The 135,485-nt window shown below is 52.8% G+C and overlaps 7 protein-coding genes, 1 long non-coding RNA gene and 1 other non-coding gene across 47 annotated transcripts in view; 5 read left to right on the forward strand and 4 right to left on the reverse strand.

Moving 5' to 3' along the window:
- Positions 1-1,883, forward strand: part of RAB11B (RAB11B, member RAS oncogene family) — a 9,950-nt gene extending 8,067 nt beyond the window's left edge. Inside the window, exons 4-5 of the mRNA XM_047704909.1 lie at positions 144-224; positions 825-1,883. Of these exons, the coding sequence (XP_047560865.1) occupies positions 144-224; positions 825-970 (227 nt within the window). The 3' untranslated portion in view covers positions 971-1,883. The remainder of the gene's footprint in view (positions 1-143; positions 225-824) is intronic.
- A 3,206-nt stretch (positions 1,884-5,089) lies between these two features.
- On the forward strand, positions 5,090-5,197 carry LOC125089644 (U6 spliceosomal RNA). The gene has a single exon (XR_007124006.1). It is a non-coding gene; the product is annotated as a U6 spliceosomal RNA (small nuclear RNA).
- Positions 5,198-11,102: 5,905 nt separating this feature from the next.
- Positions 11,103-22,823, forward strand: MARCHF2 (membrane associated ring-CH-type finger 2). Of its 3 annotated transcripts, XM_047704926.1 has the most exons (6): positions 11,128-11,243; positions 13,689-13,826; positions 14,599-14,826; positions 18,656-18,851; positions 20,217-20,426; positions 22,234-22,823. In XM_047704926.1, exons 3-6 carry the CDS (start codon positions 14,651-14,653, stop codon positions 22,390-22,392), a joined length of 741 nt encoding a protein of 246 aa, XP_047560882.1. In that variant the 5' UTR covers positions 11,128-11,243; positions 13,689-13,826; positions 14,599-14,650; the 3' UTR covers positions 22,393-22,823. The 3 variants fall into 3 exon arrangements, with proteins under 3 accessions (XP_047560876.1, XP_047560882.1, XP_047560887.1); XM_047704920.1 differs by lacking the exon at positions 13,689-13,826 and having other exon boundaries at positions 11,103-11,243; XM_047704931.1 differs by lacking the exons at positions 11,128-11,243; positions 13,689-13,826 and adding an exon at positions 11,318-11,589.
- A 3,807-nt stretch (positions 22,824-26,630) lies between these two features.
- Positions 26,631-67,957, forward strand: HNRNPM (heterogeneous nuclear ribonucleoprotein M). Of its 13 annotated transcripts, XM_047704974.1 has the most exons (18): positions 26,631-26,785; positions 36,327-36,496; positions 43,949-44,001; positions 44,913-44,920; positions 45,006-45,099; positions 46,184-46,222; positions 46,340-46,375; positions 47,851-48,004; positions 48,828-48,877; positions 49,724-49,784; positions 53,127-53,228; positions 54,498-54,542; positions 54,989-55,066; positions 59,099-59,197; positions 62,375-62,428; positions 64,421-65,223; positions 65,851-65,902; positions 67,534-67,957. In XM_047704974.1, the coding sequence occupies exons 1-18, from the start codon at positions 26,673-26,675 to the stop codon at positions 67,695-67,697; spliced, it is 2,175 nt and encodes a 724-aa protein (XP_047560930.1). In that variant the 5' UTR covers positions 26,631-26,672; the 3' UTR covers positions 67,698-67,957. The 13 variants fall into 13 exon arrangements, with proteins under 13 accessions (XP_047560930.1, XP_047560902.1, XP_047560959.1 ...); XM_047704946.1 differs by having other exon boundaries at positions 46,184-46,375; XM_047705003.1 differs by lacking the exon at positions 59,099-59,197.
- A 986-nt stretch (positions 67,958-68,943) lies between these two features.
- On the reverse strand, positions 68,944-77,862 carry PRAM1 (PML-RARA regulated adaptor molecule 1). Of its 8 annotated transcripts, none has more exons than XM_047705060.1 (11): positions 76,594-77,862; positions 72,885-74,730; positions 72,737-72,800; positions 72,584-72,672; positions 70,212-70,283; positions 70,015-70,072; positions 69,802-69,910; positions 69,494-69,656; positions 69,381-69,414; positions 69,254-69,288; positions 68,944-69,116 (listed from the first exon to the last, which is right to left on the reverse strand). In XM_047705060.1, exons 1-11 carry the CDS (start codon positions 76,594-76,596, stop codon positions 69,079-69,081), a joined length of 2,511 nt encoding a protein of 836 aa, XP_047561016.1. In that variant the 5' UTR covers positions 76,597-77,862; the 3' UTR covers positions 68,944-69,078. The 8 variants fall into 8 exon arrangements, with proteins under 8 accessions (XP_047561016.1, XP_047561008.1, XP_047561020.1 ...); XM_047705052.1 differs by having other exon boundaries at positions 68,944-69,119; XM_047705064.1 differs by having other exon boundaries at positions 68,944-69,119; positions 72,584-72,660; positions 76,594-77,861.
- A 3,512-nt stretch (positions 77,863-81,374) lies between these two features.
- Positions 81,375-85,033, reverse strand: ZNF414 (zinc finger protein 414). 5 transcript variants are annotated; one of them, XM_047705260.1, is made up of 9 exons: positions 84,909-85,033; positions 83,894-84,206; positions 83,463-83,570; positions 83,266-83,371; positions 82,417-82,760; positions 82,286-82,336; positions 81,938-81,985; positions 81,659-81,832; positions 81,377-81,565 (listed from the first exon to the last, which is right to left on the reverse strand). In XM_047705260.1, exons 1-9 carry the CDS (start codon positions 84,909-84,911, stop codon positions 81,492-81,494), a joined length of 1,221 nt encoding a protein of 406 aa, XP_047561216.1. In that variant the 5' UTR covers positions 84,912-85,033; the 3' UTR covers positions 81,377-81,491. The 5 variants fall into 5 exon arrangements, with proteins under 5 accessions (XP_047561200.1, XP_047561192.1, XP_047561208.1 ...); XM_047705244.1 differs by having other exon boundaries at positions 81,375-81,832; positions 83,894-84,203; XM_047705236.1 differs by having other exon boundaries at positions 81,376-81,832.
- A 2,105-nt stretch (positions 85,034-87,138) lies between these two features.
- MYO1F (myosin IF) lies at positions 87,139-119,946 on the reverse strand. 2 transcript variants are annotated; one of them, XM_047705212.1, is made up of 28 exons: positions 119,796-119,946; positions 111,957-112,094; positions 111,414-111,503; positions 111,237-111,331; positions 110,742-110,829; positions 110,537-110,626; positions 108,510-108,641; positions 108,223-108,354; positions 107,881-108,013; positions 107,495-107,691; positions 106,933-107,013; positions 106,724-106,810; positions 105,504-105,590; positions 104,869-105,036; positions 103,592-103,677; positions 100,604-100,685; positions 99,180-99,286; positions 98,581-98,679; positions 98,336-98,480; positions 92,630-92,744; positions 92,367-92,536; positions 91,524-91,669; positions 91,039-91,185; positions 90,774-90,922; positions 90,211-90,294; positions 89,483-89,678; positions 89,227-89,396; positions 87,139-88,556 (listed from the first exon to the last, which is right to left on the reverse strand). In XM_047705212.1, exons 1-28 carry the CDS (start codon positions 119,796-119,798, stop codon positions 88,480-88,482), a joined length of 3,294 nt encoding a protein of 1,097 aa, XP_047561168.1. In that variant the 5' UTR covers positions 119,799-119,946; the 3' UTR covers positions 87,139-88,479. The 2 variants fall into 2 exon arrangements, with proteins under 2 accessions (XP_047561168.1, XP_047561177.1); XM_047705221.1 differs by lacking the exon at positions 105,504-105,590.
- On the forward strand, positions 87,169-101,303 carry LOC125086140 (uncharacterized). Its single transcript, XR_007123107.1, has 3 exons — positions 87,169-87,286; positions 99,882-100,036; positions 101,138-101,303. It is a non-coding gene; the product is annotated as an uncharacterized LOC125086140 (long non-coding RNA).
- A 1,376-nt stretch (positions 119,947-121,322) lies between the features above and the next one.
- The window catches only part of ADAMTS10 (ADAM metallopeptidase with thrombospondin type 1 motif 10), a 19,854-nt gene continuing 5,691 nt past the window's right edge, over positions 121,323-135,485 (reverse strand). For 10 of the 13 annotated variants that reach the window (XM_047705184.1, XM_047705129.1, XM_047705193.1 and 7 more), the window contains 21 exons: positions 134,989-135,206; positions 133,184-133,267; positions 132,918-133,063; positions 132,452-132,495; positions 132,212-132,317; positions 131,963-132,109; positions 131,599-131,740; positions 128,838-128,945; positions 128,235-128,380; positions 128,060-128,123; positions 126,981-127,083; positions 126,556-126,689; positions 126,331-126,454; positions 125,351-125,431; positions 125,102-125,265; positions 124,881-125,007; positions 124,658-124,787; positions 124,144-124,348; positions 123,728-123,904; positions 123,495-123,654; positions 121,323-122,116 (listed from right to left, as the gene is read on the reverse strand). In XM_047705184.1, the coding sequence (XP_047561140.1) occupies positions 122,007-122,116; positions 123,495-123,654; positions 123,728-123,904; positions 124,144-124,348; positions 124,658-124,787; positions 124,881-125,007; positions 125,102-125,265; positions 125,351-125,431; positions 126,331-126,454; positions 126,556-126,689; positions 126,981-127,083; positions 128,060-128,123; positions 128,235-128,380; positions 128,838-128,945; positions 131,599-131,740; positions 131,963-132,109; positions 132,212-132,317; positions 132,452-132,495; positions 132,918-133,063; positions 133,184-133,267; positions 134,989-135,206 (2,720 nt within the window). In that variant the 3' untranslated portion in view covers positions 121,323-122,006. Of the gene's footprint in view, positions 122,117-123,494; positions 123,655-123,727; positions 123,905-124,143; positions 124,349-124,657; positions 124,788-124,880; positions 125,008-125,101; positions 125,266-125,350; positions 125,432-126,330; positions 126,455-126,555; positions 126,690-126,980; positions 127,084-128,059; positions 128,124-128,234; positions 128,381-128,837; positions 128,946-131,598; positions 131,741-131,962; positions 132,110-132,211; positions 132,318-132,451; positions 132,496-132,917; positions 133,064-133,183; positions 133,268-134,988; positions 135,207-135,485 lie in introns of those variants that run through there. The other 3 variants (XM_047705144.1, XM_047705137.1, XM_047705203.1) reach the window with 3 other exon arrangements.

The following is a 135,485-nucleotide window of genomic DNA, read 5'->3' on the forward strand; positions in this document are numbered from 1 at the left end:
TGTCCCTGGCCTCAGCCAGTGTCCCCTATCTGAGGGGTGGGCATCTCAATCCTACCTCTTTGGCCCCCACCATTCAGTTCTTGGGCCAGGCAGCGGGCAGGCAAGCCCCACCGCCAACCTGGGCAATATTCTTTTTGTTCCAGAAAAGAACAACTTGTCTTTCATTGAGACCTCAGCATTGGATTCCACCAACGTCGAGGAAGCTTTCAAGAACATCCTCACAGGTGGTCACAGGGTTAGGCTGGGGTCACAGTAACCCCAGCATGCCCCCTGTGTGTGGGCCTGGGGAGGACACCCCCGCCCCATTGCCCGCTCCAGAGCACAGCCCCTGCCTGAAGCTTTAGTCTTGAAAGCCACAAGCCGGTCTGGATAGACCGGACAGACATGGCGCGCTTCATGGGATCAGGGCAGATCCTGAGGACATAGAGACACCCTCCATCTGGCTGCTGTGGGGCCCTCTGCTGTGGCCCCACCGGCGAACAGCCTGCTGGGTCAGCCACGGAGGCACAGGGCCCCTGGGCGTTTATTCTGAGGAGGAGGAGCCTCTGATCTTACGGAGAAGAGGCCAGGCTTGGGGGAGGGGCGGGGCCATAACCAGACACGGGGCCGCCCTTGCTGGGCACCCAGCCAGCATCGGGTGTCCAGGTGGGAGCCTTCAGGGGCCCAGCCCCTGCCACCATTTCCCCCCACCCCGATGTGATGGGGGTGCCCCACAGGGTAAAGGGGGGGGTTCCTTTGAGAGGGGGTCTTGGGCTCCGCCGGGGTTGGTGCTCCCTGGAGGCCATGAGGTCCAGATGGGTCACCCCGCATTCCCCCACCTGCAGAGATCTACCGCATCGTGTCTCAGAAGCAGATCGCGGACCGCGCAGCCCACGACGAGTCCCCCGGCAACAACGTGGTGGACATCAGCGTGCCGCCCACCACTGACGGACAGAAACCCAGCAAGCTGCAGTGTTGCCAGAACCTGTGAGCGCTCTGCGCCCCGCCCGAGCGCGCCTGCGCGTCCTCGTCCTCCGCCCGCCCCGCCCCGCGCTGCGCTCCCCGGCCCCGCCCTCTCCGTCCCTCCGTGACTGTGACCGGCTCCTGCCCTCACATCGAGCTCCGCATGGCTGGCGGGGGCCCAGGAAGAACAGGAGTTGAGTGGCACCTGCCGTCCCGCTCGAGGAAAACCAGACTCCCGGGTCGCCGCGCCTGCTTTTCTGGGGTCCCGGTGTGCATCTCGGCGGGCCAGGGAGGGTGGCAGCCTAGACGGGCCGGTCAGAGGCGAGGAGGAGGGGCGCGCCAAGCGGGCTTCTCCAGTTTTCCACGGCAGACTCCAGGGAGCGATTGCCTCCCTCCCTCTGTGGCCAGTTGGCCCCACCGGTCCCCCGATCCCCACCCAGAACCCCCTTCCGAGCTGATGCTCAAAGAGCAAGGCGCCAGGGGGCCGGGGCAGGCGGACACTCTTGGCTCCCGGTCCCCTTGCTCCCCCACGCACAGCCAGCACCGGCACACGCCTTCGACCTCTCCCGTGCGTGCGCGACTCCAGCTCCTGCCTGTAGATTTATGCCGGGGGAAGACCCCTCTCCCCCCTCACTCTCTGTTTGCACGCAGCGCGCTCTCCAGCCCCTCCCTGTGCCCCTCTCTGTCTTGTCTCCCGTCTGGTCAGGAACCCGTTTGCAAGTGAAGCAATATCTCCGTGTTTTGTATATACAACCGCTCTTGTAGCCTTTGGTTTTTTTGTTATTGTAGAGAAACACAGATTCTTTATACACTTTGTAAGATTGACGCCAAACCCCAGCTCTCGATCTCTTATTCTCCCTGTGGCCCCCCGCACTGTTGCCCCGATGCCTCATTTCTCCCGCCCGTTACTAAAATGTATAATCCGACTTCCTGTACAGAAACCTGCCGCTGCGCCTTTGTCTTCATTCTCTCCGCCAGGCGCCATGCCTGGGCCCCTGGCTCCCCGAGGCACACGTCCTGCTGTGGGCTGCATCCGCCCGGCTCAGCCCCGCAGGGAGCTAGACGACCAGGTCCAAGCACCACCCGGGACAGTGCGGAGGCCCACGAGCTGGGCACAGGGCCCTTGGCCTGCGGGGGAGGGGTGGGTACCCTCTCCTAGCTGACCCTGTGGCTGGGGGATGTATTCAACTTCTTCCTGGAGATGACGGTGCCCCTTGGCAGGGGCTGAGCTGTACCCACTGCTCCCTGTTCTTAGCCCTGGGATTGGACCGTCCCTGCTTCCGTCTGCTGCCCGTGGCCGCTCCCTCCACTGGGGTCCCGCCAAGGACAGGCAAAAGGGGCTCATCCAGGGGATGTTGGTCATGCCATTGCCACCCCAGCTCATCTGATCCCAGGCTGACCTTTAAGGAGGGCCCAAAGGGAGGATGCTGGTGATGGAGGGGAGGCAGGTGGCCTGGAGTTTCTCTGCCTCTGCCCAGGATCCAGCTTCTCCCCTGGTCCATGTGGGCAGAGATGGCCTGAGGGCCATTTGCCACTATGGAGGAAGTGTCGCTATCCCCCCCACACACCCCCATCCCTGCCCTGACCATGTGACCCAATGTGTCCTCTCTCACCAGAGTGCCTGCCCCTGTTCTAGAAGCTCTACCCTCTGGCTGAAGCCACTTATACCCTTGACTCCTAGAAGAGCCGGCAGAGATGGGGGTCTACTCCCTCCCAATGTCAGGCTTTGGCTGCCCTGCCTGGCTAGCTGGGCAAACCCAGGCAGTCTTTCCAGAGGAGGCCTGAGCCACAGGGGGCTGTTCTGTAGGGAAGCTGGAGTGACCCAAGGTGTGTGCTCCAGCCTAGGGGACAGCCCGAGCCAAGGCTAGCAACAGGACAGTGCGGAATCTGGTAGGCCACACGCACTTCAGTGGCCATTCACTCGGACCCTGGGGGTGCTGAATCTGGATTTGGGAAGGGTGGGTGTGGGAGGGCAGAGGGAGGGCAGAGGCTTCAGGGAGTCCCAGTGAAGTAATGAGGCACCCTGGAAAGTTTCAGGCAGTCCAGAGATCAGATCTTTCCTGCACCTCCGCGAACTGGCCAGGCCTGAGGCACATACGAGGGAACAAGACTGACAGCGACACTGTCCCCCTGGGGGTCACAGTCGAGCCATGTCATTTCAGTTACTCTGATTTCCGTGATGTAGGAAGCCCAGCATGTCCCTCAGTGCCAGGCCCTGTTCGTAAGTCTTTCCTTAATGGCAAAATAGACATCAAATTGGCCATCTTGACCGTTTTTCAGCGTACAGCTCAGAGTGCATTAAGTTTTGAGCAACAGCCCCCACTGTCCGTCTCCAGAACTCTTCGTCTTGGAAAACTGAGACTCTGGCCCCGTGAAATACCATCTCCCCACACCACCGCCCCCGCCCCATCCCTGGCACCATCTACTTCCTGTCTGTGAATTTGACTCCTCAAGTGGACCTCCTGTAAGTGGAATCCTACACCGTTGTTCTTTCGTGACTGGCTTATTTCACTTAGTATAATGTCTTCAGGGTTCATTGGTGTTGCAGTGGATGTTACGCTTTCCCTTCTAATCAAAGGCTGAATGATCGTGCCTTGTACGGACGTCCCACTTCTCATTTATCCATTCATCCATCAGCGGATATTTGGGTTGCTTCCACTTGCTGGGGGTCGTGCACCATGCTGTGACGAGCGCGGGTGTACAGATAGGTGCTCAGGTCCCTGGTTTCCGTTCTTTTGGGTAGATAGTCAAAAATGAGATCGCTGGGTCACAGGGTAACTCTGGGTTTATTTTTCCACAAACTGCATTAACCTAAATAAATTATGTCATTTAAAAGTGGAGAGAGGGGCTCCTGGGTGGCTCAGTTGGTTAAGCATCCTTCTTCAGCTCGGGTCATGATCCCAGGATTGTGGGAACTAGTCCCACATCAGGCTCCTCGCTCAGTGAGGAGTCTGCTGCTTCTTCTGCCTGCGGCTCCCCTGGCTTGTGCTCTCTTTCTCTCCCTCTCTCACAAATAAAATCTTTAAAAAAAAAAAAAGTGGTAAGAATGGGGTGCCTGTGTGTCTCAGTCAGTTAAGTGTCTGCCTTCAGCTCAGGTCATGTTCCCAGGGTCCCATGTCGAGCTCCCTGCTCAGTGGGGAGTCTGCTTCTCCCTCTCCCTCTGCCCCTCCCCTCTGCATGATCATTCTCTCTCTCTCTGCTTGCTCAGTCTATCAAATAAATAAAATGTTAAAAAAAAAAAAGGGCAGGATAGTCTTAATGATAAGCCCACTACCCAGCTTCAACCAATCTGGCTTCACCCCATTCTCTTCCTTTGCACAAATCCCAGACATGATCCCCCTCTAAATATTTCTCTCTTTTTTAAAGATTTTATTTATTGGGGTGCCTGGGAGGCTCAGTGGGTTAGGCCTCTGCCTTTGGCTCGGGTCATGCTTTCAGGGTCCTGGGATCGAGTCCTACATCGGGCTCTCTGCTTGGCAGGGAGCCTGCTTCCCCCTCTCTCTCTGCCTGCCGCTCTGCCTACTTGTGACCTCTGTCTGTCAAATAAATAAAATCTTTTTTAAAAAATATTTTATTTATTAATTTGACAGAGAGAGAACACAAGCAGGGGGAGCAGCAGGCAGAGGGAGAGCGAGAAGCAGGCTTCCTGCTGAGCAAGGAGTCTGATGTGGGGCTCGATCCCAGGACCCCTGGATCATGACCCGAGCCACCCAGGCACACCATTCATTTTAAAATGTACATCCAGTGGTTTTTAGTGCTTGCACAAGGTTGTGCAAACACTACACTTTAATTCAGAATTTTTTTTTCACCGCTCCAAAAAGAAACCTCATATCCATTTAGCATTTCCTCCCTATTTCCCCTTCCCTAGTCCCCAGCAACCACCAATCTGCTTTTTGTCTCTATGGACCTATGGTGTTATTTCCCTTGGGCCTTTGTCCCCTGCATTTCCTGTAAATGAACAGCTGGATCTAGAGTTTGATCAGATGTAGGGCTGAGCGCTCCATAGGAGTCATGTGCACACATCAGGAGACGGACGATGCCAGCAGCGTGTCTCTTATCTGTGTTGTTTGTAGCGGCTGCAAAGCATTACCTAGATTCACAATCCGTTAGGGGTTACAAAACGGTTGTATTCAAAATCTAGCCTTATGTGCTCGCTTCGGCAGCACATATACTAAAAATTGGAACGATACAGAGAAGATTAGCATGGCCCCTGCGCAAGGATGACACGCAAAATCTAGCCTTATGCATTTATTTCTGGAATACATCTATAAAGAGAAGTTTCCCTTCATCTGTCTGGTTAACCTGAGGTCCAGATAGATTATAAAGGTCAGCATAAATACTTAGTTCGTCCCTTTCTTGTCAATTTCTGAATTTTATAAGTTTCAAGATTTTGAATTGATTCCCATGAAGGCTTCAAAAGTGACTGTTTTTTTGAGTTAAAATGCATGGATTTACTCCTTCGTTGGGGACAAGCTTTCAAACAGTGCGCTGGATGGGAATGGAATTGGGTAGGAGGTATATGTTTGGGACTGGGTCTTGACTAGTGTGTATCTAGGAGTTAGCTTGCACATGGGGCAAGGGAGTGGAAAATTAGTAAATTCGGGGCGCCTGTGTGGCTCAGTCATGTCTCCCTTCAGGTGGGGTCATGATCCTAGGTCCTGGGTCCAAGCCCCACATTGGGCTCCTAGCTCCTGCTTCTCCCTCTCCCACTCCCCCTGCCTGTGTTCCCTCTCTCGATGTCTCTCTCTGTCAAATAAATAAATAAATAAATAAATAAATAAATAAATAAATAAAATCCTAAAAAAAAAAAAAAGAATTAGGGGTATTGGTGTGCACTCATGGTTTTAAAGATGGGTGGATGGATGGATGGACAGATGGATGATATATAGGTAGATAAATGTCTATATATGGTACATACATACATATGTATTACAATGAGAAAAGTAAGAATTGATAACACAATAGCTGTGAGCACACCAGCACCCAGATCTTGATTTTTAATGGGGAACCAGGGCTTCCTGGAGAAATGGCTGCTTCCAGAGCTGGGACAGGTAAAAATACAAGAAAAAGCCATCTTGGAACATTTTGTTGAGCCAGTATATAAGGAAAAAAGGGGAAAAAATCAATATTTGGCAACCATTATCTGATTAAAAAAAAAAAAAAAAGACAGGCAAGGTAACACCTCCATGCCACTCCCTTCTTCCTGCCTTGATTGAGGATGTGATGCCTGGAACCACAACAGCCCTCTCACTACCATGAGAAAAAGGTCAAGAGCCTCTCAGACCAAAGCATTTGACCAATCATTTGACCAAACCAGTGCCAGCAGCCATTCTCCTCCAAAATTCTTGTAAGTAAAAATAAAACCCTCTTTGTCTGAAGTAACCACCACCACAACAAAATTAAAACATTGATTCATTCAAGTGTCATCAACGGTTAATAAACCTACCAGATGGGGCACCTGGGTGGCCTCTGCTTTTGGCTCAGGTCATGATCTCAGGGTCCTGGGATCCAGCCCCACATCGGGCTCTCTGCTCAGCAGGGAGCCTGCTTCCCCCTCTCTCTCTGCCTGCCTCTCTGCCTACTTGTGATTTCTCTCTCTCTCTCTCTCTGTATCAAATAAATAAAATCCTTTTAAAAAATAAAAAATAAACCTACCAGGAGAAGATTTGTTGAGGAACCAGATATCCGATCAATTTCAAAGTATTTTCCCATAAAGCACTATTGACAAGTGCAACATAGTATCTCAGGCTGGAGACCTGGCAGACACTTTTTAACCAGGCTGGCATACTCAGTAATGGAAGAAATCAACATTCTATGCTTCCTAACATATGCACTGGGAACACTTTATCACTTCTGCTGTTCCTGTTCCAAATGCACAAATCCTAACAAAATATTAGACAAACATAAACTGAGGAACTTTCTACAAAATAACTAGGTCATACTCTTCAAAACTATCAAGGTCATGAAAGACAAAGACGGAAGAACTATTGCAGCATGAACGACATTGGGGGTAGAAAAACACAAAGTGTGATCTGGAATGGATGTCGGAGCTTTAAAGGACTCTGTTGGAAACTTTGAATGGGCTTTGGGAATTACATGGTAATAGAGGATCAATGTTAATTTCCTGGTTTTGAAGGTGCTACTGTGATGATGTGGACGAGTGTGCTTATACTTGAGAAACATACACTGAGAAACAAAGAAAAATAGACACTGAAGGGGTGCCTGGCTGGCTTAGTCGGCAGAGCATGCAACTCTGATCTGGGAGTCATGAGTTCAAGGCCTACATGGGGGGGTAGAGATTACTTAAAGAAATAAAATAAAATAATAAATAAATAAACTTAAGACAATATTAAAAAATATAAAGGGGGACTCTTGGATGGCTCAGTCAGTTAAGTGTCCACCTTCAGCTGAGGTCATGATCCCAGAATCCTGGGATGGAGCCCAGTGTCAGGCTCCCTGCTCAATGGGTAGTGTGCTTCTCCCTCTCCCTCTTCCTGCTGCTCTCCCTGCTTGTGCTCTCTTTCTCTGACAAATAAATAAAATCTTAAAAAAAAAAAATAAATTAAAAAAGTAAAGGATTTGGGACGCCTGGCAGCTCACTCCATAGAGCCTGTGACTCTTAGGGTTGTGAGTTCGAACCCTACATTGGTGTGGAGCCTACTTAAAGATTAAAAAAAAATTTTTTTTAATAAAAATAAAGGATTCAGAAATGCTAACAATTGGGCAATCTGGGCAAAGGGTCTATGAGAGCTCTTTGTATTACTTCTGCAACTTTTATGATGTAAATTTGACATTTTTTATTTTTTTATTTTTATTTTTTTTTAAGATTTTTATTTATTTATTTGACAGAGAGAAATCACAAGTAGGCAGAGAGGCAGGCAGAGAGAGAGGAGGAAGCAGGCTCCCCGCTGAGCAGAAAGCCCGATGTGGGGCTTGAACCCAGGACCTGGGATCATGACCTGAGCCGAAGGCAGCGGCTTAACCCACTGAGCCACCCAGGCGCCCCCCCCCTTTTTTTTTTTTTTTAATTTGACATTTTTTAAAAAAGTAAGCTCTAGGAGCACCTGGGTGGCTCAGTGGGTTGAGCCTCTGCCTTTGGCTCAGGTCATGATCTCAGGGTCTTGGGATCGAGCCTCACATCGGGCTCTCTGCTCAGCAGGGAGCCTGCTTCCCCCTCTCTCTCTGCCTGCCTCTCTGCCTACTTGTGATCTCTCTCTCTGTCAGATAAATAAATAAAATCTTAAAAAAATAAAAAAATAAAAAGTAACCTCTATGCCCAATGTGGGACTTGAACTCACAACCCAAGATCAAGAGTGATATGTTCTACTCACAGAGTAAGCCAGGCGCCCCCATGTTATTTTAAGATTTTTTAAAAGGACTTTATTTATTTGACAGAGAGACAGAGAGAGAGGGAATACAAGCAGGGGGAATGGAGAGGGAGAAGCAGGCTCCCCACTGAGCGGGGGGCCCAACAGGGGGCTCAATCCCAGGACCCTGGGACCATGACCTGAGCCAAAGGCAGACATTTAACGACAGCCACCCAGCTGCCCCTATTTTAAGAATTTTTTAAAACCCCAGTAAATAGGTGCACTTGGGTGGCTCCATCGCTTGGGCGTCTGCCTTCAGCTCAGGTTGTGATCTCAGGGTCCTGGGATCAAGCTCTGCATTGGACTCTCTGCTCAGCAGAGAGTGTGCTTCTCCCTCTCTCTTCTGACCCTCCTCCCCACTTGTTCGTTGTTTTTCCTTCCCTCCTTCCCTTCCTCCCTCCCTCCCTCCCTCCAAAAGTATTAAAAAAGAGAGAGAGAGAGAAGAAAACCCAAAATCCAGGTAAATAGATATTTCTTAAGGTTTGATTTATTTATTTATTTATTTATTTTAAGGAATCTCTCTACCTAATGTGGGTCTCGAACTTAGAACCCTGAGATCAAGATTCATAGTCTCTACTGGCTGAGCCAGCCAGGCTCCCCTCAAGTAAATGGATTTAAACATTTGCTGTCTTTGGAGATTTTTTTTGTATTTATTTAATAGAGACAGTGAGAGAGGGAATATAACCAAGGGGAGTGGGAGAGGGAGAAGCAGGCTTTCAGCTGAGTGGGGACCCCAATGTGGAGCTTGATCCCAGGACCCTGAGACCAGGACCAGAGACAAAGGCAGATGCTTAACGACTGAGCCACCCAGGCACCCCAATGTCTTCGGATCTACTGTAGTCATTACTTACTGAAGGGCCAATTTTCCCACTTGTGGCCACTGAGAGCTTTTTTTAGTTGACTCCCATTACTAGGTAATAATGTCTTGGAGAACACCTGCGCTTTCTGGTGTATCATACTGTGCCAGGTTCATCTTGTACATTTCCTGCCCCAGACCCAGAATCAGATATTTCCCCAAAGTTCCCTGGTTCATTCAACTGGAAGTGATATTTAGAGACTATGATCTGGGCTTAAGGAGTGCTGATGGCAACAAAGTCAGTCTTTGTTTCAGATCTTTTCAGGGGACAGAGCTAGGAAATGTTTGCTCTTTTGAAAGATAAAATATATTGTGACACTCCTGATTCAAGTTCAACGCTACAGGGTTTTTACTAACATAATCAACTGTATATCTGTATCTCCTTCACTCCCTCTTAAAATCCCAGTCTTTGACATCATAAGTACTTCTTTGCTTTTGCTTTATCCCATACTAAATATGCAACAGGCTCAGGATAACAATCGCAACATCACCATTAACAATATAGTAGTGGTATGTAGGGTCAAATTGTTGTGTTTTGAAATCACTAGGCGTTCATCTCTCTGTTGTTTTGTCACCAACTGGATACAGAAGTTCCTTTGTTTTATTTTCATTTTTAGGGCTATCTATACATTTTAAACTTTGTTTTATAATTATATACGATATTTTACGTGGTTGTAAAGCCAAATATATAAAACAAGGTATGTTTTTACAAGTCTAGCTTGTATATCTGTCCCCTTCCTCTACTTCTGCTAACCTTTTAAACAATGTTATGATTTATCTTTTCACTTTTGAAAAATAAAGCTAGTACAACACAACAGTTACAACAGTACAGAATGTAACTGAGGTAACTGAATTGCTCTATATATTCGATAGAGGGAGGGCAGGAGGGGAGAGGAGTACTGAGGCAATTCTCCATCCTACCTTGGACTCTGCATGTATCTGAACTCTCTGCCTAGGATTCTTCTACCCTCTTTTCTCTTAGTTCACCTCTATTCTGTGTCAGTTGTTAGTTCAATTGCTTCATCCTAAAGGAAGTATTTTTGGACTTTCCAAATTATTCCATGATATGTCCTCCCCACACTTAATACAATTTATCATTTTTGTCATTAATAATTAATTACACAATTGGTTAATTCCTTAGATTAAGGCAACAATATTTGTCTTACTCAACCCTGGTCCCCAGAGCCTAGGACAGTGCCTGCCTCATAACAAGTCTCTCTTTTTTTTTTTTTTTTTTAAGATTTTGTTTATTCATTTGACAGAGATCACAAGTAGGCAGAGAGGCAGGCAGAGAGAGAGGAGGAAGCAGGTCCCTGCTGAGCAGAGAGCCCGATGCGGGGCTTGATCCCAGGACCCTGAGATCATGACCTGAGCAGAAGGCAGAGGCTTTAACCCACTGAGCCACCCAGGTGCCCCCCAGAACAAGCCTCTTACTGATGTTTACTACACCTAGTGAATGAACTTACTGCATGAATGAATGAGCAAGTGAATGATGAGTGGCGTTAGCTTCAGGCTTTTCCACGCCCGCTAACCTCTCTTTAACCTACCGTTTTCCCCTCTGTAAAGTGTGATCATACGGTTCCTCTCTCTTCCCCTCTCAGAATTAATGAGAGCATAAGGGAGGTGATGAACACTTACAAATCTCTTAGCTGGGTGTCACGTTCAAGTCTGTAACGGTTAGCTAGCACTGGTCGTCGGCAGGTGGCGCCACCAACCCCGCTCGTGCCCCCTGCCGGGATGGGGCGGGGTCATGGTTGGTGGTGGAGCCGGAGCTGGGGGCGGAGTTAAGACGCGGCGGGGGCGGAGCCAGCAGCTGCGGCGCCGCGGGGCCTGTGCGGCCCAGGGCGTCCCTGTCGCCTCCGGCCCCGCCTTCCAGGGCGGGACGTGCATGGGGATTGGCTAGTGCGGGCGAGGGGCAGTAGGCATTGGTCCGTGGCACCGTCGCCTCGGCGGGCGGTGTCCGGACGCAGGTGCCGGCCGGAGCGGAGCTAGCGGCGCTGACGGGACCGGCCGGGCCGGGACCGGGGCCGGGGCTAGAGGAGGGGCCTGCGCGGCCGCCCGGCCCGGCCGCGGGTCAGGTAGGCACGGCCGGGTCGGGGGGAGCGCGGGTCCGCGGGCCGGCCCCGGGTTCGAGGCCCGAACCTGGCTCTTGAGGGGGACGATCAGGCTCAGACCTCGGCCTCAGCCTTCCCCGGAACGGGGGAATCGCAGCACGGCGGGAGGTCCCCGAGGCCCGGCATACAGTAGGTGCCTCTCTGAGCCTCGGTTTCCCCCTCTGTGAAACCGGGTCATCCCAGCGCCAACCCGATGGGGCTTGTTGGGAGAATTCGAAGGTGGCGGGTGAGGAAAGACCCTCGCACACAGGAGGCTGTCCGTAAGCGCCTTCCCCAACCTCCTTCCCAGCGCGGCTCTGCCGGGAAGATAGTAAATATTATAATGACCCCGGTACGGTCTACAAAGGACTTGCTTAGCGGACTGCCTGGCTGTTAGTGGGTGCTCAGACCAGGGGAGCCAGAATTTATACGATTCGCTTATTTAGTCTTCTAGGTACCATAATAGGTGGAAGTACTAGAAATGTTCCCTGTTATACAAATGGAGAAATCGAGGCACAGAGGTCTTTTCCCTTGGGGCCATACAGCAAAAGAGGGCAGAGCTGGGCTTCAACCTGGCCTCCAGAGCAGGGTCATGTAGGGACTGAAGGACACCCAGGAGCCTCTCTCCGGTGAGCGAAGAGGAATGAATGCATTTCACAGGCTCCACATTTCTTCTAAAAATAATAGCAGCATTTACTGCGCACTTACTGTGTGCCAAGCACTGGCTGTGGCTTGTGTCCTCAAACCCTCTAATAGCTCTGTGAGCTGATGACAATAATCATGAAGAAGAGCTAATATTTACTGACTTCTTAGTAATTAGGGGTGAATGAGCTGGGTATTGTTATGACCTCTATTTTACAGATGAGAAAACTGAGGCCCAGAGAGTGAAGCAGTTGGCAGGACTGGGCACCATTAGGGCCCTCTGACTCCTCTCCCTATAGTTTCTTGCCCCGAGGGAAAGGAGGCCGAGCAGGTTGCATTTCCCCAGCGACCCCCACACCCACCCTCCGTGGGCAAGGACAAGGACAAGCTTTGCTGGAGGAATTGAGCCTCGGGGCTCCTTCTCAAGAAGTCCTTCAGCACAGTCCACCAGCTCTATCTTAACTTACTTGAGGAAAGAGAAGGATGAGCCCAGAGAGGCAAAGTGGCTTGTCCCTGGACACACAGCATCAGTGACAGAGTCAAGACTTGAAAGAATCCAGGTCTTTGGAGTCCCAGAGCCACTCGCTGGACTAAGTTCAGATCTTGCTACGGTCCCTTCTTTGTGGTGTGATCTTGGGCAAGTAGCTGCCCCTCTCTGAGCCCCGGTGTCCTCACCCGTCAAATGGGGGTAATTATTAGACTTATGTCATAGATTAGTTGTGAAGACTCAGTGAAATTTATCCCCCAGGCACTGGGCCAAGTTCACTTGAGGCATGGGCTCACTCGCCCAGCCCAGCAGCCCCAGAGCTGAGTCCAGCCTTGAGTCCGGCTCCCTTCAAGCCCCAGCTTCTGTGGTTTGCGCAAACCTCTGGCCTCCAGACATCCCTGATTCACACCACGGGCCCCGGAAGACCAAGGCGTGGGGGTCAGGAGGATTCTTCTCCCCCGTTTCTCTTACAGAGAGTAGGGGCTGAGAAATGAAATGCAACAACTTTGTGCCAGCGACGGCAGAGGGCACGTCCAACCCGGTCCCCCCTTCCCAGAGCTCACCGAGAGTGAAGAAATAAGAGCGCTCCAGGGAGGGGCACATTCCATGAACACAATAATGTGGTCACCAATGGCACTTTGGCCAGTGTGGTCATGGAAGAGGGCCTCTCCGGGCAGGTGATCTTTGAAAGGGACACTTAGGGCAAGTGTTTAGAGTTTAGCATTCAGCGAGCTTCTCATACCCAGCCTGCGGTAGTCCTTAACGAACTGTGGTTGCTGTCGTAATTCTGGTGATTTTCAGTCCTTGCTTTAGCAGATTTACTGGTGAGTTCCCTCCCCAACTCCCAGGAAGAGAAATGGCAGAACTTAATATATAGGAGCTGTGATGATCCTTGGAGTGCCCAATTCCCTACAGGAAGGTTAAGGCTGATGCTTGGGGGTGGGAAGAATGGAGTCCCCACTTCATGCATTCTCTTGGAGAGCCCAGAGGCTTCCCTGTTGACCTCTGAGCCGGAAGTTCCTCCGGAGGGACGGCCGCGTACACAACACGCCAGGCTCCTGTCACTGCTGCCCCGAGGATGTTATCTGGGCCATGCAGTCTTCCTCCCTGCTTCTCCTGCCTCGGGGCTGATATCTGCTTATCTGGCTGGCAACGACCCAATTGTGGAGGCTCCAAAGGGCACGGTGGGCCAGGAAGGCTTCTGGCTGAACTGTTTAGACGGTACTGATCATTGCCAGATGATGGCCTTGGTGCAAAGAGTTAGTCAATCACTTAGGCTGGTGTTTCCCCTTCTCGCTTAGGTGTCAGATTTGGCCAGCAGGCATTGGTAAAATCTGCCTGGGGGGTCCTCAGTGAGTTTGCTGGCGTCTCTGGACTGAAGCTCTTGGAGACAGAGGCTGGAGGATAAGACAGGCTCAGCCCAGGGACCCTGGCTCCAGGTTTGCTGTTGCCTCTGTTACTTCCAGGAAGTTCAGGGGAAACACACAAAGTCTCACTGGCTCCTTCTGGGTTGGGGGTGAAGGCTGCCAAGGGTTCCTTTTGGTGGAGCAGACCCTAGGTAGGGGGTAGGGGGAAGAATAGTGCTGAGGCCCCCCACCCAGAGCAGTCTTGAGGTCGCTTCCTAAGTCTCTGGTCATCTCCCACTGCTTCTCCTCGAGGATACGGGCACGTCTTGGAGCACCTGCTCCAGCAGGAACAGAGGCTGCTGAGAGCCCCCCAGCCTGCACCATTTTCCTGATGGCCTGACGAGTTAAGGAGGTATCAGACGATGTCCTGTCCTGGTCTGTTCGGCCAGGTTTCTAGCTCAGTTCTGTCCCACTCCAAGGCAGGCTCACATGCTCTGAGCCCAGCCCTGGAAATCCAGTCCATGGAGAACAACTGTCTAGGTGGTTGGCGGGCATGGTTCTAGCCCAGGAAAGCCCCAAGCAGAGGGCCTGGCACACAGCAGGCACTCAGTACCTGTTCGGGGCTCTTACCATGTCTGGAGACGTGATGCTGGGGGTGGCCTCCAAGCCTTGAGGGCTGGACCTGGCTGGCCTTTCTCAGGAGGCCCCTCCTGTGCATCAGGCCTGGGCTGAGTTGCAAGTAGCATCCCATTGAATCCCCCATTTTACAGATTGCGCAACTGAGGCTCCGAGACCTGGATTCGAATGCCAGTTGGTGTTTGGCTTGATAAACTTGCCCTTAACCTCCCTGCCGTCCTCTCCCCAGGCTCCTGGGACCATGGGCCTTGGGCCCTGAGGACACAGGGCTCCTTGTGGCCATGACGACGGGTGACTGCTGCCACCTCCCTGGCTCGCTGTGTGACTGCTCTGGCAGCCCTGCCTTCTCCAAGGTCGTGGAGGCCACTGGCCTCGGGCCACCCCAGTATGTGGCACAGGTGACTTCAAGGGATGGCCGGCTCCTCTCAACTGTCATCCGAGCCTTGGATACATCAAGGTGAGTGGCAACCGAGCAGGGGTCTTTGCTGTCACTTGCTTTACTCTCTGGGCCAAGTGATTTTCTCCCGGTCTGGGGTCAGAAATCCAATTGTCTAGAGGGCCCAGGGGGGCAAACAAGCCAGAGAAAGGGGCCTCAGTCTTAACTGCCGTGCAGACACAGAGGCCCCGGGCTGGCCGGGTCCGGTTCTCCAGGAAAAGCGGAAATCCCAGGTTGCTGGGTGAAATCTGGAGATTAGACCGTGGGGAGCAGCTCCTAGTTTGGAGAAACACGATAAGGGAGTGATTCACGGTGCAGGCTGTGGATTCACAGCACCAGGGCTCAAATCCTGCCCAGCAGCCCCTCTCCTTCTGGGACCCCGGACAAGTTCCTTTACCCTAGTCTCTTGGAGATGGGGACACCTTCCTCATTGCATTGTTCCGAGAGTCCCTTGCTGTGTGGTCCACCTCCGGTGTCTGTCCACGGGTTTGCCACCTCATCTGCCTTTGTTAAAAGTAGTTAAGCCCCAGTGCGGGCCTTCCACACCCCCTGTGAGCTATGCCTGCCTGGTTCGCCAATCTGTCATCGCTTCCAAGGAAAAGAGCTTGAAGTAAACCCTTCAAATCTGAATCTGAATCCATTTTAACTCGTTCGGATTTCAGACACAAATCGGAATCCGTTTTCCCTCATTCGGATTTAAAACAGCCACCAGCTTGGCTAAGGGAACGAGACTCTGGGGGATGTCTTTTTCTTTTTAATTTTTCAAGTGTTCTGGCGTTGCCATTAGGTTTATCTGCTGAGATTTCTTTCCTAAGTTCTTTTCCAAGTTTTTTTTTTTGTGTGTGTGTGTGTGTGTTTTTCATTGTGGTGAAATATAGATAATCGAAGGTGTGCCACTGTAACCTCACACTGTTGGGCAACCACCCCCCACCACCCGTCTCTAGAACTTTCTCGTCTTCCCAAACTGAACCTCTGTCGCCCTGAAGCACGAACTCCCTGCCCCCTCCCCCACCCTGTGCCCACCATCGCCTCTCTGTCTCTGTGAATGGGACTCCTCCAGGGAGCTCCTGGGAGTCCACAGTATTCGTCTTTCTGTGACTGGCTCGTTTCACCGAGCTTTGTGTCATCAGGATTCACCCGTGTTGTGGCTTGTGTCAGAATTAAGTCATAAGCTGTTCATTCCAACATCAAAAGAAGCCCCTGGGAGACCTCAAAGTGCTTTGGAGGGAGCTCACTGCCATTCACCCTCTAAGTCTTTGGCCAGGCGTCACTTCCTCCAGGAAGCCTCGCTCAAGCCCAGATGATATGGCGGGTCTCCTAGGCCTCCTCTGGGGTGTGGGGTTTTATACCCTCCTTCCTGTCAGTGCTCTTGAAGGCAGGACAGAGTCTGTGCTGGGTAACCTAGGCTGGGAGCGAGGGGACATTTGGTGGGGTAGGGGGCCTGGTCTCCCCTGCATGGGGTGTCTGAGGGGCACTAAGTGCCATCCCCACTTCCCCACCCTCCCTCCTGACACCTGGGAAAACCAAGGCCCAGAGGGAGGCAGATACCTGCTTGTGTCCCTGAGCATTGCTGAGGCTTAAACCTAGGGCTCCTGCTGGGGTTGGAAGGGGAGAAGCTCGTTCAGTCCCACCAACTAGTCTTGCAGTCCTCAGAAACAGGACAAGTGGCAGGGAGCAGAGAGTCCCTCTGTGACCCCACGGATGGTCAGGACAGCCATGCCCCCGAGACCACTAGGCCCTCTCGATCCGCTTCTTGGCCTCTTTGCTCATGGCTCCTCCCCTCTGAATTTTTTTTTTCCTTTCTTTTTAAAGTTATCTATCCTCAGCATGGGGCTCAAATTCATGACCCCAAGATAAAGAGTCACAGCCTCTGCAGGCTGAGCCAGCCACGGGCCTCCTCCCCTCTGAGTTTTGATCCCACTCATCCCAAACCTGCCAAGGCTGAGGACCAGGGCAGATCTACCCTCCCAGAGAGAAGGCTGCTGTTTGCCCACAGTGTTCTCATCCTTCAGCCTTTGGCGCTCTGCCCACCATTGCCAGAACGAGCCCAGGCCATCTCGAAGCTTCCCAGAGCATTTCTGCAACCCCGACCCTTCCCCTTCTGCCTCTTCCACGTGGATTCTGCCGGCTTCCTTGCCCACACTCTCCTTTCTCTTGCTCTTGGAGTGTGCCCTGGGCAGCCCCACTGAGGCTCCCCATCTCCACCCCTGGCCCATTTCCTTCTCATCTGTGCCGTTTGCGCTATTAACCTGCCAGAATTTCACGAGTGAAGCCCATTTCTCTCGTCCTGCCTCCTGGAACAGGCAGCATAGTATAGCTGTTAAGGGGGCCCTAGAGCAAGACATCCTGGGTTCACACCCCGGCTTCGCGGGCGACTAGCTGCGTGAGTTCACGCACATGGGGTCGCCCCTTGGTGCCTCAGTTTCCCCATCCGTGAAAGGAGGGCAAAACAGCACCTTCCTCACAGGTTCCCTGGGAGAATAACAGATTCATCCACGTGCTGCACTTGGAACAGGGCCCGGTCCTTAACAAGTGCTCCGCAAGAAGTCAGGTTTCATTTTGTTTTGTTTTCTCTGAAGTGGCTTTTCCAAAAAAAGTAGGGTTCCCTGGGACAAACCCCAAACTGACATGGCTCTTCCTCAAGGTTCTCGTCCCTTCTACTTCCCGGGGTTGGCTTCCGGAGCAGGGATTCCTTTCCTGTGAACTCTGGGCGGGGGCGCAGTGGGATCAGGGTGGAGACCCGTACAGCCTTTGACATGGTGGAGGACGGCAGAAGGTAGCCGTGAGGGGTCCGCTCGTGGTTTTGGCTTTAAAGCAGCCACGCTCTGCCCCACAGCAGGAGACGCTGAGGAGGATAGAAAATCGTTTCTGAGGGGAAACTGCTGTTATCTGGGAAGCAGCCCTCCTGGTCTGCCTCCTTTGAGTGTTCCTGCAGTCCACTCTCCGGGCAGAAATGTCTGGAAAACAATGACTCATGTGCTGGACAGCCTCTGCACCCACCGAGGCCACACCCCCTGCCCTGAGCTGCCCCAGGAAGGACCCGGTATCCCCAGAGACCAGGCTGGGGCTGAGGCTTCCCTGAAGCGGCTTCCTGTGGACGTTTGTTATGTCTTCTGAGCCCTGCTAAAACACAAGAGCAGGGGAACTACTCTCCCTGGGTGCACAGGTTTCTCAGGTAGTGTGGCCTTCAGGTGCGGCTAGATCCAGAGCCTGTGGTGGTGTCCTTGAGAATCTGTCTTTCCCTGTTGCTTGGCTCTACTTTTCTCTGTTTGGCACCATTCACAGACTCCACGTGGGGACCAGACGCTGCCATCAGCTCCTGACTTACATCAGCCTTGCTATCTCTAGTTCTGGAGTTGGAGGGGTGGGGGTGGGAAGAATTTCAGAAATTAATTCACAGTGACTCTGATTGCTTCACACATGCCTTTCCCTGAATCAGTCCCAGTGACCAGGGGTGTGTGGTGTTCTAACTAGTCATGCCTGAGGTCATCAGGGGTGTTGTCAGCTCTGCTCTAGTCCTCAAGGACTGAGAATAGTTGGTTGCCCGGGACAGTTAAGGGAGTATTGCAGGCAAAGGAGGAGCAGACGTCAGATGGGCATGTATAAGAGGTGATTACCCCAGGCCAGAAATGGGCCACAGGAACCCAGGGAGGGAGCACATGGCTACAGTTTTGGGAATTTGGGAGAGCTTTACAAAGGAAAGGAGGTCTGGAGCTGGGTGTTGAAGGATGAACAGGAGTTTGCCAAGTGGCAGCATAGGGGCAATGCTGAGCCTGTGATCCAGTGGGTGGCGGAGCAGGCGTAGGCAGGAGGCTTGCTTATTAGTCATGTGCTCTGTCTCTGTGTCTAGCGATGGTCCCTTCTGCCGGATATGCCACGAGGGAGCAAATGGGGAGAGCCTGCTCTCTCCATGTGGTTGCACTGGCACGCTGGGTGCCGTTCACAAGAGCTGTCTGGAGAGGTGGCTTTCCTCGTCCAACACCAGCTACTGTGAGTTGTGCCACACGGAGTTTGCAGTGGAGAAGCGGCCCCGACCCCTCACAGAGGTATGCTGGGGAGCCCCAGGTTGGAGCGGGCAGAGGGAAGGCAGACGGGCCTAGGGCCGGAGGAGGGGACTGCCCAGGAGTATCCTTCTCTATAGAGTGGACCTCCTTCCCCACCACCTCCCCCTATGGTAGATTCTGCAGATGGGGGTGGGGAACCAGGCCTGAGACCCTGTGCCCTCTCCCTGTTCAGTCACCCCTAAAGTTGAGACCTGAAGAATGAGGAGTCAGTAATGCCAAGGACCCAACCTGGGGAAGGGCTGTCCTGGCAGAGTGCACAAGTGCAAAGGCCCTGAGGCCAGGAAGAGTTTAGCATTCCTGATGAAGCCTGGGTGGCTGGAGTGGAGCGAGTTACCGGAGATGACCGTGGCAGCTACTCCGGGCTTTGTGGGCTCTGCCCAGGAGCTTAGACCTCAGCCTGAGTGGCATGGGTCAGGACTGAGATGAGCATTTTCAGGTGTGGGTGGTGCCTCACTGCTCCCCAGAGCTCTGCTGGCTGCATGGATGCCCTCTGGACTCCTCTGGGCCTGACTTAGAAAGGGCCCCTGGCCTGCCCAGGGAGAAGGTGGGGGGGGCCTGGGGGTGGGATTTAGGAGAACAGTGAGGTGTGGGAGAGGCAGCACCCCTCTCCCTTTGCCCTTGCCCTCCAGCCACACAGACCTCCTCCCTGCTGTACTTTGCCCAGGCCATACACTCCTGAATCAGGGTCCCGTATTTGCTGCTCTGTTGCCTGGGGTGCCGTTCCCCCCCACCCCCTGCCCCGTTCTTCATGTGGCTGCTTTTGCTCATTTGGTTAAACTCATGGTCCCCTCCTCAGCAAGGCCATCCCCTCCCCAACCATGCACCCCATTTCATACCTCTTGCACCAGCACAGGAGCTCCAGAAGGGCAGGGACCCTTCTGTTCTGCTCACCGGAATTACCATAAGTGAAGCCCACTTCTCTCGCCCCTTCCTCTGCGGCGGGCTGTTGAGCACAGCATCCACGGGTGCAGGGGCCCTGCAGCCAGACCCCCCTGCTCCCCAGCTTGCAGTCCTGGCTCTGTGGGTGACTAGTTGTGTGACTAGTTGTGTGAGCTGGCACAAATGTGTCCGTCCCTCTGTGCGCTCTCAGTTTCTCCCATCCGTACAATGGGGCACCTAGCAGGGACCGGGAGCTCATTGTAGGCTCACTAAGTATGCCAAGGAAGGAGAGGACAGAAGGAGACACCCGGGAGGAGTCTGGTCCCGCAGGACCCACCCATACCCCTGCTGGGTCTGCAGGCAGAGACGCAAGGCCTGGAGGTCCCGCGACCCATCCCTAGGCTGGGGGTCTCGTGGGAGAGCCGTATGAAGCCCACTTCAGCAGCTCCTCCCCACACCCCCCTGCAGTGGCTGAAGGACCCAGGTCCTCGGACAGAGAAGCGGACGCTGTGCTGTGACATGGTATGCTTCCTGTTCATCACGCCGCTGGCTGCCATCTCGGGCTGGCTGTGCCTACGCGGCGCCCAGGACCACCTCCGGCTCCACAGCCGGCTTGAGGCCGTGGGGCTCATCGCGCTCACCATTGCCCTGTTTACCATCTATGTTCTCTGGACGCTGGTGAGTGGCTGCCGGCTGGAGGCATCTGCGGGTCTCTGGTTTAGGGCAGGCAGGCCAGGGGTTTGGGCAATGGCTTGGGGGCCTCCCTGCCTGCCTCCGCCTCGTTGTGCCTCTGCCTGGGGGGAAGCAATTCCTGGCATCTCATGGAGCTCCACATTCTGAGCCCAACCAAGGACCAGGGAAGCTATGAGTCAGGTGTGAGCTCGGCTCCTGAAAGATGAGGGCGTCTGACTGGCAGTGTCAAGCGTAGGCCTGGCCTTCTGCAAGCCCAGCAGGACCAGCTGGGGTCAGGGGAGAGGGAGGGCAGGAGGATGAGAGGAAGAGCGAGCCCAGAAGAGTGGGAGGGAAAGAGCAGGAGAAGGAGAAGGACAGACAGACAGGAAGCGAAAGAGGTGAAGAGGGAAGGCCACTGGGTTCGGGAGGGACTGGACTGGCAGCCATGAGGACCCTCATCCAGAGAGGACCCCCCCCAGTCTCACCTCTTAGGGATAACCACTATTGTCTAGCTGTGGGAGCGATCCCTTCTCATAAAGTATTGGGTATCCACTAACAGTTTTTTTGTTTTTTTTTTAAATGCAAACAGCATGAAACCATACCTACGGCTTCGTAGTCTGCTTGCTTTCACTTTGCTAACGTCCTTTAAAAAAAAAAGGCAGCCACCCAACAGCTATTCATGGATGTACAGTATTTATTTAACTAATCCCTTTTGATGGACACCGGGATTCTTTCTCATGTTTTCTTTCCCTTTCTTTCTTTTTTTTTTTTTTTTGCTGTTATGAACAGTGCATTGAGCACCACCTGTGCAAATGCCTTCTTGGAACTTGCTTGATCAAAGACTATGAACCACTGACACTGGTTTAAAAAAAATTTTTTTTTATAGACTATATTGGGTCAGTTTCAGGTTCACAGCGAAACTGAGAAGAGGGATACACAGAGTTCTCGTATATCCCCAACCCCATCCCCATCCCTAGCCTTCCCCACTATCAATGTGCCACCAGAGGGGCCCCTTTGTTACAATAGAGGGACCTACATTGACACATCACTGTCCTCTAGAGCCCGTGGCTTCCATTACGGTTCATACTTGGTGCTGTACCTTCTCTGGGGTTTGGACAGATGGAGGATGAATGTAGCCACCATTATGGTATCCTACATAGTAATTCCACTGCCCTAAAAGTGCTCTGGGCTCCATCTGTTCGTCTCTGCCCCCCATCCTCCAACTCCTGCCACCACTGGTCTTTGTGTCGTCTCCATAGTTTCATCCTTACAGAATGTCACAGAGTTGGAATCAGATAATGTGTAGCCTTCCAGACTGGGTTCTTTCCCTAGTAACCTGCATTTGAGGTTCTTCCATGTCTTTTCATGGCCAGAGAGCTCATTTCTTTTTAGCACTGGCTAATATTCCCTTGTCTGGATGGCCCGCGGTTTATCTGTTCACTCATCTCCTGAAGGACTTCTTGCTGGCTTCCGAGTTCGGGCAGTTCTCTGACCTGGTGACATTTAAACCCTTCCAAGAAGCTGTCCCACTTCAGTCCCACTCTAAGACAAACAGAAAGGGAACTCCTTGCTCTGTGCCGCTGACCCCTGCACTTTGTAGGGTCCCAAATGCTGGTGGGGAGTTTTCCCTGGAGAGTGAACGGGTGTGTGTATGCAGTCCAAATGAGAAATGTATGAATGCAGTCTCTGTTTCTGGAAGCAGGAGCCCGGCCCTGGTTTGGGCCAAAGCAGGTGCCACCTGGGCTCAGCTTCCCTCCCCTGGGGGCGGAGACCAGAGGCTGGCATTCCTCCCCCCCTCCCCGCTGCCCTGCAGGTCTCCTTCCGCTACCACTGCCAGCTGTACTCAGAGTGGAGAAGGACCAACCAGAAAGTTCGCCTGAAGATCCGTGATGCAGAGGGCTCTGAGGGCGCGCAGCACTCCTCACTGGCAGCTGGACTCCTGAAGAAGGTGGCAGACGAGACACCAGTGTGAAGGCTGGGCTGGCAGGGCCAGAGGCAGCTGGTGACGCCCTGGTATTTGGAAGGACGAAACCGCCCGACCCTTCCTGCACGGCCAGAATGCTTCTTAGGCCCAGAGACACCAAGCGGAGCTGATTTCTGTGATCCCACATGAAGATATTCTCCAGTTGTTTTGCACACTGTGGTGCATGAGGACAGATGGACGTGGTCCTGAGCTTCGGGACGGAGCAGGCACCCTGATCTCGTTCTGAGGTCCACCCGGCCCCCTTAGGGGCCAGCAGCCACGGCCATAGGTGACCCTGCGGGTCTGGGAGGTTCCGCCAACTTCTTGCGCTTCTCTGCACCCGGCAGGCTCACTTTCCTGGCACCCCTTGACTTTATAAAGTTGCACTGCGTTTCAAAAACCCACCCTGAATGAATAAAAGGAGCCCTTGCTGGACAAAATGGACTTGTCAGTTACATTTCTGAGCCGAGGCCTCGAAGGGAGGCCCCTGGGACCTACAGGGCATCGGGTTAAAGAAACAAAACGGACCCTCACTCAGCTGGTTTTGAGGGATCTGTTGTGCACGCCCGGAAGACACACAGCCGGAGTTTTTGAGCAAAGAACAGGGGGTGGCAGGGTCATATAATAAATGATTTCAAGTAAATACACATAAGAAGAACAGTTTCCATCTACTTTGCATCTAGAGTGGGCCAGTTATCATGCCGGACCCTTTCACACTCCAAATCACTAACGTCCGTACTTAGCTAGGGTGACCTGTGTCTGAGCCTTCGCAGGTGTCCTCCCTCTGCCCATCCTCAGCGGTAGGAATGGCTCTTACCCCCATTTTACAGAGAAGACCGAGACTCAGAGCAGGGAAGCTTTTGTCTGAGGCCCCAAGGCTCTAGGAAGCAGAGTTAGGGTTGATCCCCGGGGCCACACGGGTCTAGTGCCGAGCGTTCTGCAGAAAAGCAGCAGAATACAGTCATGCTAGCAGTGGCATCCACTTCTTGAGCTCTTTCTGAGCTTTCTACATTTGAGGGTTCGCTCCATGGAGCCACAGTTATTACTCAGAGCAGATCCAAAAGGTGGGTTCCGGGGCTCTCTTGGGAATCCCATCTGCAGATAAGCAAACAGAGGCTCAGAGCAGTGGGGTTACTCACCCAAGGCCACACATCCCTGATGGGCTGTGGTGTTTTCTCTCGTTTGCTGCACGAGTGACTGTCGGGTGTGTGGCTCACCTGGAGAGGGAGGAAAACCCTTTCTGCCGTAGGTAGATAATGGGGAAGCCAGCCTGGTCACTGGGCGGGGGGAACAGCAAAGGGCAAAGGCCTGAAGCCTGGAAACTGTGCGGCCCGGGGGAGGAGCAGCAGAGCTGCTGAGCCATGCTTGGAGCCCTGTAACTGAGGGGCAGAGGGGCAGGAGAGAGGCAGACAGAGGAGTAGGCCTCTGCAGGCTTCTGGGGGCCTGCAAAACAGGTTCATACCCACGTGCCTCAGCTCGGCTGGCAATCAGGGTCCTTCTAACCTTCTGGAGCTTTTTTTTTTTTTTTTTAAAGATTTTATTTATTTGACAGAGAGAAATCACAAGTAGGCAGAGAGGCAGGCAGAGAGAGAGGAGGAAGCAGGCTCCCTGCTGAGCAGAAAGCCCGATGTGGGGCTCGAACCCAGGACCTGGGATCATGACCTGAGCCGAAGGCAGCGGCTTAACCCACTGAGCCACCCAGGCGCCCCCCCTTCTGGAGCTTTTTATGCCACACATTTCTGGCACCCACCTCTCACGGGCTGACTTTGGGACGTGCTGTCCCTGGAGACAGTGCTGAGGCCCCAGGATGTGCCATCATGAATAAAAGATCCCTTGCAAATCTCTTCTAACACTTTTATTTTTGTTAAAGATGTATTTACTTTTGACGCCTGAGTGGCTCAGTCAGTTAAGCAGCTGCAGTGGGCTCGGGTCATGACCCCAGCATCCTGAGATCAAGTCCCACATCTGGCTGCTTCTCCCTCTGCCTCTGCCTGCCACTCTGCCTGCCTGTGCCCCTTCTTTCTCTCTCTGACAAATAAATAAAATCTTAAAAAAAAAAAAAAGATTTGTTTATTTGAGACAGAGAAAGAGAATGCATGTGCACACGTGCTGGGAAGAGGAATGAGGGGGTCTCATGCAGATTCCCTGCTGAGCAGGGAGCTCGATGGGGGGCTGGATCCCAGGACTCGGAGATCATGACCTGAGCCAAAACCAAGAGCCGGACACTTGACCACTTAACCATCCGAGCCACCCAGGTGCCCCTCTTCTGATACTTTTAATTATAGTGAGGAGAAAACTGCAGTTTCGTGCTAGGCAGTCTTTTTTTCCTTTTTTTATTTTATTTTATTTTATTTGACAGAGATCACAAGTAGGCAGAGAGGCAGGCAGAGAGAGAGGAGGAAGCAGGCTCCCCACTGAGCAGAGAATCTGATGTGGGGCTCCATCGCAGGACCTGGAGATCATGACCTGAGCCGAAGGCAGACACTCAACTGAGCTACCCAGGTGCCCCTGAATTTGTACTTTAATGGCATCACCCTCTTATTTTTTACAATAAGCTATTTATAGCAAGTTTCCAGTATGTAGTGTGATGTAAGGCAACATTTAAAAACATATTTGGGGGAAAAAGTGTCAATTAAAGGAAAGTATGAACAAAATCATAGTTCAGGAGATGGCAAGACCCAGGAATGTGGGCAGTATTGGGTTACGTCAACCAGCCCATAGAAACCTAGCTTGGAAGTTTGTCTCCTCAACCAAGGCCTGGCTTATTCCTGATTTCCGATTACACTCACTGCAGGAGAGGGACTGGATAGACAGGTGGCCTCTTGTCCCCGCTGCTTTGCATTTGGACTCTTCTCCCTCATTCTGACAGACTACTGGGGCCTCTTCCATCATCTCTGAGCCTCGCTGAGCGGGCAGATTCAGAGGTTGGTGAGGCTCCATCTGTCCCAAGAGACCCCTTGAGTCTAGGAGAGGTCTAAGGGTGAGGAAGGTAAGCTTAGATACCTGTGCAGCCCCAGGAGAAAACCTGGTGTGCACAGGGGAATTTAGTAGAGCAGGGAATTTAGTAGAGCAGTAGAGCTGAATTTAATTTAGCAGAGGTGGGTGTGGGGGGAGGAGATCCTTGAAGATGGTTGATAGAAGGAAATTCTATGAGACAGAGGAGTTTGGGGAGTACGTGGGAATGGGGCCAACCCTCTGTGTCAGGCTGGGCTGTCGGAGTTCATCTCTGGGCCTGGAATTCTCAGTCTAGGTCAGAATCCCCAGGCCGCATTAAGCAGCTAGGATGGTGTGGCAGATGAGATATTTCCCCAGAGCCTGTTGATATGCAGCCATTCTGTGAGAGAGGGGGTAAAGAAAACTTAACCTTTGTAAACCTAGAGAGAGTTCAGTGGTTGAATGGGAGCTTCTCCAAGATCCAGTGAAGCATTTCAAAGTTCGAGAGACACTGGGGAGCGGGGTGCTGCGGGGAAAGGGAGCTGGAGGCTTCTGAACGTTTTCCCGGGCTCTGGCTTCTTCCCAGGCCCACATGGTTGCCCCAGGACACAACCTTTAGCGCCCTTGAAAACCTGTTTCTGGACAAAGGGATCCAGGGGCAGGCAGAAAGGAACCACCCTCAAGGTTAATGGGCCTCATCTGGCCAGTGACTAATTTCTTTTATCATGTTGGGATTTTTGCCTGTTCATTCACTCAAGAAACATCCATGAGCACACACTAAGTCCTCAGCTACATGTTTCGGTTTTTGGTTAATGCACTCAAGTGAGAGGAACTTAGACCATGAACTCCGCACCCAGGAGCTCCCAACCTGGCGGGGAGACAGGCCGGACAGAGCCCAGGTATTCTTGGTGCAGGATGATACCTGCTTAGGCAGAGAGCATTTTGCACAGCAGTCTTGTCTGGCCAGGCCGGGGTCCTAGGGAACTCCTTTATATTCTAGTAAACAAAACTTTTGCGGCTTCTCTGTGCCAGCTCTGATTAGAGTGGAGGCTGGGAGTGAGTAGGTCCCTGTGGGGAGTTGGGGGGGGTGCCTCTCCTCCCCGACTTCACCGGGGGAAGTATCGTAGGTACCTAACGCAAATTGTTTGCGGTAATGAATGAATAACAGCTGCCGGTCCGCGCTTGCGCGTGGCGGGGGCGTGGCCCCGACCAGGGGCGTGGCCCGTGGCGGGAGGGGACGAGGCGGGAGCGGGCCGCGGCGCGCGCAGGCGTTACTGGTCGCGCCGAGTCACGTGAGCGCGCAGGCGCAGCGGCTCGCATCCAGCTCCCTCACACAAAGCCCAGACGCGGAGAAAATGGCGGCAGGGGTCGAAGCGGCGGCCGAGGTGGCGACGACGGAGACCAAAATGGAGGAGGAGAGCGGCGCGCCCGGCGTGCCAAGCGGCAACGGGGCTCCGGGCCCGAAGGGGTGAGTATTCCACGGCTCCCTGTCCTGGGCCCGGCACCTTCGCGGCGGTCGGCGGCTGGCGGCGGCTCCGTTAGGTCTGTTGGTGGCCTCCCACCGGCGCGGCCGCGGCCCGGGCCTTCCTAGCCCGGCCGGCCTGTGGGGGCGGCCTTGGCCGTGAGGAGTGAAGCCGGGCCGCCCCGTGAGCGCCTCAAGGATCGCCCTCTCCTCCCAGGACGCAGACCTCGACTCCGCCGGCCCGTGTAGGCCGGGCCCGACGCCGAGGCCTGAGGCCGGGCCCCTGCGCACGGGGATGATGGCGCGGGTTCGGGAAGCTGGGAGTCGCGGAGTCCGCCGCCCGCTAGCCTGTCGGGTGACCTTGGGTTGAGTGGTTTCACAACTCCCCTCTCCTACCGCCCGGGGTCTCAGTTTCGCGATCCGTAAAGTGGGGGGAGGGGAGGGCGTGCGCGCGCAGCGGTTCGCGCGCGGTGAGCCCCGGTAAACGGCAGCCGGGGCGAGGCGGTTAGGTTTCGGCAGGGACCTCGAGGCCGGTTCGGGGCGCCACCTCTTCCTTTTCCCCTCCCCCGCCCCGCGGGGAGTTGCCTCGGTCGGAACCGCCGCTAGCCCCATGCTCTGGCCCCGACTCGAGTCCCTCGCGGCGTCCCTCGCGCCTCCCAGGTGCGCAGTAGGTAATTGTAGAGAGTTCGCGTCTGCTGCTCAGTGTTCACCCTTAGAAACAACCAAACAAAGGGTGGGGGGGGCGGGAAGAAAGCTCCTCTTCCGTGTTCCAGGGACAGATTTTCCCCTCATTAGGCGGGCTCGCCGACTTGCGAATTTCGTCACCATTTCTAGTCCAGCATAGGGCTCTGTCTTGGGGTTCCTGGTTTTTCGAGTTTAATTAAAGCTTTAACGCATCATCTTGTGTCCCCGTGAGACCCAGCCATTCCGATAGCAGTCACCTGAAAGACGCGGAGAGACGTGGCTACAACCTACAGCTGGGAGAGGGGACGCCTGGGCGCACAGTTGATTTTCTACAGATTGTTTAAAAATTGTGGTAACATACATAACATACGATTTACAGCTTTAACCGTTTTTGATTGTGCGATTCAGTGACATGAAGCGCATTCACAGTGTTGTGCTACTGTCATCCCCTGTCCCCGTCCAGAACTTTATCATCTTCCCAAACTGGAGCGCTTACACTTGAACTTATTCTCCGTCTTTCCGCAGCTGCTGGTCACTTCTGTTACAGGTCTCTGTCTATGAATTTGCCTTCCCACAAAGTTTTAGTGTGCATAACTAGTCTGTGGAGATTGAAAAGTTATGCGGTTAAATTGGCTTTATGAGAATGAGCATTCAGTAAATACTGGCTTTGTTAAACTTTCTCTCCTTAGGTGGGGAGGAACAAAATACCATGGTTACTGGTCCTGAGAAATGAACAGAAAGGCATCCTGGAAGTATTCCCAACACTTTGCTGTTGAAAACTGGGAAGAGATGTGCTTATGTGGACTTTTTTCATCATCTTTTGGGGAACCTACTGGGATTTCTGAGGGCCATTTTTGGGGGCCTTTAAGATACATTTATTTCCGGTGTTTCTTTTTTCTTTCAAAGCATTTATTACAGGATGAAGTACTGCTAGAACCGGGTTAGGTGGTAAGTTTGGTTATAGATTATAGCGGCTGGGGTGCGTTTTTCAGATTTCCCGTTTTCCACTGTTCATTTTCAGGTAGTCATTTTGTGGCTGATTCACTTAACATGTGCACAGTTAGAAAGAACGGGAAGATTTTAGAGATAAAGAACCTAGAGCCTAGGACTGCCTAATCCTGGATATTTTGGGGAGATAGTAACATTTAGATCTATTTTGTAGGGCTTGTGGATTTTTTTTTTTTTTTGGTATGAGGAAGCTCTTGAAACAGCTCTTTAGAATAAAGCCCTGACCCAGAGGAGGAAGCAATTTACATTTCTGTAGTAGGGTAATTTGGCTGTGATAGAAGTAAAAGGAGTTACCTGGCAGGAAGCCTGGAGGGCCCACGTCCGTCCAGCCTAACCTGCTGTGGGGGCCAGGAGATGTACTTTTGGTTGGAGAGGGATGAAAAACGAGGATTGGGGAGAGGCTGAGAGGAGAGTGCCCAAAGACTAGGGATTTGAGTATATGCATTGCATATTTGTAAGAAACGGAAGCTGCTGTGGCACTTAATGCTAAAACACTGGGAGCCAGCTGGTGGGCAATGAATTCCAGGCTAAAGAATCTAGATTTGTATCTTGAAAGCCTTTGAGGGATGGGAGTGGAGTGAAACTTAGTTCTTCCCACCCGGGTGTCCCAGGAGTGGAGCAATGAGCTAGCAGGCTTGATTGAGGACCCCAGATCGGAAAGCTTATTTTTCAGTTCATTTTTTTCTGGGTGTGGAAGGTGGATTTGTTTTATTTTGATGAGAAATCTTCCATCTAAAAGGCAAATAAGATTCAGAGTTAAGAGTATATTTAGTTAGGGAAGAAGTATTCATTTTAGAGGACTATTCGAGGGTTTAGGTGTGTGTCTGTCTGCCCCCCCAATAAGTGAAGGTTGTACCATATATTTAAAATCAGTGACTTAACCTGTTCCTTTTCTAGATTAAACTTGTGACTGAATCAGAAAATTGAGAGATGGAGGTTATTTAAAAAAAAATTATATTTACTATAGATTGCCAGGGAGGTAACATTGTGATAACTCTGTTTTAGAACTGAGAAAAAAAATTTTTTTTTTTTTAAAGATTTTATTTATTTATTTCACAGAGAGAGATCACAAGTAGGCAGAGAGGCAGGCAGAGAGAGAGAGAGAGAGAGGAGGAAGCAGGCTCTCCGCTGAGCAGAGAGCCCGATGCGGGACTCGATCCCAGGACCCTGAGATCATGACCTGAGCCGAAGGCAGCGGCTTAACCCACTGAGCCACCCAGGCGCCCGAGAAAAAATTTTTTAAGCAATCGAGAAAACTTGGGTTAAGGAAATTGACTCAGAAACTAGGGGTGACCATCTAGACTCTTAAGGCCCTAGTTGCTTCCACAGTGCTATCCTGGTAACCTCTCTAAACACAGTCATTGAAAGTGTTTTATTTAAACCACATTCTCCACTTTGCAATGATTTGAGTGTCTGCTGTAGTTTAAAAAGCGACTGTATACTTGATAAAGGATTTTTGAAGCACAGTAGATTGTGAACTGAACTTCAGAGAGGGTTCTGTATTATTTGAATGAATGCTGCCAGCTCTTGACTTTGACTCTTTGGTTTTATTTATGGCTAGGCGAAGAGATACAAGTCTGCGAAGATTAGGTTGTTTCATGGACTCTCCCGTGATCATGTTTACAGTCACAGAGTTGAAAGCTTTGAATTGCTCCTTTGGGCAGAGTCTGTAATGAGTGCAGTGCCTAAGTGTCCTCAGCCACCACCCTGGTGGGCTTGTTTTAATCACTATGTCAAGGTAGAAGACTAGGAATGGATCAGTTCCCCTCAAGAAAATTATTGGTACAGAAATATATCCGTGCCCCAGTTACTGGGTGCCAAGTTGTCTTTAAACCTGTAGGTGTGGATGGTCATCTCCGTTTACAGAGGAAGGAGCTGAGGCCTAGCAAAGACCGTGGTGTTGCTGTATAGACCTAGATGTGTGGTGCTTAGTCAGTCACCTGTAGTGCTTCCCCTTTGGATATTGTGCTGGACATTGACCAAACTGCTTTATGTTAGGTTGTTTGTTGATTCCCATAGCATCCCTGGGGGCTACCCTGGATACAGGTTATGCTGGTTTTGCTGGTAAAGAAACAGGTACGGAGTTTGAGTTGCAAGTGTGGTTGAGTGGTGGATCTGGAGCTAGAAGAGTGCCAGGACTAGTGCTCTGTGCGCTAAGTGCATTAGAGAGCTCGGGCCCTGACATAAGGGATGATTTTCAGGGGGCTTGTGGGGGGAGAAGGAGTCTTTGCTCTCGGGACAGGTGATCAGGCTTTCAGGGTGTTGGGAGTTGCCATTTCAGACTATACTCTTCATTGAAAAAGTGAAAGTGGTGAGAGTATTGAGCTCTCTGAAGCGTAAGAGGGGTTAGGGACTCAGCAAATGGAGCAGTTTTTGTGGAGCAGGAATTGTCCTTATAGTTGCGGTGTTTAGGTACAGTATAATTCTTGTTCGGTGGAGCAGTGACGTGAAAAAATGGATTTTCAAAGAATGCAGTCAGTGAGTGAAATAGTTCCCAAGCCGTATTAGACATACTTCATTTTCATGACTCGGAGGTATTTATAGATATTTTAGGCTTGTGTTTTGTTGTTGGTTTTTTTTTTTTTTTTTTAAGGATTTTATTTATTTATTTGACAGAGATGACAAGTAGACAGAGAGGCAGGCAGAGAAAGAGGGGGAAGCAGGTTCCCTGCTGAGCAGAGAGCCGGATGCGGGCTCCATCCCAGGACCCTGGGATCCTGACCTGAGCCGAAGGCAGAGGCTTTAACCCACTGAGCCACCCAGGCGCCCCAAGGCTTGTGTTTTGATGTATCGTGAAATAGGTTGATAGACTGTTAGAAAAAATTTTTATTTCTGTTTGGTCTACTTAGACCTTAAGGTGGGTGATTGGGTGCCAGAATAGACCGTGTTCATTGGCAGTTGGGAATTGAGAGCCAGTTAACAAGGAGAGCATCAGTAAGAGATATAGTAGGTCTCTTATTGTAGTTTCCGTTGTTGTGAAAGATTCCATATTTGATACTTTATGTTGGAGTTACAAGTAAGTTATTGGATCAGGTTTGAAATTTAATGAACATAAGTAGAAACTTAAAAAATTGTATTCTTCGCACAATAAGCTGTACATAATGGAAATGTGCAGCATAAGTGTCAATATTAGGAATCCCTCACTGAGTCAAGGGAATAAATGTGTCCATGATCCTAGCATTTTTTCCTCATTCTGTAATCTTCTCAGTCCTCTGTTTCTCCATCCCCAGGCAGCATTTCTGTCCAGTGGACATTTGGAAGTGTCTTGGAGATATTTTTGATTTTTACCTTCAGGACTGAAGGATTGATTGGGTTGCTACTAAGATCTCTGGGGTAGAAGTTGGGGATGCACGTGGCAGACCCACAGAACAGAGCTGTTGTCCCAGAATGTCCGTAGTGCTGAGGTTGAGAAACTCTGCTGTGGATTAATTTGCTAGATTAGATTTTCTCAAATATAAAATTTTATATGATGGTATCATACTGTATTGTAACCCTTTTGTTTGGTTTCTTCGAGTGTTTCTTGTTGCGTGTAGTTGTTACTTTTTGTTGCTGAGAAGTATTTCAATTTACGGATCTACTACAACTTGGTTTTTCATTTACTTGTTTAGTACATAGATAGCTGAGTTTGGGACATTACAAATAGTGTTGCTGTGAACACTTAAGGTTCAAGTTTTTGTATGGATATACACTTTCTCTTGGAAAAGTATCTAGCTGAAGATGATTGGGTCATATGGTAGGTGTGTGTTTAACCTTTTTAATGTCTATAATTAAATTTGGGGTGTTTGGGATTGAGCAGTTTTGTCAGTGTTGTCAAAATATAATCTTAAAAAAATGTACTTCTTGGGGGCACCTGGGTGGCTCAGTGGGTTAAGCCTCTGTCTTTGGCTCAGGTCATGATCTCAGGGTCCTGGGATGGAGTCCCATGATGGGCTCTCAGCAGGGAGCCTGCCCCCCCCCCCCCCCCCGCCTACTTGTGATCTCTGTCAAATAAATGAATAAAATCTTCAAACCACATGGAAACAAACCAAAGAAAGCCACGTACTTTTAAAAAGTTTTTGGAGTTAAGTGTTATAAATATCTTGGGGCTAGAGAAGACTATTCCCCAAATTTTATCCTGAAGATAAATGAGAAAATGGGATTGGATATTTCATTTTATTTTACTTTTTTCAGATTTTTATTTGGCAGAGAGAGAGCAGGAGAGGGAATATAAGCAGGGGAGTAGGAGAGGGAGAAGCAGGCTTCCCGTTGAGCAGGGAGCCAGGGGAGCCTAGTGCAGGGCTCAATCCCAGAACCCTGAGATCATGGCCTGAGCTGAAGGCAGACGCATGATGACATTTTTATTTTACTTTAAAAAACAATTTTTTTTTTTTTTTTAAGATTTTGTTTATTTGACAGGGATCACAAGTAAGCAGAGAGGCAGGTGGGGGTCGGGGGGGAGCAGGACCCTGGGATCATGACCTGAGCTGAAGGCAGAGGCTTAACCCACTGAGCCACCCAGGCGCCCCTGGACATTTTTAAAAACGAACTTTTCAGGATACCACTCTTAGAACTCTATTAGCTGTATTTGAATATGTACATTGAGTGAGATATCTTTGAGGGTGGTTTACAATTCTGTGTTAAGAAGGATTAGTGGTATAGAGATTATTTAAGAAAAAATAAAATTTTAGAAAGGAGCACTTGGCTGGCCCAGTTGGTAGAGCATGTGATTCTTTTTTTTTTTTTTTTTTTTTAAGATTTTATTTATTTATTTGACAGACAGAGATCACAAGTAGGCAGAGAGGCAGGCAGAGAGAGAGGAGGAAGCAGGCTCCCTGCTGAGCAGAGATCCCGACGAGGGGCTCGATCCCAGGACTCCCGAGATCATGACCTGAGCCGAAGGCAGAGGCTTTAACCCACTGAGCCACCCAGGCGCCCTGAGCATGTGATTCTTGATCTCAGAGTTGTGAGTTCAAGCCCCACATTGGGCATAGAGATTACTTTAAAAAAAAAAAAAAGAAAAAGGTTGCTGGTGATCGCTGAGTTTATGAAAATGTAAATTTTTTAAGAAGCTGGAAGTGACGAGATCGTTCTCACTCCATTTACTTGGGATGAAACTTCTCAGACAGTGGAAATGATTAGCCAGAGGAAGATTTGGGTAGAGTGCTGTGCTCACATCTTGGACATAATCCATCTGAGCTGCTTTCTTGATGGTCAGCCATGTGATGGGGATTAACCCTGAACCAGATACCAGCGTCTGTGGTCAGACTGGGTAGCTAGCCTGTTCTTAGCCGTAATTATCTGCAGAATATGGGCTGGACACTTTGTTAGCTGCTTTGACTGTAATTAGTTATTTATATATTTTGTAACTGATAGATGAGGTAAGCAGGTGTGTGAAAACACAGATGGGGACTATTACTGTGTCATGGACCTTGTGTCAGAATAATGGTTTTTAATGTAATTATAGAGCGTGTGGGTTTCAAAAGACCAGTTATATTAAAATACGTTTTTGTCCACAGACCCTCTCTGGAGGTCCATGGTTGGTGCTCTGCATTTTATGAATTTTTACTAACACTTGCCTTCTTATCTGCCAGGAGCAAGAGACGCGTTGGCAAATATGCTCTGTCGGGCAGACTTCGTTCGGTGTGGAGCTTTCATACGGAGTAGGCAGGTGGCCTCTGTGATGGTTGAGGGTTTCCTTTGAGATCTGCTTGTGCTGTGCAGCCAGACTGAGGAGGATCTGTTATTAACTTGGGGTAGACAGAGTAGAATTCTAGGAATTTGCGGATTGCAGTAGCTGTGTCCCTCCATATCTGCTAGCCTCTGTGAAGGAAGTCTGTTTATTGCATGTTGATATGTGTGAAATCATGAGGAAACTGCCTTCCTTACTTTTGCCTAGGCGAGGATACCTTCACTGGGTTACCACTTGGAACCCTTGTGTTTGGATAGGAGGGACCCAGAGGGGAAAAAAAAACACCCAAAACCTTGGGGCTACAAAAAGTTGCTAACTTTAAAAATTTTCCAAGTGGAGTGGCTGGCTGACTTAGTTGGTAGAGCATGTGACTTTTTGATTTCAGGGTCCTGAGGTTAAGCCCCACATAGCTTACTTAAAAAAAAAAAAATTATTTTTTAGATCCGAGTAAATATGTTACAAGAACAAAGTCCTCTAGCTGTCATCTTGTATTTGAACATTACCTCTCCCACACAAGGAAGACATATCCTAGAATAAATATCAGCCCTTTAATTAAATAAAGGTAGGCTTATAAATCATTAATACCATAATCTTGGCTTTTTGTTTTCCCATTTTTGTCATGGATCACAAAGTCTCTGCTAGGCTCTGTGGTTTGGGAGTTGCTGGATTTTCACCGGTGGAAAGCATAGGGGTTGGTAAGCAGAAAGTGCAGGACGCAGTGCAGGAAGTGGAGGAACTTCCTATGTCTGCCAGATCCCAGTTGTTCCTGGTCACCTCTCACTGGTGTCTGCCTGTGGTCGCTGCACCTGAGTGGGCAGCTCGTGGAGTAGCTTCACTTGGCCCGCCCATGCGTGGTCCCCGGGCTGCACGCAGCGATCTGTTTCTCTGTGCTGTGGCCTAAGCTTCCAGCCTGACGTCTGGTTCTGTGTTTTTGGAAGTTTGCTTTTCTTCTGAAACTTAACGTCATGTCCTAACCTAAACCGAATTTGTATCTGTGGAGCTTAGAAATGAAGTGTTAGTGTGGAGATGCCGGACACACAAAGGTAAAGAATATTACAGGTAAAGCCGTGCCGAAAAAGCAGGCCGCCTTAGCTGAAGTTGGGATCTTTTCCTGTGTATTGTCTTACCCATTTGGGTCGGTTAGACTTCAGTTTTCCTAGGGTTGTATAGAAAATGGCTTTTTTCTGGTAAAAACAAAACAAAAACTTTCTTATTGTGGTAAAAATATATATATATAAAATTTGTCATTTTAACCATTTTAAGTGTATAGTGGCAGTAAGTGCTGTGTTGTGCACTGTACCACTGTCCATTTTCAGAACTTTATCATCCCAAACAGAAACTCATCTGTGAAACAGTAACTCCCCATTCCCACCTCCCCCAAGCTTCTGGTAACCTCTCTTCTGTCTCTATCCCTGGCTTATTTTGCTTAGTATAGTGTTTTCAGACTTCATCTGTGTTGCAGCAGCTATCAGCAAGCATTTCATGCCTTTTGTGGCTGGATAATATTCCATTGTATGGCTATACCACATTTTCTTTATTCTCTTCATCTGTTGGTGGGCACTTGGGTTGTTTCCACCTCTTGGCTATTAAGAAGAATGCTGCTGTTTGGCATACAAGTATCTGCTCCTTCACTTCTTTTGGATCTGTACCCCCGGAGTGGAATTGTTGGGTCATATGGTAATTATGTGTTCTCACTTTTTGAGTGACTGCCCAAACTTTCTGTAGTGGCTGCACCATTTTATATTCCTATTTAAAAAAAAATTTTCCCCCAGAACAAAATGATAGTTTTTCTTTGTGAGGTTAAAATTGGTTGGGCCTACAGGCACCAGCTCATTTCTGTTCCATATAGTCTTGCAAATCTTCCCTTCTCTTTTCCTGTTTCTGGCATGAAGTTAAAGCACTTTGGGCCAGGAGTTGGCCTCTTTTTCCCATCTCTGTTAAAGCCCCTAGGAGTGTATGAAGGCGTAGGAGAGCAGTTTCTTGGGAATGGCTTCTTGATAAGTGGGTTTTAAGGAGTGCACTACTGTACCTTTCTGTTCTATGAGCACTTGAGTTTGAATGTGTCAGATCAAAGTCAATATTAGTCTTGTGTTGGATGTAACTGTGTGGAATTGTAAACCTGGCAAATCAAATACTGTCTTTCATATTGTGCTAACATATGGACCCTTTTTTTCCCTTCGAATTCAGTGAAGGAGAGCGACCTACTCAGAATGAGAAGAGGAAGGAGAAAAACATAAAAAGAGGAGGCAATCGCTTTGAGCCATATGCCAATCCAACTAAAAGATACAGAGCCTTCATTACAAACATACCTTTTGATGTGAAATGGCAGTCACTTAAAGACCTGGTTAAAGAAAAAGGTAATGGTACTGGTGGTCGAGTAGGGTAAGAAGGTTGATGTGTCATCTTTTGTGGCTAATTCCTTGGTTATTTTTTTGTCAGTGGAAGTTGATCTGGGTAGAGCATGTGTTCTGTCCACGCTTGAGAGTTAAGCCGCTTTACCCACCCTACTTTTTTGTGTGGTCATGCACCTGTGTGTCAAACAGGGTGGTTTGTATGGTCCTTTGGCCTACAAATGATTTTACTGGCTTAATATGGTTAATAGGGCTTTGATTAAGCTTGAGGGGAACCTCTTTGTGTTGAGGAAATTTTTTGATTTCTTCATATTAGGTGGGAGAGGTTTTTCCTTTAAAATTTTTTTTAAAGCTTTTTAATTCTGGAGGGAAGGTAGTTTGTTTAAATTTTGTGGATGTCTTCCTGGGATCAAAATTTGGTAGTTGGAACTTGTGCTGCTCAGATTCTAAATTCTAAACCATTAGCTTGTATTTAAACTGTTAGGCTTTTTCCCTGGGCAGAAACCTGGGTTAGATTGGCAATCGGAGAGCTCCAGATAAGGCATCTGCTACATGATGCTTTGCTTTCAGGCGCACTTCGGTAGCGGCCCAGTGTCCAGATTCTGGCCTCGGGCAGGGGAAGCAACTGAAGCTCTGCTGCCACCAGGAGGTCCTAGGAGGCTGGTTGTCCCCGTGGTCCTCTGCCTCACCCCCTGTGCACACCATGTGTATCCTCTTTCTTTCCACATTCTTGTTCTGTGCTTTTGTCTTCCTTTCTTTCCTGATTCTTGGCCCTGCTGGTGGCACTCAGGGCTAAAGAGATTGCTCAGCCCTGGTTTAGACAAAACTACTGATAGAGAAACAATGTGTCTGATGCCTTGAGGTCTCCAAGGGAAACCTAGAATCAAATTACCCTTAAATGGAGTCTTTTTGAAGGACTGAAAGGTATTGGTTTTCTGGAGCATTCATAATGAAAAGAGATTCAAGCTTGAATTGTCAAATGATTAACATTCAGTGGCAGAGATGCCACTTGGATAGGCCATTTTGGTATGTGTACTGGTGCTCCCAGCATTGGGTTTTGAAATTATGACTGGCCCACTGCCATCATTGTCCCATCACTTAATTTGACCATGACATGCCAGAAGCACTAGGCACCGTGAACTTCTCTGTACATTCATGTAGGCTGCTCCCATGTAGTAGTTCTCCAGATAACATGGATGGAAAAACGTTTGGTGTGAGATTTGTTTTCCTGCCTTGATCAGCCAAATCATTCCTGCCAATGCTCCTAGGGCAAGAGTGAAGTTTCTTCTTTTTGTCTGAAGGGCGTGTCATGTGGCATCCCAGATGCAGTGTTCTTGGTTTTTGGGACTGCTGCTTCAATACAAGCTTAGAATTTCTGTACAGTACAGTTGGGTCTCATTCGAATTAGTTTTTGGAATAACCCCCAAATTTGTGTTCTCGTGATTTGGTTGAACCGCTGAATTGATACTTCCATTGATAATAAGGTATAGTAGTTCCAAGAACCAGGAATGTGGCTTTGAAAACGCAATTGTTAGAATTTTGTATGAGATTGCAGGCCAAATTATTTTTTTATTTTTAGGAGTGTGTGAACCAGTTTTGGGACATGATGGATAAAGTAGGTGACATTTTTACTGCTTTACCATTCAGTAATTCAGTTTTGGAAGCCTTAAAGCTGGTAGCAGCAGCAGCCATGACGTTTCTGGATGTAGAAGCAGTTCACCTCAATTTCCTATTAAGTGTGGGGCCAGCCTGGTGGTTTATTTGGATACTTCCAAACTGGTTCTCATATTCCCCTGGCATACTGCTACGAATGCCCTGGCTCAGCCCTTTCAGTGTACTTTTTTGGTGGTGTAATTTAGAATTACAGGTGTGCAGTAAATAAGTTATTTTAAACAAATCTTAAAATGTTCTTGTTTAGAGCTCCCCTGTATAGGTTAAATTAATTATTTTTCTGTTTAAATTACTTGTCTTGTGGGTGAAAGAGTTTCATAAGAGAATTTTTTTACGGTAATGCTTCTGTTCAGCACGTGAGGTCTGAAGAAATTTACTGTTCACCTACACAGGTCTCTTCAAAAATGTCCTCCTTTTTGTTAGGTTTAAAATTGCATTCATTCATGTCTTGGCATACAGATAATATGCTTAGGTGGTTATCGGAGATCTGAAGTATTTACTTGAAGCCTCTTGTAAGTTTTCGTCTTTTGAAGACTTGTCACTGCAGCTGGCGGCACTTACCACCCTGAAAGTCGCAAGGTCGTCTCCGGAGTGGGCCGGCTGTGGGTACCTGACTCACTACAGCTCTGCCACTTTATTGGCCTGCATCTTAAGAGTTCTGTTATTTCAGGAAACCAGCGGAATAAGCTAGAATTAGTTGTCTTCAGCTTAAAGGTCTAGAAAGTGTCCTGTTACTGCCACACTGTCTAACTGCTGCCTCTCAGAAGTGGACTAGTAGCTTCCAGGTGGCAAGACAGGAGCTTTTCTAAGGCTAACCATGCCTGAGATGCCTCATGGACCCCTTCCTAATTCCTGATCTTTCCCCCCTTCTTGGCCACCAAGTGTATATACTCTGTCTTAAATTTGAACATTTAGCAACATTCTAGGAGATCCTATTAATGATACAGTGATTGTGTGACTTGGTCACTTTATTTTTTCTCCTGGATGGGATCACAGAGCTTGTCTGGGGCCCAGCTATTTGGTGGCAGTATCATGAAATCAGCACTGACGAATTTAAAGAGAAAAATAAATAAGTATTGAGAACTTTGTTTTGTTCTGAGCCAGGCTACCCCCCCCCCCTTTTTTTTTTTTGGCTCCTGCACCCCCCCCCCCCCCCCGGCAAGTTTCGGATGTGGATTAAACAGCTTTCATAGTTTGTAGAATCAATGGGAGCTTTGCCCTTCCTGCCCTAAGTGTCCTCATGGAACAGAGGAAGGGTTTCTGTTGTCCTTCCTTTTGATCATGCTGATTTTTTAACGGAGATAGTACATGGGACAAATGGCTGCTGTGAACACCACAGAGTTGCTAAATTGAAAAAAAAAAAATTGAGAGTGTAATTGGAGATCAGGATTGGAGATTGTCACGTCAAGTTTGCAGATGCTTTCACAGTCTCAAAGCCTACCTGATTTTCATCACTGGAGACAGATTGGGATCACATGAAACGTGTTTGACCTTAAGGACTAGGTGAAAAAGGTGACCTTGGGAATTTTAAACTTAAATCACATTGTGCTGCATTACTGCGAAGTCCTCTGTGGGTGAAGAAAGCTCATTACTGGGCTGCTTATTCTCCTGACCTAACCAGGGAGTTGGCACCATCGAGGTGGGGCATTTGTAAAGAGACAGGCCTGAGCTGGACCTGCAGTGAGTAAACATGGGAGCACCATGTGAGGAATAAAGGAACATCAGTGATGGAGTTTGCTCTCAATCCCAAGTTTACCAGCAGTCAGTTTAACTTGTGTAAGCAAAGATTTCTTTAAGCACTTAATCCTCTGTCTTCATTTAATGGATGGCCTTTTTTTTTTTTTTTTTTTTAAGATATATTTATTTTGAGAGAGTGCGTGTGAGAGAGTGCGTGTGCTGGGGCAGAGGCAGTGGGAGAGAGTGTTTTGGGCAGACTCCACATGCGGAGTGTGGAATACTAATGTGGGGCCTGGTCCCATGACCCTGCGATCATGACCTGAGCCAAGACCAAGTTGGACACTTAACCCACTGAGCCGCCCCGGAGCCCCTGATGGGATTGTTTTAAGTAAATTTCAAATTCCAGCTGATTAGGAAACTGAGGCTCAGAGAGCAAGTGTAGTCCAAAAGAAAGTGTTTGTTGGCTCTTGAAGACAGCCTACATTGTGGGGTTGTGGAGCTAAAGTTTCTTTTCTTTCTGTCTTTTTTTTTTTTTGAAAGATTTTATTTATTTATTTGAGTGAGAGAGAGAGCACGCATGAGCAGGGAGAGGGTCAGAGGGAGAAGCAGACTCCCCGCAGAGCTGGGAGCCCGACGCAGGACTCCATCCTGGGACTCCCGGACCATGACCTGAGCCAAAGGCAGAGGCTCAACCAACTGAGCCACCCAGGCGCCCTAAACTTTATTTTAAATATAAGTAAAAATCCATATCCAGTCTCTTTGTTCCTTCGTATTTTCCTTTTTTTGAAAATTCAGCCTGCATTTTGTGAAGACCTGTAACGCTAACACATTTGTGTCTGTGGGACACTTGGGTTGTCCCTGCCCCACCAACCTGGTAGTGGGTAGTCTTCTTTCACCGTGGAAGTCGGAGCAAGAAGGGGCTCACGGATTTTCTAACTCGTCCATAAATGAAGTAGTCCTTCTGTAGAGTAATGATTTTGCCAGGTTTCAGGTTGTCTGTATATTAAAGACACAAGCTTTCCAAATTAAAATGAGCATCTGTTCTGTGCACCCCTCTAAGCGTGGCCACCTGAGGGGTGTGTTTGATAACGTGCCCTGCTCTGTGGAGCCTTCTGCCTCCACCCTCGCCTTTAAATTATAGGCCTTTTCACATATGAATTCTCTTTAGTGAAGCTTTGGCCTCTGTCCTCCCTCTCTTTTTTGGTCCATTTCGAAGGAAATGAGAATACAGACACAAGTAGTGTTTGTTACAAAAATATGTGCAGTTGTTAAATCACAGTAGCTCCTGACTCTTTTTGGGTTACTTGTTCATTCTGCTTATCCTCTTGATGTGTTTTATGCTTGAGGCGGTGTTTTTAATCATGTAAATGTTGGTTCAAGGTGATTTGTTGAAGCATTTTTAAAATCAAGGTAGGTGAAAACATTGGGCATTAGATTTTACAGTTTTAGTTCTTTCATTTAGATGTTTTGATATTCAGAGCTGCAGTAGAATTTCCTAGAACCTTCTTTTGGGATTCCCTAGATCCCATCCATATCTAGGAAGGGAGAGGAGCAACAGTAGTTTTCCATCAATAACCTGAGAATTCCATTTGGGCGAGATTGTTGCTGCTACCAGTTTATTAACTCTGCCTCTCAGTCCTAGCTCGTGTGCTCTGGTTGATTTGGTCTTTTAAACTTCCTTTCTTTGGATGTGACCAGACTAGGTGGCAAATTTCACCTTCAGTGTTTTGTTGCTAGTTGTACTGACTACACTAAACAGGTCTTTTGTTGTAATACTGTAGAACTAACAACAGAGAGGCGGTCTGCTAGTATCTTCCTGCAGGTCCTGTCACCCTGATTTGCTTACATCTCTGAATTGATGTGCACTCTCAGGGTAGAGGTTGGGAATGTATGAGGGACCTGGTTATTATTGATGCTCCCTTGGGAACACTACTACTCGTGCTAGAGCCACAGCAGCTGCCTAACCTGTGGCTAACCTGATAGGATGGAGGGTTTTTTAAATGTAAATTTTTTGTTTTTACCAAACAACGATGCCATTTGGGGAAACACAAAAAGGGATATTTTAAGCAAAGTTTTGGTGCAGAGGATTGAAGTTGGATGTGTGCCATCACTAGAATGTTAGGTGGAAAAAGTCCCAATTTCTAAACCTAGCTTTTTGGAAAAAAAAGTTTGGTTTGGACTTGCTTGGTGTCTAGGTTGCAGTCAGTGACAGCTTTATGGACACAGACTAGAAACTTAAAAATGCAACAGTATTTGAATTCTGACAACATAGTTACAGTTGTCTTGAGTTAGATATTGTGATGATTCATTTTTAAGGTTACTAGATGGTATTTAACAGCTTGTAGAAAATAAATTTGAGGTCTCTTCACTGTATTGACACTATTTGGCATTTTATCAAAGTGGAGATAAGGCTGTTGGTCCTCAAATGGCTGCTGCTGTTGAAATGAATGGCTTTTTAAAAACATGGCCTCAGGAATGGCTGCACCTTTTTTGGAATCGCTTTACTTTTGTAAGATTAAAATAAAGCCAATTTGTATGTCTGTCCCTTGGCTGTGATCATTTTCTTTTTGCCCAACTGGAGTGCATCCTCCAAAAGTTAAATTATACCAGTCCCTATTTCTTTTTTTCATTTCTTTGCACTGATTCTCCTTCCTGTTTTGTGCAAAGTGCTGGTTTGGTTCTGTAACATTCCAAGAAAGGACAAGGGGAGGGGACTTTGAACACTTGTCCTTCATGTTGTCAACTGCAGTGCAGATAATATTAGTAATAAATATGCCCTTAAAATTATTTTATTTTAAAAGTAATTTTATCTTACATTTAAATCTTCCCCTGCTATTATTTTAAAATCCTCATAATCCGAATTCCTTTGAGCAAAGGAATTAGAATAGGCGCGACTTGAGGCCATTAAGAAGTTTACTTTGACCCTTGTACTGTTGAACCAAACTTGAATACAGAATTGGAGAAGGCTTTACCATCATAAATCATCCTTTAAAAAACAAAAAAGGATATTCCTGAGGACAGAAGCACTTTCTTGACTCTGGAGAGCCTGCTTCAGGGATTGTTTTCTCCAAGTTAACACTAAATTTCTGTTCTTTTTGTGCCATCTTCAAGTTCAGCAGCCATTTTGGTGGTTGTCTTCTTGATGGGTTCTAACCTCTGGTCATGGTGGTCATGAATTGGCAATCCAAACCTTGAGGAAAATCTGCGAAATCTTTTGAAATGCTTTATTTTCTGCCCCCCCCCCCCTTATGTAGTTCAGAATTATCTGAATCTTAACTTGTCTAGCTGCAAACTGAGCTCTACATTTGCATTTATCTGTGTCTTTCACTGGGGGGGTTGAGAAAGCAGGAAGAAAAAAGCCTGGCTTATTAATCCACCGAAGAGAATCCAGATGCTGCTCTGGTTTATGATCAGATACCGGAACATCTTACTTCTGGCAGTTCTGGAGCTTGATGCCGTGTGCAGGACCAGCTACAGATTTTATGGGGCCCCATGCAAAATGAAAACGGGAGGCCTCTTGTTAAAATATTAAGGATTTCAAGATTAACATCAGAGGATTAAACTAAGTGCGTGGCCCTCCTAAGTGCAGGGCCATGTGCAGTCGCACGGGTTGTACCCGTGTGGCCGGCCACACCACGTGGCGCCTTTGAGCATATACACACTTGAACGGCCTTGTAGTTAGTATTTGAGCTCAGTTCAGTGGCTTTGCAGCTTGTGCGCTGCTTACCTGCTTTCACTGTGAAAGTATATTGTGTAAAACGTTTGCCTCCCTTCCTCAAAAAAAGGGAAGCACGCAGACTTCTTTCCTGTAGATTTGGATTGCCTCTAGTCATGAGTGAGTATTTCAGACAGGGAAGGTGATATGGAAATCTGTGGCAATAGCTTGTTTGTGGTGGGAGGAAAATCAAGGACATAATTGTTAATGAGTCTCACCTACTTTTACTGCACACCTGTAATGCCTAGTTTGGTGGTTTAGAGAATATGGAGTGTTTCTGGGCTTTCTTATAAGGCAGAGGCTCCATACAAGGTTGCTGACGATTGTTCTAAATTCCCATTGTTTTCTTGGCTTTTCTCCCTTGGTTTATGTGTCGTCTGGAAACTGATTTGTAGTTGGTGAGGTAACATACGTGGAGCTCTTAATGGACGCTGAAGGAAAGTCAAGGGTAAGTGTCTGAGAGAATTTCTTCTGTGGATTTACTACTTGAAAAATGTAACTGTATGGTGGCGTGGAATCGAATGAAATCAGGAAGGCAGTGAGTGCTCACGTTACAGTAGCTATGTTTGATTTTGCCAAACATTTGAGTGGGGTGGGAGGGGATTTGCAAACGGGAGTCCCGCTTTTCCAAATGGCTGGCCAAAGAGCTTTTTGGTATTCTGTTTGGATGCCCAATTTGGATAACTGGGGACCAATAGCAGCATTGTCTCTTTGTTAACAGAGGAATTGGCTGTGTGTGAATTATGCATGGAATTTTAGCGGTGGTATATTAATGTAAAACGTGTGTTTTTGTCTAGAAAATGTTACTCTTGGTCGTTTGCTGAATTTGAAAGTTGTGTGAACCAAAGATTCCGAAAAGTCGCCTTTGTGCCAGTAAATTGTAAAACAAATATTAAAACCTGAACGTTTAAAATTGGCCTAGTTTAAAGAGAAAATAAATTACTTTGTTGTGCAACAGAATGGCTTAGAATAATCAAAGGATGAGCTTTAATTTATGGAAGGGATGGATTTAGGAGGAGTATGATAAGGAATTGATTTGAGTACAGAGAAGCAGATCTAAAGTTTGTGTGATTTCTTGGAGAACCTGAATTTAGGTCTGCTTATTACAACTTCAGTAACTACAGTGCAATGCTGGTAATGTGCAGGCAGAGGAGATAATGAGGAGTCCAGCTTGTAATGAGGAAGGCGAGGCAAGACATTCCTGTGAGCTTCCCCTTAGAAGGGTTAATTTAAAAACTAACTTTGTTACATAAATCATATTTGTAATTTATGTAACTGCCATTGATATTTACTATGTTTTTCTTTTCTTTTTTTCCCCCTTTCCTTGCTCTTCTGACTGGTCTGTGGCTTCTTCCAAAGGGATGTGCGTAAGTATTGTCTAGTTACTTACTGGCAATTGAGCCTCCTAAATTGTAGGACTGGTTTCACTCATCTCCTTTTGACTCTTCATAGCGTTGTTGAATTCAAGATGGAAGAAAGCATGAAAAAAGCTGCCGAAGTTCTAAACAAGCATAGTCTGAGTGGAAGACCACTGAAAGTCAAAGAAGTAAGCTCTTGAAACAATGTGGATACCATTTATAATTGTCGAGTTGTCCCCGTTTGGAATTAGGAAAAGACAGAACTATTCCTTGACTACATTTTATGGAGCAGACCAGCTTGTTATTTTTAATGAAGAGGGTCAGTCAGGCTGCGGTAGTCACTCCTGTAAGAACTTTGGAATAGTGGCCCAGCACATCCTCAGCAACCGCTTACTGCCTTCCTAACGTCTCATTTGTCTTAGAGCAGCCTGCCTTGTTTTTTCTTCAGGGGTGCTCAGACCGAGCCCATGGGGTGTACGTATGCGTGTTAAGGGATTCTGTGCCTCCAGTTTTACCCATCCTGAACCCTGCTCTTACCTAGCCAATCTTTTTTCTTCTCTAAAGTGAATTTATCATTAATCTACTTTGATATCTAATCCAAACCAGATTATCTTTTCTCCCTTGAGGAGATTAGTTAGAGTGCTCCCTGACTTATGTTGACATCTTAAAGGAAGATGAGTATATTCAGAACTCAGGAGAGCGTGTTAGGGTTTAAGGTTTCTGTGTGTTGAAGAGACACATGAAAGGGCAAAAAGTTGAAGACTAGTGCCAATGCCAGAGTCTCATAAACCTGTTCAGACCTTAACACGAGTCAAACGCCTGAAAAAACGTGAAGGACTGGAGTACCTCGGTGATGTAGAACTGCGTTTTCAAACTTTGGAAAAAAAAAATCACTGATGGGGTTATCAAAAATTATAAAATCCCGTTGAAAATTAGTGAGATTCAACTATACCAAGCCTGTGAAGATCTTATTTCCATCTGGAAGTGTTCTATGTTCTACCAACTAATTCTGTCATCAAACTGCTCCCCCCCCCCCCTTTTTTTTAGTTACGTTGGGAGCTAAATTTTACACATTTCTTTCTTCCTATTCCTTTGGCTGGAACTCTTCCTAGCCTGCTGGTTGAGTTCATTTGGATTTCTTGTTATAGATTTCAAGACATGCTTTCCAGCGACTTCTCAATCTCTGGAGTTTTGGGAATATCACTTTTTGTGAGATCATGGTCTTAGTTGTCACTGGATCAGTTAAATCTAACACTTCTGTGCTTGTTTTAGGATCCTGATGGTGAACATGCCAGGAGAGCAATGCAAAAGGTGATGGCTACGACCGGTGGGATGGGTATGGGACCAGGTGGCCCAGGAATGATTAATATCCCACCCAGTATCCTAAATAATCCTAACATCCCAAATGAGATTATCCATGCATTGCAGGCTGGAAGACTTGGAAGCACAGTATTTGTAGCAAATGTAAGTAAATGGAAATATTGTCTAAAGTAGAAAATCAGAACTCTATGAAATCATCTTGTCAATATGTCGTGAAAGTCGTTCTTCTGTTTGAGAGGAAAAAATTTTAAAAAGAGGGTTATGCAAAAAAAAAAAAAAAAGGGTTATGCTTGGGGTGCCTAGGTGGCTTGGTTAGGCATCTGACTTTGGACTGCCGCTCAGGTCGTGATCTCTCAGGGCCTTGGGATCGAACTCTGCGTTGGGCTCCTTTCTTAGCGGGGAGCCTGCTTCTCTCTTTCTCTCTCTCTCTCTCGCTCACTGTGCTCTCCCTCCCCCAACTCTCCTAAGTAAATAAATAAAATCTTAAGGAAAAAGGGTTATGTTCTCTTCTTGATCTGTTAAAAAAATTAGCTTTGAGGTTGGACTTTGTCACATAGTGACCACTGCAGTGATAAGTCACAGGCCTGACCATGGTCCTTTTGGGGCCGTGTTTACTGAATTTGCTGTTTACAGAAGTGGCAGCTGAGTCTGCATTCCCTGTGGGTTTATTTAGGTGCCAGTCAAAAGAGTATATGAGCAAGGCTGACATTTCCCTCCCTCTTGTGTCTGGGGTGAAAGGTAATATCCTTTCCATTTGCAAGGGGAACTAAAGGAAAGTGAGTTGGGGAGGATGATGGTAAACCAAAAAAAGAAAAAAAATTTTTTTTGGGGTGCCTGGGTGGCTCAGTAGTTAAGCCTCTGCCTTTTGCTCAGGTCATGATCCTAGGGTCCTGGGATCGAGTCCCACTTTGGGCTCTCTGCTCAGCAGGAATCCTGCTTCTCCCTCTGTCACTCCCCCTGCTTATATTCCCTTCTCGCTCGCTCGCTCTGTCAAATAAGGTCTTAAAAAAAATTAAAAAAAATTTTTTTTAATGTTTGACAAAGTAAGCATTAATTTGAAAGGTATGAGGTGAGTTGACCTGTTCTTTTAGAGAAAAGAGACAGTGAATAGCAGTTAAGACCAGGCTTCATAATCCTGTCTAAAAAATTGTACTGTAGGTGATAAGTTTTTGTGACATTTTATTTATTTATTTAGATATTATTTGTTCGGGAGAGGGTGATTTCTGGGTGGGAGGGCAGAAGGACAGGGAGAAGCAGGTTCCCTGCTGCGCGGAGAGCCTGCTGTGAGGCTCCATCCCAGGATCCTGAGATACCACCTGGGCGGAAGGCAGTTGCTTAACCGACTTGAGGCACTGAGGCGCCCCTATTTATTTATTTTTATTTATTATATATTATTACTTTTATTAAGTACACTCTCCACCCAGCGTGAGGCTTGCACTCATGCCTCCCAAGATGAAGAGCTGCGTGCTCTGTTGGCTGAGCCTTTGCCCAGTGTAATAAAAAATAACGTGTTATTTTTAGATGTTTGTTTCCAACCAAAGCATATTGTGCTTATACAGTGAAAATGTTTTTTCTAAAGATGTCTGCATTGAGGATTTTCTCTCCTTTCTCTTGATCAGCTGGATTATAAAGTTGGCTGGAAGAAACTGAAGGAAGTATTTAGTATGGCTGGTGTGGTGGTCCGAGCAGACATTCTTGAGGATAAAGATGGAAAGAGTCGTGGAATAGGCACTGTTACTTTTGAACAGTCCATTGAAGCTGTGCAGGCTATATGTATCCTTTTATCAGAATTCAACTCTTGGGTGAACAATTTGGCCTAAATGTTGTATTAACAATATAGGTTTTTTTGGGGAAGGTGGTAACTTTATGTATTAATATTTCCTAAGTGGCTGGAGGGAATGGCATTACTGTGGAGTTTAAAAGTTCTTGTGATGGAATTGATTCAGTCAGTACCGCATAGAGAGAAAAGAGGCACATGTCCACAAGTGATCTTTTCCAGTGTTCTCTTTTTAGAGAAGTTTGGTTTGAAGGGAGATGTCTATAAAGAATGTGCCTCTGGAGAGAAATTCCATTGTTATTTCATGTATAAGTCCTAGGCCCTGTTTCTCCAGTGAGTTGACCTCATTCTAGAAGCAGCATTTCTCTCTGACCCTAGAGTTATACCTTTGTAGTTATAGCGGAAAATGTCACACATGAACACAGTCACTAAACTCAGATAAGGCTGTTACTGTGTATCTTACCCAGAAAACATGGTAGTTCAAGAAAGGGTGGGGTACCTGGCCCAGTGGACTCCTCCAGAAAACTCATGCTGGTACCGAAGAAGATGGCCCGGTGAGAAGTTCAGGTTATGCGAACAAAGCTCTGCACCTGAGGCATAAGCCGACATTTACTCCCCTGCCCAGCCCTGAGTTCTGTTTATTGTTGCATTTATGCTTATTATAGAAACAGATATTTTGTAAGTATAATGAGAAACCAAAACTCCTAAGTTCACTGTTTAGAGGGGCTGTTAGCAGTTGGAGTATTTTTTCCTTCTGTATTTCTCTCTTGCTGCGCATGTTTTTAGAATTGCAAGAAATAACCTTAATTGTAATATCAGCTATGTTTAATGGTCAACTGCTATTTGATAGACCAATGCACGTGAAAATGGTAAGTTAATAGGGTCTCCTCCTGCACAACATATTAAGACATGTCTAGCAAAAATACGAGATGACTTAGAGCGGACACAGGCCTTCTGCAGTAGTTGTGGATCAGTCTGCTCTAAATAGGGTGTACAGTATGATGAGCAAATTCCTGAGCACTTTTTGCTCGCTTGTGCAGCTCTTGGGATGCTTATCCTTTGTGTGCTTGCCTCTTTTTGGCATGGGCAGGTGGTCAGTTGAGTGTCCTGCTTTAAGCAAGTGATCGGTTTTGTAGGTTGACTTCTACTTTTCCTAGTATTGCATTAGGACGTTGAGGCAGTGTCGTGTATGTTGTGACCATACTCAGTCTAATTCAGACAGCCTTTGAGCTGCTTTTGAAGCAGTTCAGTGATCACCTTTAGCCCTGCCGTGGCTGTGCCGTGGGGCATAATGAATTCATACAAGCATGACTGGAACATGCTGAGGACTGTCTAGGTAGGGCTCAAATTCACAAAAAAGGAACTGTAAAGAGGTATTGTAGTTACCTTAAACATCAGTTTGGTTTTTTGAGTAGATAATTGCTTTATATGACCCAAAAGTCAAAAAAAGCATGAAAGGGATACAGTGAGAGAGTCTTGTCCTTACTTTGTACCCCGTTCCCATTCATTCCCCATAGAAACATGGATGTATATTTTTATCCTTCCCTCCTTTACACAAAAGGTATTTCTCTATAATTTATACTCACATGTTATTCCATGGCATAGGTGGACCGTAATTTTCTAGCTGTTTCTCTGTTGTTGGGAGTTGTTTCCATCTTTTGCTCTTGCAAAGCTGTGCTTCAAGGAATACTAACATTTATTACCTTTCTTTTCAGGATGAGAGGGCCTTACCAAAGGGAGATTTTTTCCCTCCTGAGCGTCCACAGCAACTTCCCCGTAAGTAGTCTGAGTGTGGCTTAGGTTTTGAATTTGATTAGTATCAGCCAGAAAGGGACACCCGAGTGGCTCAGTAGGTTAAGCATCTGCTTTCAGCTCAGGTCCAGGAGGAATCTGCACCAGGCTCCCTGCTCAGAGGGGGAGCCTGCTTCTTCTCCCTACTTGTGCTATCTTTTGCTATCTCAGATAAATAAAATTTTAAAAAAAGCAAAAAACAAAAAAACCAAACCCAGAAAATTACATTTACCCTCGAGCTTGTGCGGTGTTATTCTGTAATTCTCTTCATGATTCTTGAGGGAAAGCTTCAAAAGGATTTGGTTTTTGTTTTTCTATAGATTTCTCAGGGTACAAAATGAACAGAGTCACAGCTTAGGAAAGGTTGTTAGGATTACTTTGTGATAAGGCAGATGACATCCTAGAGGGTGTAGTAGGGCATTTTTAAAGTGTTCTGTGAAAGGAAGAACTGGGAACTGCAAAGGAAATTAAAACCAAATTGCACTTGGGGTTCAGAAGAGATTGGTTATACTTTACGGCCCAACAGTGCCATTCTTAGGTGTACGCCAGAGACCTGAAAACTGCAGCCTCAGAGAGCCTGACATACAGGCGTCCCCAGCAGCGTAATTGTAGGTGGTCAGTGAGTAAGTGGTAAATTTATAGAACGGAGTGTTAGTCCTACAGAGGAATGAAGTACTAGAGACCGCCACAGCGTGGCTGGACCTGGACTCCATCTGCAGGAAGTCCTCAGAATGGGTGAATCTGTGGACAGAAAGTAGGTTAGTGGTGCCTGGGGAGAAGGGTAACTGGAGACTTGTTTTCGAGGCGATGACAGTGTGTCATCGCCAGAACGAGGTGGTGGCGATAGTTGTATGCAACTCCAACTAAACTAGACCCTGTCAGCTACACGCTTCGGATGCATCTTACGGTATGGGAAGTACAACAGTCTAGGTTTTTATACAGGGTCACTCGAAACATGCAGGTGACAATATCCAACAGGGAAGACTAGGTGACTGGTCACCTCACAGATGGAGATGGTGCATGTTAGTGAAGCCCTAGGCACGTTTTCTGGCAAGCCCACAGGGCTGAGTGAAACCCGAGCATAGGCAAGCGGCGAGAGTGAGTGCTTCTAGCAGCAGGAGTGCGGGGACTCCAGACGAAGCCGGTGGTCAAGTGGCAGGAGAGGAGGGCTTGCTTATGCTGTATTGGGAGAACTTCTTCCAGGTGGGGCAGTTGGGGTGGATCTGTTTGGGGGCCAGGGACTGTTTCTGGTCTGGAGAGGGACTCACGCCCAAGGCCCAGATCAGATAGAATTGAATGGGAGCCTAGACTAGAACACTGATAAGAATCCCTTTGTTGGGGGCGGGGGGCGCCTGCGTGGCTCAGTGGGTTGAGCCTCTGCCTTCGGGTCAGGCTCGGGGTCCTGGGGTCGAGCCCCGCATCGGGTTCTCTGCTCGGCGGGGAGCCTGCTTCCCCCTCTCTCTGCCTGCCTGTCTGCCTGCTTGTGATCTCTCTCTGTCAAATAACATCTTAAAAAAATAAAAACCGAGTGCCTTTGTGGTTTAACATTATGGAAGCATAATGGAGGTGGGTTTTGAGGGGATGTCAGTGGCTTCAAGAGTAGAAGGTGGCTTCTCTGTTGAAAATTAACATTTTTTTAGAGAAGGACCACCTTTCTTTGTCCTAGTCAGTGTGGCCAGTTGGCAGTGATCACCCAAGGATCAGAGCGATGGTTCTTGTTGACTTTTATGCCTAGAGGAGGTGGGATGAGGGCTCTTTGGGAGCCCGGGCTGGCACACCCTGGGCCCCAGGGAGCCTATTATCCATGACTTTTGGTCTCCTAGCACATTTCAGAGACTGCTTTGGGGAGTAAGTAACCTTTGTGATCTCTGTGATCCCTTGCTGCTGTTTTTATGCATTTGAAAAACAGAACTGTTCAGTAGATTTTCTGGGAACTGGTATCAGGTTTTTTTGTGTTTTTTTTTTTTTAATGAACTTGGTTTCCATTTAAAAATATCTCACCCTGTAGTGTTTTAAGCCTTTGACCAAGGTCACTCAGAGTGGCGCAGGTGTCTCAACACTATCAGGTTTTGTTGGCTGTTTAGAGACTGGTCTGTATTCTTGCTTGCTGGCTTGTTTGTGGAGCGTGGAGTTGAGGGTGGGCTGGGTATTGAGCCACAGGTTAGGAAACTTTCTGGGCAGAAGAGAACACTAGCTTCACTCTTAAGAAAAAGGCCCATGGCCCACAGGGCGCCTGGGTGGCTCAGTGGGTTTAGCCTCTGCCTGGGATGATCTTGGGATCAAGCCCCACATCCAGCTCTCTGCTCAGCAGGGAACCTGCTTCCCCCTCTCTCTGCCTGCCTCTCTGCCTACTTGCGGTCTCTCTCTCTCTGTGTCAAATAAATAAATGAAATTAAAAAAAAAGAGAGAGAAAGAAAGAAAATGGCCCACAGTGGAGTCAGAGTATGGTATATAACCAGTATGTTAATTGGCTGGCTTACAGCATTGTTTTTTCTTGGGAAAGTCCTTCAGGCTCCAGGTTGGGAGGTGGAGATTGGGCACATTTGTGCTGCTGGCCACCGGATGTCCTTAATTGCCTTTTAAATTTTATTTTATTTATTTATTTTTTTAATTTTTTTTTTTTAAAGATTTTATTTATTTATTTGACAGAGATCACAAGTAGGCAGAGAGTCAGGCAGAGAGGGAGAGGGGAAAGCAGACTCCTCGCCTAGCGGAGAGCCCAGTGCGGGGCTTGTTGATCTCAGGACTCTGGGATCATGACCCGAGCCGAAGGCAGAGTCTTAACCCACTGAGCCACCCAGGTGCCCCTTAATTTTATTTTTAAAAAGATTTTATTTATTTGTTTGCCAGAGTGAGAGAGCATGAGCACAAGCAGGGGGAGAAGCAGGCTCCTTGCTTGGCAAGGAGCCTGGTATAGGACTTGATCTACCTGGAGCCGGAGGCAGATGCTTAACCGACTGAGCTGTCTACCTATGCAGCGCTTTAATAGCCTTTTTAAATCAGGCGTTTCTCATTTCGAGATTTAGGGAAACAAATAAGTATACGTGATTCTTACATTTGGGTTGTTCATTATTCTCTGTAATTTTCAAGTAACTGATTTTCACTTGTCCTTGTTTTATACATACCACAAACTCCAGTCTGCATTATAAGTTCTGTCTTGGAAGGGGCAGCCTCCAAATATGAATTAGGTCCTGGGTTTGCTTGTGGAGGTGGGAGTATGGCAGTGGAGTGTGACATTGACAACACAGTAGAAAAAGACCTTTTCCCTTGGAAGGTTACGGTTTTCTAAGCGGACTCTACACTTAGAACTTTCTCTTTTCTTTTCAGATGGACTTGGTGGTATTGGCATGGGGCTAGGCCCAGGAGGACAGCCGATTGATGCCAATCACCTGAACAAAGGCCTTGGCATGGGAAACCTAGGACCCGCAGGTGAGAACGACAGCGTGCTGTGGAGGTGTCTGGGCAAGTTAGTTAGCTCAAGTGAACTATCGGGATAATTGGACATTGAGTACTTCAAATGGAATAAAGATTTCATTGGGGCAGAATTCCCTCCTTATTTATCTGATTCATTTTGATAAAAGTGGTATTTTGTATTTTTACTGAATTGAATCCTTTTTTCTAAAGTTATTTATAGGTTGCAATTTAGCCTTTCATGACCTTCCAAGCCGAGATAGTTAAGCTGTTTGATAAGAGGAGACAAGCCAGAGAGTTGGTCTTGCTCAAGGTCACACCATCAGTTAGTGACAGAGACTATAGGTCTCTGACCATGGGACCACAGCACTGCCAGTCTGTTACGTTACGCAGACACCCCTTGGGCTCTTGCCTGGTGTGGATACGGCTTCTAGACTATGGTAGGGGCATTGATGGATATAAAAAGGCGTGGAGGGCCTCATTACAGGACAGCATAGCTGCCATAGGCCTCAGAGGCATGGTGTTCAGTGTGTGTCTTTGCTCAAGAAGGTGAGCAATAATTGGTGAATGAAAGCTCTGTGAGAATAGGCTTTAAATTCTGTGCAATGAGGCATTTATATACTATTAAGAATTACTTCATTTTTATGACCACAGACTTAGGTCTCTCTTGAAATCCTTTGAGTTGCAGGATGGATGTCCCTTCACCCTGCTACTTGTTAGTTCTGCATATCCCTTGTCTCCCTCCCAGATTAAACTCTGGGCTTACCTCAGCACCCTGGACCATCATCTCGCTTGGCCCTATGAGTGTCCCGCCCCCGAGCCCTGACTAATGCCTAAGAAGAAAGGGATGGTGGGGAGGGAAGCCTCAGTGTCTTTAGGAACTGCTTTTTATTTAGGGAATTTTATCTTTAAAAAGAGATTTTTAAACTTACGTTCCCTAAAATAAGCTTCTCAAAAAGTGAGTGTTCAGTTTGTGATTATATATCATGTTTAAAGTGGTCTGACTTGGTTATTTATTAAAACTGTATGTGGGCCCTAAAGAATTTTGAGTCATGTGGTGATTATTTTGTTAAAGTCTTTTGTTAAAGACATAGTTTCTTGGAACGTGATAGTTTGACCGGTGAGATGGTAGACCCCCTTCCGTCCCCCCTTTCCTTGACAATTAAAATATATACATAACCAGGGTATTTTTTGTTCATTTGCTGATGTGGAATTTCTTGTGCTTTTTAAGTTCAAACGTTACTGCTTTGACATAATTTTAGTTTGCATTGACTTTTTCTTTTTAAGGAATGGGAATGGAAGGCATAGGATTTGGAATAAATAAAATGGGAGGTAAGAGATTTAAAATGAAGTACAAATGTAATCACTTTTAGGTATGGTTTTCTCTCATCTTTCTCTTTTCCCTTAGCCTTGCATGAATTCTCTCTTTGTTTTCCAAAAAGTCTGAGCCTAGAAATACCCATCAGTCTTTCCAGCACCCGTATCTTGGCTTTTGGTTCTGGCTTTCTCACTAACTAGCTCTGTGACCTTGGGCAAATCACTCCATCTCTCTGGGCCTCTCTTTGCTTGTCTGTTAAAGGGGTTGGATCAGATTAGCTTCTTGATGATGGCGATTTTTAGGCAGGGGACTAGCATTTTTTCCCCAAAAGCCCTTACACTACGTAAGGAAATTCCTGGCAGGAAATGCACAGGGTGAAACTTGTGAAAACATCTTTCTTCTCCTGATGAGTGTAAGCGGTGTCATTGGAATGGTACTTAAATGGGAATGTCTCTTGCAGGCATGGAGGGACCTTTTGGTGGCGGTATGGAAAACATGGGTCGATTTGGATCAGGGATGAACATGGGCAGAATAAATGGTAAGTGTCATGCTTCCTTCCTGCTTCCACCTGCCCCTGCTCGCTATTGTCTCTTGGGTGTCCTTGAGGCAGCACACCCATTTTTAATGAATAATTGCCCCTTCCACTTTTCTATTGAATTAGATGTCTCTGAATTGCTTTAAGTGTTATTAAAATCACAAGTTTGTATTTCAGAAGTCAGACTTCCTAGTAGGTAAGTGTTAATCCCGTTAGTCACTAAACTGTGTGTCCTGTTTTCCGAACCTCCCCGATAATTACCCAGTAAAATAGTAAAGCTTTTTTCTTGTCTCCAGCACTAGCAAGCATCCTGTAGATACCTGTGGTTATGTTTTGCTCACTTTAAAATTGTCTTCAGGTGTCAGGGATTAGTTTTAGTTTCTTTGGGGTTTTTGAGCAAATTCCTATCTTTCCCAGAGTGCTGGATGGCATCAGCTCTTGATTATCTGCTCTGATAACTCTGAGTTGTGAGCAGAGACATTGATTTAATTTAGCAGTTACATAGTGCACATTTTGGTGTACTGTCCTTCACATCTAACAGAGCTTTCGACTTAGAAATATATTATCATAGTAACTGGTTTTTCATTTAGTCCTTGCAAGAACCACATGATTTGTAGGTACTTGTATCACCATTTCATCAGAACCTGAGGCCCAGAGAGTGCCTTGCCTAAGGTCACATGGCTAGTAATGATGGGATTTATGTGGATCCCAGCTCTCTGGCTGCAGAGCCTGGCTCTTAGTCACACTGTGATCCTGCCGTTTCAGGACTGCCTCCAGCATGGGCATCAGCCCCTTCTCAGCGGGGCTGTAGAGTGTTCCTTGAGAAACCCTGCAGACTGTGTTTCTGAAATCCGTTGGGGTTTGGCTGACTCTTTGACCACCCCCTCCCCAACCTGTGGGGATGTTGCTTCCCTTAAACTTCCCTGGGATGGAAAGTCCTTAATGTTTTGCATTTAAATGTTTCTTTGCTGACCTGCGTTATCCTTTAATGTGAAGACAGAGAGCAAGAGAGCATCTATCTGCCTAGGATAGACTGTAACTGTCAGACTGGAAAGAAAGAAAATTCTGATGATTAAACCGCCCTTCATGGGTTTGCCTGGTTCTAGATGATGATAAAAAGAAGTAGGGAAGTCCTCACCATTAGGAATGGAGGACAAAGGTCTGCATTTCCAGTGTACTTTCAGGCTAGCCTGTAGCTCATAATGTGTATAGGAATTCTAATAAAAAGTGAGAGTTGGAGGAGTCTGGCTTGGTAAAGTGTTTACTCAAAACAGATGAGTCATTAGGAGGTGGGGTTATTGCTCTGAGGAGTGGAGTGATGTGGCTTAGATGTGGATGGGGGTGGGGTGGGGCTGTGCTGAGCCATGTGGGCAAAGTCCCCCGTAACCTGGCAGGTGGAATGCCACAGTCACAGTTCTCGGCTTGGTGATCAAAGGTTCAAAGAACTGATTCCCTTGGAGAGCCACCCTGAGAGGATGTGTTTTGATGCCTTGTTCTTAGATGTTCTCAGATGCAGGTACTCTGAGTCCTTCCTCATTACCCGCTGCAGCAGACAGCAGGGACTTCTTCTGCTTGAGCTGCGTTCTGAGCTTTGAGTGCAATCAGCTTTATCAGAGGAAAAGTTGATAAAGATGTTTTGGATTTAATTTAATGTTTAGTTGGTGACCAAAAGGTATCTACCAGGGTGGTAGGTGTTGACATCAGACTAATTAGAAATGATTCTCAGGGCCAATCAGCAGTACAGGTCAAGTCCTGATAGCGTGGATGTTAAAAATTACAAATTAAAAAGTCATTGAGCGCCAGACAGTGATAATGACACAATATTTGACTTGGAGAACTCTCTTTCTGGGTAGTTCGTTGGACTTCACAGAGGGTTCCCTGAACTGTAGAGCCTGTTAACAGTTGGGAAGACGAGTTCTGTTTAGTTTTCTTTTTGTTTGGGAAGATGAGTTCTGAGGCCTTTGCTGACAAATTGATACCTGCATGTGACTACCTTATCTCAAGGGGGCAGAGTGCTGCTTTCTTTTTTTTTTTTTTTTTTTTTTTTTAAGATTTTATTTATTTATTTGACAGAGAGAGATCACAAGTAGGCAGAGAGGCAGGCAGAGAGAGGAGGAAGCAGGCTCACCGTTGAGCAGAGAGCCCGATGCGGGGCTCGATCCCAGGACCTTGATATCATGACCTGAGCCGAAGGCAGAGGCGTAACCCACTGAGCCACCCAGGCGCCCCAGAGTGCTGCTTTCTTTATGATAAGGAATTAAAGGAGTACCGCATAGCCTTGTCCGTTAAGAGTGCCACTCTGGGATTTCGCTTCTGTGGACTGACCACACGCAGGCTTGTGCAAGGCGGTTACGTTTTCGGCAGATGGCATGGCACCAACCTACGAGGTTCAGTTGGGTTGATTCAGACTATGATAGCAAGTTCATCATGACAAGTGCACCATTGGTGTTTGTTGTTTTAAGATTTTTACTTCTATTATTAGGGTGAGCATGAATGGTGGAGTGCAGAGGCAGACAGGGAGAAACAGACTCCCTGATGAGCAGGGAGCCTGATGTAGGGCTTGATTCCAGGACCCCAAGATCATGATCTGAGCCGAAGGCAGACGCTTAAGAGACTGCCATCCAGGCGCCTCTCTGCTGCGTAATTCATGATGGCTAGCCTGCTTCCACCCCATTGGTAGACGTGTTCACTTTGAAAGCGTAGGGACTTGAGCTTCATGTAACCATTTTTGGTAGTTGTGCAATAAAAGGTGGTCATTATATAGCACTTGTTTACCTGATTTCTAAGGAGCAACGTAATTAACTAGATTTTTCAAGGACCTCTCAGTGTGGGAGGGAGACACAGTAAGATACACATCTTGTCTTGATTTAGAGGAAAGAAGTAGCCAATGATGGGATCATCAAAGGCTTTCTCCAGCAGGTGACAGCTGTGGTAAGGCTTTTCCCACAGAAGCTAAAAGACCTTTGTTTTTATTTATTTACTTACTTATTTTAAAGATTTTATTTTTTTGACAGAGAGAGAGAGCACATGCAGGGAGAGCAGCAGGTGGAGGGAGAGGGAGAGGCAGAAGCAGGCTCCCTGCTTGGTGGGGAGCCCAGGACCCTGGGATCATGACCTGAGTGGAAGGCAGACGCTTAACCCACTGAGCCACCCAGGCGCCCCAAGAACTTTTTTTTTTTTAAAGATTTTATTTATTTATTTGACAGAGATCACAGGTAGGCAGAGAAGCAGGCAGAGAGTGAGAGAGGAGGGAGCAGGCTCCCTATCAAGCAGAGAGCCCGATGAGGGACTTGATCCCAGGACCCTGAGATCATGACCTGAGCCGGAGGCAGAGGCTTAACCCACTGAGCCACCCAGGCGCCCAAGACCTTTGTTTTTAAGAGACTTTTGCAAAACATAAGTCTTGATTTCAGTGTAGAAAAAAGTAATGAGGTTACTACCAACACCGGTGAGTAGATGAAACCACCTCTGTTAGAGAAGGCCCAGTACACGCAGGCGTGTTTCTGTGTTCTGTGTGGATGTGCCTGTGTCAGTAGAGCATGGATTTTTGCCTTGGGCTTAGGTTCCAGCCTTTGCCTCACCCCTTCACGAGGCATGTGGCCTTAGACAAGTTACTAAGGCATTTGAGCTTCTTTCTTTGTGAAACGGCGTGACGTTGCGGGCTGGTGTGAAGATTCCGTGCAGAGCCCTGGGTGGGGCGGGGCCGGGGGAGGTACCTGCAAGTGTGGGCTTCCACAGCCTGCCTTTGACGCACGTGCGCCCGTGCCTCGTGGTGTGGGAGCAGGTGCTTGGTGTGCCTTCCGCGCTGGGGGGCTCTAGTGGAAGTTGTTAGTTAGTCCTTAATGGATTAGAGGTAGGTAGTTTTCAGGGATTCAGTTCAGGTGACTTTTAAGGAAAAGAGGGCAGATGATGGTTTCTCTTTAGGAAGAGCGAACATCCTGACTTGGTGGTGGCCGTTGTGTACCTGTAGTGCATTTGTTATGTCGAACACGGTGGTATTCCTGGAAAGGCCTAGGGTACTGTTTTTCTCCACAGAGATGGAGCGTGTCATGGGTGGAGGATTTGAGAGAGACTTTGCCAGAAACAAGATGGGAATGTCTCGAAGCTTTGGCGAGCCCCTTGGCAGAGGAATGGGTAAGAAGGCCTTACGTGGGCGGGGTCATCCCCTGGGGTGCAGGCTCACGCTCAGGTCAGAGGTTCTTTTTAGGCAAAGTCAGCTGTTTTTCCATAGTCTTAAAAAATCGAACGTTTTCTAGACCTAGGTAAAAAATTTTGGTCTTTGAGTTTTTTTTACTGGTATCCATAGCACCATTTTTCTTTAGTCCTTCCAAGGGGTTTCTGTTGCATTGGTGTAAGGTGTAAGGTGTTTGCTTGCTGTGGGAGTTAATTAAACTGCTGCATTTACATGGCACTGGCTCTCTGGAGTGGTAGAGGTTTCTGAGACCCTGCTGAGTGGGGTGTGAATTCCCTTGTCCAGGGCACTGTGGTCTAGTTAACAGACGGCATGGTGTGCTTGCCGGTGCCTTTAAAAGAGGCTTCAGGGAACTGGGGGAGTTTTCTGATGCTGGCAGGCCTCAGTGTAGCACTGGGCCGTAGTGAAGCTTCTAGGGCCCCACCTCAGAGTGCTCAGCCTCTGTTTTTGGGGGACCCATTGAGTTAGGTGTGCGGATTTTAAGCCCTTTTGTGTAAATTTGTATTAGATATATTCTTAGAATTTATGAAGGTCCTAGAAAGATTCGTCATCCAGCTCATCAGTGAGACCAGATTCTTCTGCAGATTATTTCTAGGACTCCCATCTTCCTTGTGTTGTGTTCTCCAAGAAAATCAGGAACTATTGAAGACTGTTTTCCTCAGATTAGAGTTGTTTGGTGGAGACTTGTTTCTCTTTTTCCCTGCTGGCAGTTAGGTAGCTGGAAGGATTTTCTAGTGTCTTACTAGGCTGGTAAGGAAGATTACCCTTATTTTCCTCCTTGTACTTGTCTCATATGACTGACTGGTTCTGCTTTAGATTATTCCAAAGCTTTAGAATTTTGGGGATGAGTTATGTGACTAGGTCAGCCAAAAGTTTCTAATTGTCTATGATTGATTTTGTTTTTGTGTCCTGCAACAGCAGGATGTTTAAAAAAAATTTAAAAACTTGTCATTTGGCTGCAGGTAGCAAATTGTGGATAACGAGGGTGAGATGAACAAGATGGCACATGACTTTGCTTTCAAAGGCACTTCTTCCTGCTTTAGGCCTTTAATCGTTTACCACTCTGGTGCCTCTCAGCCTCTGTGAGGAGGCTGGTGGCCTTGTCCTGGTTCGTGGAAAAGGGGTAGATCTGGTGAGGTTATATCTCATGGCAACAGGAAACTCCCAGTCCCGACCTGTATAGAAATGTCATCTGTGGGCCTTGCTATCTCTTCCTACTTTGCCACCTTCTCTCTGATTGAGACTGTCTTGTTTTTTTGTCCTGAGACCTCCCAAAGTGCAGGAGCAAAGGGCTTTGTTCTGGAAGTCCCTGCTGCTCCTTGTGATCACGCCCAATTTAGTAAAAGGTGTCTGAGTTTAAGTTGGGGTTTCGGACCAGTTGGCCTGGATGGGTGTTTTGTTTTGTTTGTTCATTGATTTCTCTCCCTCTCAGTTTTTTCACTTGAAAGTTGAATCGTTTTGGTGCTACCTTCTGTAGTGTCTCCCCATTCAGTGTCCCTGCTCTACCATCGGGGCAGTAGATCTTTGCGTGTTTCTGTAAACCGCTGTTCTTGGCGGTGCAGGGATGTAGGTATGGGATCCTTCATCTTGAAGGAGGTGGTACAGTTGAGGAGACGGTGCTTAGTGACTCAGGGCAGCACCCTAAGTCCATACATAGAAGTGGCTTAGTGAGGGTGCCAATGAAGGTGTTGGTTTCCAGGCCCTTGGCCGCCAGGGTGAGGAACACACAGAGGTGATCATTTTCTATGGGGTTGATAGAAGAAGTGTTCTGCTGAGAGCAGTCCGAGCAGGAGTGCAGGACTGGGTGGGAGATGGAGTTTAAGCTAGAGGAGGCTGGGTGTGAGAAGGCTCAGTGTAACTAGAGGGTGTACTGGCAGATGGAGAGGACTTCTGACAGCATCAGGTGCAGAGGCTTGGAGGTGAGGGTCTACCTGGGGTAGGAAGAACAGTTTCAAGTTCAGAGTCAGAGCAGGGAGGTCTGTGAATGGCCATGAAAAGAATTTTTTCTTTCTCTTCAAATCAGTGGCGTGCCAGTTGTGGAGCTTTTGCAAGGAATCTTTTGATCTCATTGCCAATTTAGGAATGTGAAGCTGGGCCTGGGTATGCTGAGCAAGATTGCAGGTGTCACCGAGTCAGTAAGCTCTGCTTGCTCGCAGGCCAGAGGTCTGTTTTTCTTGGTCTGCTTTCCCACGTCCTTCCTGTCACAGGTAGTTGTAGCACCAGAAACATCTGTGGGATTAGGGTTAATCTCTGTGGTCTCGGTCATAACATGAGATGTGCTTTGTGGCTCTCTGTCCACATTGCTGAGCACACTTTGGGATCAGAGAAGGGGGGTGGGTACACGTTTCCTGACACAGGGAAAGGCCAAGAGGAATCTTTTTAAAGCTAGTATACTAACCATATAGCGTTAGACTTTAAAGAGGTTTGGATGAAATGTTGGCGAACAAGCAACAGTGTTTTCTGCTTTGGACAAGGTGTTGAACGTGTTTTGGATGAGTTTGGGTTTTTATTTTCCTGAAGCTTTGTCTGTCACTTAGTCATCATCACACCCAGCACCTTCTAGGTGGGGCCGGTGGGCTCAGCTTACTGGAGTCTTTCCAGGCACGACTTGGTAATGAGGTCATACTTAAGCATTGCGCACAGTTGCTGGTTTCCAGGGTTTTGGCAGTAAGTATAGCCACAGCTTTAGCTCGCTGGAGGGTAACTGAGGTGTTGCTTAGATCTGGTGGGGGAGTGCAGGCTTCAGCCTGAGTCGTACTGAGGGTCTGGACCAGCTTTAGAAAACTGTGCTGCTGGCTCCATTCTTGCTCTGATTTTCTAAGTTCACTTCATTGTTGCACACTGGCTCTTACTTAACTCTGCTGGGCACATTCCCAGGTGGTCTTGCCAACTGGGCCTCAGACTCTGGAGCTACATGGGATCCTGGTACCATGACCCGTCATCAAGGACTCTTACTCTAGTAAAATGATCTGTCTGTGTATGTGTATTTCTTAACCCCTTCCCCCTTTCCTTGTTTTATTTTTAAATTAGTAATATTCTTACTCTGGAATCTGTAATAAACAAGTTTCTGTTACCATAGAGAAATTTGGCTAATTTTTTTTTCTTCCTGATTTCCTTAGAAATCCTAAGTAATGCACTGAAGAGAGGAGAGATCATTGCAAAGCAGGGAGGAGGTAGGAAACGCTTAGTTTTGATGTTTTGATTTTTAGAATAGGCTGTTATTACCGGGGATAGTAGAGTGTAGTGGTGGAAAGCGTGGGCTCTAAAATAGACTGCCTGGGTGGGAACCAGCCCTGTCTCTTCCTAGCTGTGTGACATTTGGCAAGTTACTGTACCTCTCTGTTTTCCATACTGTCAATGGGGATATAATGATACCTACCTCATAGGGTTGTTGTGCAGAGTAAATGAGTTAATGCATAGAAAAGGGTACCCACATAAGTGCTGTGTAAGTGCTAGCCATTGTCATAATAATATCCATGCAATTTGGGGGGTTTGTTGTTTTTAAATACCATAAAATTGCAAATTCCTAAAAGTAAATACCAGATTATGAAAGTATACTAGTTCCATCCCTAACGAATGCTTACCAAAGTGTACATGTGTACTGATAAATATTCAGAAAATCATGCAGAAAGTAGATATCTGCAGTCACACTGCCCAGTGATGAGCGCTGTAAACATTTTGGAATGTACCCTTCCCTTAATACACGTTTTTTTAATGGGTACTTAAAACTAAATGCACTTTTCTCAGTTTGACCTCCCCCCCACCCCCCAGTGGCTCTGAGTGTCTTGGCATTTCCTTGGTAACTCCGCTGGCTGGTTATTTCTGTGGTGCTCTCCATCTAAAACTCCACGTGGGCACCGTTTCCCCTTGTTCTCTGCTGCTTTTGGGATCCAGGGGGTCAGCCCGATCTCTGATGTTCTTGAGCATGCTACCTGCCCCTACTAGTTATCTTGCCTTTTTAAAAAATAGTTTCTGAGAAATTTTGCTCTGAAAGTCTTAATACTCTTAAAATTGTGTTTCTATTTTGCCACTTGGTGTGCTGTTCTTTAGCATGACTAAGGAGATAGTCATGGAGAAGTGGAGGGGTATGTGAGGTTAGTCAGAGACTCAGAAACTTCTGAGTTTCCTTTTCTTGAATTTACCTCTTGGACGGGCTGCTTGGGTCAGTAGTGGGCTGTGGGCTTCAGGTGACCTTTTTCAGAGGCAGGTGGCAGTGGCGGTAGTGGCCGTGGTGAAGCTCGAGTGAGAAGGACCCCATGCTCGGCATATGGAGAGGTGGCGGGTGGTGGCCTTGGGGGTGGAGCCAGACCCTCCTCCAGAGTTAGCAGGATCACAGGGTCATTGCATTGCTGGCATGCCAGCATGCGTCTGGCTCAGCCATGGCATTGAGAACTGATTTTAGGCCTCTTCTAGGATCTGCTCTGAAGTGCATCGATTTCTTTTCCTCCAGAGCCCACAGAGTTATACACAAGTCATTTGGGGGTTTTCCTCACAGAGTAAGGCTCCCTGGGAGCGGCTCTCCATCCCTCTACACATAGAGGGTCTGTGTTGGTGTTTGTTTTCTTTATCTCCTCTTAATTACGTGGCTGTATACTAGCTTCTTTAAGCCTGGAGGTGCTAAGGAAATGCAGCCAGACTGGCCATCAGCAGGGACAAGCTGGGAGAGGTAGAGGTTGTGAGTGACTTGAATTGTCACACATAATTCATGTAATCTGTCATGCAGGCTGACCAGCTCAGGGTGGGGTTTCCAAGCCTCCTTCATGGAGAGCGTTTCTCAGTTAGATTTGGTGGGGAGACCTCAGAATTTTTGGGAATTGACAACCATAGCTCACAAAGCTAGTTACAAGTACTAGGTGCTTCCAGAGTAACTCGGGATACATGTGGACACAAGTCCTCCAGAGTGGGTTTTCTTTTTTCTAAATTTTACTATGGAAATTTCAGCTGTGTCACAGAGACAGGAAGAATGATGTCCTCACTGTCCTGCCTTAACAGTTGTTGACATTTGAGGGATGTCTGATGGTAACTTGTTGGGGGAGTTAATTCCTGAACTGTGGTTGAGCTTGTGAAGTGCCTAAGCCTCTGCACCCAGGTCATCCTCCTGGCATGGTGTGCGCACAAGTGTGCAAGTCCCTGATACCTGCCTGTGTTTTGTGTCCCTCTTACAGGTGGAGGTGGAGGCAGTGTCCCTGGGATCGAGAGGATGGGCCCTGGCATTGACCGCATTGGGGGTGCCGGCATGGAGCGCATGGGCGCAGGCCTGGGCCATGGCATGGATCGTGTGGGCTCTGAGATCGAGCGCATGGGCCTGGTCATGGACCGCATGGGCTCAGTTGAGCGCATGGGCTCCGGCATCGAGCGCATGGGTCCACTGGGCCTCGACCACATGGCCTCCAGCATCGAGCGCATGGGCCAGACCATGGAGCGCATCGGGTCTGGCGTGGAGCGCATGGGTGCCGGCATGGGCTTCGGCCTTGAGCGCATGGCCGCGCCCATCGACCGTGTAGGCCAGACCATTGAGCGCATGGGCTCTGGTGTGGAGCGTATGGGCCCTGCCATCGAGCGAATGGGCCTGAGCATGGAGCGCATGGTGCCCGCAGGCATGGGGGCTGGCCTGGAGCGCATGGGCCCCGTGATGGATCGCATGGCCACCGGCCTGGAGCGCATGGGCGCCAACAACCTGGAGCGCATGGGCCTAGAGCGAATGGGCGCCAACAGCCTGGAGCGCATGGGCCTGGAGCGAATGGGCGCCAACAGCCTGGAGCGCATGGGTCCTGCCATGGGTCCAGCCCTAGGTGCCGGCATTGAGCGCATGGGCCTGGCCATGGGTGGCGGTGGCGGTGCCAGCTTTGACCGCGCCATCGAGATGGAGCGTGGCAACTTCGGAGGAAGCTTCGCAGGTTCCTTTGGCGGAGCTGGAGGCCATGCTCCTGGGGTGGCCAGGAAGGCCTGCCAGATATTTGTGAGAAATGTAAGTGGCTCTTCAGCACCTTGGTGGTGCTGGTGGTAGGCACAGCGGGAGGAGGGGGGCAGGTTGGAGTCAGAGTTGGTGCCCCTGGTAGGGAAGCAGAGTAGCAGCACATAAGGCCACTTTGCTGCTGTCTCCAGAGTCTGGTGCTGGTAGGATAAGGAGGGAATGGGAGAGCATAAGGAACTCTGTGCGGCAGGAGCCCTGGGTTCTCGGACTGCTAGGTGGAAATGAGCAGTGAGCTCAGAAACCCTAGCTTGTTGATTCCCTTGGCTTGAAGAGCCGCTGCACCTGGGCGGGACAGAGGGACAGAGGGCTGTATCTGCAGTATCTTTATACTGGCATGACCACCTTCGGTTACTACTGAATGGTCTGGAGGCCGCTTACCATAGGAGACTATCCTCTGCATGATTCTCCCTTAGACAGTTAATGCCACAAGGGAGTACGCTTCGTTTTGAATCTCATTCCAGACAGCTGTGTTTTGTTCTCTGCTGATCATCTCTGTTTGAAGGGCACCTTGTTTCTTGGTGTAACAAGTCCTGAAAGTTCCCTCAGAGAGACCCTGGTGTTTATGCATTAGGACATTAGGGTTTGGTTGTATCACTCATCAGTTTCTTCTTTTCCCTTTAGCTCCCATTTGATTTTACATGGAAGATGCTAAAAGACAAATTCAACGAATGTGGTAAGTGTTTGAGAAAGGCTTTCTAGGTGCTTCCATGTGTTGTGGCTTCAGGAACCTTAGCTTGTTAGTGATGCGTTTGAGGGGTGCAGTGAATCTCCCATCCTGGTCTTCATAGCCACTTGCCATGACTCGAGGACCAGTGGGACTTGCCATTTTTCTGCCTGTGCAAATACTCAAGCAGGTTGTTGAGTCTCCTCTTATGTGTCAGACACTTCTCACCCGTGTTCTCAACTTCAACCCCATCCTTCTCCTTTCATGGGTTTTGAAAGGCAGCGATGTCCCCATTTTGCAGATGAGACAGGCAAAGTCACTTTCTCAAGGTCACATGGCTTCTGCGTGACAAAGCTGAGTAAAAACATCTGAGATGAGGTTGCTTTCCGCCACCACACTGTTGGCTCATGCCTTGAAGAGCACTTGCCCAGAAGTTCCCAGGGGCGAGCTTATGTGTGAATGAGGTTGAGGGGCTCTGGTTGTGGTTTCCGGGCACCTGGGCCACCATTCTGAAAGTCTCCTCGTGTGGCTGAAAGGAAGTGAAGTTGTCCCAGGGTGAATCCCTGCCCCTCACTCCCACCACCTCTGTTCTTTTACCTGTGTCAGGTGGGAGCCTGGACCCTAAGCCAGAAGTCCGGGTGGCTTGCTGGTCGAGGCCGCCTCAGTGTTTCTCATTTCCTGTTTGACTGGGAGCTCCGGTTGCACCACTTTGCGGCTTCTCCTGGTTTTCTTGGGGCAGCTTTTGAGCCGTAGTGAGCCTTCTCGCCCTCTCCCCGCTCCTCCGTCTCCGCGGCAGTAGGGATTCTGAAAAGTCGGGTTGCATCAGGCTACTACTCCCCTGTCTCAGACGCCTGGAGGTACCTGTCTGCCAGGGAGAGAAATTCACTCGTCTCTCTGTACCTTCGCCCCTCCTCTTCCATCTCCCTCCTGTCCCTGAACCCTGAGCTGCAAGTGCCATTCTCCAGAATGGAGCTGTTACAGCAAGAGTCTCCTTCCGGTGAACTTAAGTATTTCAGAAGTGTCCCGTGAGGAGCCCTCTAGATGTTCACCTTCCCTTGGGCTGAGTTAATGGCTTTAGAAACAAGGGCCCCCTAGCATAGGCTACTCACGGTCACCTTCTTAGCTCTTCTCCTATAGACTTGTTTCGTGGTGGTGCTTGACACATACCTGGATGCTTACTCAGTGCTTGAATGAATATGTGAAGCCCACTGGGGAGACAGGACGCAGCCTGTGTCCCAGTGCACAGTGCGGAAGCGTCCGTCCTATCATGACGGCCTCGTAACTGCTGTGGTGTCGGGTCTGGAAGGTGAAGCCTCTGTAAAACCCGCCTATAAGGTTGGCTTCAATCAGCCCCCGTTACAACTTTCTTGAGTGAACGGGTACGCATTTGAAGCTGCCAGGGAGGCTTATCATGGGTCAGATTGTTGTCCTGTTGGCAGAAGAGTGCCAACATGGCTGAGGGCCATAGTCGCCGGATTCCGGCTATTGTGTTCTGAGCATTTGTGTGCCAGGGCCGCTCTCCCTTTTGACTCTGTCCACCGAAATCCAACAGGTGATCGGGACTGAGTGGAGCCTAGACTGAGGCTGAGCTCTGGGTTTGCCTGATGAGTTGTGGTCTCTTCTTCCCTCCCTGTGCCCAGGCCACGTGCTGTATGCCGACATCAAGATGGAGAACGGGAAGTCCAAGGGGTGCGGTGTGGTTAAGTTTGAGTCGCCAGAGGTGGCTGAGAGAGCCTGCCGGATGATGAATGGGATGAAGCTGAGTGGCCGAGAGATTGATGTTCGAATCGATAGAAATGCTTAAGCAGTTGCCTTTTTTAAACATCGATACCAGACCTCTGAATTTGTATTTTTTCTTGTTAACCATTTTAATTTGTTGGCTGGATGTATAAAGATGTTTAAAAAATTCAGTTGCTTTTTGGGGTAATTTGAATTACTTTTTTAATGACTGGGGTTCCATTTGACTGTTTGCATTGAGATTGCAATGTGCGCAATTTTTTTTGTAGTTGTGGCATCTTGTTGACATCGAATATGACTTTGATAATAAATACCAGTTCCTGAAAAGATGCTTGCCTTTTGTGTGTGTGTTGCGGGGCACCCGCCTGTGGTTTGGGGAGCTAGAGCCAGTCGTCTTCTTACCCTTGGAGCTGTGACCACTGGGGGGGGGGTTCACCCCTACTCTTGCTGAGTCTGTGGACCCTTGGGGGTGGAGGACACGGACCCTGACCACTTGAGAGCTCTTACTGGAAACTGAGTCCCGAGTGACGTGCATTCTCCAGCGCCGGCATCACAGCACTCGGGGGTTAGTGGTCCCGAGAGCCGCTCTCGCTCCCTCCTGTACGCGGGCTCTCTGGGGCACACTGTGTTAGGCTCATTTCCAGTTTGGCTTCTGTCATAGTCTTCTTTGGCTGCTATAACAAAAATACCATAAATTGGGCACCTTATAAGCAACAAACATGAATTTCTCACAGTTCTGGAGGCTGGGATGTCCAAGATTCCGTGTCTGGTGAGGGAACCTGATCTTGGTTCGTAGATTGTACTTTCTGCAATTGCACATGGTGGAAGTGGCAGGGGAACTTTCTCGGGCCTCTTTTACGGAGACACAGTCACCCCCAGATAGCATCACACTGGGCGGTAGGCTTTCGGCAGAGGAATTGTGTGTGCTTGGGGGGCGGTGCGGGGGTGTGGTCTGTTCCTTGCGGCAGTAGCAGACGAGTGGAGTGCGGGTTACTGAGTGCATTTAGTCCTGTAGCCGTTTAGGCTGAGCGTGATACCTGAGCTCGGTCAGAACTGGGTCATCCCTCCCCGAAGATGTGATCTCATACCTAGGTCCCTGTGGGCTGGATGGCTGTTTGCAGCCTGTGTGGAGCTGCAGCCACTGCTTGTCACGTTTGGTCATGGTGCCCTACCCTTGCTACCTTCTCCCTGCCACACTTTCCCTCCTGCTATTTATTCCTGAAGGGTAAGACCCCCAGCTCTTTGATCGGGACTCTACTGTGTGTTAGTCAGGATGGAGAGAAAAGACAAGAAGCAGGAATTGCTTTAAATAGGAGCTTTATGTGGTTCGTGTATGTAGGCAGGCAGGAGCCTGGGTGGTTCTGTGACTGCCAATCTGGGATCCAAGACTCCTGTGTTAGTGGGTGGCTGGGCTGGCCGGTGGTCCTGGGTGTCCACACCGGTGGGCTTTACCGTTCCTGGGGCGATGGTTGGCTCTCCAGAGGGTCTGCTGAGGAAGGGTGATTTGCAGTGACTCCTCTCCCCATAAACGGATGATGAGCCGCCCCCGGGGAAATGGGGTGGGGGTTTTACCTCCTTCCAGGCACTGTAGTCCCTTCTAGCCTACCCAGAGCATCTACATACCCCAGAAGCCAACATCGTCATACACCTCCGTTTCCCTAGCAGAGAGCACAGTTTGGTCAGTAAGAGTCACCTTGGCCCACTCACCAACCCACCCTCCCCGTCACCCCCAGTCAGGGCCAGCACTCACAGGGGTAGTAGAGCTGTTCTGGGCACGTAGCCGTCTGCAAAGAGAGTGGGATAGCTAAGCTCCCAGCCCTGGTGGTGGCCTATTTCTGGGACTTTCTGGCCTGGCTGACTTACATTTGCCCTTGGCGTCCCGGCACAGCATCTCATCCTTGTTGGTGAACTCGATCACCTCCAGGATCTCCCCACGCCGGATCCCCAGGTACTTGCCACCCCCACGACGCGTCTTGGCGTTGGGATCGATCATCATCCTTGTGTGAATCACTATCTCCCCCTCAAACTGGGAAGGGGTATGTTAGAGCTTTTGTTTTATGTGGCACCCCAGGAACCCCATCTTCTAAGGATGGAATTTCTGGGGCCTTGGTCAACTGGGGCTGTGCCTAGAATCCCCAGGGCTCCTGTTTGGAGGATTCTGGTGTTCACACCTTGAACTTTTTCCGGAACTCCCTCTCGGCTTTCTCTGCCTTCCGGATCTTCTTCAGGGTCTTCGGGTCTGCGGGCGACAAGTGCTGTGGCTGGGGGGCCTTCTCTCTCCTGAGGAATTGGATGCTGCTGAGGAAGATGTGCTCCTCGGGGCCCCCTTCTGGTCCTCCTGGAGCTCAGCCCCTCCGAGTTCCATGCCCTTTGCCCTGTGGTACCTGAGTTCCGGGTCCTGTGGTGGCCTGGGGGGTTGCTGGGAAGATGGCACTTCATCTGGGAGCAGTCACAGCAGTGAGTTAGGGTCAGGACTGTTGGCTCAGCCTCCCTCTCGACACTGCTGGCTTGATCTTGAATAAGCCTTCCCTCTCAGTTCTCGGGACATCCATCCCCTCCCAACCCCCACCCAACTCACAGGTCCGTCTTCTCCCCAGGCCTGCCTCCTGGGTTGTGAATTCTAATGGATTGCCTCTTGTTTTCCGGACTCCTACTGCATGGAGGAACGGCAGAAACTGTTTACTGTAGTAACTCATCTCAGCCGTCACAGCAACCTTACTACCAGAGGCAGTGCTGTCATTCCCAGCTTGCTGATGAGGGAAATAAAGGCTCTGAGGGGTAAAGCAATCCTGCTTCAAGGTCATTTGGCTGGAAATGATAAAGGCAGGATTTATTTGCAGGCTTTTGAGGCCATTTCATGTCTGTCTGCTAAAACTAGGTTGGCTTCTGGGAATGTCATGGGATCTGGGTCAAAAATAAGGCAAAAGCATTTCCTAGAGCAAATGAAGTGGGCTTCTGAGAAGGGGGTGATGAAGGGCGTGTTCCCGGACTGGCCTGGCCGCTGCTGAGACCACACTGGGAGGGTCCCCCTGCTGCCCCCCCCCCACACCCCGGGGAGGGCTGACTTCTGGCAAACTGCCAGCCTTCCAGGGAGGAACCTGCTGGCCAGGGCTTTGGCTTATGGCAAGATCCTCATGAATACCAGTGGAGTGAAGAAGGATCCAGAATCTGAAGCCCCCAGCTTTTGCTCCAGACTCCAGCCTTGGCCTCGTGCTCGGATGATGAAGCCATCTACAGTCTTACCCAGGACACTACCTCCCGCTGCTCCCCCTTCGCCCAGAGGCATCCCAGGGCCCCTGCAAAATCAGCACAGTGCAGAGCACGGCCGCGGGTGCCGCGGTGCAGCGCAGACTTGGCACACCTGCAGCCCAGACTTCTGGCAGTGTGACTGATCACGTCACGCCGGTAAGGCGGGCTCTGAGGGGGACCTGTTGAGATCCTGGGAAAGAGCTAGGTCTGCGGGCCCCAGGGCCTCCAGGGCAGCCCCCAGCGGTGTGAGGAACCTCTGCAGCGGGCCTGCTACCACTCCAGAGTGGGGCCGAATGAGTGGCTAGACTTGAAAAGGGCAAAGTAGCCTTTGGACAATCTATACTACCAGCGAGGGCCCACACGTAGTGTTTCAAGAAGGGAGAGATTTGAGAGGTGTATTTGATTGGAGGCTTGCAGAATGACCGGCGTGGAATGGGGAGACGATTGTCCACAGGCAGGGACAGTGAGCAGAGGTGGGTTCCTGGTCTGTTTGGGATTGGGGAAGGGGTGGGCCATGCCTGCAAGGCTGCTGGAAGAAGAATGGCCAGTCACTCCCTTTCCCCATGTCTGTGACCCCAAGAGCGGCCCCCAGATCCCAGCCACAAGAGCCTCACCAGAGCGGAAGCAGAAGGAGCCCTGTCAGGAAGCTCTGCTAACGGAGGGTGTTGCAAGTAGCCCCTGAAGAATGCCCCGGAGAAGCAGAAGGGGCTCAGGGAAGAGTAGTAGAGGCAGCACACCTGGTGCAGGAGGGGAGGGGGGAAGGGGGAGCATCCTAAAGCACCCTTGATAATTAAGGTTCTCCTGTAGGAAGAACTCTCCTTCCAGAGAGCGCAGGAAACAGTCTGGGAGCACAGGGCCTGGGCTCCCTTGTGCTGGCGGTATGGACTGGGGCAGGTTGCTTCTCGGGTCCTCAGGCTTTCACTTTGTCTGTAGGGCATGCTGTCGCCGTGGGGGCGGGCGGTTGTGCGTGTTCAGTGACCGTCACCTACAGGGCTTGCATGCAAGTCCCTTTTTTCCCCCCATTCAAAATTGGTGAAGGCGTTAACCCTGCAGCTGGGCTGGAGACATGCCTGCTTTGCCATTACCCCGCTCTCCAGGAGCAGGCGCTGGAAAGAGGGGACAAGGCTCCTTAAGAACCCCAGAGCACAGACTGTCTAGGCCTGCAGGCTCAGGGGTCTCTGGCTCCAGCCTACGCCCGAGTTCAGGCCCAAGTCTGCGCTGGACGTCCAGCCAGCACCTCCAGCTCTACAGGTCTGTGGAATCTGACCCTTTGTCCCCCGCCAACGGATACCTCCACTCTGCGCCCAGGCATTGGGGTGAAACTTGGGCCTCATCCATGTCATGAGCTGGCTTGCTCCCACTCACCCCTGCATCACATGGCCACCAAGTCCTCTGATTCTTCTCTTCCACTGCTCTTTCACGACTTCTCTCCCACCACCCTGGGCCAACCCCCTGCCCTGGCCACACTATGCTTCCTGGCTCTTGGCCTCTGGGCTGCCCTACCTCCCTGTTCTGTTCATCAGGAGCTGGTCTGACTTTCTGAAAGGTCCTTCCTGCCCTCTACTTTGTCCCCTGGCACTGCCAGGGAGATGGGTTGTCCCTTGGCGTCACACTCGCTGCATGGCAGAATATGCCCTTGCAATGAATGGTGCCCAGATGCCTGGGCAGGATGGTCTGGCTGAGGGCTCAGCCCCACCAACAAACCTCTGCCCTTGTGGCTGGGGCTGGAGTTGTCCGTGGGCTCCACGTCGTCATACAGCTCATAGGCCTCTTCCTGGTCCCTGGAGGAATACCTGAGATAAGGGCCTCTTTCAAGCCTTCCATCTGCGCCAGGGCCCGTGGACTCCCCACACTCACTGCCAGATGTCTTCAGTCTGTTGGGCCTGGACGTGGATCCCAGGAGAACCGGTCCTCCTCAGAGCTGTGGAGGGATGAGAGCGGGAGGGAGGCAGGCCCTGCCAGGGAGCCTCTTCCCCAGCTCTCTGCCTGGTTTGCCGTGACCCACCTGTGGCTGTGGCTGTGGCTTTCCAGAAGCTCTGGACATCCCTGAGGCCAGGGGGCAGCGGGGGCTTGGCTGGAGGGGGTCCCAGGCTGCTGACCGAGGGCAGAGGCCTCCGCCGGGGTGGGTAGCCGTATTTGAGGCCCAGCCTCGACCCTCCACTATGAGAGCGAGGTCCTGATCTCTGCTCCCTGGCTCCAAAGCCAGGGCTGAGTGGGAGCCTGGGGCGGGAGCCTGTGACCGCACTGGGGAGTGAGCTCTCTGAAACAGAGCTGGGGATGGGGGGCTTTTTAGGGAGACCACCAAAGAACTCAGTGTGCAGGTACTTCTTGGGCAAAGCGCTGGACTCAGGCTGCGAGAACTTTCGGGGGGGGCCCTGGCACTCAGGCTGCAGAAACTTGCTGGGGAGCAGGCCAAACTCGGGCTCTGAGGACACCCTGGGGAGGATCCCCAGCTCTGGCTTCTTGGAGGGCACTTTGCATTCAGGCTGCCGTGGCCGCTTGGGAAACACACTGACTTCAGGCTCTGAGGACCTCCTGGTGAGGTCACCAAAATCAGGATGCAGGAGTTTCTTGGGGAAGTCATTCAGCTGAGGGGCTGGGATCTTTTGGGGAAATGTACTGAAATCGGGCTTCGAGGGGTGGGGGTGGGGTTCACTGGACTCGGGCTTCCAGGGGGGCGTCTGAGGGACCTCACTGGTCTCTGGCTGTGGCAGGGATTTCCTAGGAAGGCCACCGACCTGAGGCTGCGGGGGCTTTCTGGGGTGCACACTGAACTCGGGCGGCGGGGGCTTCTTGGGAAGGGTACTGAGGTCTGGCTGTGAGGAGTAGGGGTGGAGCTCTTTAGGCTCAGGCTTCCAGGGGGGCGTCTGAGGGACCTCACTGGGCTCTGGCTGTGGCAGGGGTTTCTTAGGGAGGCCACCGACCTGAGGCTGCGGGGGCTTTCTGGGGTGCACACTGAACTCGGGCGGCGGGGGCTTCTTGGGAAAGGTACTGAGGTCTGGCTGTGAGGAGTAGGGGTGGAGCTCTTTGGGCTCAGGCTTCCAGGGGGGCGTCTGAGGGACCTCACTGGTCTCGGGCTGTGGCAGGGGTTTCTTAGGGAGGCCACCGACCTGAGGCTGCGGGGGCTTTCTGGGGTGCACACTGAACTCGGGCGGCGGGGGCTTCTTGGGAAAGGTACTGAGGTCTGGCTGTGAGGAGTAGGGGTGGAGCTCTTTGGGCTCAGGCTTCCAGGGGGGCGTCTGAGGGACCTCACTGGTCTCGGGCTGTGGCAGGGGTTTCTTAGGGAGGCCACCGACCTGAGGCTGCGGGGGCTTTCTGGGGTGCACACTGAACTCGGGCGGCGGGGGCTTCTTGGGAAAGGTACTGAGGTCTGGCTGTGAGTAGGGGTGGAGCTCTTTGGGCTCAGGCTTCCAGGGGGGCGTCTGAGGGACCTCACTGGTCTCGGGCTGTGGCAGGGGTTTCTTAGGGAGGCCACCGACCTGAGGCTGCGGGGGCTTTCTGGGGTGCACACTGAACTCGGGCGGTGGGGGCTTCTTGGGAAAGGTACCGAAGTCAGGCTGTGAGGGGTCTGGGGTGGCCTCATTGGGCTCAGGCTGCAAAGCTTTCTGAGGGGCGTTGAGCTGTGGGAGCTTCTTGGAGGGCTCCTTCGGCTCGGGTCCGGCGGGCTTCATAGGCAGATCGTTACAGCTGGGCTGCGGGGGCTTCTTGGGATGCTCGCTTGGCTCAGGTGGTGGAAACTTCTTTAGAAGTTTGTTGAACTCAGGCTTTGGGGGTTTTTTGGGGTATTCACTGGTCTCGAGCTGAGAGGCCTGGAACTTGGCTTGAAGGCTCCGGAAGTCCTGATGGCTCCCCTAAGGGACATGGAGCCAGTCAGGCGGGGCTTCACACAGGGTCTCTCCTAGGCCCTCTTGGCCATCCTTTGTCCTTGGCTTGCTCTCCTGTTGGCCAGGGCCTCCCACATTTGTTTCCAGGCTCCCCGGAGTCTCGATATCTCCTCTGAGGCACTGCATATGCCCTCAACCTCGCCCCCATCAGAACTCAGCCTCCTGATGCTCCGCCATAGCCTGCTGCTCCCATAGCCCTCCCCTTCGGTTGGTGATGTCTTCTAAGTGTCCTTGAGATGTCCTGTGCTTCCGCGCTCCACGTCCCTAGTGCCTTCTCGTCTAATTTCAAAACTATCCAGAATCCAGCCATTTCTCACTGCCTGTGCCACTGTTGTGCTGGCTGGAGGAACGCAGGCTCCTCCCTGGTCTCCTGCCTCCACTCTGCCCCCCGCACCCCCATCTCTGGCCAGGACCCTCTCCCACAGCAGCCGGAGGAACAGCCTCTGCTCCGAATCCCCACGGTAAAAGCTAAAGATCTCCTGAAGGCCCGAAACTGCCGATCCGTCTCCCTTACCGGGTTACCTCGGCCTGCCCTCCGCCTCACCCCTGCTCCCTTTGCCCCCAGCCCTGACCCCTCTTCTGGGGCCTTCGTCCTGCCCCTTGCCTGGGACACTTCTCCCCCTAGTCTGCTTCTTGCCTCTTCCACCTGCAGGTCTCTGCGGATATTTTCTTACTGGAGGCGCCTTCCTCACAGACCACCCTCATTTAAAAAAATCGATTTCCCCTTCGGAGAACTCTCCATTCTCCCCGACCTACATGTTTCTCTCCGTGCCTGCCACTGTGTATCATACGGTTTTATTTTACGTTGTTTCACTGGTGTGCCTTGGCTTTTTTGTTTTTGTTCTCTCTGCCCCTCGGCCCCCGTGGAAGGCCAGCAACTGGGCTCCCTTGTTGCTGTCCTCGCAGAGCACGGCGCCCTGCTGGTGCTCACTAGGCACTGAAATACACAGGGTGCACAGGCGCACACTCAGCCACGCGGAGTCTGATCGTCACAGACTCGTGCAGAGAGAGAGATGTGGAGAGACAAGAGACCTGGAAGCACGTGGGGTCAGACTCTCACAGCCCCAGATGCCCTCTGTTGGTGGTCGGGGCACTCCCAGTGGATGGCACCCAGGAGAAGCAGCAGGCCGGCCCAAGCAGCCGCCTGCTTGGGCCCGTGCCCCATTGGTGGCACACCTCATGTCCCAGACACCGTCTACACCAGCCCCATGCTCTCCGTCCCAGACACAGGTGGGGTACACCCGTAGGCCAGGCCTGCTCTGACCAGAGGGGGCCCCGCTGCAGGCCTCCAGGCCTGGCTTCACCTGGACCCCTAGGAGACTGGGGTGTGGGTGGTTACGGCAGAACCACGGGGACTGTGCTCCTGGCCGTGCCTCACTTTCCCCATCCAGAGAACAAGGAAAGGTAGCGATTCCCACCTGGGGCCTGAAATGCGTCTACTAAAGCCCCCCTCCAGGTGGGTTGGGGGAAGGATTCCCAGGTCAGGCACAGGACTAGAGAAATCAGGGTCAGCAGCTTATGTCTCGGGTGATTGCTGGAGTAGCGGGTGGGTGGCAGGTACATGACCCAGTTTGTCACCTGTGGGAAGCCCCTCTGTTCACCCTGGCCCGTCCCCAGGTAGCTGTTCATGCTGACCTGGGAGAAGAGTAGTACGGGCTGTCTGCCTGTTCCCCCTATTAAAGTCCCAGCCCCAGCCTGGGCCACAGGCCCCTTGGGGCCCCAGCTGTCTCAGTGGTACATCCTGGCGGCTTCCCACCTCTGGGTCTTTGTGATGGTCTCTGCCATTTCCCCGGGTGGGGTGGGGTCGCCTAGGGTTGGGGGTTCACTCACCATGGCTGCAGGCGGGTGATGGGCCACAGGGCAAGTGGGACCTGAGCTGGGCTGCTGCCTTCAGGAAGTGACTGTGGCTTCTGCTCCATGGGCCCCACAGGGGTGGGGGATGCTGGCTGGGTTGGGAGGGCAGAGGAGGAAGGAAAGGAGGCGGAGACAGCCTCTGCCTGTCCCAAGATCCTGCCTGGCGCTTGAGTTCCTGTCCTGCCTGCTGCTGTCTCCGTGGTCTCCGTGCTGCTTGTATTGGCTGTCAGCACATGCCCAACACGGTCACCAGTTGCTTGACTCTGTGGTTCTGGGGGCTGGCCGACTTGTGGTCTCCAGGGAGGACCCTGTGCGTGACCGTGAGGGCCTCCTTGGGAGGGGAGCTCTGGGCCCGGAGACTCTGGAGTTGAGAGCGCGATGGGTGGCCCTTCTGCCTGCTCTTGTTGCCTCATCCACCTGCCTCGTTTCCACACTTCCCCACTGCTGGGTTCTCAGCTCCGAGCAGGACTTCCCTATTAGAGGTGCACATGTCACATGGGTCGTGGACGGTTGTGGGGGGCTGGGGGCCCAGCTGGGGTGGCAGATTTGGGGGGTGGGTGGCTTGCGTGGGTTTTAGCTAAGGCCTTGTCCCCTTGGGGAGTGGGGGAGACTGAGGGCAGGGAGAAGAACAGAGGCAGCAGGGAGAGCAGTGAAGGGGGGCCGAGGGAGTGGGCAAAACTAGTTCTGTGGGGGTGTGCAGCCCAGCCAGCCAGAGGCGAGCCCTCTCCACAGGGTTGGTCTGCTGGAGGTCAGGGACTTTGGACACACAGACAAAGGGAGAGTGCAGAGCCCTGATTCTCAAGTTTAGCTCTACATGGACATAGCTTTAGGAGTTTACAAAGAGACAGAAGGAAGCTCCTGGAGATTCTGACTTAATTGGCCTAAGCCTGGGGATTTCTTTCTTTAAAAGCTTATTTAAGTGACCCTCTAGACCCAACTTGGGCCTTGAACTCACAACCTCGAGGTCAAGACTCACATTCCTCTGACTGAGCCAGCCAGGAGCCCTGAGCCTGGGGATTTCTTAAACACTGAGGGCTGATTCTCATGTGTCCACAAGTCACCCTAAGACCCCATTGAAGTGCAGGTTTTGCCTCAGGCCCATGGTGGAGCCTCAGATTTCTAGACATCCCAGGTGATGCCCTGGAGTAGTGAGGGTGTAGAATGATCCAGTCTGTCTTGAGGACAGTGCATTCCCAGCCGGACCCGTCCATTACCTCCATGCCGAGGAAGCCACAGGCCGTGCCATCGGAAAGGGCTCTGCCTGTGTCCTCTTTTAAGATGCACGGCTTGGGGGTTCTGGAGCCTCAGTGCCTGCCCATCCCCATCCCCGTACTGGTAGGCATGCACCCTGGGTCACATTCCCAGAGGTGGGTCCTCCTTGGAACAGGAGTCCCGGGAGACCCTGGATGATGAGAGTGGGTCCTGGGGTCTCCGGGACCAGCCAGCACAGGCTGCGTGACCCTCCCAGTGTTCACTGAGTGAGGGAAATGCATGAAACAGGCAGTTACTGGCCAGGAGCACACAATAGGTGCCCAATCAAGATAAGCTGAAGGACTGAACGCTGGTGACAAGCTGGTGACTTCCCAGGCTCCAAAGCCAGGCCCCCACCATGTGCATACCCACGGCCTGGAACTCGCAGTTTGGAGGGTCCCGCCCTGGCAAACCCCATTCCCCCATGGCCCCCAGGAGGTGTTTTCCCCTCTCCCCGCTTTGTGTTTGGAGCTTTCCAGGTGGTCTGGCCTGGTCTACAAAGCACTGCCATGAACTTGGACAGGAGGCTCCACAGATGGAGTTGAGGAAGCTGAAGCCTGAAGTGACCGCAGCACAGGATCTGCTCCCGGGTTTCAGTGGTGGGGCGGGGGGCGGTTGGGCATGGGAAGGTGTTGGCTCAGTAAGCCTGTGGAACTCTGGGCTAAGGTGGGGTCCCTGGGTTCGGAAACGGGGTGGGGGTGGGGAGCCAGAGCAGGCATGTCTGATCCTTGCTCAAGAGCAGGGTCATGCACCTGGCTGCCCTGGTTGTGGTCCTGGGACAGACAGGATGGTGGTCTCCACGTTCAGCCACATGTGGTCCAAGTGCACGCAGTCAAGGAGGACTGAGCACGTGGGCAGCCAATCCTGGGGGTTGAGGGGCACAGGGAGGAGCTGGGGGCCTGGGATGGGGGTACTCGAATCCAGATCCAAGGCAGGGCTCTAGGACACACACCCATGAACCTTACTCCCCTCCCTGAGTCTGGTGGTAATGGGGCTGGTGCTGGACGCCTGCCAGCCGGTGCACAGGCACCTGGCCAGACCCAGCTGACGTAAGCTGCCTGGAGAGGCTCGCTCTTCAGTGTGAACCCGCAGTCTCTTATCAACCTACCCCCGCCCCTTCCCCGGGCCAGCCTGGCAAAGTGGGTGACTGCCCTCTCCTTCCATCTCCCTTCAAGACCGACACTCCAGGGCGCCCTCTGCTGGGCAGAGCTGGGGCCGTAAGAAGACAACTCTGGTGGGTGGGGAGGGCCCTCCCACGATCAGTTGGCCAGAGGGAGGGCAGGGGCTCTGGAAGCCTATGAGAGACACTGGGAGATGTCCCAGTTGAGCTGAAAAAGTTGGATAGGAGTTGGGAGGAGGCAAGGGTAGGAAGTTGCTTTTGAAGTGAGCAGGGTGCACAGGCCACATCATGATCCAGCTCCCTAGGCCTCTGGGCACTCAGAGTAGGGTGCTGTGGGGTCGGGGAACACTGTCCCCAGGAGGGGCTGTTGCCTTTACATGGGTGACGGCGGCGGGGTGGGGAGTACCTGGACCAAGATATTGGCCTTGGGACCGTCTGGAAATGTCCTGAGAGACTGAGAAGTAGCACTGCCTGGATTTGGGGATGGCTGAATGGCAGGGCCTGATGGGGAAAGGACGCTGATATCTTGAGACAGATTGGGGTCCTGGGGGAGAGGGAACCCTGAACCCTGTCCCTGGAGATGTGGGAAAAGGGGAAGGTGCCCTTTGGACCTCACTCCCTGGGTTTTCTTATAGACCCCACCTTATGGGAACCGTCCTCAACTTCTAGGGTGGTACGGAATCAGTAAGGGAACTGAACTGGGCCTGGCTCAGTCATCTAACCCTCCAAGCCTCACCTTCTCTAGCTGTAAAATGGGCCCCTTGACCCCACCTCCCTCCCTTCCGGGGTTCTCCGTTGGGGGTGTCCTAGGCAGCCATGGGTTTGGTAGCCATAGGGATGTGAATCACAAACATTTCCCAAGCCCCCTCCTCCCTCCCCAGTCCCTGTTCGAATCTTCACAAGGACTCCAGAGGGTAAGAAGCATCCTGACACCCATCTTAAGGACTAGCAAAGTGAGATGCAGGGAGGTTGTGTCTTCTCCAGGGTCACAAAGTCCTGGTTCCAGAGCTTCCAACTGGAAGAGGAGAGCTCACGGGGCTGGAGCCCCAAGGTCCCCTGATGGCCCAGCTGGTCCCACAGCAGGTGCCGAGTGATACTTGCCTCAGCGTGGGCCCGAAGTACTGGCAGAACAGACACCTGGCCTGAGCCAGCTGAGTCTCCGCTACAACCCCATCAATGACACCGCAGCCCTGAAGCCCAAACACAGGCCGGTGGGCAGGCAGGCCCCTGAGTGTAGGTGGGCTGATCCTAAGGGCACTCAGATCAGCGCCCCCCTTCAGGAGAAGCAGAAGGGCCTCTAGAGCTTGGAGCTGTTAAACTGCAAGGTTAGTGAGTTCTTGCTCATAGAAGGTCTATGTTCCCCAGGAAGAGGATGATGAGGAAGAGGAGAGGGATGAGGGAGTAGGTGGGGAGATTCAGGATGGAACCTTGTGGGTTATTAGAACAAGGCCTTCATCCAGAGAGCCACGGGGAGCCACTGAAGGCGACCAGGCAGGCACGAGAAGAAACCCGTTTTCAGTGGTGTTCAGACTTGGGGGGGAAGGACAGGAGAGGTTGCTTCAGGTACCGGGGTTGGGAGCGGGGGAAGAGGGTCAGGGGCCTAAGCTAAAGGACCCCGGGCTGGACGGGAGCAAGATGCAGGAAGTAAAAGTAGCTTCTGAGGGGCAGCCGCCAACAACATGCGTAAGACTTCCACATCCCGGAGGCTTGGCTCACTGCGTTTTGGTGACAACAGGGCTGGGACAGCAGTGTGGCCCCAGATTTTGAAGCTTGACCCGGGACTGATTTCCCATGAAGGGAAGAGGAGATCCTAGTGGCTGGAAGGCAGAGAGGGGAGGGGTGAGGAGGGAGGAAGTCCAGGATCCCCAGGGTTGGCTTTGACCCGCCCTCTTCCTCAGAGCTGACACAGGGGCAGAAGTGAAAGCAGGCAGCCAAGAGGAGAGTTTGGAGGGCAGGGACGAAGACCAAACCAGAGCCCCCAGGCTGACAGTGCCCATGCCTGGGGACCCTGGCACCATCACCTCAACCTTGTCACCTGTGTGTCACCTGTGAGTCTGAACTGGCTTCAGGAATGTGGGTGGGGGGTGGCTCCAGCAGGGCCAGCCCCAGTACTTTCTCAGAACCAACCTCCCAGCCTGTCCTGGGACTTACTAAAAGCGAGGTTTCCATCCCATCTGGTTTCCGGAAATGGTGGGACAAGACAAGGGGCACCGGCAGTCTCAGCTACAGCTGAAGAGGGTGGCACTGAACTGGAGACCTGGGTCCCAGTGTCAAGGTGAGGGGTAATAGTGAGGTTGAGGGGAGGCTTGTCGCCTCTCAGGGTGTGCGCACCCCATGACTGCTAGACTGGCCGGCTATGCATCGGAGGGGCAAGGGACCCAGACACAGCACAGGCTGGCTCATCGCGCGTCCTTTATTGTTCCCCCTCCCCTGCCCCATTAATTACAAAACTACCCCCATCCTACAGTCCAACTCCCCCCCCCGCTCCCCACCGCGGCGGGATTCAGAACGGCGAGAAAACCGGACACTCCCCCTCTGACAGCAGCGGAGACACCTTGGGTGCAAGCGGGACCGGGTCTGGGTGGGGCAGAGGAGGGGTCGCCTGAGCCTCGGCCCCGCCCCTCGCCTCGGGGGCCCCGCCCTCCCCACTCGAGCGCTCCTCCGCCTTACCCGCCCGCGCGTCGGGGCGCGGCTGCCCGGGCCCCGGAGCCGCGGGGGCGATGGGGCGGTGGTCCTCCAGATGCAGTGTCATGGCGGGCCGCGAGGCCGTGGAGAAGGCGCACTGCATGCACGAGTAGCGGCCGCGTGTGTGCTCCCACACGATGCGGCTCGGGGCCGCGTGCCCTGCGGGCAGGCGGGACCCCGTCAGTCCCGGCCACCCCCAAGGATGGTAGACGTGGACGAGTGCGGGTCAGACCTTCCCCCGCCTCCCCATCAGCTCCCGGGCACCAGGCTGGTCTGGCCTGGCTGATCCATTGCTCCCGAGCGTGTTCCCTCCTGTAATTGGGTGGGGGGGGGCGCACTAAACTTGACTTATCCGAATCCCCCACTCCCGTCCCTGGAACCACCGCAGGGCAAAGGACTTGTGAAGCGGGCGCGGGTTTTACACGGAAACGCCGGCGCAGATGAAGGCTCAGGGGCTAATAATTTTTAAGGCAAAATTTTTGTATTTCGGGGGTGGCAGCTCTGGCCACCTGGGAAGGGGCGGGCAACGCTGCTTCCCAGCATCCCCTGGGCCCGCAGGGCGCAGAACAGAAAAATCCCCTCCACCCCTCCCTGGTGGTCACCTGCACGCACCTGAGGGCGCGTCGGAGCCGCCCTGGGGTCTTCGCGGGCTGCCGCCGGCACCTGAGATAAACGGGCGGATCAAGGTCAGAAGTCTGGGTGAGCCCGGCTCACCCTTCAGGCGGCGCTGTTCCCACACTCACCTTGGCTCTTTTTCCAGACTGCGGCGCTGGAGGCGGGCGGCCCGGGCGCCGCGGCCAGGAAAGGGCGCAGGCGTGGGGGACTTAGGCCAAAGGGCGCGGGGTTCAAGTAGGGCAGGAAGGGCCCGGTGGGGGCAGGGGCGGGGGTCGTGAAGGGCTCGAGCAGCGGGAACGGCAGGCCGGGCGCCGAAGCAGTGTCGGACTCCGGGGGACGCTCAGGCGTCGGTGGCTCCTTGTCCAGGGCGGGGGGTGGCGGCGGGGCTGGGCTCTGCGCATGCTCGGCGCAAACATGCAGGTGCTTGAAGAGCGAGCGGTGCGTGCGGAAGCGCAGGAGGCAGTTCTCACACCTGGGGGCAGGCATAGGACTGGGCTGGGTCTCCTGGGGGGCGAGGGTAGGGCCTATCCGATGCTACCTGGGGAGCCGCCGCACGAGGGTGGTAAGGGAGCCTAAGGCCCAAATCACAGAACCCCCACTTGCGTGGGGGAGAAGCTTGCTCTAAGCGCCCCCCAATGTGGCCGCGACCCTTCCGGACCCCTCCGGGTCCTTGCCCTGGGAAAACGAGGAAGGAAGTCTGAATTTTGACTTAGGTGGCCAGTTTTCTTCTAAGAAGGTCAGGAGGGACGGGATGGAGACACACACGACATGCCTCGCCCTTTCCGAGCTCCGCCCTTCGAGTGTCTGGGACTCGCTCCAGTAACCAGTCTCTCTTTGGAGGCAGGTAAGGGCCCGAGGCCACACCCACTGCCAGACTCACCCCCCCACCCCCACACCCTCGACTAGGAAGGGAGAAAGGCCTGGACCCCAGGTAGTGGCAATCAAATCAGGGGTAGTCGGGATAGTCAGTGTCTCACTTGAAGTAGCGGTTGGGTTTGTAGTGCAGTTTGCCATGTGCCACCAGTTCCTGCATGCTGGGGAAGGTCTCGGTGCAGCTCAGGGCGGAACAGCGGAAGAGCTTGCCTGGCAGGGATGAAGGACAGAGGAGTGGAGAGGGATGGCCAAGGCCGGCCTGAAGGCTCTCCCTGCCTCCCACCCCCTACTCTGGCCCTACCTTCCAGGGACTGTGTGGGTGGGCAGTGGGTACGCAGATGCTGTGCCAGGTCTCGAACACTGGGGAAACTGAGACAGCAGCCAGGGCTGGAGCAGGGTATCTGCTTCCCTGCAGGATGCACGGAAAGGGGGGTGTCACCCACTCTTCCCCTGGCCACATGTCGAGTTCTGTCCCAGAGAGGCATATATGAAGCTGGAATTACCCTACTGGTTTCTTACCAGGGCCTTTACCATCTGTTTCCCCCACCAGGCGGAGCTGCCAGAGAGCAGGGGCTGGGTTGGCTGGCTCATCATTGTAGCCACAGCCTGGCTTACGCTTGGTGCTCAGTAAATGTGACTCCCTCTAGATGGGGCCCAAGTCTGGAGATAATCTGTATTCATCTTAATTGTTCCAAGGCCTGTGAGCCCCCAGAAGGCTCCATCACAGATCACCTGGTTGTTGGCGTCGTCTGGGAGGCCTCAGGTCCTCGCTGGTCCCAGGGACGGTGCTGGTCAGGCCAAGGCTGGATCCAGGACCGGGCTGAACACTGTCTGGGGCTGAGGGGGCACCCTGCTGGGTCCCCCCAGGCCCTCCTCGGTCCCACGCTGGGGGTGTGGATGCCCTTTCAGGGCCTGGCTCCTCCCCCATGGAAGAGGAAGTGGCTGCTGCTGCCGCAACTGGGGACAACACCTCCTTGTCAGTCTCACTGAAGCTGGGCTCTGCAGGGGCCGGCATGTCCGGGTTGGGCCCCGAGGGTTCCTCCTCCTAGTGGAAGGAAAAGGCAGGGAGAACCCCTCTGGGCCCAGGTCGGCCTGGGCCAGCCATGGGAACCCCTCCCACCCCGCCAAGACCTGTGGACATTCCTGAAGCAGCAAACGCCCTTGAGAAATCACCCCGTCAGCCCCAATCCTAAGGAGTCACCATCAGGGGCGGGTAGGGGATAAGGGTGGACTGAACCTCCTGTGTTCCATCCTCTGGGAGGGAGCTGGGAGGTGTCCCAGCTGCAGAAGGGCGCATCTGTCAAGAATTACTCCTGTGAAGGCAGCAGTCCCTCGTCCCTAACTTGGGGGCAGGGCCGTGGCCTACGGGGTGCGGGCGGGGCGCAGGTTACAAAGACCAGGCTCCGAACAGGGCGCCGCTAGGAACACCGTGGAGAGGCCAGAAGGGATCAAGCGGACTGTCTCCGAACGGAAACACACCCACCCGGGCTGCAGCTGGGCAGCCAAACCCGGAGATGCTAGGGGCCCGGATGCATAAGGAACAGGGGCGGAGCCTGAATCCTGTAGGCGTGGCCCAGTCGAAGCGGGGCCAGGAAGCCGGGGGTGGGGTGTTCCCCAAGTGACAGCCAGCGACGGGCGAAGGCCCGGATGTGGGGGCGGGGTCGGCCGGGCGGTGCGCGTGCGACACGGCCGCGCCCCGCCAGCACCCGCTGGTTCGCCGCGCCCGCACCCGCGACGCCGCGCTCACCATCCTCGACCCGGCTCAGCCTCTTGTTCCTGCGGCTCCTGTGGCTCCGGCTGAGGCTGCGGCGACTCCCTGGGCGGCCGCGGGCTCGTGCTCACGTCGACGCCATTTTCCGCCTCCCAGCTCTCGCGAGACCGAGGGCGGGGCCTGCGCACAGCGCCCCTAGTGGGGCGGGGCCTTCGGGCTGGGTCCTCCTGGAGGAGGCGGTGCTGCGGGTTTGCAAGCACAGCCTTTAAAGACCCTGTGCTCAGAGATCTTGAGGAAAAATCCTTCCGGGCCCTTGTTGTCATCTGCAAAATGGGTACCTTTATCCCGTCCCGTCACCAGCTCTTAGCTGCTCTCCTTTTTGAAGAGGGAGTGTTGATTGGGCCACCTCGAGAGAAAGTGGCAGTGATCGTGAAAATTTGCAGTGCACTGAGTTCTGAAGTTGGAATGGGCTCCCTGTGATAGCCAGGGGTCGGAAGCAAACTGCTTGTCTCCGGACAGGTGTAGCCTAAGGAGGGAGACCCCTGGGTGGACAGGCCTGGAATAACTCACCTATCCATCCTACATTCCTTGAGCGCCTACTGTGTGCTAGGCGTTGGGGACTCAGAGGACAGGACAAACATCCTTGCTCTCAGGGGCTTGCTCACATTTTAAAATGGGGAAACAGACGATGAGTCAACAAATCCAGAAAACCACCTTAGTGTTTTAACTGCTACAAAGGAAAACACACACACACACACACACACACACACACACACACACAGAGGCACACACAGGAAGGAGGGAAGTCTCTCTGTGAGTTGACTTTTGAGCTGGTCAGGAAGATGTGAGCAAATGGAAGGTCAGGCGACTCTGGGAAGTGGATAGCTGTACAAATGTGCGAGGTGGGGAGGGACAAGCTTGTCTTTCTCAAGGACCAGTAAGGAGATCAGCTCACTGCTGGAACAGAGTGGAGGCAGAGTGTGGAGGTCAGAAAGTGAACTTGGTGCAGGGAGGGTCACACAGGACCTCATGAACCATAGAGAGGAGTGTGGTTTCTATTCTTACCATTGATGTATTTTTAGCAGGGGGAGGTCCACCATCTGATTCCTGGTTGTTGTTGGGAGGATGGGCAGTTGAGGGGGATGGGAAAGTGAATCTTTGATCTCAGGTCTCTATAAGACATTAACGTTCAAGAGGTATCTTGCGTTCTGGCAAGTGTAGACTTTATGTACAGTGTATTTCCATCTGTGTACAGAAGAGGTACCCATGTGCCTTTATATGTGGAGAATACCATTAGAAGGAGACATTAAAAAAGTGGGGAGGGGAACAGATTTTTTAAGTGAGGGAGAGACAGTCTTTTCATACTTTGTGCTGTTTGAATTTTTTAAAAAAAATGTGGTTTTGGGGGCACCTGGGTGGCTCAGTGGGTTAAGCCTCTGCCTTTGGCTCAGGTCATGATCTCAGGGTTCCAGGATCGAGCCCCGCATCGGGCTCTCTGCTCGGCAGGGAGCCTGCTTCCTCCTCTCTCTCTGCCTACCTCTCTGCCTACTTGTGATCTCTATCTGTCAAATAAATAAATAAAATCTTTAAAAAAAAAAGAAAGACTTAATTTAAAAAAATGTGGTTTTGATGATAATGAATACAGTGAAAAGCTCAGTAATCTAAAAAAAAAATAATAACAGATCATTTGACACAGGGTGGAGGTGTGTTTGTGTGTGGAGAGGAGGCTGGTGCAACCTGGGGAAGGGTGGGGTGAGGCCTCAGAAGGACACGGACCCAAGGAAGGGAGAGGAGAGGCCAGGCTTAAGAAATTCTCTAAGTCAACAGGATGTGGGGCTGTGGAGTGGGCAGGGCCAAGGTGATTGAGGTTTGCAGTCTGAAGATGCTGTAACCTAGATGTGACACCCAGAAGGCCCTACTTCCTGTAAATGGGGTGACCACCATGGCGGTGGGGCCCGAGGGCTGTACCCCAAAATGTCAGGGCAGGCAGACTGCATGGTGAGTGCAAGGAGAGAGTAGGGAGGTGGAAGAGGATGCCCCAGTTCCTCTTTAGCCCCAGAGAATGTCCAGTTGATGAGGTTGGTGGCTCCTGCCCTTTCTCCCCAGCCTGTTCTAACATCTAAGTGTTGCAGAGAGAGGCATACACGGGGGTGGCTGGGCAGTGGAGGGACGGAAATCAGAGATGGAGGAAACCAGGGACATTCAGGGGAATGGGTAAGTGCTTCTGTATAATGATTGGTGAATAAAAGAGCTGTTGAGACCCAGTGGCAACCTTGGGATTTTTTTTTTTTTTCTTTTTTTCAGCCACACTCAGCTTCCCAAGGTAGGGACAGAAGAGAGAGGGTTCAGATCCTGCAGAAGGGGCTACTGGCCAGTCTTTCTCTGAGAGCCCGTCTCCCATCCTCCCCGGCTGGGTAGGTGTCCCCTGCCTGAGTTCTCCTGTCACAGCCTGGATCGTTGTATGTGGCGTTTGCCATCAAGATCTGCTGACCCCAAACCCTTTTCTTCCTTCTTGCCTCCTCCAGCAATGCCCACTCTCTCTCTGCGTCCCCTTCCCCTGCCCCAGCCCCTGTCCCTTCTCTGACCCAGTCCTGACCCCACCGGCTTGGCTCCGTCTCTCCCAGACTGACTGCTCCTTGAGGGTCTGAGCCCAGAGTGGGTGTCTGTTTGGAAAGTTGGGATACTTAAGCCCATGGCAGGATCCCCAAAGGCTCAGACTCCATCACTGGCTTGGAAGCATCTGGGGAGACCAGTAGTGAGGCTGACCCCCTAAATCCATGGCAATAGATGCGGAAAGCCAGGGCCCTTGCATATCAGAACCGGTCCTGACCCCAGGTGAGGGAGGGCTAAGAAGGCACAGACACGGGGCGGGAGGAGGGGCAGGTGCAGGGGCCAAGGTTGGCCCAGACTGGATGGTGATGGGCCATGTGGGACCTGCCTCCTTCCTCAGGGTCCAATCAGGTCACGGATGGCTTTGGGGCCCGCAGATTCAAAGCTGACAAGACCCCCCAGGCTATTTTCTACAGGAAGGCTGGGATGCAAAAGGCCAAGAGCAGGCAGGTGGGACAAACTCCATCTTTGGGAGAGATGGGGTGGGGGTATATACGAGTTCAAGCCTTGGCTCTGAGGGATCTCGGGCAAGTGACAAAACTTCTCCCGGCTCCCAGTTTTGGAGTATTTGCAGCTTCTCCCTCAGCCTTGTGAGAAGGCAAATTAATTCACACTTTCACCTGGCAAATGTTTATTGCCTTAGTGATGACAGAAGAAGGGGAGTCTTGCTTGTCAAGGTGTCCCCAACTGTGCTTGGCACTTTGCCGACAGGACATTACTCATTTATACTCACAAGGCAGCTGGGAGGTAGATTCATGCTGTTAGCCCTGTTTGACACAGGAGGCAACGTGTGTGACATGGGGGAGGCCAGGGCCCTGTGGGGGCTGCGGTGGTGACCCCCAGACCCAGGGCCTGAGTTAGGCTGGGCTGGGCTGGAGGCCACTGGGCTGGACCTTCGGGCTAATGCAGCCAAGGAAAATGAGGCCCTCGCCAGCGGGGCCTGGTTCCCTGGTTCCCCCTCCTGCGAGCAGGCAGGAGGCAGAATCTGGGCCCCTTCTCAGATCTTCTCCACGTAGTTTCCTGGGAAGAGGCCCTCCTGGCCATGCAGCCGGCCTTTCCACCAGCCTGAGGCATCTGTGGGTGAGAAGGGAGCGTGAGGCAGTGTCCAGCCCACCTAGGAGAAAGCCTTCATGCTGGCTCCCTGCCTGTTTTAGTCATTGCCACTGGTGTGGCAGAAGGCAGACGTTGAAAAGAGAACTGTCAACAGATGGAAAGGAGGGAGGGATGGACGGACAAGTGGTTTTTCTTGCTACTACCTCACACTCTGTCATGTTCTATTCCATTCTCTTGTGCTCGTCCCTCATCACTTTCTATAGGTGCCTCCCCTCATTCCCCATGATGGACCAGTGAGTGACCCCTTTGGGGCTCCCCATTTACCCACAGAGGATGCTGCTGAGTCCCAAGCCCCTCTGGGTGGGGGGCAGCCCAGTGGAGTAAGGTAGGAAGGTGGCCTGGCCCATCCAGACAAGGGGTGAGGTAGGTTCTGCTATTAGCACTGTGCTCGACAGGAGAGAAAAATGAGGCCCCAGGGATTGGTCATGCTGCTGGGAGGCCAGGCCCCCAGTGTCCTAGGAGGGAAACTTCAGACCCAGACTTCTAGCCTATGCAGTCACCGGCTCGGAAGAGCATATCTTTAGTGGGCGCTGGTTGTTTCTGTTCTCCTTGGGAAGGGTGTGCAGGAATGGGGTGTTGCCTAGCTGTTTCAGGGTTCTGACTCCTCCCCTCTATGGCCTGGGACACACACCTTCCATGAGGATCTCGATAACCTCGTTCACATTGAAGCTCAGCTCGTCCACATCTTGGCCCACATACTGGTACAGTGCCCGGCACCGCGGGCCATGCATCCGAGGTTGGGGCTTGGGTCGGCCAACACCCGGCTCAGGTCGCTGCCCCACACTGCGCTTTCTCTGCATGCTGTGGGCACAGGGAGGCGTCATCACAGCCCAGACACTCCCCTGCCCCCTGTCCACCTCCTGGGGCTCTCACTGTAACTCACTTACCCTGCCACACCCTGGTCAGGCACGTTAAGGAATTCTGTGTTGTGTTCCGAGGGGGGCCTTGCCCGGGGGCGTCTACTGGCCCTCAGGGCTGAAGATGGAGGGCCCCGGAAAGGCTGCTGGGAGCCCCTTCCAGATGTGATCTCCAGGGGCAGGGGCCCACTTCTGGCAGAAGGAGGCACCCCATTGTGGCCCAGGCCTGTTGCAGGAGGAAGAGTGGGAGCATTTATCAGGGTGAAGGTAGCATTTGGGGAGGACTTAGCTCCCAAGATCCCAGGCTGAGGGAGGAGGCAACCAGTCACATGCTCAACACAGCATGGTAAGGACTGGTCCAGAGGGAGGCTCTGCAGGGGTAAGATTTCCCCCATCCTCTTCTGTAGGTGGGTCTTGGAGGATGAGTAGGAGCTCAAGCTAAGTGAAAATGTGCGACACAAGAGGAGTAAACAGCCCAAGCAAAGGCTTGGAGATAAGAACAAATTTGTTAAACCGACAGAGTAAGATGTAGCTCCAGTGACAGAAATATACGATGGGAGGAGAGAAAGGTTGGTGGTTAGCTGGGTTTGGCTTCTGAAGGACTCTAGATCCGACTAAGCTTAGTCTGTAATCTGTGGAAGAGGGGGAGCTGTGGAGAGTTCTAGGCAGAGAACAGAGTGGTCTGCTCTATCTGTTGACAGCTGGCGTGGCTTGGGTCTTGGAGCACACAAGAGGCAAGGGAAGACACGTCGCCTCACCTCTGGGAGGCCCCGGGGCTGCCCGGGTAGGGGCCTGGGCTGACCTTCGAGGTCTTCCTTGGGCCATTCCCTTCCGTGTAGGCTCTGAAAGGGGAAAGGATTTGGGAATTTGAGTGAGGACCACACCGCATCAGGCTCTTGGCCCCGCCCACAAGTCCAGTCCACTCTGTGGCTCCGCCCCAGACTCCCCCCGCTGGTTCCCTGGCTGTCCCATCGACCCCGCCCCGCAGTTACTGAGAAGACTCTGCCCAACAAGTGGCTCAGCCCCCCAAGACCCACCTCTCTTTGGCCCGGGTCTTCTAGGTCCGCCCACTGTTGGGAGGGGCTATTGGCATGGCCACGCCCCCTCAACGTTTCTCTCCCAATCATTGCTTACCTCGCTGACCCTGCCCTCTCTGTAGCTGCGTCCTTCCCCTTACGTCTTTCTCTACCACCCCTCCGTGGCCCTCACCCGCTCCGGGCCGACCTCAGTGGCTCCGCCCCCACAGCCTTAGCCCCCTCGCTGGCCCCGCCTCCTCAGGCCCCGCCTCTTTGGCTCCGCCCCCAGCTCTGCGCAGACTCACTGGAGCTTTTGGGCAACCCGTCGCCCACGCTGACTGTGAGGGACCGGCCGCTAGCCTTGAGCATCGCCACGTCGCCGGAGCCACGGGAGAAAGTGACACTGCGGGTGCCACCTCCCCCCCAGCCCTCCTTCTTCACTCGGAACTGTAGTCTGTGGGGGAGAGGAGGAAGCTGCGGGGACGCCCACTCCCCAAGCTGGCCGGGGCCGCGGGGCGGGAGAGGGGGCGCTGTGCCCAGCCCAGCCCGGGGACGGGGGCGGGGGCGTACGTGTCGCTGAAGGTGAGGGGCAGCGCCCTCCGCGCCGCCTCCTCGAAGCGCTTGCTCAGGAGGCTGACGAATTCGGTCTTGAAGACGGTCTCCAGGAAGCTGTCGGCGGCGTCTTCTTGGAGGATGAAGAAGTCGTCCTGCCTCGTGCTGGGGGAGGGGTGGGAGGGAAGGCAGGTGAGGGGGGCAGGACTGACATGTGAGGTGCGACGGGGACGGTCGGGTGAAGGGAGGTGAGGGCTGATGCAGGCGGGGGAAAGGCCAGAGGTGGCGGCGAGGAGCTGGGGAAGGTGGTCCCAGAGAAGCGTCAGGTGAGGGGACAGGTGCTCTTGGCACATGAGGATGAGTGTGGGGGCAGGGGAAGGTGGCAGGTAGGGCCAAGAGAGGGTTACGGGTATAGCGGTACGTTAGATGGTCTGGGTGACAGATGGGGTGAGAAGTGTGAGGGCAGATGAGGGCGACTGGGGCCGGGGAGGACCTGGCCTCACCTGAGGGAAACTCCCCGGAGGGCCTGGATCTCCAGCTTCTTTTTCAGGACCTCACGCACCTGGCCCTTCTCTGGTCCCTTCTTCACCTTCTCCCGTCCGATTATATACACACACTTGGGCGTCAGGATCAAGTCCCTTTTGATGGGCTGTGAGGATGCAGGAGCAGAGCTGGTGGCCAGAGCTCCGGGCACGGGCCACCTGGCTCCAGGGGATCAACCTCAGGCAGGGGAAGGGCAGGTCAGCTGAGTGTTTCCCTCCACGTGAAGGTATATGAGGAATTGCATTATGTAAGAGATAGGAGGTTAAGTATGGGTATATTGGCTAGGGAGGGATTCCCGGGCCAGGGAATAAGTACAGGAGAGGTGGATGCATAGCTGCTGGATGCCCAGGCCAGATGAGAGTGTACCTGGGCACAGGTGTATCTGGGCCAGATGAAGATACATCTAATTGACATAACTATCTAGACTGGCTGAGGGTATACCTAATGGAGAGGTGTGTCCAGGGCGAATGGGGGTGGCCCTATGGTCAGGGCTTCCGGGCGAAGGAAGTGTATAATTGCAGACAGCTGTGTCTGGCCAGGTGACGGTATATGCGAAGGACAGGTGTGTTTGGGCTCCATGAGGGCCTGCTTAATAGCAGACGTATCTAAGCTAGTTGCGTGTGTACCTGTGCACAGGTGTGTCTGGCCCAGTTGAGGGTGTATCTGTGATCAGGCAGGTGTATCTAGGCTAGGTGAATATATACCAGTGGACAGGTGTGTCTGGGCCAGCTGAGGGGGCGCCTCTGGTGGGGTTGCCAGGCTGGGGCCAGGGTCCCAGACGCGCCCACCTGTTAGAGCCTCACCTTGAAGCGGCGGTCATACTTGGTGACTGAGTCAGCGAAGTCCACGCGTTCCCTCTTGCCTAGGAACTGACGCAGCTCCGGCCGCTCCTCAAGCCCTAGGTAGTCCCCGACAAAGTTCCGATTAATGCTGTTCCGTCTCCGCTCCTTCTTGTTCAGCAGGATGTTGGAAGCTGTGGGGACACCGGGTCGGGGGCAGAGGTTGTGGCCTGGCTCCTCCAAGTCCACCTGTCTCCACCCTGAGCCTCCCACCTGTGGCCTCTCACCTTCCTCCCGCATCTCCTCGTACTTCCGGACTGCCACATGGCGCCTCCAGGCCTTCTGGATGGTGCGGGCAAAGCCATCGAACTTGCGCTCTCGCATCTCCTCCAGAAGGAAGAGCTGGGTGAGAGGGAGGGGCGGTGGGTCTTTCTCCAACCCCACCTTGCCCACTTGCTTTTGCTTACCAGCACCTGCACACATGCTTACACACTATGGCAAATATTTTTTTTCTTCCCAATGACTCGACCCAGGGTTCCCTCCAAATATGGAGCACAAGCCCCCACATTGTGGGCCGGTCTTGCAGGGTTCAAATCCCAGCTCTGCCTCTTCCTAGCTGTGTCTTGCCTGAAGTGGTGTAACATCACTGTTTCTCACACTGCTAATCAAGTTATGGCATGTCACCCATGTGAGGTGCACCCTGATTTCAGAGACGTTAGAAACGTGAACCAATGTGCATCTTAGAAACCAACAAAATACTGTAAATATGAAAATCTGGCACACAGGACTGTGATGTACCTGGAGACCAGGTAGTTGTATAGTGCACAACCTGCACAGCCGTACCTGGCAGCCCTGGAATAGAAGCTTTTGCAGAGAGCAGACTTTTGAGTCCAGAGGGATCTTAGGGTATAAACTCTATTAGAGCAAGTCAGAGTTGAAATGCCATGAAGGATGTCCCTTCACTTAAAATAAACCGTGAACATATCAAGGAAAGGAGCCTACTGGATATGAAAACTTATAAGTCTATAGTAATAAGAACAATGGGGTGCTGACTGCAGAATAGAACAACCTAGTGGAGGGGCGCTTTGGTGGCTCAGTGTGTTAAAGCCTTTGCCTTTGGCTCAGGTCATGATCTCAGGGGCCTGGGATCGAGCCCCGCATCAGGCTCTCTGCTAAGCAGGGGGCCTGCTTCCTCCTCTGTCTGTCTCTGCCTGCCTCTCTGCCTACTTGTGATCTCAGTCTGTCAAATAAATAAATAAACTCTTTAGAAAAAAAAAAAAAGAACAACCTAGTGGAATAGGACAGATGACTGGGGAATGTTGTAATTCAAACCAATTTAGTGATAAAAGGGACAGCACTGTCAATCAGGGATATATCGGAATGGGAAATACTGTAAATAAAATGAGTCTTTCTTTAGGAAAATAATTAGCACTTCACCCAGAGGGATTTGTTAAATACACAAATATCACATCACTGCTAAAAGCCTGGCTGTCTGCTTCGCTGACACCAAGATGGTTGATGTTTCCCAGAAACCCCAGGGTTCCTTGGGAGGACTAAAGTAATTCTGTAGATACTTGGCTCAAATGCACTTTAAAAAGTACGTTTGGAGGGGCATCTGGGTGGCTTGGTTGAGCATCCAACTTTTGATTTTGGGCTCGGGTCATGATCTCAGAGTCGTGAGACTGAGCCCCCATGGGGGAGGGGGGTCTGTCTTCAGCAGGGAGTCGCTTCTCTTTTTCTCTCCCTCTCTCCCTCTCCTTCTGTCCCTCCCCCCACTCATGCTCGCTCTCTCTTCCTCTTAGTTTCCTTCTGCCCCTTCCCCTGCCCATTCTCTCTCTAAAATAATCTTTATTCATCTTTGAGAACTTTTTTTTTAAAAGATTTTATTTATTTATTTGACAGATCACAAGTGGTCAGAGAGGCAGGCAGAGAGAGAGAGGAGGAAGCAGGCTCCCCGCTGAGCAGAGAGCCAAAGGCAGAGGCCTTAACCCACTGAGCCACCCAGGCACCCCCATCTTTGAGAACTTTTAAAGCTGTGGGTGTTTATAAGTGTTCACGAAAGGTGGGGATCTTTTCACCAAGAAGAAATCCTAACCCCACCAAGATTAAAGCTTCACGGCCTGCAGGGAATCTAGTGGAGTTTCCATATCCCCTTTGTTTCTCAGACAGATATTCTCTGGGTCAGTGTGTCTGTGTGCAAATTATGCCTAAGTAATGCCTCATATAGGGTGTCTGGAGGACACATAAGTACATTCTGTACTTTGCCGAGAGGACGTCAAGTATGAATAAAGAACTTGCAGAAGTGGGGGTCAACCAGGAGTCCTCTCTGCCTTAGCTGTTTAGGGCAGATGGGATGAGTGTCCTGCAACCTTGTTATTTCTGCTCAGGAAGGGTATTCATTTTCAATTTGGGAAAGGAATCTTCCTGTCTACAGAGTTTAAAATTCATCTCCTTCTGGGGTGTCTGGGTGGCTCAGTCGATTAAATGACTGACTTTGGCTCAGGTCATGAACCTGGGGTCCTGGTATCAAGCCCCACATTGGGCTCCCTGATCAGTGGGGAGTCTGCTTGTCCCTCTCCCTCTGCCCTTCCCCTGCTTTGGCACTCTCTCTCAAATATATAAACAAAATCTTAAAAAAAAATAAAATTCATCTCCTTCAGGGCACCTGGGTGGCTCAGTCAGTTAAGCGTCTGCCTTTGGCTCAGGTCATGATCCCAGGGTCCGGGGATTGAGCCCTGAGTCAGGGTCCTAGCTCAGCAGGGAGTCTGCTTCTCTCTGCCTCTCTCCCTGCTCGTGCTCTCTTTCTCTCTCTCTCAAATAAATAAAATCTTTTTAAAAATAAAATTCATCTCCTTCATGTGCTGAGGGCAGAGTTGCGTGTGGTTAAGGTGTGTGAGATGGGCCCCAGATCTGAGGTTAACTTAGTGTACTGGCTTGAATAGTGTTTCTCCCCACCCCCAAATTCATGTCCACTGAGAAGCTGTGAATGTGACCTTGACTGGAAAGAGGGTCTTTGCAGATGTAATAAAGTTAAAATGAGGTCATACTGGAATAGGGTGGGCCCTCAGTCCAGTATGACTGGTGTCCTTCCAAGAGGAACATTTGGACCCTGACACAGAGGAGGAGGCCATGGGATGACAGGCAGAGACCAGGGTGATCAGGAATGGCAAGGACAGCGGGCGACCACCAGATGTTAGGGAGAGTAAAAGATTTTCCCTGGAGACTTTAGTGGGAGCATGGCCCTGTTGACACCTTGATTTTGGATTTCTAGCCTTCAGAAACACGAGGAAATTAATTTCTGTTGACTTCAGCTATCTAGTTGGTGGCACTTGTTACAGTAGCCACCGGAAATGAACACGCCCGGCATGATGGGCAGTGAAGGCCAGCACGTGCGTAAAACATCAAGGATATTTTGAGTCCATGTTTATAAGACACAGATTCCAAGTCAGAATCATCCTGGGTAAGTGCATTTGTGGTTGAGAAAGTCCCCAACTCCATTAGGGTAAGTTAATTTGATCAATTTTGATACAGCCCAGTTATAAACAGTCATAAAACTGTTCCCATGTTTGTTTCTTCTGTTTTCATTTTACTAAAATGATTCTCATTGGGATCAGTTTTGTCCCGGGCAAATTTTCAGCCTTTCTTTTTTCCTTACAAAATGTTTCCACCAAGTTTTTCCCTTTGCGAACGTCATTATTTCCAGCCAGTTCATCTTCCTCACCTCAAAGTGTGCAGACTGCATTTTTGGGTCAGAATTTGATTTTACCTGATATAGTCTTAGCCAGTGCTAGCTTTGTCTATTTGCTTTTTTCAGGGTCAATTTTTAAAAAATTAAAAAAGGTTTATTTGAGAGAGAATGAGAGAGATGGGGGGAGGGGCTGAGGGGAGAGGAAGAGAGAGTCTTCCGTGGACACCGGGCTGAGCTCAGAGCCCAAAACCGGGCTCCATCTCACGACCCTGAGATCATGACCTGAGCCAAAACCAAGATTTGGGTGCTGAACTGACTGCGCCACCCAGGGCCCCAAAGACTGTTCTTATTTCTTGGAGCAAATGCATCTATAGGGAGAAGGTCTAGAGGTAGGTACAGACAAGTTTGGGGGACCAAGAAGAACCTGAGCACCCAAGACAATTTTCTTCTTTCTCTTCCTTCCTTCCTTCCTTCCTTCCTTCCTTCCTCCCTCCCTCCCTCCCTCCCTTCCTCCCTTCCCTTCCCTTCCCTTCCTTTTTCCTCTTCTTCCCTTCTCTTCCCTTCCCTTTTCCTTCCCTTTCCTTCCCCTTCCTTTCCTTTTCCTTTTCCTTTCCTTTCCTTCCCTTCCTTTCCTTTCCCTCTCTCTCTCCTTTCTTTCTTCCCCTCCCTCCCTCCTTCTCTCCCTCCCTCCACTTTCTTTCTCTTTCTCCTTCTCTCCTCTGAGTCTCTTTCTTTTCTTTCTTTCCTCTTTGCCCAACGTGGGATTTGAACACATGACCCTGAGACCAAGAGTCACACGCTCTACTAACTGAACCAACCAGTAGCCCCAGCAATTTTTGTAGCAGTGAAATCTCCAGAGTCTCCTCTCCACTGTGTTATGTGTCTGGTTTGATGAGGGAACAGTCACTTGTAAGTTACAGTAACGTCAAGGGAATCATCTAGACAATCCAGTTGCTTTCAAGTCCCTGAGGGGCTGGTAGGGCAGGTGCTCTGACCATGCAGGCGATGAGGCACCTAGCCAGCCCTGGGCAGGTGGCCGCCCTTTCCCCAGGGCTCCAGCTTGGCCCAGGCTGGGGGACATAAGATTTGCATGGGAGTGTGTGAGCTGGCACATCTCATCCAGACGGCCAGCTCCCGGTTTTCTCTCCAGTGCTCTTATAGAAGCTGGTGGCCAGGCAGGCCACCCAAGGGGATTCCTTGCCCTGCCTTTTTATTTATTTATTTTTAAAGATTTTATTTTTAAGTAATCTCTACACCTAACGTGGGGGCTTAAACTTCCAACCCTGAGACCAAGAGTGGCGTGCTCCACGGACAGCCAGCCGGGCGCCCCACCTCCGCTTTGGCCCTGATTTTTGTTCTCCTTGTCATTGTTGCTGTTTAAAAGACTCCCCCCGCCCCAGGTTTATTGCGATGTAACTGACATATAACATTGTGTAAATTTAAGGTGCGCAGGCCTTGATTTGATACAAGTATACATACATATACACATGCATTTGATACATGTACATTGCAGAATGATGGCCTCCTGGGCTAGCTAGCTCGGATGGCTGCCATTTCTTTTTTTGTGGTGTGAGAACAGGGGAGATCTGCTCGGAGCAAGTTCCCAGTCTGTAGCACAGCACTGTCAACGACAGTCACCATGCTTACAGTAGGTCCCCAGAACAGATCTGTCATTGTGACTTCGTTTTCTCCCTGCAAGCAGACGCAGCTTCACGTTGGTGGCCTTCCCAGACTTTTGCTAAAAGGCTTAGAGCTGGTGCGGTGCAGGAGGGATGGTTTGTGCATGGAGAATGCGGAGTCAGGTTTGTCTGCGGTAGCTCAGGGCCTGGGGCAGGTCTTGGGATCAGCCAACCACGGCTTTGACGAGAGTCTCAGACTCAGGGACTCAGTGTGCTCACGAAGGAAGGAAGGAGGGAAGAGGTAAGAAAACATAGGAGAGGAGAAAGCACAGGGCGACGTTAGGGGAAAAAAGGAAGAAAGTCGAAAGACGGACAAGTGACGTTCTGGAGAAGCTGTGAGGTCTTGCCCCTTGTGGGTTACGTGTTTCCGCATCTGCCTCCTGGGCCCTGTGCCTGTCCGGCTAATTCGGGTTTTCCTGAGCACTTGCTACCTGCCACACCCTACCTAGCGGACTTGCTGTTTTGTCTGAGCCTCACCCCCATCCTGCAGGGGGCTACCACTCTCCCCACTTTCCAGATGGAGGAACAGAGGCTCTAAGGGGGTAAGGCAACAGGCCCGAGGCGTGAAGGGGCCTGAAGAGCCGGACCCGCGCCCATGCGGGGATGCAGGTGTCTCTCACACTCACCGACTCGGGGTTCTTGACAAAGACCTTGGTGCTCCCCATCTGGTACTGGTCTGGCTCCATGTTGACTGCCCGGAGCAGGTGCTGGACCCCCTGACGTTCATCCCCACGCCACTGGGGCCACGTCTCAGGGGTCAGGATGGCGTACCTGGAGGCAGAGGGTGTGGGAGGGTTTGGGGTGCATGTCTGTGCTGGCGGTTCCTCTGCGGACTGGCGGTGGGGGCCGGGGGCAGGCGGGGGAGCCTCACCTCTGCAGGAACTTGGAGAACTGGCGGCGGTAGGCGAAGCCAGCCCGGCGCACCCTGATGTTCTCCTTTAGGCCTAGGTACTCCACCTGGTGCTTGACCCTGAGGGGGAGGCAGTGTGAGTCTCCTGTACTCCCTGGTCTGGAGTGGGGGTGGGGGGAGGGGGCTGCTGCTGAGCTGGGCTGGGAAAGACAGTTGTGAGACCTGGGGGTCTGGATTCGTGCTGGGGACAGTTTGGGTGGGGGAGGGTGTGACTTCAGTGTCCAGGAGTCAGTTCAGTGGGGTGGGGGCCTTCCTTCTAGGGGGAGGGGTCTGTGTGAGTTCCAGTTCCAGGGTTAATTCTAGGGGTGTGTCCTAGGGTTTGGGGACAGAGGGGACTGTGCTAATCCCTGGGTCACTCTACACTCGGTTCTGCTCATCCCTGGAGTCCAGGGATCTTGGTCAGTGCCAGGTAGAACCCTGGGACCCCTGAAGAGTTTTGCGTTGGTCCTAGGGGTCAGCCTCGCTCAGTCTTGGAATGGGTCCCATGACTCTGGGCGGGCTCTGGGAGGAGGGTCGGTCTGGGGGGACAGTGTGGGTGGATTGGTGCCCCTGGTGTTCACCTGCTCTCCTCCCAGTCACGGGGCTTCTTGGTCTCGTTGGGCTTGATGCAGCGGATGTAGTGGGGGGTACATCTCTTCAGCGTGCCCACCAGGTCATTGGCTTGTTTCTGAGGTGGAGGAGAAGGAGGGGATGGGTGCACAGATGGGACCCTTGGACCCTCTCTCCTCCCACCCTGAATACAGGCCCAGGAGACAGAGACACATTGGGCTGGCTCCCAGGGAGCCACGGGGCCCAGCGTCCCTGGTCTGGGCATTCTTCCATTAGTGCACACCATGGGGACTTGATATTGTGGGTCTGCCTGATCCTTGGGCCTCAGACCAGGAGCTCTCCTGTCTGCAGCACCCACCACTTAATCTGGCGCCTAGCAAGTGCTCAGCAAACGTTTTTTGATAGAGTAACAGAGCTCTCAAGAGAGCATGTTGCATTGACCATTCCTGCCTGTCCTTTGAGGGGAGTACTTCTTTGGAAGTAGACTGGAGAGGGTGGCCTGAGAGACCTTGATGTGGACTGTGGCTCTGCTGTGTGATCCAGGCCAGTGACTGCTGCTCTGAGCTTTGGTCTCCCCAAGCCCCAGGTGCAGCTAGTCCCTTATCTGTAAAGTGTCCCACGTTGGCTGCCTGCACTGGCGAGTGCCCAGTGTGGGGTTATGAAGAGATTTTTAGAATGGGACACCCAGTTGACAGCAACATTATTCACCATAGGGAAAAGGTGAAAACAACCCGAGTGTCCACCCGTGGAGGAATGGATGGGACAAATGAGGTCCATTTATAGCTGCAAGACTTCAGCCTTCAAGAGGAAGGACGTCCTGACACCTGCTTCAACATGGATGAACTTTGAGGACATTTTGCTGAGTGGGGTAAGCCAGCCACAGAAAGACACATCCCACAGGACCCCACTCCCAGGAGGTCCCCAGAGGAGTTCCTGTCCACAGAGACAGAGGGGAGATGGTGGGAGCCAGGGCTGGGGCAGGGGGTGGGGAGTCCGTTCTTCATGGGGACAGAGTCTCAGTGTGGAAAGATGGAAAGTTCTGGAGAAAGTTCTGGAGACAGTTTGGGGAGCTGGAAAGTTCTGGAGATGGAGGGTGGGGGTGGTGTGCTTTATGCCGCCGAGCTGTGCACTTAACGATGGTTGAGATGGTACATTTTATGTAACTTTGACCACAATTCAAATTAAAGTGGCAAAGAACCAAAAGACCAAAACATTATTAAGATGATGGTTCACTTTTGGATTTGAGAGTCGGGGGGACTCCAAGGAAACCAGTCCAGCCCCTACTAACCCCAGAGCTGGAAGAAAACTCTGCTGCACAGAGGGTGCCAGGGGTGGGGGGCAGAGGCCCCGGAGGCATGAGAGACAGACGGCAGAACGAGTAGAGAATAGTCCCCAGCCCTCCCCAGGCCCAGCTCCTCTCCTGCCCCAGGCCCACCTTGATCTTGGAGCCAGCCGTGCTGGGGCGACCCTTCTTGTCCACATCCAGCTTCTCAGGAAAGAGCATCCGGAGGAAGGCCCTGGGCAGGGGGCGGGGGGGGACAGGAGGAGTCAGAGGTGCAGCTGAACCTTGGGTGCCCTCTCCCAGGGGAGCACGGTTCTCCCTGAATGTGGGGGTATGACGGTGAGAACCGGAGAGACGCTTTTGTCCTTCTGGTTCCTGGATCTATTTGCATCGTTCCTCCTGCCTCTCCGGCCCGGCACGACTTGGGGAGCACGTGAAATAGAACACAGTTCAGCTCAGTAGGAACATATCTCGTGTGCTGCAGCGTCTCAGCATCTCGGGCTACAGGAGCAGGTCCCCGTGTAGGAACGATCCCACACGCACAGGCTCGCACGTGTGAGCAGAGATACAGACGAGGGTGCTCGCTGCCCGCAGTAGTCCTAGATGGGCTCAGTCTAACTGTCCATCACCAGGGGATTGCTTCCACACGCTTTCTCTATTCACTATTCCCTCCCTCATCGCCTTCAGGGTCTTCCCTGACCGCCGCAACACAGAGTGAGCACACTGCGCATCCAGACATACTCGGGAGGGAGAAGACGCTCTGGAAGGAGAGAATGGGGATGGCTGCACGGCATTGGAACGTGCTTCATGCCATTGAACTCTACAACCCAAAATGGCAATAAGGGGGCGCCTGGGTGGCTCAGTGGGTTAAAGCCTCTGCCTTCGGCTCAGGTCATGATCTCAGGGTCCTGGGATCGAGCCCTGCATCGGGCTCTCTGCTCAGCAGGGAGCCTGCTTCCCCCTCTCTCTCTGCCTGCCTCTCTGCCTGCTTGTGATCTCTGTCTGTTAAATAAATAAATAAAATCTTTAAAAAAATGGCAATAAGGGAACTTTATACTGTGTGTATTTTATCATAATTAAAAGAAAGTAAAAAAAAAAAAAGAGTGAATGATGCTCACGGCACACTCTAGCCTTTTATCAACTCAATTTTTCTATCTAGTGGTCTCCCCAGTGGACACCAGAATCACCAGGAGAGCTTGCGAGAACATGGATGGCTAGGCCCCTACCCAGTTCCTCTTGAGTTTCTCATTCACACGTCTGGGCTGGGGCTCAGTCATCTCTAACAGGTTCCCAGGTAATAACTGCCGCCGATGGTCCAGGAACCCTACTTTGAGAACCATGGCTCTGTGCTTTCCAATATGGCGGCTCCTGGTCATACTGGGTGAGGCCCTTGAGACTTGGCCTGTCCAAATCATGGTGCGCTGGGAGTGTTAAAATGCATACCAGGTTTCAAAGACTACCACAGCATGGGGCAAGAGAATATGGTTCATTCCTCCATAATTCATTCATTCATTTGTAATTTTTATATGATGTAATTTTTATATGATACCCGAAATGATATTTTGGGTATATTGGGTATAAGAAAACATTTTTTTTAAAGAATTTATTTATTCATTTGACAGAGAGAGATCACAAGTAGGCAGAGAGGCAGGCAGAGAGAGAGAGAGAGGAGGAAGCAGGCTCCCTGCCTAGCAGAGAGCCCGATGCGGGACTCGATCCCAGGACCCTGAGATCATGACTTGAGCCGAAGGCAGAGGCTTAACCCACTGAGCCACCCAGGCCCCCAAGAAAACATTTCTTAATGTCACCTATTCACCTTTTTACTTTTTTAAAAAATTTATTTAAGTTATCTCTACCCGCCCCCACAAGGTGGGGCTCAAACTCACGACCCCAAGATGAAGAATTACCTGCTTTTTATGTTTTTAACTGTGCTTATTAGAAAATTTAAAATTACATGCTGGGACACCTGGGTGGCTCAGTTGGTTGAGTGTCTGCCTTTGGCTCAGGTCATGATTCCCAGGTGCTGGGATCAAGTCCCACATCGGGCTCCCTGCTCAGCGGGGAGTCTGCTTTTCCCCTGCCTGCTGCTCCCCCTGCTTGTGCTCTCTCTCTCTTTCTGATAAATAAATAAAATCTTCAAAAAAGAAAATATAAAATTACACATGTAATGGGAATAGGGATCGACTGCAACTTGGTACGAGGGCTCTTTTGGGTGTGATGCAAATGGTCCCAGTTGGGTAGTGGTCATGGTTGCACAGCTCTATACATTTCAAAAAAAAAAAAAATGGCTTCTGAAGTTGGATGTGTTTTATGGCACGCAAGTTGTACCCGAAGAAGGTGGTTTTCAAGTCGTGATGTGCATAGCTTGGATTCTACGTGGATGTGAAATGCAGCAGACCGCGTGCTCTAGACCGCAGAATCTCAAACTCAGATGTGCCCATGGGTCTGGAGGAGGCGCCGGGGACGCTCGTTACAGGGCAGACCCTGATGTCCCAGGTCTGGGGCCAAGTGCATTTGTACCCAGCTAAGAGGATGCTCCTGTTCTTGGCCCAGGAGTCAGATTTCAGCCTTTTACTGGCCGCGGTCTTATGCCTTTCATGCGATGCCATATTACTATCTGCCCTTTTTCCTGGTTCCATGCCTGCTCCCCACTTGGCTCTCCACTCAATGAGGGCCCCTGTGTTCTCTGACCTGTTCAGTCTCCATCCCCACCAGTCCCAGGAAATGGTGCCCAGCACACGGCAGAGCTTGAATTACATTTGGAGGTTAAAAAGGCAAAAAATGGAACCCAGTGTGCAGCTGTGGTCAGGGAGATGGTCCATATGTGTCAATACAGGAAGAAGGCTGGGTGCGGTGTGTTCTCATGGTGCACCAGGGGACACTGTCTACACCCCGCATCAGCTGGGCTTGCACAGGGGAGGCCTGGACGGGCCATAAGGAACTGCCCCTAAGGTTCTCCTTACTTCTTCCTGTGGACCTCGGGCTGCTGTTGAATCAGAACCAGTCACTAGAAACAGGCTGTCCCTGCAGACAGCCACCCACACAAAGCACGATGGTAGCTCCTGGGAAGATGGAGAGGGTCCTGGCCTCCCCATCCCGCTCTGCCCCGCTGCCCCAGCTTTGTGCCCAGAGGCCACTCACTGCTCACTGGTCTGCATCAGCTCTATGAGGTCAGAGAAGAGAACGTCCCGGTTCCGCTCACAGAAACCGTTAACATCATAGGAGACCTGGAGGGAAACAGTGTTGGGGGGAATGAGGGGCTGAAGCCTGGGGTGCTGCTTACATCCCAGGTGGCCGGGGGTCCCGTGAGGGCTTGCCCTGAGCTGACCGAATGGGGGTGGTACCTATGGTTCCTAATAAGGGGCAGGGGGCTTAGGGGCGCCTGGGTGGCTCAGTGGGTTAAGCCTCTGCCTTTGGCTCAGGTCATGATCTCAGGATCCTGGGATGGAGCCTCACATCCGGCTCTCTGCTCAGCAGGGACCCTGCTTCCCCACCCCCATGCCTGCCTCTCTGCCTACTTGTGATCTGTCAAAAAAATAAAATCTTTAAAAAAAGGGGGGTCAGGGAGCTACTGCATTGGCTTGGGGTCCATGGAGGTCTGATGTTCAAGTGCAGGTTGGAGGTCTGGGGCTGCAGCCTAGACACGGGGTCCTTGCGGGGTCTGCTGTTTAATCTGAGCTCAGAAGGTCAGATTGAGTATGTTGTGGTCAGTCGAGGGGGTGGGGTTGGTGTCAGGAGGGTTCCAGCACTGGCTGGGTGGGATCCACGGGGGTCTTCCATCAGGCTTGTGGGCTGGGTCTGCATCGAAGGTGGGGGCTCTCCGTAGTCCTGGGAGCTGCTATTCCTTGGCTGAAGGAACACAGGAGCTCTAGCCCAGTTTGGGGGCTGGGAGATCCCTGGGGACGTCTGCTGCCACTTGAGGTCAGTGGGAGAGTCTACAGTCCTGTCAGTGGGGGAGGAGGACGGTGGCCCAGGGTCAGAGGCCAGCGGATTTCTACAGTCTTTGGTGGGAGTCTGCAGGGGGCTCGGGCCCATTTTGGAGGGCGGTGGCTCACAGCTTGGGCCTGGGGTCTTTGAGTTTGGGTTAGAAGGCTGTGTCCTGAGTCAGGGGGTGTGGGGTTTGCAGCTCATATCGGGATGTGGGGGTCTGTTGCCCTATGTGGGGTCAATGGGAGGGAGTTTCTGTCCTATTAGGCGGAGCTGTCCTGTTATTAGGGAGAGCTGTGACCTCGGTGGGGGTGGCAATGGGGGTTTCCGCAGCCCCAGCTGAAGGACCATGGTGTGTGGGGGGGCAGGCCAGTTCCTGGGGGTCGGTGGGAGGGCTGGGGAAAGGGGTCGTGGAGTCCTGCGGCTCTGGATGCAGGAAGTTGGGAGGCCGAGCCCAGGTGGGACGCGCTGGGGGCGGGGCACGGGCGCACCTTGCCGGCGTAGTGGTGGATGACGAAGCCCGAGCTCCAGCTGTTGAAGTGCTCGTGGGTGCCCACAGCCGCCTGCAGCTTCTGCAGCAGGGTCTGGTCGGCGCCGCCGCCGGTGGCATGCATGGTGGCGCACACGTCGTCCAGGACGCTCATGATGCCCGGGGGGCTCTGCGGGCGGGGGAGAGGGGCCGCGGCTCAGCCTTGCCGGCCCCTCCCCTATCCCCGAACTGGGAGGGTGTGGAGGCTGCGGGGCAAGCGAGGGGCGAGATCCAAATACAAGAGCAAAAGTGGGGGTGCTGACGGTATGGGGGGCTGTGGTGGAAGCCTGCTGAGGGGCGGAGCGGGGTGAGGAGCCCTGGAGGACCCATGCTCCTTTCGGTTCCCCAGACGGGGACGACCTGGTGGGGGACCTCCCAGGACTGACACCTCTGTCCTTGAGCAGGCCGAGCTGGGGAAGGTTCGCTGAGCGGACAACACAAGCGGTGGGCCGAGAGGGTGGAGGAGGTGGCCGACCGGGTGTTTCTGTGTGCTCCCGGCGCGGAGCGGGATGGGGTAGGGGCGCTAACCCACCCCCTCCTCTCCCAGGCCCAGCTCCAGACCCAGCAGAACGCGCGCGGAGCCGGGCAGGTCCTCACCAGCTTGTTTTCAATGAGGTCGCAGACCACTTTGTTGTTGAAGTACTGGATGGGGGTCCAGCGGATGCCCTCTTGGACATACTCCTCCTGGGGGCGGCAAAGCGGCCGGGGTGGGGGTGGGGGTCTGGGCAAGGACGCAAGGGTTTCTAGAATGCATGCTTCACAAGGGTGGGTGAGGGAGGTGTGATGGGTGTCTCCCTATATCTCCCCATCTCATCGCCCTCATCATCAGTGGGGCAGACTGGAACAGCCGCCCGTCCTGCCCTTGACCACAGACAGGAAGGAGCCAGTGCATAAATATCCTGGCTCCGTTGCTTCTGGGGTGGCCTAACCCTGAGTTCCCTGCTAGAGTGTCCCCCGGGGCTCAGCGGAAATTGGCCCCAATTGCCTGCAGCATAGCCTGCTCATCAATACACCCTATTCTGGCCGTAAAAAAAAAAAAAAAAAAAAAAAAAAATATATATATATATATATATATATATATATTTTTTTTTTTTTTTTTTTTTTTTTTTACTTTTAAAGATTCATTTATTGGGATGCCTGGATAGCTCAGTTGGTTAAGCATCTGCCTTTGGCTCAGGTCATGGTCCCAGGGTTCTGGATGAGTCCTGGCATTGGGCTCCTTGCTCAGTGGGGAGCCTGCTTCCCCCTCTGCCTACTGCAGAGGGAAAGGCGGAGGGAGAGACAGAGAGAATCCCAAGCAAATGCCCGATGTGGAGCTCGATCCTAGGATGCTGAGATCCTGACCCGAGCTGAGATCAGGAGTTGGATGCTTAACCGTCTGAGCCACCCAGGCGCTCACCTCCCTATTTTTTTTTTTTTTTTAATGTGTCTCCCACTTCCTCACTCTTCTCCTGATATTTGTACTGAATCCTTGCCTCAGGCTCTGTTTTTGCGGAATGGGTTGGATGAAAACAGCAGGAATTTTCATTCCTCTCTTGCATGGCAGTCTCCCCAGCACTGTGAACAGTGCCTGGCAAACAGCAGGTGCTCAATAAAAAATCATTGGTGGAATGACCAAGGAGGCTGTGCCCCAGCCCTTGTCAAAGCTTTAGCAGCAGGGAACTGCTTCCATAGGAAATTTCCTGATGGGGCCTGGACAGGTCAGCAGAGAGAGGTGAGGATGGGAGCCTGGGTGGGGGTTTCCCTGGGGACTCAGCAGACTTCCTGGTCCTGCCCCCACCTCCAGTGTCCCTGGGCTCCTGGCTCCCCCTGCCCACCTGCTCAGCTTTCAGGGTGAGTTCGATAAAGATTTGCTGCAGCTTCTCGTTGACAAAGTTGATGCAGAACTGCTCAAAGCCGTTTTTCTGTCAAGGGAGGCCAAGGGTGCCGCCATCAGTGGGCTGATGTTGGAGGCTCCTGGGGTCACGGGGCCACCCCAGGAGGCTCAGGGAGGCACCTGTTGCAGGGTGGGGAGCAGAGGCCGTACCTGGAAGATCTCAAAGCCATAGATGTCGAGCACACCGATACTGTACTCCTCCTGGGGCTTCTGCATAGCACGGTTGATAGCCTGCAGTGTGGACAGGGACGGTGGGTGAGCGCCAGCTTGTCCCACTCTGTGTGTGCTCTTAACCATATTCCCAGGCTGTGTCCTCTGATGCCAGCTTCTTCCTGCTTTCTCCAGCTCTCTGCCCCCCTGCCCCCAGTCACCCGTATGAGAATCCCAGGTGTTAGAACATCTGGGTTCCTACCTCAGGAGCTCGCTTGGCCTCTTAACCATTCTGCACCTCTATATTCCCATCTTTAAATGGGGGTAATGATGGCGACTACTCTGTAGGGCTTTATAAAGCTTTAAACTGACGCATGTAGAAACATTTAGAACAGTAGTTGGTGAAGGCCAAGTGTTCTGTAATGTTGGCTTCTACAATATTGCCATCATGCTTGACCTTGACATGTCCCATGCCTGCCTTCCCCACCTGGCTGGTCCAAGCCCAGGGCACTCTGGGGCAGGGCCTCTCCCACTCTCTGGCCCTGGCCCCGGCCCCTCTCACCTCCACAAGAAAGTCAAAGAGACGGGCATAGAGCCCCTTGGCCAGGGCGTCGCGGGTGTAGGCTGCCTGCTCCACATTGAGGGTCACGTCAATGGACTCGCTGCGTCCACCCCAGCGGCTGTCCATCTTACGGCTGGTGAGCTTCTCCTGCAGCCGCCTGCTGTCGATGCCCAGCAGGTAGGCGGGAAAGGCCAGCACTGCCAGGGTTGGGGAGAAAGAGGGCGGCCGGTTAGGCTCTGGGGCCCCCTGTGGTGCTTCCATCCCTCCCCTTTGTGCCCAGTGACGGAGATACTGTCCTCATGGGTGCTTACCCTCCTGGGGCCCCACTAGGAGGAAGCAGTTTGGACACACCCGTCCACCCCGCCGTCCCCAGCACCCACACTCACGGTCCACACTCTCTACCCGGGCGTAATTCCCATCTTCACAGAAGCTGATGTTTCCCAAGTGCAAGATTCCCGCCACCAGCTGCAGGACCAGCTGCTGGACGTTGGGCGGGATCCCGATGACCTGCATGGCATTCTGCAGGCACAACAGGGGCAGAACCTGTACCACGGATCGCCACCTCCATCCTGCCCTCCTGAGTTAGGTTCTGGGACTGCAGCACGGACGCAGGGAGTCAGGACACCTGGAGCCCTGTCTTGCCTATTTCATCCACTTGCTGTGTGACCCGAGGCAAGTTCCCGCCCCTCTCTGGGCCTTGGCTTTCTAGAGTAGGGATCACGGCTCACCAAAGTCTCATTGAAGTCGCTCCGGTCATCGGTGCCATCCACCTTGTAGGTGTCCGATTGGAGGTAGTAATAGTAGTCGGGGGTCATGAGCCCCAGGTTTTGTCGCTGCTCCTGGGAGGCTCCTTCCAGCAGCTGCAGGCCGAGCAATGCTCATGCATCTGGCGTTGGACTGGGGTCGCCCTTGTGATCCCCCAGTCCTCACTGTCTTAGCCTCCTGGACCCTGACCCTCCCACCGTCTCCCCTTGGCTCTCCCTCAGCCCCAGCCTCACGGCCCCTTTCCTTGCACCTGATAGTAGATATGGAAGTTCCTCTCGTTTTCGTTCTGCATGACCACACGGGATTTCTCCAGCAGGAAGTTGGAGATCTTGCCCCCGTCCGGCTCCCCGCCACGACTGAACTGGATCTCAAAGTACTTGCCCTGAAGCCGAGAGAGCCGGGTGAGGCGCCCAGGGTCCCCGGGGGTGCAGTGGTGGGGGGATTGAGGATGGGTCTTAGGAGCCGGGCCTCTTTCCCTGTCTTGCCCACATGACCCCAACTCTTCTTTATTGACCACTTTCCTGGTCCTTTGACCACAACACAGAGACCTCCGTGTCTCTGCAGGCTGCTGCTGGTTTTAGTGATCCTGGATGTCTCTCACAGGTTGTTCCTAAGCCCAGAGCGAGAGCCCCACAAGTCCCTTCTTTGGTCTCTGACAATATCTGGGTTCTACTCTGGCTAGAGGTGGGAGGGCAGAGAAGCCCCCTTACTTGTTCCTTTTTGCCACTGTAATGCAATGACAATACACATTACATCATCCCACTACACAGACACCTGTAATACAAGACCTACACTCAGTCTCTGGTATAATAAAATAGTATGAAACATTATGTTTTGGAGGTTCATCCACGTTTTTGTGTGTATATCAGTAGTTTGAAAACTACTGTGTGAATCCATTTATATAAAGTTCTAGAACAGCTGAAACTAATCGATGGTGGAAAAAAAAAAGAAAAGATCCAGAGGAGTGCTTGCTTCTGGGGTGAGGTGGGATTAGAGATTGACTTAAAAGGGAGGGAACTTTCTGGAGAGAGGGTGATGTTCTGTGTATTGATAGGGCTTTGGTAGCACAGATGCATTTTCCCAAACTCAGTGAATTGTTCACTTGAGATTTACGTGTTTTGCTATATGCAAATTTTACTTTAAAAGAAATGAAAGAGCAATGAAAATTTATATTGGATTTTAATTAAGGATCCACATGCCAAGGTGATGGTGAGGTGGAAAGTAAGGTGTCTGCAATTTACTCTCTAGTGCATCAGAAAAAAGATGGGTAGGGGTGCCTGCTGGCTCAGTTGGTGGAACATGTGACTCTTAAATCTCAGGGTTGTGAGTTCAAGCCCCACAGTGGGTGTGGAGCTTACTAAAAAAAAAAAATGAACAGATGGAGATATGATAAAGCAAGTAGGGCAAAATTTTAATGATAGACTCTCAGAGATGGGCAGCAGGTGTTCACTATGCCATTCTCCCAATTTTTTTGTGTTTTAATTATTTTTTTTAAAGTAGGCTCCACATCCAGTATGGAGCCCAAGAAAGGGCCCAGACTCATGAATCTGAAATCAAGAGTCGGTTGCCCAACTGACTGAGCCTTCCAGGTGCCCCATTACATTTTTAAGAATAACATTTTGAGGAAAATACTTAAAATATAATTACATGATCAATATGTTAGAAATAAAAATATAATTAATAATATTTAGGGGAATAAAACATCTTATTGGTGTATGGAATTTATTAAATCATTTCATATGTAGGTACCATACTGGAATTACTGAGGTCTGCGAGATGGGTATTAACATCATCCCTATTTTATGGATAAGAAAACAGGAGCCTCAGGAGGTTCAAGCTGCTGAAACTTTTTTTTTTGGTCCAAGCTACAAATCTAAATAGTGACAGAATCAGACTGTAAATCCAGATCTGGTGACCTATTCTGTCTTCCATTAGGCTCAGCACTAACACCTGACACAAAGAAGGAGCCCAAGAACAATTTGTTGAAGAAAATGAATGAGAGAATAAATTGGGTACTGAACTGTGAACAGGAACGGATGTAGCATGGTTCCAGCCAGGAAAATATTTAAGAATGTTACACAGATAAGTCAAGGCTTCTACAGATCAACTGATGGGGGAATCTTTTTCAGAAGGACCATAAGCAGGAAGTGAGTCTCCCATGAGCAGGAAGTGAGTCTCCCACGAAGGAGCAGGGAGTTCCTATGCTATTGGGAACACAGGTGTTTGTGTGTTTGTGTGTTTGTGTGTTTGTGTGTGTGTGGGGGGCTGCAGACTCACAAAGCGGCTGGAATTGTTGTTGCGCACAGTCTTGGCATTGCCGAAGGCCTCCAGCAGTGGGTTTGATTGCAGGATGATATCCTTCACATGCTGGGGGGGCAGAGGCAGGTGGAGGTGGGAAGAGGTCAGGGCGAGGTAGGTGGTTGTGGGGGTTAATTACTATGCTGCTGGGGGGACCCACCCCATCCTTCTGTTCTCCCCTCACCTGGACCTTCTCGCCCCCGCCAGACACCTTGGAGATGTAGCCCATGATGTATTTGGCTGCCACGGTCTTCCCAGCTCCACTCTCTCCACTGGGGGTGAATGAAGGAAAGAATGATCAGCAGCCAGCAGGGAGGGAGGGTTGGGGGGAGGGTCAGCACCCTTTCTAGTGCCTGATCATTCATTCATTCATTCATTCATCCTTCCTTCCTTCTTTTCTTCATTCACTACCATACCAGGTTCTAGGGAAACAATAGTGAGCAAGACAGACAAAGATCCCTGCCATCTCCGACTGGACATTTGGAATGGACAGATGGACGATAATAGAATGGATGAATAAATATATCATGGGTCAGGGGTTAACAAGGAAAGTAAAGCAGGGCCAGGGGCAGAGAGGGACAGTAAGGCACTGTTTGGGTCAGAAACTCTGAGCAAAGCTCCCTAGGCTGGTGAGGCTGTTGCGGGGCCTGGGCAGGGGGGTGTGGGGCCCTCTCCATACCTGATGATAACACACTGGTTCTCACAGTCAATGAGCATGTTGCGATACATGTTGTCCGTGAGGGCGTAGATGTGTGGAGGATTCTCGTACTGAGCCTGGTGGGGAAGGTCAGCTCTTAGCACAGGGCTGGAGGCTGGGGGTCCTGGGGCCATGCCTCCCACCTGGCCCCGGTCTTACTGCGCCTTGGTAGAGGTCGATCTCGCGGTCAGTGAAGTAAGGCATCTGCTTGAAGGGGTTTACGGAGATGAGCACGGAGCCAATGTAGGTCTGGGGTGCCGTTAAGGGCTGTGCGGTGTTCTGGCTGGCTTTGTTCCTCATGGGCCCCTGTCTCCTAAATCCTAATCCCCCGGGACCTCCAGGGCCCCATTGCTCAGAGCAAGAGATGGAGATGCTCAGATGTGCTGGGGAAAACACAGGGCTGGGTCCAGAAAGGAGAGATGGTATGTACTGTGGCTGAGCTACCCAGGACAGAGGGAGCAGGGAGGACCCCAGCCACCCCAGAGCAGAGCCCTGCTGTCCCTCCATCTATCCCCTCCTCCCAGCTGGTGTTCTCACTGCCCATCCCTCCCTCTGCTCATTTGTTCAGTCCTCTGTCTCTCCCTTCCGCGCTGCAGTCCCTCCCCCGCCCTTCCCTGCGTTCATCCACGTGCTGTCCCTCCCTCTACTGGTCGGTCATACTCCCGTCCCTGTCTCCATCACTCTGCCCACGGCCCGGGGTACAAAGATGTAGTCGTCCATGAAGCGTTTGCGCAGGTTGCCCACGATGGCATCCTCAGTGATCTGGGGCAGCAACACCATGTCATCCACGCCACTCTGCTTCACGTTGTGGCTCTGCCAGTGGAAGCGCTCCTTGCTGCCCTGGGGTGGGGGTGGCCAGGTGGGAGTAAGCCACTTTGGGGGGGTGGGGCTGGGCTGATGCCTCAGCACCCCCAGCCTGGCTCACCTCCCTGCCTTCTGATTCTGCCTCCCCTCAGCCACCTGCCAGCCTCCTTCTCTGATATGGGGGCACCAGGAGAGGTAGGCGCGCTGGAGTCTGGGCTCCCTGCCCCAGAGGAGGGGGCTCTGTCCTCCCAACCCTCCACCTAGTGTCCCACTGTCATGCAGGAGACCGTGATGCTAGGCCCAGGGGGACAGAGTGTGCCTGGGGCTCTGGTGGCTGTGGGAGGGGAGAAGGGGGTCAGGGGGAGGCTAGTTTGGGGGTGGACTCACCCTTCTTCTCACTTCTCCTTTGGGCTCTGTGCCCCCCACTTCTCCAGCCCCCTCTCCCTGCCCAGGCTCTTGCTGCGTCCCTGATTTCTCTATGGCATTTGACCTGCCACCCACCTTTCCACCTCTTGGTGGCCTCCTTCCTCCTCCTCTCTTCCTCCCTCATGGTCATGCATCCTAGCCTGTCCTGGCTGTGACCTCTGTCCTCTGTGCTGTTACTCCGCTCCTCTGCCCCCGCCACTTTCCCTTCTCATTTCTCCCTCGGTTTTTTTTTTTTTTTTTTTTTTTTTCTTTTAAATTGGGTTAGACTTTCCTTAGGCCCCTGGGAGAAGACTCAGACACAGGCTCCTCCCCCAAAAGACTCCTCCTCCAGGAAGCCTGCCTGGAATGTTTTCTCTTTTCAGCCTTACTTTTCAGCTCATCCAGTGCCTCGGACACTTAAACAGACTGGCTGCCTCAAGTGCTCTCAGTTCAGTGTACTCCTGCCATGGAGGAATCTGAGGCCCCGAGTCTGCCTGGCAGGCATGCTCGTGCCTACATACAATGTGCCTCCTCCGGGAAGCCCGTCATTCTCAGACCTGGAGCTCTTGGAGGGCAGGGACTGGGACTGAGTCCTTTCTCAGCTCTAGAAGGGATGACCTGATGGATGGATGAGGAACAGGGGCAAAGAAAGAAACCCAGCTTCGGGGGACACACCCAGAGCAAAGGATGCTGGGAATCAGAGGCAAGTCCTGAGAGCTGACCAGCGTCTGCCACGCAGATTCCAGGGATGGTGAACTGGGCAGAGAGGACGCAGGCAGGCATGGGGCAGGAGGGGCAGCGTGGGACAGAGGCAGGAGGCGAGGCCAGTCTTTCCTGGGGTCCCTGGGCAATTCCAGAGCGGGGTTCATTGAGGAATGCCTGCAGACATTAAATGAGGCCAGTTTTTGGTGGGGCATAGCTCTGGCTTCCAATCTAGGTGGCGTGATCCAACACAGCTCTGAGCCTCAGTGGTCTCATCTGTACAATGGGAGAAGCAGCCTCCCTTTCCGGGGTTAATGGGAAGGAGTAAACTGCTCTGGGGCGCAAACTTCAAAATGGAGTGAGGGTCCTGCGCCCCTCTCCAGCCCAGGGAGTTGTGAGGATGGGCCCCGGGTGGAGCGGCCCTGGATAGAATTAGCATTCACTGAGTGCCTACAACATGCTCAGAGCCGGGGGACCAGGGGTGAAGGTCGTATCACCAGCAGTCCTTACAGCAGCTCAGAGACATCTAGGGACAGAAGCGGAGGCCCCAGAAGGGCTTGACACTTGACTACGGACCCAGCTCGGTTGTCTCTGAGGGTGTGGGATTTGTGTCTGACAGCCAAGGCCAGGCTCTTCCGTCCACACCCGCAAGTGGCTGGGACCCACGGGGTGTTTGGGCTGGGACTTGAAAGCCAAGAAGGGCTTCGGTCGAGAGCTGGGAGAAGAGGCGCGCCAGGCAGTATGGAGGTACAGAAGCAGGAGCCGAGAGCAGACGAGGAGGAGGAGCGTGTGGTGGGGGGTAGGGCTCAGCCCCCCTCAAAGTGCTTCCAGCCTGAGCTGTCACAGGCAGTTTTTTCATGTGGCAAATCTGGTCTCGTCGCTCTGGGGATGAGAAGCTGTCTGTGGCTTCCTGTCACGTTTCCACCCATCCATTCCACCAAAGATTTTTCCCGTGTGCTGCTAACTTCGGCCCCCAGGGAGACACTCTCTCAGTCCCTGCCCCAGGCACCCCCGTGCTTTGCCGGTGCTCAGGTCTCAGCTCGGAACACCCTGCCTGCCTGGTCCCTGCCAGTCCAGCCTTCGCAGTTGGCTCAGGTGACACTTCCTGTAGGAAGTCCTCCCCTCCCCGGGCCAGATGGAGGTTTCCTCTGGACCCCTGCAGCCCCCGGGGCCCTGCACCGCAGCCCTGTCCATGTGCTGGGCACCCTGTTCGTTCGCTGCGTCTTTGGTGTGCGAGGTCCCGAGAGCAGGGGGTCAGGCAGGGCCCAGCTGCACATTTGAATGACCAAGTGGGAAAGTGGGATGGCCCGTGAATGAATGGAGGGGAGGTCAACCTGGGCCAGGTCCCTAAGGACCTTGAATGTTGAGCAAAGGAACTCAGGCTTGACTGTCAGCAGCTTGGGAAATTCTCAGCGGGGCTCCTGGGGACACTCTAAGAATTGTGGCAGCGTTTTCGGTTGTCTGGGGATGGGGACTGGCTGGCATTTCAAGCGGGCTTCAGGTGCCAGATTGGTCCATAAATTATCACCCTGACTGCAACCCCCACTCCACCCCACCAGCTGCTTATGTAAGTGACAAAACTGTTTATAATCGCTGGAACCTAAGATCAAATTCTATTTTAGGTCTATACAGAAAAACAGTGTGTTTTGCACGGCTGACACCTACTCCATGTTCCAGACTACCCAAGAGAGTTTTTAGTGTTACTAAGATTGTACTGAGACTCGTTCGGCATTTTGGAAGCTCACACTGCTCATGGTAGTAGCATGGCTGATGCCTCTGTCACTTGGCATCAGCCCCCTGAGATGCTCCCGTGTCCCGGCGTGAGCATCTGGGCACTCCGGTGGGCGTTCGTGGGCCACTGGCCTGAGCACTTTCATCTTTATGTGCCTATTTTCTTCCAAGTGACTTTCTCCTCCGCATTACAGGAGATCGCATTATTTTTGAAACAATGGGAGTTGGTGTGTTTCACCGTCTGTGAATTTCAGTTTGGGGGTTCCAGGGGGCCTGCCAAGGGGTCTGTTACAAGAAGGGGGTGCTGGGTGGGATGCACCAAGAACCCCAGGGTGCAGTGGGAAGGGCACTGGGGAGGGCAAAGCTGTGGGAGCAGCACGGGGCAGGGGTTGGAGAGGATGTCCAAGATAGAGGCTGAGCAGGGCATCAGCTGGGAGGTTGGAGGCAGCCAGAAGCCATGAGACCCGGAGATCACAGGGGCCAATTGGGAGAAGCAGGGAACCATCGACTGGATCCCTGAGCTACTGAAGGTGTCCAGCTCCCCGGAGGCTCAGAGGGACCCCCGGAGAGAGCCCTGGCGACCTCATCCAGAAGTCAGTTTGGGAGGTCAGGAGGTGTAGACAGGGAGGGAGGATGGCTTTCAGACGGTCTAGCTGACAAGGGGAAGAGGGAAAGATGCTGTGGGGAGAGGAGGGTTCAGGGAGCAGGTTTCCTGTTCTTAAGATGGGGAGACCAGAGCGTGTTGGTGAGAAGAGTGATACCCTTCATGGACTGGTGTCATTCAGGGGCTGCAGGCGGGGTCTGCTCTTTCTCTGAGTCAACAGCGGGTGGGGAAGTGGGGGCTGACGATGGGGGGGGGACAGGAAGTGGATCCTCTCTCTGAAGACCTCTGAGGCGTGGGGCTTCCCGTGGTAACTATGGTAACCAACACCCGTCATAACAATAGGTAACAGCCCACTGGCAGGGACTGTGTGCCACACTGCGGTCTCCGTTCTGCAACTGATCTCATTTATCATGCTGAGATCAGTACTGTGACTAGGTCCACTTTGTGGAAGAGAACACTACAGCACAGAGAGGTTCTTTGTCCTCTCCAAGGTCGCACAGCAGGAAGGGAGGACCTGGGAGAGGATGGTAGAGACTGTCGCCCTTAGCCCTGTCCAGGTCAGAGGGGGCTGGGGTTGGTGCTTCAGATCAGACGAAGGTCGGGCAGAGACAAGATTGGTCTGTCTAGAGTTTCCCCTGTGGGTCAGTCCAGTCTCTACGCTCCTGGGCCCGTCAAGCTGGGCCAAAGCTCAAGGCCACTTCCTTTCTCTGAGGTCAGAGGTCCCAAAGCTGGCTGCGTCTGGCTGGTTCTCTTGGCCCCAAGGACTTGGTTCCTCTTCTTGTCCCTTTCTTCTTCCCCCAGCCAGCTGAGTGGCCCTCTGCCCCTTGCTGCCCCCACCATTCTGTCTCTCTGTGTCCTGCCAGCGGGGGACCTGGAACCTCCAGATCCAGTCCTAGCCCCTTGTGAGGACAAAAACCATGCGTTGTTTGTGGTAGAGAGAGAGAGGGTGTTGCTCAAGGGAGTACAGAGTATGGAAGGACAGTCAAGAATTTTGGCATGGGACCAGCTGGGTGTGAGGCTCGGCTTGACAGTTGATTGACTCTGTGATCTTGGGGAGGCCGCCTCACTTCTCTAAGCCTCTTTTTTCCCATCTGTAAAATGGATTCCATAATAAACCTCCTCCACTCGTTCTCTGAGAGGAATCAGGGAGCCTGTGTGGAGAGGAGGTGAACTGGAAGCCTCAGGAAATGGCAGCTGGTGGCCCCAAGAGCATTTAGTGGAGGTGATCGGTGACAGAAGATATAGGAGCTGGCGGATGGATGGTTGTTGAGGGAGTGAAGGACTGAATGAGGTACCATGGGGATGAGACTGCCGTCTCCTGTCCTGTATCACAAGTACCCATCTCCCTGTGACTCCCAAGTCTCCTAGATCAAGTTGAGGCTGAATTTCTGAGTCCCTTTCTTAGGGGCGGGGGTGCAATGAAGATGTTGTGGTCACAGTTGACCACAAGCCAAGTATGACTCAACCTGATGGGGTTCTTGTGAAAGAGAGTCAGGGCTAGAGTGGGAGGTGGGAGGTAGCTTCTAACTTTGGCTCTTTAGAGAGACCACCCGCCCCCAGTCTAAGGCAGAAGGCAGGGGGAGGGGAGCTTCCTGTTTCTTTGGGGGTAGAGATTCCAGATCCAAATGAGGCTGGAGGGATGGGCAGCCTGGGGCATGTGGGGGTCAGCACCCCCAAGCCCCCATGGCCCCTCATCTTGTAGGGAGGATCGGGCGGTTGCAGGTCAAGGTGGCTGATGAAAGCGCCACCTTAGGAGTCACTGAGTTGACATCCTCCGCCACTTTGGGGCTTGACAGCAGCTCACTGACCCTCCCTGGAAGGGAAGTTATTTCCTCATCTGGAAACAGTGATGGCTATTTCCTCATCGGGAAAATGGGGACACTGAGGGCTATAGGCCTCACGGGGCAGCTAGCCGTGCAGGTCCAACAAGGTCAGGCTTGGGAAGTGGAAACGGGAGCCATCCTCACCACACCCAGCAGCAGTAGCCTTAAACTGGCTGGTCCCACGGACTCAGCATGCAAGGCCAGGGGAGGGGCTGGAAGCGGGAGCTTTTGCAATTTGCCCTAGCTGCTCTGGCCTCCCTGCTCCTGGGTGCTGATGAGAAGAGCCCCAGACTGGAGAGAACAACGAAACAGCCACTTCCTTCCTCGTTGGGGTCCCGCGAGCTGTGGTCACAAGCAGGGAGTAGATGTGAAGCGGCCCTGGCAGCTGCTGCTGGGGCTGGCCCCCAGCTCCTGTCCCCCAGCCCCCAACCCGGTGTGTCCATGCAGCCTTGGTCCTGTCCTCCCCCATCTCAGTGGGGTTCCGGGGCCGCACCCTGCATCCCTGTACTGTGCAAACAGCATCCTTGCCTCCAAAGGCTCTTGAGGTCCCCCCTCTCTTGGGGGAAGAGCTCTCAGTTTTGGCCTGACTGGAGAGGACAGGTGGGGACCCCTGTCCTTCTAGAGTTCGCCCCAACTCTCTCTCTTGGCCAACAGCCTTCTCTGTCCATCCCCACGGCTGCTGGCTGCGGACCAAGCAGCCACATCAAAGGTCTCCCTGCTTTTTTGGTCTGTCGTTTACAAACGGTCACCCTTAACCTCACTCCCCGCCCCCACCAACCGCCATCGTTCTGCGGATCCACCCTGACAATGACCCACTACCCACCGCAAACATTCCACACTAGCTGGCACCGAAAGCAGCCATCACCACCACCAGCACACCCACAAGAAACACGGTCACCGCCAGCAGCACCAACAGCCCAAGAACCATCGTTCAGTGGTGACCGAGAATGAGTCACCTCTGCCCAGCGCCATCGATAACTCCAGCAATGAATGAGCATCACCCACAGTGATGGTGACTGTAGCGGGGCTCTGTAAAGCACTTTAGGAACATTGTTCCATTGAATCTTCCCACGCTCTTCCTGGCACTCGTCGTCATCCCTCCAGGAAGCAAGGATTAGCCTCGTGGATGGGGTCTGCTCTTTTTTGCCCCCTCCGTGGTCCTCTTGGGGGAGTATCCCCTCCTACAGCCCATCAGCTGAGCAAAACATTGACTAAGCAGTTCACATGGCTTCCTTGGGAGGGGCTGCTTTTTTTTTTTCAAGTAACAAATCATTTCCTGTGTTCTTTTGATCCAAGTCTACCCATCTGAGCTCCTGAGCACCTCTGGCTTGGCTCCTTTGAAGAATTCCCATCCCAAGCCCTGAGCTCTAGCGGATGGTCTGCTTTGTGAGTTACCCAGCGAGGTCCTTGGCCAGCGATGCCCAGGGTGTCCTGGGCTTTCCGAAGTCAGGAGAGGTTCTCTTTCAGACTAACCCGATCCCTGCCTCTTGGTCTAGCCCCTGCCTCCTCCACCTTGGCCAGCTGCCTGCTGCAACTGCCGGGAGCATTGCGATTGTCACCACTGGCTCTGTGACTGTCCCAGCCACATGCTGTCCTTGACAGACTGACGAAAAATGAAAGCTGAAGTGGCTTGCAGATGCATGGAGAGGTGAGTGCAAATTTTTGAGCCCGCCTGGGCTCTCTCTTAATGTGGGTGTCATGATGCTTCTGGGTCTAGACCCATGACAGTGACAGTCTCCTGACCCCTTTCACCGTAATCATCATCAGATCTCAGCCTCGCCCGGGGGGGTGACACCTTTGGCCACAGAGTATCCCTTGCCATACTTGCTCGGGAGGGTACCAGTGGCCGTGCTGGGTCTCACCGTCCCCTCTTGCTGTGATTGCTACGACCAGACCACCCCTACACAGGCATGATGTCACGACACGATCGCTGCCCCCCATGGCCCATTCGACCCAGCCTCTGCTCCCAGCTGTGGACTCAGAGCGGCAGAACCCACAGGCTCTCTGAAGTTCTGAGAGTTTCTCCGAACACCTTCTACATCTCAGCTGACTTCCAAATATGACATATGTGGGAACCGAGGCCCAGAGAGGGGAAGTGACTTGCCCAAGGCCACACGGGAGGATGAGGGACCCAGCTGGGCTGGAAACTGGTTCCTGAAACCCTGAGAAAGGGGTCTGTCCTTGTCCCCGCAGATACCGTGTGATCCTGCACAGTCATTCTCTGTCCTTCAGTCCCTGCTCCATCCTTGGTCCCCCATCATCATTCCCGCATCCTGGCGCTGCCAGATGTGAGCTTGGTCCCTGCTGAAGGGTGCTGGGGGTACCTGAAGCTGTAGTGAGGGGCCCCCATGGGTCCTCTGGGACCCTCCCCAAGGCCCCACCTTCTGGTTGGTGGTGTCCAGGGCACCCCAACCTTGGGCTGGCGCCCCACCCCCACTCTTACACTGCAGGGCCCGCCCTTGAAGGACTTACCATGGTGGGGGGGGGGTCCTGTCAGGCCCCTGGGGAGGGACTGGATGGGTCGTGGCGGGGTAGAGGCTCAGAGTGCTCCGGGGGGCGGCTCGGGCATGGCCCTGGTCCTGCTCCTGCACCAGACTCCCAGCCCTAGTTCCTCTTAGAACAGCCCCCGTCCCACTTCCTTTAGCGGGAGGGGCCACTGCTACAAGGGGGGAAGCTGGGCCAGGGGCGGGGAGAGGGCGCTGGCTGTTTGGGGCTCTGAGCCTGCCTGAAGGGAGAGGTCGAGGACTGATGGCAGCAGCTGCCAGGCCCCGGAAAGGCCCTTTCTCCAACTGCCTGGACAGGGGCTGCTGCAGACAGCACCCAGGTCAGGCGGCTGCGGGGAAGCATTTGGGTTGCTCAGGTCTCTTCAAAACCACTTCAGATGTGCGTCTCCTCAGGCGTCCCTAAGCAAACCCCCTCTTCCAGAGCTGCCTCTGCCATCTGCCGGTCTTTTCCCTAGAAAAGCCAGTGGGGAGCCACGTGGGTCTGTCATGGGAGGCAGGTGGGGGGGGGGGACACATCACGAGTGGAAGTTCCCAGGAAGCAGGGGAAGCTGTTACCTCCCAGACATGGGGTGTCAGCTCGGGATTTAATGCCCCCCAGCTCTGCACTTCCGGGACCCCACGTTCTTATAAAATGGGGTGCGGGCCCTCGCCGCAGTGTCCGGCTCACATAGGATTCATCAAGGGTTGGTCCGTGTCCTGATCTCGGGAGAGCAGCAGGCCACGTCCTGGTCTCCCCTGGACGTTTAGGAAGTGGCATTTCGGACAGGTTGTCACCTTCCGCGCCACACAGCGGGGAGGAGGCCGAGGCCCACCCCGGGAGCCTGGCAGGGAGGCCGCAGGACCCCGTATCCCTGCGCCCCGGCGGGACGCGGCATCGCGCCTGGAGGCTGGCGAGGCGCGGCGCCCCCTAGTGGCCACGTGTGGGGAGGAGCGCGTCTGTCCCGGAATCTCCCCCACACGTTTGCTCCCGGGCGTGGTGCCTGCAGACCGCGGCGAAGCCTCCAGGCACCGGCGAGTGAGCGAGCGGCGGGAGGACCTTCTCCTGGTCGAAGGCTTCCGAGGGGGCTTCTGCACGGAGGGGACCCTGGCTGCAGGGTGAGCTGGAGTTAACTGGGTGGAAAGGGGAGGGGAGGGTACACCTGGCAGAGGAAGCAGCTCCCGCAAAGGCCCCCCCGAGATGGGAAGATGGCGGGAAATTGAGGAACTTCCGCGGGGCCTGGGAGGCCTGGGTGGCTGGACCGAGCCGAGGGCCTGGGGGTGCGGTGGGCCGGAAAGCCGGGGCCAGACCGGGTGGCTTGAGACCCTCCTTGAGAAGCTGTAGAATCACTGGGCTCTGTCCCGGCTGGTGAAAGGCCCCTTTGGACTGATGGGAACCACCTGCGGCGGGAGGGGGGGTGGGGGGGTGGGGCGGGGGGCATGGCCCCTTCCATTCGGTGGCGGGGACTGCCTGTGACTCAGACTCACTGACGCGCTCACAAATCAACACTCGGAAAGCTACACAAGACAGAACTTTATTGATGGAGGGCTTCCTGGCGAGGGGTGTGTGGGCCCCAGGGCAGGGTCTGTAGCACCATGATGGGGGCGCCTGGATGTCGGGGTCCCCCTGGGGCAGGCAGGGCAGAGGTTGTGGTGGATCTTGCCAGCTCTGCCTCAGCCTTGTAGCTGGTCTGGTCAGGGGGAGGGTGTCAGGGAGGTGGTGCTAATCCCCCTCCCCTATAGCGGACATAGACCCTCCCCCTCCCCCGCCCCCAGCTCAGAGTGGAGGAATAGGGCAGTGCTGGGGGCAGGACACAGGCAGACCCCCTCCCAACCCCCACTCTTCACAGTACATATTCCGGTCAAAGGGGGGGCCGTATTAGGGGCTCCCTAGGAGTGGGTGAAAAGGGCTCGAGGGCGAACAGTTAGTTGTTCCCTCCTCAAACCCACCTTGGAGAGGGTCTCACTATGAACTGGGAGAGGGTCTCACTATGAACTGGGAGAGGGGATGAGGAGGGGCCCTGGGGTGGGTAGCCCCTCTCCATCCCCCAGCCAGGGGCCCTTTAGGGGTTCCCAATAAATAACTTCCGGCTTCGTCTCACCCTTTACTCCCAGCTCCCGCCCCCTCGGGCTCCTTCAGGGGGCCAGCTGCGGGCGGGGTCCCCTCCAGCCGGCGCCCAGCGGTAGCTCTGGCGGGGGGCCCCTAGCGGCCATGGCAGGTTTTGCAGCACATCTGGCGGAAGTAGGCTCTGCTGCAGAACTGAAATTTGAGCACCAGGGGGCAGTAGGCGACCTTGTTCACGTCTTTGCACTCTAGAGGGGGCGGGAGAGATCAGAGCTCAGGGCCCTTTCCCTTAGGAGCGCGTCTGAAGCCTGCACAGAGCTTCCTAGCTTTTCTGCCTCAGTTCCTCGCCTCTCAAAGGGAGCTTATAACTCTAACTCAAATTTGGGGGGAGGGTGCAAGGGGCGCCTGGGTGGCTCAGTCGGTTAAACGTCTGTCTGCCTTCCGCTCAGGTCATGATCCCCGGGTTCTGGGATCGAGCCCCACATCTGGCTCCCTGCTTGGTGGGAAGCCTGCTTCTCCCTCTCTTGCTCCCCCTGCTTGTGTTCTCTCTCTAGCTGTCACCCTCTATCAAATAAATAAATAAAATCTTTTAAAAAAAGTGTGTGGAAGAGGCTTGTAAATATGTTATTAGGCTGTTGGTGGACTTTGAGAGAGACAGTGCCGAGTCTGGGCCTCAGACTCAGCATTCAATCACGACAAAAGCACTCCCTTTCAGTTATCCTTTTGATCCATTTGGGGCTGTAATCCTTGCTCGTTTCCCTTTGTGACCGACGGAGGACCCTGAGGTCCAGAGAAGTCACTCCTTCTCAGGGTATTTGAGTATTTTGTGTTCGTAGTCATCGACCGTCCGTTTGCGACAGTGATGCGGGCTCCCACTTGGCCAGTGAGGTAGGACAGGGCCTGGTGCCTAATAAAGGGCCTCACGTGGGTTGTTTTAGTCCATCTCTCTCATGCAGCTCCCGGGCTAGTGAGTATATCATTATCCCCCTGACCCATTAGAAGGAGCAGGGGAGGGAACCCAATCCAGGCAGTCTGGTTCCAGTGCCCGGGTAAGCTATCTATTGCCCTGTATGGAGAATAAATTCACTTAGGTAGAAAAAATGGACATCTGTGAAGCAGCGGTTCTCTAGGGAAAGCGATTTTGTCCCCCAGGGGACATATGGCCAGATCTGGAGACATTTCTGCTCGTCACCACAAGGGGGCAGGAGCGCTGCTGGCATCTGGCAGACACAAGTCAGGACCACCATTGAATATCCTACAGGGCCCAGGGCAGCCCCCCTCCCCCAAGAATGATCCGGTCCAAAACATCAATAGGAGCAGAGGTTGAGAAACTCTGAATTAAAGAAAAACATTCGGCAGTTCACAATTCGGATGGAGAAGAATGGGATGAAGGTCACGAAGGTGGCTGGGGGAATGACCTGAGTTTAGGTGCCTGGAAGGATCAGGCGCCTAATATGCTTGGCATACAGTGGCACTAAATACATGCCTGCAGGGAGAGGCGGTGCAGTGCCTGGAGGGGACAGAGAAAGACGCTGCGGTGGTTGGAGATGCTCCAGGCCAATGGTCAGGACTCCCACGCTCTGGACAGGGCCCCCGTGGAGCCCTTTGGCCCCCCGCCGCACATACCTTCGGGACCGTCCCCGGGGGGCGCGCTGTCGCACTTGGCTTCGCACTGCTGTGTGGACGGGGGCCGCAGAGCCTCTGCGCACTCGCGCGATGGCTGGCCGGTGTGGCTGGAGCAGCGCACCGTGCGCTGTTGCTGCCCGATCCCACACTGTGCGGAGCACTGCGGGGAGTCGCTGCTGAGCCTCGGTGGGGCGCCCCTTCCCGCTGCCCCCGCCCCCAGGGCGCCGGCCTACCTCGCCCCACTCGCCTGTCACCCAGCGGGCCGGGGGACAGCGGCGCAAGTTGCAGCGCATGGTGGCTGGTGGCTTGGCTGCGAGTGGGCAGTGCGCAGGGGGCAGCGTGGCACGATGGTCGGAGCTCTTGCACAGGACGACGCGGTGGCGGAGGCCTGGCCCGCAGCTGGGGGTGCACTGCAGTCGGAGAGGGGGTTTCATGCTCCTGGGTGCTCCAGTCCCAGCACGCGGGGGGCAGGGAGGGGCAGATGGTGGTCCAAAGGGCGACAAGGAGGGGTCAGCTAACCTTGGACCGGTTTGGGGGGGCACTAGGTCGAGCAGGAGGGGCTTGTGACTGCCGAGAGGTGTCTTGGTGGGAACCCACTAAGGGCATCCCAGCATCCCCCCCACCCCCATAGGGAGCAGTATGGGCTGACCTCTGACCAGTCCAGGGCAGCCCACTCGGGAGGGCAAGCGGGGCCTTGGCAGGCCTCCAGAACTGGTGGGCGCGGCTGCGGGCACGCACTGTCATCCAGCGCCTTCTCCTCCGCGGCTGACACCCGGCGCTGGCACACCACTGAGCGGCTGCGCACCCCCGCATCGCAGCTGCGGCTGCAGCGGGACCAGTTCCCTACAACCCAGCTGTGGGGAGGGGGCAGGTCTGAGAGAGTATGCAGGGGAGGGCCCTCCCTCCCTCTGGGGTCCTGGCATATCCTCCTCCTCCCCAGGAGCCAGCATCTTAACAGAATCCCGCACAGGGCTGCTTCTGCAGGGAGCACCCCAGCACACACCTGGGATATCCCCACCCTGCACCCGCGCTGGGGGTGGGAGGTGCGTCACGCTGAGGGAGAGCCTTGACCCCATCCTGGGTAGCACTATCACCCTGATCCTGGGAGCACTGCCCACTCTGGTTCTTGTCACCCCGAGCCTGCAGCCCCAGCAGGCACTCACTCTGGCGGGCAAGGCTCCGTGTTGCAGGCGCGCTGCCTCTTGGGGAGCTTGCTGTGGGCGCTGCAATGGTGGGGGGCCACCGCCGAGCTGTCCAACTGATTGCGGCACTCCACGGCCTGCACCTGGCTGCCTGGGGGTGGCCGGGAGACCCGCTCAGTCCCACCGGGACCAGCAGTGGAGCCCAGGGGACCAGTGCCTACCCCCAACTGCACCCCGACCTCACCGCCGGCACACTGGGCCGAGCACTTGGTCCAGGGCGCATAGTGCCAGGAGTAGGGAGGTAGTGCGTCTCGGGCAATGGGCGCGTTGAAGCGGTAGCGGAGGGCAGCCAGCTCTGTCCGGGCCAGTACCTGGGGTGGGGGAGGAGGCCATCAAGTGGAAGCCAAGCTCCAGTCCCCACAAGGAGGCTGATGTCTTCCGGCATCTTGCTCCCACTATTGTTACCATGATGATGAGAGATGTGTTTATGGGTCCCAGGGCTTCTAGGCTCTGCGTCTGATCTGGCCCCTGTCGCAGCTGAAAGGTGGTCCCAGCCAGGGGCAGGCGGTGGGGCTGGGGGGTCCCAGGCAGCCCCTCCAGCAGCAGGGATTCCTGGTCCCCCTTCAGGGCTAGGAGGACAGCACAGGGGTCAGAACCCCAGCTGCACTGACCCCCTGCTGACCCCCAGTCCTCATCCCACCATCTCCAGCTCACCTAGGTGACTGAGGGAGAGGTTCAGGTCCTGGATGAAGATGTGGACGGAGCCTTTGGGGATCCAGACGACTTCCTCATACCCTGGATGGCGGAGCTCAGATGTCGCCCACTTGGCCCTTCCCCCACACCTGCCTACCCACCCCACCCCCCCATTCCTGGCCCTCGATGACAACAGTGAACCATTACTGCAGTAAGTGCTTACGAGGCCGTCTCACCGCAGCACCAGGCCTGGCTCTGTGAAGTAGATGGGCCGTCACACCCATTTTACAGATGACAAGACTGAGGCTCAGAGAAGCTAAGCAACTCGCTCAGGTTTGACAGTTAGGAAGTGGTGGGGCTGGGGTTGGAACCCCAACTTTCCTGCCTCTCTGACCACCACAGTGGTGTGGTCGGTTTCCTACCCCCCAGCGCAGAGGGATGAGGGCGCTGTGGAGGCCCCAACCCACATGGTGACATGGCGAGTTCAGCAGTAGGGGCTCCACCACTTCCAACCTGGGTCCCTTCCCATCCCCTGAACCCCACACGGGGGCCTCACTGTGTGTGTCTGCTCCCAGGAGCCACCCCCCACTCCCTGGGGTCGCTGTCCTTCAGCCCAAGGTTGGAAGGCAGGCTCAAGTTCACCCTACCCTACAGATATCCCTCCCCCCGTAAGACTTTTCCTCCAGCACAGAGTCTCTCAAGCCCCTGGTTCAGACCATGGAGAGTGGTCAACCCCTCTGTCCCCAACCCAGGGCCAGCCTCCCAGGGTGGGGGCAGGGAAAGGTTTAAGTCCCCTCCCTCTTGGCATGTTAGTTGCCAAGGTCTAGACACCAGACCCGAGCTAGTCCCTGACCCTGAGCTGGGGCATTGCTGTGCCCCGGGACTTCTTGGGGTCCCCACCGGGCCCCTGGGTCTGAGTAGCTGACGCTGGCTACTGTGATGGGGCCAGTCCTGCCCTCAGTCACCAAGCGGCAGAGGGAGAAGGAACGGGGATCTCTCACCAGCTGCAGGTGAGGCTGGGCTGAAGACCCCCTCAATGGTTTCACAGGCACTGCCGTCACCACCGCAAACCCGACACTTGTCTTCCCTCAGGTCGGAGCCCAGGACCCGGTCGCAGCCCACGTGCTGGGGAGGTGGGGAGGGTGGTAGGGGAGCGAGTGTCAGTGAGCCCCCCTCCCTGCCTTCACTCCCCTATTCCTTGCCCTCTGTCTGGGAGTCCCCTTCACCTTGCACTCGCCGCTGACGCAAATGTCCACTGTGTCAGGGCGACAGGGCGTCCCGTCCACCACGGCGGCTGCTCTCTCTGTGTAGAAGTTGAAGCCTTCGGCCAGGCATGTGAGTGAGCAGGCCTTCACGCCCCCTGGGGGGGGCACAGTCCCGTCAGACGGAGGGCCAGGCCACCTGGGACTCCCTGCTCATTCCCGAGGATGGGGGTAGGGGAGGCAAAGAGGGACAGATCCCGGCCCCAGCATGGCTGGGCAAGTTGCACAGAGAGAGTCAGGATTCCCGGTGTCCAGTCAAGGAACTATTGAACCACATCCTGGGCTCTTTGGTCCCTTGGGTGAGGGGGCGCTCAGGGCAGACCCCACAATCCTGCGTCCACCTGCTGCCGCCGTCCAGTGCCCCATGGCCCCCTGGGTCCCTCACTCACCTCCACGGTATGTCTTCCACGTGTAGAATTTTCCACGGAAAGGGATGCTGTCAAATTCAGAGCATTGCATTTCCCGGAAGTCCTGGGAGCCCGGGGGACAGTCCTGGGGGCAAGAGAGGGACAGGGAGGGAGGCCATGTGTGGGGGGTGGAGTTAGGGCATGGGCCCGATGCTCAGAGCAGGGATGGGTTGGAGGGGGGGGAAGCCGAAGGTAAGAGGCCAGGAGGAATCTGTGGGGGGCCAGGTGAGACTGGTTGGTGGCCTGGGCCAGGGCCAGGCGGTGGGGCTGGAGGGATGGGTACTTCAGAGATGGAGCAGATGACTCATGAGAGTTTGGGGCGAGCTGGGGATGTTGGCTGGGTTTCTGATTTCAGGCCATGAGGTCTTTCTTGAGAACAGGCATAGAAAGGAGCCAGGAGCACTCATTATGGGGGGTGGGGGCGTGTGTGGACTCCCTGGGGACAGGAGCCACTCCAGGTGGGGCTGCGAAGACCACTCACCCCGCAGTCCCCCAAGCGCTCCCCGCCCTCTGAACACCCCAAGCTGCAGTAAGCCTTGTGCTTACTGGGTGTGTCCACAGAAGACTCGCTTACAGTCAGAAGCCCCAACCAGCCATGGGGAACCCCAGCATTTAAAGAAGGGACAGCAGTGGAGACGAGAAGATAGAAGGTGTATGGGGAGGAGCTGGGAGCACAGGGCAGGGGTGATGGCAGCAAGGGGGTGGGAGTGGGGTAGGGAGTTGTGGATGGAGGCCATGGTTCCTGGGCAGAAGGGAGGACAAAGGGAGAACCCAGACTGGGTCCTCAGTGGCTACTGGGTTTGGTGATAGCTTGGAGATGGCTTTAGGGTGGGGTTGGGGAAGTTTGGGGAACCCGGCTTTGAAGGGGGGGGTGCGGTGCACTGTAGCTGGAGGAGGATGCGGAGGTCATACAAGTTCAAAGTGGGGGAGTCATCTGAGAATGGGAAGGAACCAGACGCTTGCAGGGGAGCCCCGTCCTGTTGGCACCGGGGCCCAGCGGCAGGTGTCTGGAGGGCAGGGCAGGACAGCGGATCTCAGCCTGGGGTCCCGGGGAAACTCACGTCGGTGTTGCAGGAGCGGTGCCGCCGTCTCTCACCCAGGCAGTACTTGCCCCCGATTGTTGGCCTGGAAGGGTTGGGGTGGGGAGACAAAACAGATGTGGGGCGGAGGGGCGGTTAGACAGAGGGGGGCCCCGCCCCCGCCCCGCTCTCTTTACAGAGGGTCCTGAGAGCTGACCTGGGGCTGTCGCAGTGACGGCTGGAGGAGGACACGCCGCCGCCGCACGTCCGGCTGCAGTCGCCCCACGGGGTCCACGGGCCCCAGGCCCCGTCCACGCCCTCCGGCCGCGACCCGAAGGGGACGCACACGCGCTTGTAGCACCACTACAGCAGGTGTTGGGGAGAGGAAGTGGGTGAGTCCCGCTCCGCTCCGTGGACTCCCAGGATCCCGGCGCTCTTTCCTGCCCCGCCCCTCCCCCAGCGAGAGGTCTCTGCATCCCTGGGATGGGACCGAAGGGGCGAGGGTGGAAGTGGGGTCTGGGGACCCGGACACAGGCCAGATGGGGGCGTGGCCTAAGCCTATGGTCACCGCCGGGAGGTGAAATTCGCCCAGGGTCTAGCACTGCGGGAGTAGGGTCAGCGGGTGGCCTCAGGCCATGGGCGGGACCTACGGACAGTGGGCGTGGCCAGAGCCGACAGAAAAGAGCACAGAAGCGCGGTGGGCGCGACCCAAGGGCAGGGGGCGTGGCCAGAGCCGACGGAAACGCCCCACAGCAGCGCGGGGGGGCTCTGCTCAAGGGCAGGGGGCGGGGCCCGGCTTGCGGCCGGGGCTGGCGCTCACCCCCTTGTCGATGGTGTGTGTCTGGCACAGCGTGCCCTCGGCGGCAGGAATGCTGTTGGTGATGCACCGGTTGCTCTTGCTCAGACACCACAGCTCGCTGCAGACCTCCTGCGGGCCAAGGCGCCTGCTCAGGCTCGCCCCCCGCCCTCCTCCCTCGGGCAGCCCGCCCGCCGGAGGCGGGGACCCGCTCACTGCCGCCTAGCAGTGGGGCCCCAGCGCTTCTCTGCTGGGTCTCCAGGAGCCTTCTGGAGTCTTCCTGTGGGGCATGGCCTGAGACCTCCCCTCTGCCTTATGGGCTGCACTTAACCAACGTCCGTGTGTGTGGCAACCCCCTTAGGCATCACTAAGGGCATCACATCTCACATTTCACTGTGAGAAAACCAAAGGCTTAGACAGGTAAAGTCACTTGCTAGGGGCCACACAGCTTCTGAGGGGCAGCCTCGGCTCTAACCCGGGCCTTTGATAGACCACTCTGTGATCTCATCACTCTGGTGCCTCTTGAGTCTCCAAACCTGCTGAGGAACAAGATGATTCTGCATTCCTTGTTGGGATGGGGAAAGCGGCCCCTGGGAGAACAGTAATTCTGAAAACTCTGGCCTGGAAGATGGCTCAGGTCAAAGGCCTCATCTCTAATTTTTTCCATCTGGTGGTCTTCTTTATTGCCCCCACCCCCCGCCCCGCAAATTGTGGAAGCTCCTGGAACTTTTACTCTATGGGAGACTCGGCCTGAACAAAGCCAGGCTGGATCTGGATGGGATACGACTTTGCCCACTGAAAACTCTGCCCTCCTTCCTGTCGGAATCCTGCTTGGGCTGGACCAGTCCCAGGAACTCACTCTGACCCTTTGGGTTAATATCGCTGGACAAACCCCCTGGGTTCAGGGGTGTCCAAATCTCTGACCCTCTAGCCTACATCTGCCCACCTCCCAGGGCCTTCCCCCATCCTGGGAAATGGAGATCCTTCATTCTCCTTTTTATAACCATGTGCCATTTCCTCTTTGAACCTAATCCTTTCAAGTGTTGATGATCTGGGACTGGGCCAATCAATGGCTGTAGGAAGGGGCAGCCTCTGAGAGACATCTGCACACACATGAGAAGCTCCAGAAGGTTGTTTTCAAGTCCGCATCCTCAACCGTCCTCCAGAGTCCCTGTCTTGTGCTCCTTCAGAGGCTACGTCTCAGTTTAAAACTCAGCCTGGTTTTCTGGCTTCACTTGACTTGTGTCCTCCCCGCCATTTGTAAATATCATGGGCCCTCATCCCACTTCTGACACCTCTTAAAGAGAACTGGCTATTCCAGTCCTGCTTTTCTCTCCACAAGGAGGCGCTGTGGTGCATGTGAATGGGCTCTGGGCCACTCGGGGAGACTTCGGCCCCGCTGGGGAATTGCCACCCCCCGACCCTGTTTTCTCATCTAAGAAATGGGCCTTGCCTACATAAAAGGCTGAGAGGCATGTGACAGAGTAGATCTGAAAGAGATTGCACAAACTCCCTGTTGTTGTGTAACAGTGACCACAGCTATCTCTGGGCTAGGCACTGGGCCCAGCTCTTTACATGCGTTAGCCAAGTTATATGTAGTCAATAATTTCCCCCTTTGCCAGGGGCTCCGGGAAGATGTTCCTTGGAGAAATAAAAGAAAGAATCAATTCAACATACAGCCAGTACCGGTCCAAGCTCCTTATTCCGGCACTTCCTCCCCTCCCCCACCTCATTATAAAATTTGGAGTCACAGTGAGACCTTTGAGTCCCAGCTCTGACATGTTCTTGAACTGTGACATTGGGCAAGGCACCCTCCCTATGCCTCAGTCCCTTCATCTGTAATGTGGAAATATAGCAGGATTGTCAAGAGTTTAAATGAGATGAAACATATTACATGCTTAGCACATAGTGGGCGCTCAGTAAATGTCAGCCACTGTCATCATGGTTAGGATACCAGGGACACAGCAGATGCTCCAGATTCTTTAGAAATTCGTTAAGGGTGCTACAGTTACCAGCCAAGCTGGGGAGGGTGGGCAAGAGCAGGTTAAATAGAAATGATGCCAGGATTTTTCTCCTTGTCTTGCCCTGGGATGAAGTGAGGGCATTAGAACAGCTGCCTTTTCCTGTGTTGAGTCAACATGGCCTCGGCTTGGACGTGGCCGTCCAAACTCTGATCTCTGGAGTCTTGAGGAAGCCAGCAGGCCTCCAGTTTCCTTGGGGGCAGCTGGGAGTGGGACCCCCAGCTTGCTTCTCTACAAAAGGATGGGGCTTTGGGAAATCAATGCAAACCTCACCAAGAGGGAGGGGTGGCCCGGAGGCTCAGAGCTCGTCCAGCCAAGCATCAGGGCCAGGCGATCTTGTGAACCAGTTGGTGGGGGATGTGGGGAATGAAGACAGGGTGTCCCTGGAAGGCTCTGCCCAGTTCTTTGCCGAGTGGGAAAGATGGTATGTCCCCAGGGAACTATTTCCATCCCATTTGGAATGTTTGGTGAAAAACTGCCCGGTTAGAGGGCTTGGGACTTTAGTCCTGCAGCAGCCCACCAGTGGCCTGACAGGCTGGACAGAAGGGGGTGCCCAAGGTCTCCCCAGACCAGCCCCCAAAATCAGGGGTCTGGAGGGCCAGGAGATCCCATCCTCCCAGTCATTGAGTGCGCGTGACACCTATACACCTGTGCATAGATGTCTCTTTCCCCCTGGCCCCCACAGGGGCTCACCCCCTTCCCAACTCTCCCACCCCCTGCGGCCCCTCCCCTCCCAGGAAGGAAAGCAGGAAGGCTCTCTCTACCCCGTATTTACACTGACGCGATTTGACTCCATGTTGGAAGCGGCACTGTTCGTCTGCGTCGTAGGCCTGGCCAGGTGCCACCGTGGGGTACACAAAGTCCTGTCTGGGGGGCCGGTTGTTCAGGCACAGCCCCAGGCCTGAGCTGGGGCAAGAAAAAGGAGCTGTAACATCAGAGGGCTGTAGGCGAAGAGCTCAGGGGCCCCGGAGGAGGTGTGGGTCATAGGGCGCAGGCCTACATAGGGAACAGGACCCCTCCCAGAGGCAGCTCCGGTTTCCAGACCCTACTCCCCTGCGTCCCCTCCCCCACCCCCGATCCGAGCCAAGGTGAGCGGGAGCGCGGGCAGGCACGTAGGCACGTCCTCACTCCAGAAAGCTGGTGATGTAGTCGCGGCTGCAGGACGACCACACAAAAGGGTTGGTCTTCATGGTGATATGGGCAGCCATGAGCTTGGCTGGGTCCTGACCACGGGCCCCACAGCTGTTCCCTACACCGTCGTGGTTCATGCCAAACCTGGGGAGAGCAGCGTCGGCTCCACCACCCGGGCCGAGGAATCTGCCATCTGGCCCGTCCCCGTCCCCCATGCCCCACGCCCTGCGGTGTCCCATGCCTCACGTGTGTCCGATCTCGTGGGCAATGGTGAAGGCGGTGGCCAGACCGATGTCCTCGTTGATGCTGCAGCTCCTCTCCCGCTCGCACATGCCACCCACGGGGGCCAGGCCTGGGGGATGGGCGCGTGGGGCAGTGCTGGGCTCGGGTTGTGAGGGCTGGCCCAGCCAGGTCCCCACCCCGCCAGGGCTGGGGGCACCCATCTGCTGCCTCCACAGGTGCCTGAAGCCTAGGGGGGTTAAGTACCTAGTGTGCCACAGGGCTTGTTCCTATAGATGCAGATGTCATAGCTGTGGAAGGAGAGGGGGGCAGTCAGGTGCTGGGCTGCCTCCCTAATCCCTGCAGGGGCCACCGTAACTGATTTCGGAGGCTCCCTTTGGCCTCTCACCCGGAGCCCCATGGTCTGCCCGCAGTGGACCTCGGGGATGCTGGGGGTGCGTAAGTGACCAACTGACTGCATCAATGAGACAGCGAGGGAACGAGACTGTCTGTGCCCAGCTGTCCCTGCCTCCCCTCCCCCGCCCCTCGTCCTCCTGAACCAAGGCTCTCAGGCTCCCAGCAGCCCCTCCCCAACTCTGACTCCCCACTGGAGTGGCCGCAGTTTCCCAGCCGCTCCCATCTCCCAGCAGAAGTGAGCCCTGCTTGGACCTGGAGGGTCCCTGGGACCACTCGTTCCCCTGGCCCATGTCCTGGAGTCCTCCCCGCCCCTCACCGTGTGATGAGCACTGCTGTATCATGGTTGGCCACACCGTTCTCCGGAATGGCATTGCCATGGCCGCTGCGATTCACGATGGATTTCTGCCACTTACAGAAGCTGTCCAGGGACTTCCCGGCATGGTGGGTAATCTCCAGGGTTGGCTGCAGACAGACAGAGGGGCATGGGGGCCAGCCACCCCTGGGGGAGGGGGTTCTGCAGGGGGAGGGGGAGACAGGCAGTGCTGGTGTGCAGGGGCAGGTGCGGGGAGGGGGCCCTCGCACCTGGTCCTCCGTGAGCAGGATGAGGCGTGTCACCAGGATATTAACGATGTTTCCCAGACTTGAGTCCTGGAAAAGTTTGGCAACCTGACCTCCAAGAAACAAGAGAGACCGAGTCTTAAGAGGGGCCCAGAGCAGGAGACAAAAGGCAAAACGGCAGTAGCCCTCCTTCACCAAGTAAGTCCTGCGGGCCAGGCCTCGGGCTACGCCTGCTGCGCAGGTAGGGACGATGGTCATTCCCATTTTACAGAGGAGTAGACCAACATACAGAGGTCAGGACCCACAGCGGGTAGGTGCCACAGGGGGATTCATGTCTGGGTTGCTCTCTGGTACCTTTCTTTCTGACTCACCCCCATTCAGCTTGTCTGTCTGTCCTCCATCCCTACCCACCCCCGCAGTGGCCCCAAGTGTCTCTGCCCAGAGGCAGCCCGAGGGACGTGCACATTTGGTCTCATTCCACAGTTGTCTAAAGGTACCAATTTGGGGGTGCCTGGGTGACTCAGTTGGTCAGCGTCTGCCTTCAGCTCTGGTCAGTATCCCGGGGTCCTGGGATTGAACCCCATGTCCCCGTGGCTCCTCCTTGGCGAGGAGCCTGCTTCTCCCTCTCCCTCTGTTCCTCCCCTCTGCTTGTGCTCTCTCTGTCAGGTCAGTACTTAAAATCTTAAAAAAAAAAAAAATGTATCAATTTGAGCATCACCACAAGAAAGTGGAAGTGTCGGGGGCAGGAAGCTCTGGAGACAGGGGCGAGGGAGGGGGAGGAAGAGCCTGGGGTCAGGGGGGCGGTCGCCACGGAGCCTGGGGCATCACTGTCCCACGTGGTGAGCCACAGAAACTCTGGCAGGTTCTAGACAACTTTTTTTTTTTTTTAATTTTGTTTATTTATTTGACAGAGAGAGATCACAGGTAGGCAGAAAGGCAGGCAGAGAGAGAGGGGGAAGTAGGCTCCCTGCTGAGCAGAGAGCCCAATGCGGGGCTTGATCCCAGGACCCTGAGCTCATGACCTGAGCCGAAGGCAGAGGCTTAAACCACTGAGCCACCTAGGCGCCCAGGTTCTAGACAACTTTGAAAGCCCAAGGGAGGGAAGCAGGGCTAAGGCAGAACATGTGGTGCTATGTCAACATTTTGGGCCACCTCTCTGTCTGCTGACCTTTTTCTCTTCCCTTTTTGCATCCGCGAAACAATAGCGCCCCTTGTCAGGCTCTTACTGCATGCCAAATGCTCTGTCTGGCTCCCCCTGCCCCCTCCCTGCCTGGACTCTTTCCTCCTGGGGTAGATACTATGACAACCGTGTCGTACAAATGTGGAAACTGAGGCTCGGAGAGATCCGGAGTCTCCACGGAGAGCTGGTATGGACCCTGGGGATATCTGAGTGTGGGTGAGTGAGGTCACCATGTGAAGTGGTGGGCAGGTGCCTGCGGGAGGGTTCGGGTGTGTGCCCCCCTGTGTACTGCTGGCCTCAAGTTCAAGCTGCGTCCTTGTTTTATATAGCAGGTGCCTGCGCGGCCCTGACCGCGTGCCGGGGGCTCTTCTGAATGCTCTCCCAATTCACTGCGACCGCCTGAGCCTTGTGGAGGAGGTACTATTCCTACCTCCATTTCACGGGTGGGTAAACCGAGGCACGGGGGGTGGAGGGACTGGTTCAAGGGCACACAGCTAAAAAGCAGCAGAGCCGAGTCTATGCTCCCGGGCGCCCAGAGAGGCTGCTTCTTCTTATTTCTTGCCCAGCCCGGCCTCCTTTCTCACTCTGCCCCCTCCGCGTGGGTTCCTTGACCTCAGGGCTCCGTGGCCAGGGAGGGGGAGGCACTTACAATGTTCATGATGGCCAGCACGTACTGTTCCACGTCTCGGCGCCCATGGTAGGCCACCATCATCTTGTCAGCCACCACCAGGGTCTCCACGTAGCGCTCGCGGCTGACGGAGCGCTTCAGGCCTGGCTGGCCACGCTCGGTCTCATTCCCCAGGGGCCTGGCGGGGGGCGGCTTCAGGGTACGGAGCCACCATGGCCGCCCCTTCCATGGCTTCTCATCTGGATGGACAGTTTCTGGTCATTCTGCTGCCTGCTCGTAAGTCTATGACCCTGTCTGATGGTGCACTGGCCTCACGGGCCAGCAGACCCCTTGTTCTTTGGCTACTGGGTGTCCTGGGTGTCCAGTGTCTGGCTCTACTATGGTCTACTACCCAGAGGATGGGCTCTACGCTGTCACACTGGTTGGTGGCATGGACAGCTGGGCCCCCGACAACTAGAGTGACCGCACCACTTCCTGAAAATTCCATCGCCCAAACATCGGCGTGGAGCCGCCCGCCT

This window comes from Lutra lutra, chromosome 1 (genome assembly GCF_902655055.1).
Source record: "Lutra lutra chromosome 1, mLutLut1.2, whole genome shotgun sequence".
NCBI lineage: Eukaryota > Metazoa > Chordata > Mammalia > Carnivora > Mustelidae > Lutra > Lutra lutra.

What these genes read in the sequence shown, in the direction of transcription:
- HNRNPM (XM_047704946.1), top strand. Translation starts at nt 26,673, where the DNA reads ATGGCGGCAGGGGTCGAAGCGGCGGCCGAGGTGGCGACGACGGAGACC. An exon ending in GGGGCTCCGGGCCCGAAGGG is followed by an intron (nt 26,786 to 36,326) that starts GTGAGTATTCCA and finishes CTTCGAATTCAG; the next exon opens with TGAAGGAGAGCGACCTACTC. An exon ending in GACCACTGAAAGTCAAAGAA is followed by an intron (nt 45,100 to 46,183) that starts GTAAGCTCTTGA and finishes TGCTTGTTTTAG; the next exon opens with GATCCTGATGGTGAACATGC.
- PRAM1 (XM_047705052.1), bottom strand. An exon ending in CAGACTGAAGACATCTGGCA is followed by an intron (nt 72,673 to 72,736) that starts GTGAGTGTGGGG and finishes CCCTTATCTCAG; the next exon opens with GTATTCCTCCAGGGACCAGG. An exon ending in CCCCAGCCACAAGGGCAGAG is followed by an intron (nt 70,284 to 72,583) that starts GTTTGTTGGTGG and finishes TCCTCCATGCAG; the next exon opens with TAGGAGTCCGGAAAACAAGA.
- MARCHF2 (XM_047704920.1), top strand. Translation starts at nt 14,651, where the DNA reads ATGACGACGGGTGACTGCTGCCACCTCCCTGGCTCGCTGTGTGACTGC. An exon ending in GGCCCCGACCCCTCACAGAG is followed by an intron (nt 18,852 to 20,216) that starts GTATGCTGGGGA and finishes ACCCCCCTGCAG; the next exon opens with TGGCTGAAGGACCCAGGTCC. An exon ending in TCTATGTTCTCTGGACGCTG is followed by an intron (nt 20,427 to 22,233) that starts GTGAGTGGCTGC and finishes GCTGCCCTGCAG; the next exon opens with GTCTCCTTCCGCTACCACTG.
- ZNF414 (XM_047705236.1), bottom strand. An exon ending in CAGACGACGCCAACAACCAG is followed by an intron (nt 83,571 to 83,893) that starts GTGATCTGTGAT and finishes TGCATCCTGCAG; the next exon opens with GGAAGCAGATACCCTGCTCC. An exon ending in AAACCCAACCGCTACTTCAA is followed by an intron (nt 82,761 to 83,265) that starts GTGAGACACTGA and finishes GCCTGCCCCCAG; the next exon opens with GTGTGAGAACTGCCTCCTGC.
- MYO1F (XM_047705212.1), bottom strand. An exon ending in TTGTCAAGAACCCCGAGTCG is followed by an intron (nt 92,745 to 98,335) that starts GTGAGTGTGAGA and finishes CCTCTCACCCAG; the next exon opens with CTCTTCCTTCTGGAGGAGAT. An exon ending in AGCCCCGGGGCCTCCCAGAG is followed by an intron (nt 89,679 to 90,210) that starts GTGAGGCGACGT and finishes CTCCTGCAACAG; the next exon opens with GCCTGGGCCACAATGGGGTG.